The 144,179-nt window shown below is 41.6% G+C and overlaps 1 protein-coding gene across 5 annotated transcripts; it reads right to left on the reverse strand.

Moving 5' to 3' along the window:
• Positions 1 to 16,343: 16,343 nt before the first annotated feature.
• On the reverse strand, positions 16,344 to 92,614 carry LOC133502157 (leucine-rich repeat-containing protein 4C-like). 5 transcript variants are annotated; one of them, XM_061822632.1, is made up of 3 exons: positions 92,454 to 92,614; positions 35,097 to 35,151; positions 16,344 to 18,570 (listed from the first exon to the last, which is right to left on the reverse strand). In XM_061822632.1, the coding sequence occupies exon 3, from the start codon at positions 18,517 to 18,519 to the stop codon at positions 16,573 to 16,575; it is 1,947 nt and encodes a 648-aa protein (XP_061678616.1). In that variant the 5' UTR covers positions 18,520 to 18,570; positions 35,097 to 35,151; positions 92,454 to 92,614; the 3' UTR covers positions 16,344 to 16,572. The 5 variants fall into 5 exon arrangements, 4 of the variants coding, with proteins under 4 accessions (XP_061678616.1, XP_061678614.1, XP_061678615.1 ...); XM_061822630.1 differs by having other exon boundaries at positions 35,081 to 35,151; XM_061822631.1 differs by lacking the exon at positions 92,454 to 92,614 and adding an exon at positions 43,361 to 43,459.
• Between the last annotated feature and the right edge of the window lie 51,565 nt (positions 92,615 to 144,179).

Genomic DNA, 144,179 nt, shown 5'->3' on the forward strand with positions numbered 1-144,179 from the left:
GTGACACCTCCGGTGTTAGTGTGTGTTAGAGAGTCTTCTTCTTCTTCTTTTCCTTTCGCCTTGTCCCGTTAGGGGTCGCCACAACGTGTCATCTTTTTCCATCTTAGCCTATCTCCTACATCTTCATCTCTAACCCAAACTGCCCTCATGTCTTCCCTCACCACATCCATAAACCTTCTCTTCGGTCTTCCTCTCGCTCTTTTGCCTGGCAGCGCCATCCTCAGCACCCTTCCACCAATATACTCACTCTCTCGCCTCTGAACATGTCCAAAGTCGAAGTATGAGTGTGTGTTAGAGAATCCCCGCCGTAATGGGTTCACTCTGTCGATGTCTGCAATTAAACAAGGTTTGCTTCTGTGTTCAACACTCCGCCTCTGACTCCTTTTCTTTGGCGCTACACTGGTGACCCTGACGTCAGTCCCGGCATTTCAGAGACTGAATCGAACATGGCAACCGCCATCCTCAAATTGCCAGAGTTTTGGGAGATGTCTGCAACAGCATGGTTCACGTAGACGGAGGCTCGATTCACCCTCCACGGGATCTCGGTTGATACTGTGCGTTATTACCACGTTGTCTCAGCCGTTGCGAGCTCAACGGCGGCCAGAGTAATGAGTTTCATCACATCTCCCCTGGCCCGAGATAAATATGCTGGGCTCAAGGCTCACCTCCTCAAGGTTTTCGAGCTTTTACGGCCAGAACGGACAGCAAACCTTCCAAACACATGGAAATTATGCTAAATCTGCTGGGCGCGGAGGAGCCCAACTTCCTTTTCATGGAACTGTTTCTCAGACACATTTCGCCGCATGTTCAGACAGCGCTCGCTCACACTTCTATCACTGAACCCCATGCCCCGGCTGAGAAGGCCGACCATTTCTTCCTGGCCACCCAGCGCTTCTTTCCTGTGGTGCCCGCCCCAGCGCTCAGTTACTCGCCCCGGGCGCAGGGGTGCCATCCAGTCGAGGCCCCATTGCCACCGACGGCCGTGCTGGCACAGGCTTGTGCTACTTCCACGCCCATTTTGGCGTGAAAGCAAAGATGTGCCGCGACCGTTGCAACTAAGATGCGGTGAGGAAACACCAAAGCCCGTGCTCTGTAGCGGCCATGAGCGTGGGCGGGAAGAACCAGCTGCTCTTCGTCATGGACACCCTTTCCGGGCGCAAATTCCTTTGTGACACCGGCGCATAGAGGAGCGTCCTGACCGCCACTGTGGATGACACCGCTGGCAGGACTCAGGGGCCACCCCTATTGTCCGCTAATGGCTCCCCTATCCGCACGTATGGCATAAAGACTATGGACTTGTGTTTCGGGGGTTGGTGCTTTACATGGGACTTTTTCACTGCCAATGTCTCGTTCTCTCTCCTCACCGCTGATTTTTTTTTTTGTGCCCACCGGCTGCTGGTGGACGTGAAGAAGGGCCATCTTGTGGATGCACGGACTTTCTCCTCGGTTGCCTGTCTCCGCAACGAGGCGACTTATGAAGGTCTCTCCAGTTCACTATCAGATGGCACCAAGTATCAGCTCCTCCTTGGTGAGTTCCCTGGTTTGACACGACCCACTTTCTCCTCTGCCGCAACTAAACATGGGGTCGAGCACCACATCGAGACTAAGGGCCCCCGATTCACGCTAGAGCCTGACGGCTCGACCCCGAGAAGCTAGCAGTCACTAAGTCCGAGTTTGCCAACATGGAGCGCCTAGACACCGTCCGCCGCTTGGATAGCCCGTGGGCCTCGTCGCTACACTTCGTCCCTAGACCAGAAGGCGGGTGTTGACCATGTGGTGACTACCGCCACCTTAACGACGCCACTACACCAGATCGTTACCCTGTCCCCCACATTCAGGACTTCTCAGCCCACCTGGTGGGCAAAAGCCTGTTCTCCAAGGTCGACCTGGTGCGCGGTTATCACCAGGTCCCCGTGCACCCTTCAGATGTTCCCAAGATGGCTGTAGTCACACCGTTTGGCCTGTTCGAGTTTCTGAGGATGCCGTTTGGACTAAAAAATGCAGCCCAGTCTTTTCAATGGTTAATGGATTCGTTGCTTTAAGACTTGCCCTTTGTGTTCGGTTATCTGGACGACATCCTCGTCGCCAGCTCCTTGGAGGAAGAACATCTGAAGCACCTGCGGGACCTCTTCGCGAGACTCAAGTGGCATTTCCTGATCATCAACCCGGCGAAGTGTGTTTTCGGGGTCCCCTCCATCCAGTTCCTTGGGTACTTCATTGACAAAAATGGCGCCGCCCCCCCTTCCGTCAAAGGTGGAGGCCGTCTCCTCTGTGGACCAAAAACCCCTCACTTTCGCCATGTCCAAGGTGGCCAAGCCGTGGTCCGCCTGCCAGCAACGCCAACTGTCCTTCATCTCAGAGTACACTATGGTCATTCGACACATCGCCAGCAAATCCAATGTGGTCGCAGACTGCCTTGCCAGGGCTGTCGTCGGCACTGTGTATCTGGGTCCCGTATCAGGCCTTGGACCATGGGGTACAGACCTGGGTCATCGCGTGCGTGGCCTGTCAGTGTGCTGAAGTGCAACGCCATGCAAAAGCCCCCGTGGAGTGCTTTGCTGTCCCCGAGAGGAGGTTCGACCACGTCATCGTCGACTTGGTGGTTCATGCTCGGCCTCAGGTGCGCCCCCAAGGAAGGACTGATGCCCTCGTCTTTTGGGGCTGGCCCTCACCCCACGCCGGGGGCGGCCCCCTTTGCCCTGACTCCCTGCACCTGCCGGGGTGCCCTCAACCCCGTCAGGGCCCTGGCCCCTTGACTCAATGGACCTCGGCCCCTGCACTGCACACCCGCCGGGGTCAGGCCATTGTCCCTCCACGGCACAGGGATTTTGACTATGGGTGAATTCTGGGGGGACTGGTGTGGTGGTCTACATAATTCACCTACGGGACCTCGAGTTAGGTTATGAGGTTCCGCACAGACGTTATTGTTGGTTAGACCTCAGGTCTTAGTGTGTGTTAGAGAGTTCTCGCCGTAATGGGTTCACTCTGTCGATGTCTGCAATAAAATGAGGTTTGCCCACTGACTCCTTTTCTTCGGCGCTACACCATGATAATATTCTAAGTCTTATGAGTTACAGGAAGTGGAATCATTATGTTTGACTCCATGCCATGAGGAGGCTACAAGTAAGTTCATTTATTTACGTGTAAATTTGGTGATATGGCAAAAGGTATGTTAAAATCTCAGCTAAGTCAGTCACCTAATTTTTTTTCAGTTTATTTTATAATATACATTTTTGTTAAATCCTATCCATAATCCATTCATGTCTTTAGTGTCAATAGACTATGACAGGGGTTGGGAACCGTTTAGGCTGAGAGAGCCATAAACGGCAAATATTTTAAAATGTAATTCCAAAAGAGCCATACAATATTTTTAAAACTAAATACAAGTGTATTCATGCTTTTTATGTAAGACCAACACTTTAAGGGTACAATTAGTCTCTAAATTCATTTAAATAACAATATACTGTGGCTAACCAATACTGCCAAAGTACTTTTTAGCATTAATACGACTTCTTTGCTGATGGCTTAGTCGTATGTCATTAAATTGAACTTCATGCAGCCTTTCAGACTCCTATCCGTTATTCATGAATGTAGGTTGGCCTTAATGTTATTTTTTTAATGTGAGAAAGACTTTTCATATGCATAGGTATAACCAAAAATTGTCAGTGCAACAATATTCACACACCGCAGTGTGTGGTATGTGAAAAGAAGTACGTTCCAAGTTTTCACAATCAGCTGGTCTGCATGTTGAATTTTTTTCATTTGTCCCCACTTATGTGCACTCGCCAACAACACTTGCCGAAAGTACGTAAAAAAAAAAAAAAAAAATTCCGGTGGTGGGCAGCGCTTCAGCACTGTCAATATAAACCACACGGATAGGCTGTGTCAGGACTGCAACATTTGTAATTATGAGTCTGTAGCGCCGGAGAAAAGGAGTCGGAGGCGGAGTGTCGGACACAGGAACAGAACTTGCTTTATTGTTCCACATAAAAAAACCACTCGCATAACGTCTGGAACTCTGTTAACCTTTACTCCGGAAGCGGAACAACAAAAACAGTCCGTGCGGAACCCCGCACCCCAACTCGAGGTCCCGCGGGTGAATTATGTGAACACCACACAAGCCCCCCCAGAATTCACCCATAGTCAAAATCCTTGTGCCGTGGAGGGATGATGACCCGACCCCGGCGGGCGTGGACTGTAGAGGCCGAGGAGGGCGGGGCTGCACTGTCCATTGAGTCACGGGACAAAGGCTCAGGCGGGTTCAAGGGCACCCCGGCAGGCGCAGGGGCACAGGGCAAAGGGGGACGACCCCGGCACGGGGGGAGGGCCAACCCCAAAGGCTGGGCAATCTCCAGGTGCGCGGCTTTGACCCTGTCCACGGAAACAGTCTCGGGTCTGCCGCCAATGTCCACGAGCAGGCTCTTATCCCCGTGCTCCAGGACCCTGAACGGCCCGTCGTATGGGGGGCGGAAAGGTCCACGGTGGGCGTCATGATGAACAAACACAAAATCCGCCGAGCGCAGGTGACGGGGCAGCCGGGCAGCTGGGGTGCCATGTTGCGACGTAGGAACCGGCGCGAACCCTTTTGCGGCTTCCAGCAGGGAGGACCGTTGCCTGGCTGCGGACCAGGGCGCTGTGGCGTCCGGGATGAATTCGCCGGGGACCCGCAGTGGCTGGCCGTAGACGAGTTCGGCGGATGAGGACAACAGGTCCTCCTTGGGGGCACACCTGAGGCCGAGCATGACCCACGGGAGCTTATCCAACCAGTTGCCGTCCGTCAAGCCAGCACGCAGGGCTGCTTTCACGGAGCGGTGGAACCGCTCGGAAAGACCGTTCGCCTGGGGGTGATAGGCGGTAGTGCGGTGCAGCTTGACCCCCAAACTCTCAGCGACTGCGTTCCAGAGTTCAGAGGTAAACTGAGGGCCACGATCTGAAGAAAGGTCGTACGGTGTCCCGAAGCGTGCAACCCACGTGCCGATGAACGCCCGGGCCACGTCTGACGACGTTGTCGAGGAGAGGGGAACGGCTTCGGGCCAGTGGGTCGTCCTGTCCACCATGGTGAGCAAGTAAGTGAATTCGTGCGAGGGAGGAAGTGGACCTACCAAGTCGACGTTGACGTGGTCAAACCTCCTCTCGGGGACAGCAAAAGGCTCCAAGGGGGCTTTTGTGTGGCGATGCACCTTAGCCCGCTGACAGGCCACGCACGAGTCGACCCAGGCCTGCACATCTTTCTTGAGACCACGCCACATGAACTTCTGGGCCACCAGCCTCACGGACGGTTTCCTTCCGGGGTGGGGGAGGTTGTGGACCGCCTCGAAAACAGCTCTTCGCCAGTTTGCAGGAACCAGCGGCCGAGGCTGGTCAGCCGAGAGGTCGCACGGCAACCTGACGCCCGACAACCGCGACATCCTCCAGGCGCAAACCTGTGTCAGAAGTCTTGAGGGCCTGCACCCCGTGGTCCAAGGCCTGGTCTGCACTCATGCGGGAGTAGTCGAGACCCAGATGCACAGTGCCGACGATCGCCCTGGAGAGGCAGTCCGCGACCACATTGGATTTGCCGGCGATGTGTTGGATGTCCGTAGTGTACTCAGAGATGAACGACAGTTGGCGTTGCTGGCGGGCGGACCACGGCTCGGCCACCTTGGACATGGCGAAAGTGAGGGGTTTATGGTCCACATATGCCGTAAACTCACGGCCTTCCAATAGGGAGCGGAAGTGGCGGATCGCCAGCCAGAGGCCGAGGAGCTCTCTATCGAACGTGCTGTATTTGCGCTCCCTGGGGACCAGCTGACGGCTGAAAAAGGCAAGCGGTTGCCAGGTGCCGCCGACCCACTGCTCGAATACGGCTCCAACAGCGTAGTCCGATGCATCGGTAGGGAGAGCGACAGGGGCCCCGTGGGTCGGGTGGGCCAGCATAGCGGCACGACTCAGTGCGGCCTTCGTAGCCTCGAAGGCTTCCATCCTCTCTGCCGCCCATTCAACATCCCGGTTGGGGGGCTTGTCTTTAAGAGCCTCATAGAGCGGGCGCATGATGTTGGCCGCCCGGCGGATGAACCGGTGGTAGAAAGTCACCATCCCCAGGAAGTCCCGTAGGCCCCGAGCCGAGCGAGGTCGGGGAAAAGCGGAGACGGCCTCCACCTTTGCCGGAAGGGGGGCGGCGCCGTTCTTGTCTATGAGGTGCTCGATGAACTGGATAGAGGGCACCCCGAAAACACACTTCGCCGGGTTGATGATTAGGCCATGCTGCTCAAGTCTTGCGAAGAGGTCGCGGAGGTGCATCAGATGTTCATCCTCCAAGGAGCTGGCGACGAGGATGTCATCCAAATAGACGAACACAAATGGCAAGTCCCTGAGCACAGAATCCATTAAATGCTGGAAAGATTGTTTTTAAGACCAAACAGCATCCTCAGAAACTCGAACAGTCCAAACGGAGTGATTACAGCTGTCTTGGGAACGTCTGAGGGGTGCACGGGAACCTGGTGATACCCGCGCACCAGGTCGACCTGGGAGAACAAGATTTTGCCTGCCAGGTGGGCTGAGAAGTCCTGAATGTGTGGAACAGGGTAGCGGTCGGGCGTAGTGGCGTCGTTAAGGGGGCGGTAGTCACCACACGGTCGCCACCCGCCACTCGGTTTAGGGACGATGTGTAGTGGCGAGGCCCACGGGCTATCCGAGCGGCGGACGATGCCCAGACGCTCCATGTTGGCAAACTCGGACTTAGCAACTGCTAGCTTCTCGGGGTCAAGCTGTCGAGCCCTCGCGTGAATCGGGGGGCCCTTGGTCTCAATGTGGTGCTCGACCCCATGTTTAGTCGTGGCAGAGGAGAAAGTGGGCCGTGTCAAGCCAGGGAACTCACCAAGGAGGAGTTGGTACTTGGTGCCGTCCGATAGCGAAGTGGAGAGACCACCATAAGTCGCCTCATTGCGGACGCAGGCAATCGTGGAAAAAGTCAGTGCATCCACCAAACGGCCCCTCTTAACATCCACCAGCAGCCCGTGGGCACAAAAAAAATCAGCGCTGAGGAGAGGGAATGAGACATCCGCAGTGACAAAGTCCCATGTGAAGCGCTGACTCCCGAAACACAAGTCCACAGTCCTCATGCCATAAGAGGGGTAAGGGGAGCCATTAGTGGACAGTAGAGGTGGCCCTTGAGTCCCGCCAGCGGCATCCTCCGCAGTGGCCGTCAGGACGCTCCTCTGGGCGCCGGTGTCGCAAAGGAATTTGCGCCCGGAAAGGTTGTCCTTGATGAACAGCAACCAGCTCTTCGCGCCCACGCTCACGGCCGCTGCAAAGCGTGGGCTTTGGCGTTTCCCGACGCGTCATAGTTGCAAGGGGCGCGGCACCTTTTCGCTTTTGCACCGAAACGGGCATGGAAGTAGCACAAGCCTGTGCCAGCACGGCCGTCGGTGGCGATGGGGCCCCTGCTGGATGCCGCCCCCGCGCCCGGAGGCGAGTAACTGCGTGTTGCGGCCAGCGTCTCAGGGGAGAAACGCTGGGTTGCCAGGAAGAAACGGTTGGCCTCCTCGGCCAGGGCCCGGGGCTCAGTGACAGTACTGTTCACGAGCGCCGTCTGAACATGCGGTGGCATATGCCTGAGAAACAGTTCCATGAAAATGAAATTGGGCTCTTCAGTGCCCAGCAGGTTTAGCATCATTTCCATGAGTTCGGAAAGGTTTGCTGTCCCCCAGTCCATTAATAGCCAACAGACGTCGGGCACGCTCCGGCCATGAAAGCTCAAAAACCTTGAGAAGGTGAGCCTTGATCCCAGCATACTTATCTCGGGCCGGGGGAAAGGTGATGAAGTTCACTGCTCTGGCCGCCGTTGAGCTCCTGAGTGCTGAGACAACATTTGAGGGCTCTGTGAGGTATATACAACCACCAAAGGAGCCAGGTGTGGCTCGCGAGTCATAGGTTCCGGACCTTCGAGGCTATAAACATTAATCCCAGGTGGCTTTATTTTACGCATTTGCTAATTCTATGCTAAAAACTCCATCCATCCATCCATCCATCCATCCATCCATCCATCAATTTTCTCAGCCGGTTATCCTCACAAGGGTTGCAGGAGTGCTGGAGCCTATCCCAGCTGTGATCTGCACGAGGCAGGGTAAACCCTGAACCGGTTGCCAGCCAATCACAGAGCATATGGAGACAGACAACAGTCGTACTCACAATTACACTTGGGGGCAATTTAGAGTGTCCAATTACTGCATGTTTTTGGGATGTAACAGGAAACCCGGGGAAACCCCACGCAGGCACGGGGAGATCATGCAAATTACACACAGACAGGGCCAGGATTGAACCCTGTTCCTCAGAACTGTGAGGCCAACACTTTGCAGCTGCTCCACCATGCCGCCCTTGATTAAATTCATTGTTATGATAATGTTTTGGAAAAACTTAGTGATAGGGATTCTGTTTTTGTCAATAATTGCTCTTTACTTGCTATTCACTTGTTTCACCCTTCACCAAAGATATTTTCATTCCAACTTGATAACTTTGTCTATCGGTCATCCTCGTAGCTGATTCCAGGTCCGCATCCATTCCAATCTCCCATACACAGAATCAGACTTTTCCATTGGAAGTGAGTCATTTGTCAGATTTTTTGTAATGCATCTTCCATCCCTCTTTATTCTTGATGGCCTGCCATCTTTCGACCACTGGCTGGGCCCTTGCCTGTTTGCCACAGATGAGCTGTTGCTGTTTTGGGATGTGGGAGGAAATCAGAGTGCCTGGAGAACAGGCATGGGCAGAACATGCAAACTCCACACAAGGAGGGCTTGGATTGAACCTGGGTCCTCGGAACCGTGAGGCCTGCTGCCTGCCAAAAAGTCACACCTGTTCGTTTTATTTTTACTCTAATGAGAAGTTTCTGAACAATAAAATGATAACATGAAAAAAAAATTGCCTGAAATGGGCCATTACATATTTTAAATATTTTAATATTTGTTACAGATTTAGAGTTGAAAAAAATACTGAATGTTAAAGTTTATTTTGAGGGGTACAAAAAGCAAATAGCACCAATTCAGTTGAATGCAACTTAAATGTAATAAATGTACACGTATTTACACAGAGTGAAATATTACGTTTGAATCACACATAGGGCACCTGTAGTGAAAAATAATCAAAGAATGAAAATAAGGAGATGTACATTAGAACTGAATATTGTTTAAGAAAGCTTGCAGTACCATAGCTGGAGAAAATTTCCTGCAGTACATGAGTTACATGGACTTCCATTGTGACATGACAGGTCATACATACAGCAAAAAAGTGGCTGCTCAAGAAACATGTAGAAACTTGCAGTTTTCATGTCCAAGCAGAATAGGTTTTTTTTATTCACTACTAATCGATATTTAATCAAATCTGCTATAAATCACTCAGTATAATTAAATTCCTTATCCCAGGCTTCCTGCAACATTTATATGCTGCAAATTGGCTCAACTGCATCACTTTTGGGTCCCAGTATTATTTGTTGGGTTTCTTTGTGCAAAATCACTTAATCACACTAGAATCCTAATCTCACTTTATTTGGCCAACACTGAGTGGAACAATTGCTCATGAAAGATGATGATAGATTAAAGCGTAATCATGTTGTATTGTGCTGAGATCTGCCTTGGATAGGTTCTCAGCCACAAGATGTTTTACCAGTATACTAATTAGTTATTCGGAGGCAAACAAAATGGAAATGATTAGATTAGATCATTTTTTTGCCCCTCGGAGTAGTGCAATTTTAAAATTACATCACTTGGATCACTTTGTGCTTATGTACATACAATCGAGTTATATAAATATAAACAGCATTTAACATACATTCATATGAAATGCTGAAATTTACCAAGCCAAAAAAACAGCATAAATACACACCCCTACCTAAACGACGTTGTGTATGTAAAAATATTAATACCATGATGTATAAATTAAGTACTCTAGATCTTCCAGTTTGTTATTTAAAATCAGATTTTACCATTGAAATCATTTATAATCGTTGCATCAAACTATTCCATTATTAAACCCCAATAAACAGTAAGGTAATTTGTTAAGTAATATCTATAGTGGATGGATGAATGGATAATTTAAATATAGTACTCACCTATAGGTATTGAAGACATGGAACAATCACACTGATTAGTTTGCAGAGAGGGAGGGAGAATGCAAATACCCTCACGTCATTCTAAACGAGACTCTAATAGACAACAATAGATGGGGACAAAGTGTCTCCGGGATTTATTTCTTGGCCATGACAATGAGACACATTTTACTTGAACAAAGACTAAAAGCTGCATTAACCCATATCTATCCTTAGGCATTATAACCAATTTTTGAAAATGTATAACACACATGTATGATAAGTTGACCAACACAACACATCACAAACATAACGATAACTCCATTGGACAATGTCATCTCCCTGGCTCGAGCCTGATTTCTGTTGTAGTACCAAGACCGAGGTCTGGGAGGGTTTATGGTGCCAGAATGCATCCAGACTCCCCGAAAATAGAAATACCAATTAGTAGTAAAAGAAGAACTTCACGAAGATGGGATAAATGCTGGTTCATCTGCTAGCAAGATAGTGGTGGCAAACTTTTCCCCTTGTCCTTCCCATTGTAGTCAATGGGTCTGAAGATGCAATACGCAAGAACTCAACACACCAGTTGCGCTCCCAGTCACCACAAGCTTCTTGTTACATCCAAATTGGTTATTGTTCCATTACTGTCAGCTGGAGTAGAAAAAAAATACACCACAGGATAATTGGCACAGGAATCCTTTACAGGCATCCACTAATGGAGTCTCAGCTAAATTTGAATGGAAGTGGGGGTCGAATGTAAGCAAGAAAACAGACTGTTGTATGATAGTGGTGTGTAGTGCACATACATTAGTGTTTAACAATTTCACACAGTGTATTTAGACTTTATATCTGTTGCGTTATTAAAATCTTTCATTAATTTGTGTATGGATACAACACAGAATGGAGACAAGTACAAAAAAACAACAAGTTTATTTTAACATATTTGTGTATGTACTACAAACTCTGGTCTCTATAATCAATCTCCATATCTTCTTAAAGGTTGTGTAATAATTCTTACATAAAAATCAATGTCTTTTACAGCACATTGCTTTTTTAGACGGCTTCTTGGCACAAGTTAAATCAACCCCCCCCCCAAAAAAAAAACAAAAAACATAACAGCAACAACAAAAACACATGGATGCAGTCTCCAAAATGTATTTTTGTATAAATCTACAACTACAACTGCACCCCCCCCTCCCACCAAATAAAAATGCATATGTAAGAACAGAAACATCTCAATATCTTACACATAGTACAGGGACTAAAATTCAGGAAATTGAGCAATTCAATTTCCATAACATGTGCAAATAAAGAGAACTTTAACTCATGTGAGGAAAATAAGTGAAACTGGAAGAGGAAAGAGAGCCGATGATGGAAGGGACTTAGAAATGCAATGTCACCAATATTGTTTGGCTATGAGAAGGCATGATATGGCATAATTCATCAAAAGTGTTTTTGTAGGAACTTATTTCAATTAGTTAGTCATTTGCTTTATGTGCATCACACCCAAAGATATGATTGTCTTAAATGTGTTTAATATTAGTAGCTTAATATTAATATCCTCTGCAATATTGATAAAAACACTGGGCATGCTGGGCAGACTCATTAGATTTTGCACCCCAAAGTGCTCATAATCTCCACTGATGCTTTAGAAGCCTGGAGAGGAAATAAAATGACACATCCTATAGATGGCACTAATATCACAAAACCTTGCAAATATTACTTGCTGGGGAAATACTAGTTAAAAAATAAATGATGCATGAAAAATGAAACAGGGACCATTTAATATTGTGACCTTAAAAAAAGTGCTGTCTTGTGCGTGACGCTCTTTTGATTATCTTGTTGGATTTTATTTTGGTTTTTGTGATGCAATTGCAAAATGACATGAACTGCTAATACAGTATACATTATGTCACCATTTTTGTGGAAAAATGTTTCATTATTGAGCTGAGGAGTTTTTTTCCCCTCTTTTCTTCTAATATCTGAATCATTAAAGAGAATGGAGTCATTATTGTAAGCATGAAATTTAGGTCTCAGTCAGCAGTTCCAACAAATGTATTCATTTAGTTCATAATTTCTCATTATTAAATGTATGATACAAAAGTCAAATTTTCAGTTTTAATGGGTTTTTATCATTAAAACTGAACATTTGAGTTTTGTATATCTTTTCAGAAACATTGAAATGAAATTAAAAATTTAAATAAGAGGAATTGCAAATACAACTGCTTTTATAGTTCGACTATCCTTTTGATAATGTACATAATTTGTGTGTCCGTGGAATGTAAATAGACTAAACATTTCATGTACTACTAATTTGTCAATGGTCAGCTGTAAGTACAAACCCCAATTCCACCCAAGTTGGGACATTTTGTAAAACAAACAAAAGCCTTTTCAAACTATGTAGAATACACTACAAAGACAAGAAATGTCATCTTCAAACTGATAGAGTTTTTTTTAATTTTTTTTTACAAATAATTTCTCATTGTAAATTTGTAAACACTTTACAGAAAAAAGCCAGGACTGTGGCAGCAAAAGAAAACAAAACTGAAGTAGAGAAATGGTAAAAAAAAAAAAAAAAAAAAAACATTTGCAACATTCCACACGGGAAAAGGTTAATTGTGAACTGGTGAGTGTCATTATTGGGTGTAAAAGCTGCATCCTTGAAAGGCTCAGGTCACGAGCAAGGAAAAGGGGAGGTTCACTACTTAGTGAATAACTGTATGAGAAAATAAAATGTTTCAGGACAATATTGTCAACGTAGAATTTAGGGATTCCATCATCTTTAGGTTATAAAATCTTTAAAAACTTTAGAGAATCTGGTGAAATCTCTGCATGTAAGCGACTTGGACGAAAAAACAATATTGAATGCCTGGCTTCTGAGCCCAAGCACATGTGAGCTCGACTGACACTAAGCCGAAAAGTGTGCAGTGGTCTGAGCAGTCCACATTCTAAATTGTTTAAGAAAAGCACGGATGTTGTGTCTTCCGGGCCAAAAAGGAAAAGAACCATCCAGATTGTTATTGGCAGAAATTTCAATATACACCATCTGTAAAGGTATGGGGTTGTTTTAGTGCCCAGGGCACAGGTAACCTGCATATCTCTGAAGGCACCATTAATGCTTAATGGTACATAGAGGTTGTGGAGCAGCATATGGTGCCATCCAAGCAATCTCTTTTTCAGGAACATCCCTGCTTATTTCAGCAGGATACCTAGCAATCACAAGTGATATTCTGGTCGTATAACAGTGTGGCTTTGTAGTAAAAGAGTCCCAGTGCTAATGGTAAAATGGTAAATGGATTGCACTTATGCGCTTTATCTAGACCATCACAGTGTCAAAGGGCTTTACAAAGCCTCATATTCATCCATTCAATGTGCTGCCGCACACAGTTCTGCCGGGCCCACTGGGACCAAATTGGGGTTCGGCTGTGAGGATAAGCAGCTTTGAAAATGGATGGATAGATGTCTTTCCCAAGAACACTTCGACACGCAGAGAGTCAGAGCCAGAATTCAAACCAGCAACCCTTTGTTGAATGAACAAACTGCTCTACCAACTGCACCACAATGGCCTTTATTTCAGCAGGACACCAATCAATGTCAAGCCATATTCTGCATGCATTACAAAAGAGTGGCTTTGTAGTAAAAGAGTGCGAGTGACAGATTGGCCTGCCAGCAGTCCAGACCCGTCCGTCTCCCATTGAAAATGTGGGCACATTATGAAGTGCTAAATTGGACAATGAAGACGCCAAACTTAAACAAGTGAAGTTGTACATCAAGTAAGAATGGCAAAGAATTCCACCTACAAAGCTTCTACGATTAGTGTCTTAATATCCCAAATGCTCATTGAGTATTTATATGCTTATCAGTTTAAACAATAAATCTTTTGTATTTGTAGTGTATTCATTTCAATATAATTTGAAAATGATTTGCAAAGTCATAGCATCCTGTTTTTATACATTTTACACGACATCTCAACTTTATTGGAACTGGGGTTTGTGTATTGCAAAACAAAAAAAGCATTCATATCTGTTTACTGTTTTGATCAATCTGCCAGGGATTCATCTAGGTTGTGTTCACACAAGTTAGCTGGGATATGTCGTTTGCGATAGCTCTGATCTAACTGTGGTTGGTTGCTTAAGTGTAATCTCTATCATTCAAACCCTGGAGGGCACCAAAGAAGCGGACCTTGGCTGCTTGAAGAGGTCCCTGTCTGCTTGCTGGTGAACTCTGATGCAGATTCGCTTCAGCTCAAATGTAAATGCGGCACAGATATATCTGGACAAATATTAAAATGACAGCAAAAAGCTTCAGGTTGAATCATAAATACGGGATACAGTATGTATTGATGGAAAACGCTGTGACACTGAGAAAAAAATAAACATCATGAATATCAGTCACCACCATCAGTGGACAGGAACTCCTGCGCTTTCCTGTGCAATCAAATGTTCATTGTTTACGTCAGACTGCACCGTGACAAAAATTCTTATTTTTCTTTTCATCATCCTCATGATCATCATTGTCATCATAATTACTGACGTATGTCCAGGGGCTGACTATAAATTGTGCATGTGCATGCTTAGGTGTAAGCGGTTTCCTGTATTTTTAAACATACAACACTATTTTCTGGTGTAGGTATTTAAAATGCTTAGAAAGAGTTTGGATATCATAGTTTGAGTTACTGTATGTTTCCATTGTCAACTATTACCATAGGCAGTAATAATATTTACTTCAAGGGGAGCGTCAATTATTTAGGAACACTTGCTATTCGCATCCTGGTCCCTGTGAATAGCAGGAGTCCACTGTATGATTAACACATAGGCACATGCATTGGAACTTCCATCTCTCTGTGGCTTGTGTCTGTCACTGTGGTATAGATTAAACAGACAATTAAAACTGTGTATAATCACATAAAAAAAAGAAATATAGTTTGCAAGCTTTGCACAACCTTTAAAAACAGCACAGTAGAAAATGGAAGAAAATAAAAAAAAATTAGTTGTTTTGTATTGAAATACATCACAAATGCCGCAATATTTTGGCAAAACAATCAACACTGACCCTATAACGTGGGTTGCTAATAATAATACAGTTGTTTATTTTTGCTGTTTGAATAAGGTTTAATAAGGGAAAAAATAGTGCATTAACCTAGTTGCATTTTACACTATTTAACATGGTGGGGAGGGGCTTTGATATTTGCTGGATTTGGCAGGTAACTGCACACAATTCTAAATTGAATATACTTAATATATTATATCAATTTAATTCAAAGTGTTGGCCTAAACTGATTGCCTGCCTGGCCCCTGGAGTTGTGGTGCTTGGCAATGTTTTTCATTGTGGGCTCTTTGAAGTGCTTTCCTGAAAATGGGTACTTCCAGAGCTTTGCCCAAGGGCATGTCAATTAAAATGTAAATGGAGCTGTGGGAGTAATGCAGGTGTAGCATAAACATCTGGTTGATGCCCGCTTCCCCACATTCAGACACAAAACTTGCTGCACAGGCCAAGTTGAGTAGCTGGTGTGTATGTAGAGCTGCCAGGTACTGCCCATGTGGAATTGTGGCACGCGGATTACAGGCAATGTGCTGAGACAGCTGTATAAAAGGGCTTAAGCTCACCAGTCTACCTGAGAGCATGCAGTCCTACAACCCTGAAGATGAGATAAGGAGTACTTGCTTTAAAAAGTTAGCTCAGGAATCTTGGAAAAAGATGCAGAGCAAACTATGGGCATCACTATGGAATAAAGATGAAATGCTGGAAACTTTCAATACACTTCCTTGACAGTTTCCTTCCACTTTGCCTTGACTTTGAGATCAGAGTGTACTTTTGGGAAATTGAGTAAAGGAAGTTGCCATTTATGCAAATTATATCCAGATGCTAAGGTGGGAGAAATTTCACCAATAATTCTTAATCATCAAAGTTAATCATCCCAAACATTTTCTTCAGTTGCAGCATTTGGGACATATTGCTCATACATGATAGTGTGAACACATATCATTGCTGACAATTCTGCCGAACACTTTGAAATAGCAGATAACTTAATATTGATTTATTCCAGTTTTCACATGGGCTTAAATATTTATTTCATCCAGTTCTCTGATAGTCACAAAATACCTTACCCAACCCCACAGTTGGAGAAAAAAATTCATGTGCTCAAGATTCATTGGGAAAACAAAGTTTACAGTTCACCAAATATAAACAGTCTCCTTATTTTATTACTTTTGGAACTATTGTCTCCAAACATAGTCAAAAAAGCATGTCAGTCAACCAACACAATGAGAGGAAGGGGGAAAAAACTTGAATTAGGTGTTGAAAAAAATTGCTGAACATTTTTTTTCTTGATTTCACAACAATAGTCTGTTCTTAAATAAATAACTTTTTTTAAAGACACTTTTTGTAACTGACATAACCCTAATTACCAAAGTCCATAGTTGAACATCAGCAACCACTAATTTGCCAAACCCACGGTGGTACGTCCATGTTTGAGTCTTGCTGTAATTCGATTATTTGAGAAAAAACAAAGCTCAGATTTGGGTCTCTTGTACATTGTCTTTTGAGTTTGCCCGGATTAACAAAGGTTCATGCACTGAGCTGTGTATGGAGTTGATAGTGGAGGTGTGGTTGTATGCTGCTTTATATGTGTTATAATGGTTGAGATGCTCATGTTCGAGAGGAGGCAAAGTCAGGTGGCCCTCCATCCCTGGTCCTCCTGTTACGCAGTCCTCGTCCACATTGATTATCTCAATGGTACGTGTGGGCGCATGGTGGTTCTGCTGGTGGTGCTGTTTCCGCATCTTGTAGAAGATGATCAGCATGACAGCTGCCATTAGTGTAATTGCAACAAAACAGCCAATTATGATCTTGGTTGTCTTCATGACTTCATCCAAGCCATTTAGGGAGCCCTCTCCACCAAATTCAGTGACAGCGATTGTGTATGTCTTCTCTGTGGCATGAGTAGAGAGTGGGGTCTGCACTGTGGTGGTCGTTGTAGAACTGGGTGAAAGAGACTTCCATGTATGAATCGAAGGGGTGGGGCCTACCTTCTGTTGCACAATCGTAGTGACGCCTTCATTATGTGGTATTTCTATCGTCTCTACAGTCACTGTGGTGAAGTAGCTGAAGCTGCTGTTCTCAGTTGAGGACACATTGAGTATGGCAGACGCTGTTGTGTTACCGGCTGAATTACTGACCATACAAGTATAAGTACCAGTGTCTTGCATGGTAACATTAGTAAAGTTCAGGGTGCCATCATTCAGTACTGAGATTCTGATCTTGTACGCACCGTGTGTCATGATGGAACCATTGGGTGTAATCCAGCTCACAGATGTCAAAGAGCTGGCTCGACATTTCAACTCTGCAGCACTCCCCTCTGTCACATTTAGGTCAGCTGGTGGCTCCACAATAACAGGAGCATAACAATGAAAGTAGTTTTGGTCAAGCTCACCAATGTAGCGCCCTTTGTGGTGAGCTGGTGAGCTGCAGCGGGCGCAGCAGCTGGTGTTTGCTGGTACCATCTCCTTGAGCCACCAACTTAGCCAGAGAATGTCACAGTTACAATTCCAAGGGTTGTGGTGCAAATGCACCCTCTCCAGATGATGCAAAGGAGTGAAAAGATCATGGGGCAAGAGCGTAAGGTTATTGTGAGCTAAATTAAGCTCCACCAGAGACTGGAGATCATCAAAAGAGTTTCTCTCAATAGTCTGGATCTGGGCATGCATCATCCATAGCTTCTGGAGATGGATCAGCCCCTTAAAAGAGCCGGGCCGGACGACAGACAGCTGGTTCCCTGACATCTCCAATTCATCCAGCTTCACCAGGGGAATAAGGTTGGGAATTTCCTTCAGATTGCACATGCCCAGATTTAAGTAGCGAAGATTGCTCAGCCCTTCAAAAGCCCCCTCAGATATGTAGGATAGCCTTTTCAGCTCCCCAAGGTCCAGTCGCCGTAATGAGGGCACCCTGTTGAAAGCATAGGAGGGAATGCTCTCTATTGGATTATTCCTCAGCCATAGCTCTTTTAGTTTGGACAAGTATTCAAATGCTCCATTTGGGATCGTGGTGAGGCGGTTATCAAAAAGCTCCAGGGTATTAAGGCTAGCAAGTCCATTGAAGGCCCCAAGCTCAATTTTGCGTATGTGGTTTTTACTCAGCTGCAGGATCTCCAAATGCCTTAGGTGTTTGAAGCTGTCCACTTTAATGACCTGGATGAGATTTTCTTGGAGATTCAGGTAGCGTGTATTGGTAGAAATGCCATCAGGGACTTCTCTTAGGCCCCTCCGTGTGCAGATGACTTTGCTGAACTGATTACTACAGGAGCAGACGGAAGGGCATGTCTGAGCACGGACCAGTCCCGCAACCACCAAAAGCTGTAGGGCCAGGAGCAGCACAAGCAAAGGGTCAGACAAGGCCCGGTTCCGCCTAGGACCTCGCATCATCTGCTGCTGCTGAGAGGAGGTCATCTTGTTTAACATTCATAATTCATTGACTGGTCTTCCACTTGCTGGAAAGAGGATTGGAGACAACTGGAATGAAATAAAACATAAGAATGTATATATAAATTGGATGATGTACCAGGCAAATGCATTTTTGAATTCATATACTGGACAAAGTACATACAAATAAACTGCAACTATTGTAGCCTTTGTTGCATGTGTTTTAGTAGCACCTCAAATACCATAATTGCATAAACTCTCTCATGGAGTATATCTGATTGAGAAGGGAGCAGTGCAAAAAAGGAACCTTAAGTGACCTTAACAAGAATAAAGTAATCCAACTCCAGAAATACAATGCAGAACACACTACGGATAATCTAATCTAATCTAATCATAATCTATGGATAGATTTTAAAAATAACAGTATCCAGAAATGATTGTGCATGATGAGTGTAAATGTATCAGCAATGTATATGATCTTATTTGACACTTTTTCAAACAATATTCGTGCAAATCGTGCCATGACGTATAAAATGCAGCATTAGAGAGGCAGAAAAATATTTTTGAAGGAGAACATTCTTCATTAATTTGACTAAGAGGCTCTTTTGTAACCATGAATTACGCTCATTCAAATAAACAATCCAATTGCCCTATTTTCTTCCTCATATTTGACACCGACAGAGATAAATCATCAAATCCAAATTGAAGTACCAGAGGAGATTACACTTCATTACAAAGCAATACAATACATGCTTACTAGACAATCAAAAGGATTTGATTGGATTCTCATTTTGCACGACTGATTAAAACTGATTTAAAAATAGACGGAAGACAAGAACTGATATTAAGAAACTTGAAGAATTCTTCAACTTCAACAATCAGTTTCTCTTCATTTGTCAGCAGTATAAAAAGGCGGCCTAACTGACTGGACTTGTGGACAATAAGGAGAATTACTAATTTTGACAAATATGTCCAGTTTGATATTCCCATTTGAATTTCCAGTGAATATTTAAGTACAATTTTTGTTCGAATAAGCAATGTAATAGAGTAGAAAAGGTATTGATCCAAAACCTTTGCTCATAACAACAAGTGCGTGGAAACAATGAGTGCTATGTTCTAGGTTATCAAGATGTAAATATTAAAGCGTTCTAATGTCTTTATTTTGTTTAGTCCACAATAAAATAAAGCAATTTGCCTGGCTCTACCAATATTTTTGATAAGGAGAGTACCACATTTTCTTTAGTGATTTTTGACATGGGAGTCATATTTTTTTGCATTAAAAAAATCATTCATCATTCTATGTATTTCATCGGGGTTCAAGTTCTTCAGATGATGGCACCACTTTGGAACAGGTTTGAATATTTTTTTCTTTTCTCTCTTTAATCGTCAATTGTTCACTGGTTTGGTTGAGTTCCTTTTGGGGAGATAAAAGTAGATGAGGAAAATGAGTCGGGGTTGTTGCTGCTTATTATGATGTGAAGAGTGACTTACTGCTTTCATTCTGCATGATACGCAGAAGGAATGATGATGGAAGATTATAGAATGAGTGGCATATATTATAGGAGAAGGTCAGCATGCGTTCTACACTTGAAAGAATAAGAGGGAGGACAGCGAGGGAGAGATTAATGAGATATAAATCAAATTGGGTCACTTCATGATTATGCCTGCAATCTTGTAACGGCTCCAAATATAAACTAAAGTCCTTTATGGATTTGAGAGTGGGAGTGATACCCAGCACATTCAGCACCGGTCTTCCTTTGCTCACCACCTTTTCTATCGTGCTATAAATACTGTATGGCTGGTTGAAGGTACGAAGCAGTAGTACTCACTAGTTGATTTTTTTTTTTTTTTTTTTTTTTTTGCAATAGCTGTTACATTACTCATGACTTGAGCCACAATATTGGATTTCACTTGTTGTTAAACTAGGGCAAACCGTTCTTTATATGGGCCACTGTTAGCAGCTGATGTTGAACTTAATGTGACTCCTTTAGTATGTTAATATTTTTAAGTGGAGAAAATGGGCCTAAAACTCTTGGTAAAATTATTTGTCATTATCCATTCCTTCAGACCACTAAAGCAGAGTCTGTACATTTTGTATGTTTACAAATAAAAAATAAAATACATGGAAACAACGGCATTATCTGGTGTGCATTTGACAATGTGCTATGAAGGTCGAATATCTTAATCCCCTCATAGTAACAAAGTATATCTTAACCATGATTATAGCTAATATAACTACATAATGTACAGTAACTGAGTGACATCATACTAGCGCAACATAAATGTAACCCGACAATGACTTCACCACAGAATTTTGACCCTGCTGACAATATGACTGTTAGTGAAAAATAATTACAACTTTGGGGCAAAACTGTGATTGAGTGCTTAGCATATCTGCCTCACAGTTCTGGGGATCTGGGTTCTAATCTGCCTACACTTGTGTGGTGTTTGCATGTCCTCCCCTAGTCTGCGTGGGTTGTCTCCAGGTACTATGGTTTCCAAAACATGCATGGAAAGGTTAATTGAGTAATCGAAATTGCTCAGAGGTCTGAATGTGAGTGTGAATGGTTATCTGTGGCCAGCAATTGCCTGGCGACCAGTTCAAGGTGTAGCCTGCTCCAGCATGCCCGTGATCCTAGTGAGGATAAACGTTGGGGAAATTGAATGAATGAATGAATGAATATCTTTGAATTGTCTCAGGCATTAACCACTGTATTTTATAATATTTGGTGATCTGGACACTTTAATCCTGTGGGACTACAGATGTGATAAATTTTTCAAGCAATCTTGGTTCATCCTTTTGATATTGAGAGTAGGAGTGGTGACTAGGATTCCTAAAATGTGGTCCAGTATCTGTTTTGATAACACTGAAAAGTGGAAATGCAAGAAAAAAATGTAAATGCATGGTACAGAACAAAATTATTATTTTAGATTAGGTTTAACCAAAATTATAAATAAAAAAAAATGCGGCATTATTGGATGGCAGTTATCTAGCACCCCTGGCATGCCATTTATATAGCTGTACTTCTTTATTTTAACAACTTTATTCTCATGGAGGATAGGTGAGGTTCACTTGAATAAATTATAAGAGCAGAATTTACAACCCATGCTTATTTCTGGTTTGTTCAACCTCACATTGCACATTTGACATTCACTTCAGCATTTTTCAGTTTCTGACAGTAATTTAAATATGCATCAGCAAAGCGAGGTCAGCTCATACTTTTGAAGCTGTAAGAGCAGTCTCCCGAGATGTGTTGAAGCATCAGAGTCTTCACTATGGCTTACAGTGGTCTTTCTACTGAATAATATGTGCTCCAGCATGTCTGAATGCCCACACCATCAAAAACATGATTTTAAAGCGGTGATATCTTGCTTTTGGATTTATAACTTTTTTTCATTCTTGCAACTATTGACACCTCATTTCCTCATGTTTATTCATCCATTCAGATTCTGCCCAAATTATCCTCCTTTTGGGTAGCAGGTAAACTGAAGCCTTTCCCTGCTGACTGCACGAGAGGCAGGGTACACCCTGGACTGTTCAACAGTCAAACATAGGTGCATGTACAGACCAACATCCGTTCACACTACATTTATATACTATGTATGGATAATTTAAAGTTTGTTAAGAAACATGCATGTTTTTGGAATGTGGGAGGGAACCCGAGTACCTGCAAAAACTCCACTCAAGCATGGAGAGGACAGCAAAACCACACAGGGAGGCTGGGGCCAAGTGGTGAATCCCAAATCTACTCTCGTACTGTATTATTGAATGTAGTAGTAGTAGTAGTTATTGTCATTGTTAGATTTGGATTTTTGGCTGTAACCAGCATCAGAATCAATTTAATGACTATTATCAGTGAAAGGTACATTCACTCGGAATTTTCCTCAGTCTGAAGGTACAACATGAAACATAAATGATCAAAATGAAAATATAGATATAAATCTATATTCTCAAGAAAACTCAAGGAAAAAAAAAAACAACCAATGTGTAATCAGTATAAACAGTGTGCAATAAGTATCACATGCATATGAAGTTATAATGGAAGTACGGTTTGTTTAGTGTTTATGAGTCTGATGGCTGTTGGAAAGAAGCTGTTCATGTGGCGGGAAGTTCTGATCTGAATATACCAAACTAGGTTCTGTCAACAGTATTTTGCAGTCTGAAGAACAGAATGACATATCCAAACACAGCTCTGCTATGTCAACAATATTCTGCATGACGACAACTGTGTTGAACTGGCTCACTTCACAATGAGATTTTCATCTATGTTTTTCCATCTTCATTAATTGCTGAAAAAAAAATTATTAGAACAAAGAACTATGTGTAAAAAAGAAAGCATAATTTGTATTTTCTGACATCTAAAATCAACCATTGTCCTTTTACTTGATTATGGAATTGTAATTAAATGCCCCTCACTAGTTTTACATGTATTTTCATAATTGCTTTTTTTCAAGGAGCCAGACTTGCCTCGAAATAGTTGAGGCATTTTGCCTCTCTTTCAAAGTGAAAGTTAAAAACACCAATTTACCAACAATGCTACTGTACCTTTGTTGCATTAGTAAATTTATCTGGAACAGTTACCAACAGATGAAATCCAAAATATAAATATACTCCACATAAAAAAAACAACAAATAAATAAATATTTACCAGGTTTTGATCAGGTTGTGTGGTAATAAGACAACAGCAGACCACACTGCACAGCCATGTTCTCACCCTTTTAGTGTTGTTTTCATCAGTGAAGTGGAACAGACACAAGTACTTGATATTTTGAATTGGTCCTAACTAGTTTAGTGAGATGAACTGACAGCTGCTCTCCAGCCCTATCGGCTGAAACCTTTTCACCCACAGCTTGTGTGTCTCATTCATAACAAGTTGGTAAAATGCATTTCATTAATAAACAGGGAATCAAATACATTGTCTAAACTATTTAGACTATCACAATTGTCTCTAGGATACTATAGTTGAAGTCATTTTTATCATACCAATAATAATCCCTCAAGGGAAAACTCAACTCACAGTCTGATGTATTTACTGTATACAGTATACTGAATTTTGTATTGCACATTACAAACAGAGGACCAAATAATGTATCTACACATGCAGTCATGCAAGGAGATATGTCAATGGAAGAGGCACACAAACAATGTTATACTTCTTGAGCTGGTGAGTTAGAGATGGTACCGTGCTCAACAGTACCAAGGAAGCAGACTGGCAGACTGACTTTCCCCAAACACTAATTGCCATTTTTACATTTTGGCTGCAACAGGACTTTATATTTAACCGTCTGACACTAAACCACAGGTTCTTCCAGATTACCGACTGCCTCTTTTAAATTTATATGTTTTGCACATGCATTCCATACTCTGTGCAAAAAGACAATTGAAAAACTCATGAGCATTAAGACACAATCCAATTTAGGTCTGGGGCTACAAGGATTTCTGAATCCATCCATCCATTTTTTGAGCCGCTCATCCTTATGAGGGTTGCGGAAGTGTTGGAACCTATCAGGAGGTAGGGTACACCCTGAACTGGTTGCCACCCAATTGCAGGGCACATGGAGGAAGTCAGCAGCTGCATTTAAGTCAGGTAAATTAACTGTGACACCATTAGTGACTTATTTGGCAGGATCTTAATTTTGTTACTTCAAATTTTTAAACACAATTACCACATTTACTGTAAACACCTTGATCTGACAAAGAATTGTCATCATACTGTATCACGTGAAAGAAATCTCCAAGTCACTCATGCATAGACAACCAGCTTGACACTTGATATAAATAAATTTTAAATGGATGCTTGTAGTCTCTTCAGATTTCAATACGACGCCAAATGTATAAGAAAGGGAGAAGCCAATGACACCATGGCCAATGTGTCCACTTTTGGACAGACGAGTATACACAGTAAAAACTGCAGCAACTCAAATAAGTCAATATTCTATCCATCCATCCATCCATCCATTACCTACTGCTTTTCCAGGTTGAGTCGCGGGGGAAGTAGCTTCAGCAGGGATACCCAGACTTCACTCTCCCCAACCACTTCTTCCAGCTCTTCCGGAGGGATCCCAAAGTAATCCCAAGCCACCCGAGAGACATAGTCTTCCAGCGTATCCTGGGTCATCCCGGGGTCTCCCGGTGGGACATGCCCGGAACACCTCACCATAGAGGCGCTCAGGAGGGATCCGAAACAGATACCCCAGCCACGTCATCTGGCTCCTCTCAATGTGAAGGAGTAGCGGCTCAAACACTGAGCCCCTCCCGGATGACCGAGCTTCTCACCCTATCTCTAAGGGAGAGCCCGGACACCCTGCGGAGGAAACGCATTTCGGCCGCTTGTATCCGGGATCTTGTTCTTTCGGTGACGACCCACAGCTCATGGGCATAGGGGAGGGTAGGAATATAGATTGACTGATAAATTCAGAGCTTCGCCTTTCGACTTACCTCCCTCTTTACCACAACGGACCGATACAAAGTCCGCATCACTGCAGACGCTGCACCAATCCGTCTCTCGATCTCCCACTCCATTCTACCCTCACTTGTGAACAAGACCCCGAGATACAAAAACTCATCCACTTGGGGAAGGATCTCATCGCCGATCTGGAGAGGGCATGCCACCCTTTTCCGACTGAGGACCATAGTCTCGGATTTGGAGGTGCTGATTTTCCTCCCAGAAGTCAATATTGCTCATGAAATTGTTTGATCCTTGTAAAATGCATTCCTTCAACAAAGGTTTTTGATAGTTTGGGTTGCAGTCCGAGAACTTGGGTGTGCTTATATAATACATTGGTCAGTCATAGGCAGGGATGGTGTTCGTGCCTCCAATCTAGCCTTCCATTTTCAGTTTCTTACTCTCTTCAGGGTTCAGATCAAGGAACCACAAATTGTACTGTGGATTGGTCACCAGTCAGTCACAGTACACAAAGAGACAGAGAAGCAATCACAGTCACAGTCACACCTTAAGGTTGAATGGGATATCATGCTTGACTCATGAAAGTCAACCATGTGACCCACTAAACAATGACTGTTAGTTGTTTCCTTGTAATTAACATTATGAATAATTGCTGTTTTAATACATCCAGTTGCACCTGTAGTTAATCCAGATAAAATTATGAATTTTGGCGTAATTAACACACATGCACTGCGGAATTCTGAATACCGTATTTTCACCACCATAAGACACACTTAAAAGTCTCAAATTTTCTCCCAAATGGATCGTGAATCTAAAATATGGCACGCCTTATGTGTGCATAAAAATCCAAAATCCATAAACGCTGTTGTGTGAACTTAATGGGTGTGTGGCCTGACTGACTGGGAGCATTCCCTGCTGACACACTGGCTATATCGAGGAAAGGCGGATGTGACTGAGGACAAGATGCGGATGTGTGGAAGGGGGAACAGTGGGCATGAAAGAGGATGCTAAAGGCACCCCCCACCCCCAGTAGGTATCTAGTGCATTGTGCATAACAACATCGGTTTGGCTAATGACCCCTGAAAACAGTACCGACAAACTGCAAGCTATCAGTTAAGTGGAGGAACATGGGAGTCGAGCAGCCGCAAGAAAATTCAAGATCAACAAACCCATGGTTTCCAAGAGTAGGAAGCAGGAAAACGATCTTCGACAATACGAAACAAAGGAACTTCAACCGTAAACAGGACATTCAAAGTGAAGTTGCGAATGGTGTTAGAAAACACAGCTTTACTAAGACTGGGATGCAGGATCGGGCGAGTTACGCCACAATTTGTGAATGAATGGATTGTGAATGCTTAGGCCAATGTGTCTGCTTCCACTGTTGTTCGAGCTTTGCAAAAGCCGGCATTGTTACTGAGGAGCCGCATGGCAACGCGACTCACTCTTACAATGACAAGAGGGAACCTTGGGTGTTTGATGGGGAACTTGCTCAGATGTTCATTTCGGATACAGAAGAAAAGGACTTTGATGGATTTGAGGATGAGGATTAATCAAAAAATAATGTCAGCATGTGCATTGTTAAATACTTCAATAAAATACAACCAAACTCAGTTTTGCTCCCGCTGCCATTTTAAATACCATGCATGCATGTTAACATATGTTTTAAACTAAAGTATTGTAACGTCACTGGGAAACTCGAGGCACTGCCAGCATGGAGACGCAGAGGCAGTTTGGGAAAAGTGTTTATTTGTTCCAAGGTCGGGGATCAGGCAGACAGTCAAGTGGAGCAGCGGTAGTCAGGACGTCGGGCGTAGAGAGCAGGTCCCTGGGCAGGCAGGGGTCGGTCGGAGGACAGGCGGAGGTCGGTACACCAGGGTTCACGATCAAGAATACATACAGAATATAGAGTGCAGGAATGGGGCATGAGTTGCGACAATCTGAACAAGACCAGTCGTCCCCTGGGTCCTATAAATACCGGGGTGAATCAGCCAGGATGAGGCGCAGGTGTGCGCCTCTTAATCAGCGCTGGTGTGCTGGGACCCGCCCAGCCATTGCTGGACCAGCAGGACCATGACACCCTTAAGCCAATCGGATAACTCAATGATACAAAAGAACTTTACGCTTCACCTATCACCTGTGTTCTCTGACCTCTATGACACACAAGATGGTGGAATTGGAAACCTATCCATACGATTATAATATGGTATAAATATGAAAGTCTGACTGTAAATAAACTGGCTGATGTTAATGGAAACAACATACAGGCATCTGATGTCCTTTGAACCAAATGTTGTGATGCTTTATGCTGCTTTTCTTATTTCTTTCTTCTATCTGCAAAGTAAATGAACCCTGAATGATTTCTTACCTTTCTGTTGAAACCATTGATTTCCAACCTTTGTGAAGCTCAGGCATACATCTCACAGTATACCAACAAACAAAAAAAGTTTCAAATGTAAAGTAAGTATCTAAACAATAATAAGAACACTGAGATCACAGCCCTGCCGTGATTTTTCTCATTCAACAACTGTAAAATCAATAAATGAATAGCTACAACTTTATTCACAAAAGCAAGTTGTGTTGGGAAAGCCATTTTTTATTCTACCCAAACTATCCACAAAAGAAATGAAGCTCACCAATTTATCTTAATTATTTAAATACACACACACACACACACACACACAGATCTACAGATTTCTCCCTTTTCTTCCAAATAAGTTGTTAGAGTTCACATTTTGAACTATTTTTCAAGTTTGCTGAGTTTAACTGATGATTGTTCTGTTAACTTTGGGAAATATGTGTTTGTCCTTGAATTTGTTCTGAACATCTTAAATGTTGACACAAGCTTGTTTTTGGGGCTGCACAGTAAACACCACAACATCGTGTAGTATTCTGGGAGGACTCATTCATTCAAATATATTTTGCACACAGCCCATTGCGGTTCACAAACTCTACCCACCTCTGCCATTTGTATCTAGCTGCACACTTTCCATAATCTAGTTACAAGGCAGGTTTATTCTATGACATCAAATGGAAGGGATTTATTTAATGATGTATTTAGAGTGGTAATAACTCAGTCTGATGGACTTTGGAGTTGGAGGACAGAGGTTCAAGTCCTATAATGGACACAAAGGTAGAATTACCACCGAGGTGTTGGAGATACTAGTCTGCTTGCTGCCTAAGGTCCGGTGCCCTGGAGCACGGTATTGTTCCCACCACCCAAGCTCAAGTGATGCATTAATCACCGCTCTTCCTCTGAATCTCTCCTAGCATGCCTCCATTTGTGTGACCCGGTTTTGTGAGTGGTGTGCTGCACAAAGTATGCATCAGAGTGGTAGTTGAATTTCTGCTTGAGGTATGTGATAAATCATTATAAATAAATAAAAATCATTTTAAAATTAAGATTAACTAGTGCCTTGGTAATGCAGCATCTGAACGCTACCATGCTATCGCTTTGTGATGAAAAAAAAGCTTCCTTAATGAAAACAAATCAAATTTATGTGTACAGTGCAAGTCATACACAAGTTAACTCAATGTGCTTTAAATGATTAAAAGCATTTAAAGACAAATAAATAAAACAACTAAAATAGCAAAAACTAAAAAATAATAAAGAAATTATAATTAAAGTACACTTCAAATAGTGTAGAGTGCAAGAAATAATTCAATGTGGAAATACTCTAAAAACCATGAGAATCAAGAAGGTTTTAACCCAGATTTAAAAACATTCATACTTGGGACTGATGTCACTTTTATGGACAATTTATTCAATTTGTGTGCAGCATAATAGCTAAATGCTGCTTCACCATGTTTGTACATTCTCCGCTCCACTGTTTGACCTGAGTCTATCGATCTCAGTGCCCTACTGGGTTTATATTCCTTGAGATTTTATTTCATGTCACGTCATATCCAACCCACTTACCTTCACAAGGGTTGCGGGAAAGCAGGAGCGTATCAAACCTAGCTTCGGGCGAAAGGCAGACTACACCCTGAACTGGTCGGTAGTCAGTCCCAGGGGAGATATCTACACCATCGCTGAGCGGGAATCGATCCCATGCTGCCGGCACCAAAGGAAAGGCGTGTGTACCACTACACCATCAGTGACTTTATTTCATGTATTCAGGACCTAAACCATTTCATGATTTGTAGACCAGTAACAGCTGTAAAATCTATTCTAAAAATGACTGCAAGCCAGTGAAAAGACATTAAGAATTATAGTGATATGCTCTGACCTCTTGGTTCTAGTCGGAACCTGAGCATCAGCTGTTTTGATGTTCTTTTTTTGAGGATTTCAGTCAGAAGACCATTTTAAAAGTCAGGTCTAGAGATAAAACCATGGATGCTTCTCCTGGTCTGTTTGACACTTGCAAAAAAAAAATAGTTACGTTTTTTTGTGGTTTAGTTGAAGAAAATTTTGGCTCATCCAGTTATTTATCTGCTTTTGACAGTGGCATAACACTTCAATTGAATCATCATATGGAGACACTGCTAGATATAATTGTGGGTCATCTGCATCGCTATGATAGTCAAAATTAAAGTTAGGAATAATTTTACTCAAGAGTTGCAAATATAGGCCCAACAGGAAGGGAACCCCATAGGTGATGGTCATTTGTTGAGATTGAGCACTTCCATTGGTTATGTTACTCCTTTCCAACCTTGTTTCCAACCTGTTCAGCAGTTGACGAGTATGCGCTACCATATCAAAAGCTGCACTGAGATCCAACAAGACCAAAACTGACACCTTTCCTGAGTCAGTATTCAACCTAATATCACTTAGCACATTGGGTATAGAAGATTTTGTACTGTGATGAGTTTGGAAACCTGATTGAAATTTGTCAAAAGGTCATTTTAAATTGAAGAAATTGCTGAGTTCACAAAAAATAACTTTCTTCACAACCTTGGCTTTGAAAGTGAGATTTAAGGTGGGTCTATACCTTGCTAACATGTAAGCATCCAGCACTCAGTTTTTTTGTTGTTTTTTTTTTTAAGATAATTAAAAGCAGCTACTTTAATAGCTTTAGGAAACTCACAAGAGTGAAGTGATGGGTTTTTTTTATTAAATGCTGCAAATCAGCTTGCAAATAATCACATTGGTTTTGAGAATGTCAGATGGTATTAATTCAAGACAGCTTGTTGATGGTTTCAGGTCTTTTTATTTCATTTTATCTACAGGATTTTGATCAACTATATCAAATTCTGACATTGTAATAGAGTTTCCCCAGGGTGGCTTTAAATGTAGTATCATTGTATGATTTTGCTGATTGGTGCTGATATTTAACCTGATTGATTGTATTTGTTCACTATATGTTGTAATGATGTCATTTATCAACATTGATTTATTACCCAGTGACCTGATATTTAAAAGAGCTAGTCTCGCAGAGATAACTGAAGACAATGGTTTGAAAGACTCAGATTTTAACCTCACTTAGTTATTAGTTCTAATTTTTTTGTGCCACATTTCTTGGATGAACTTTCTGTTCCTTGGAATTACAGGGATAAAAGATGCCTGATCTCCATTGGGGACTGCATTATCTGGAAAACACCCTCCAAATATCAGTGAGATTAACAGATAAGATTTTTCATGAGTGTAGGAGCGGCCCTCCGCATCTTAGTAGATGGTGGTTTCAGGCGAGGGGGAAAGGGAGGAAGATCTTGGCGTGGTGTGGGCTGGACTCCAGTTTTGTGTTGGGCTTGGCACCAATGGGGCAGGGAGAGGTGTAGGAAACTAAAAGCGCTGGCTAATTTCATTTGTCATTTGCAAGACGCAAAGCGATTGTTTAGATGACCCCAATGAATCTGTCTCCACCTTGTGTCACCTTATTTGGTTCCTCTGAATGTTTGGAAACAACTGCATCCTTTCATCCTTGAGTTGTGTAAACATCGCCAATGTTTTCTTTTTGGGTCTGTGAATGGTGTACACAGTAAAAAATGTTGCCATCCAACAATACTTATTGCGTTCTAAAAAAAAAAAAAAAAACACAGAACTTGTCAGTGACAATCACTGGTAGTGCAGTATGCACTTCACTTAACCACTTATTTAATTGACATATTTTTGATAAAAGTTCATCTCCAAATCATACAAGTGAGAGAGGTCCACTTATAAAAACAACTAGCAACCAAACATTGCCCTTTTGTTTGGAGATCGATGAAATCTCACTTCAATACCACTGATTGGTGCTTGAGACCATCCAAGGCCCATGTGGTTATAATGACAGAGTTTGCTGTTGGCTGATGAAAAGTGATCTCTAGGATTTTTTAAGGAGATATCAGACACCGTGTCATTGGTAAAGCACAGTACTTTGGTGTTCTTCTCACTGCAAAAATGTTTCACTTCCTTGACAGCTCCATCACCAACTATTAACATTGGGGTCCTGATTTTTTCTTGAATAATTTAATTCCATATTTTTCAGTGGTGGTTGAGCATTCTTGGGAAGGGTCCTGTTAAAGTGGCTCAAATCTATTTGTAAGTCTAATGTCAACATTTTGCATTTACTCACAAGCTTTTTCCTTTCTCTTTGCTGTAGCAACCATCCATGGCCGCTTACTCTGGGTTGAGACAACCCACAACGCAGCCCATCTGGATTCCTCGATAATCTGCTGGTGTCTTTGTGCTTTACTCCAAGTAAATTCCAGGGAGAAATGCTGGAGGATGCATTACTGTTTCCACAGTCTACATCCGTCCTCGGGTTGAGCTAAGTGTAAGTCTGTTAGCACACTTCTAGTCACCATTTTGAGACATTGGTCGAGTGGTTTCTTTCCACAACTGACCATTTACATCGACATAATACTTCAAGATAATGGATTTTAGATTTCACGATTGACATCCACTGCAGTAGTCCGCGATAGTCCTGAATGGAAAAGAGACTCATCTTGATGGCTGGTCTTGTGGCAAACACCAGGCATTTGCTAATTAGGAGGCCCTATCATGTAATGGTGAGAGGGCATCAGAAAATTTTGGAATATGGCAACAACTGACTATCTCAAAAAATGTACCATCCCACAGGTTTATAAAGTATCCAGGAATCGCTCCTTCTATTTTTTTTTTTTTTTTTTTGGGACAAGCTTATCACCAAGAAAAATATCTAAACACAGGCAAATCAAGCAGAGCAAGGAAAAAGTGTCTGCACTGTACGAGAGTGAGAATAAATATTTAAAATATGGTGCAACAAGTTCTCCCCCCATTGCCCAACACAGCTAAAAAAGTACTTTTATTAAGCTTAAGCTCTTCAGGTCATTCATGAGTATGATCATTCAAACATTTGAGATGCTAATTTTATTGTTATATTGATGTGTTAGAACAGGTCAGTGACTTTAAATTGGCAAATTTTAATTTATAGCTTTGTTTAATTTTTTGGGGGCTACCTCTCCTGAACTGGTTTTCAAAGTGGGTGTGGCCAGAAAATGGATGTTCACGACTCTTCAAGGATGGCAGTGCCAGTCCTTAATATTGTTGACACTCTCGCATTGCATTAAGGTCAGAGTTAGTATGCATTACACTGACCCTTACAATTGTGTGGTAAGGTCGCTCAAATGTTGCAAGCAAATGCATACAGTTGACATCCAAGTGATGGAATTTGTGCTTGTGAAAGCCTGGGAATCTGTTTTGTAAAATTGAGTGTTTCAGTGAACTGCATGCATCAAATGTAAATTTGGTGCATTCATAATCCAAGACAGAATCCGTCAGATCCTGGTTATACCAGCTGTGGTTTTAATAAACAAGTGGTTGGGTATCACAAAAGGGAATCAATAGGTATGGAATGCATCGCTGATATGCTGTATATATATAGCGTTGGCCTAACAGTTCTGAGGTCCGGGGTTTGATCCCGGCCCTGCCTGTGTGGAGTTTGTAGGTTCTCCCTGTGCATATGTGGATTTTCTTCGGGCACTCTAGTTTCCTTCCACATCCCAAAAACATGCAAGGTTAATTGGACACTCTAAACTGCCCCTATATATATATATATATATATATATATATATATATATATATATATATATATATATATATATATATCCATTCATTTTTTTGCTGCTTATCCTCACGAGGCTCGCGGGGAGTACTGGAGCCCATCGCAGGTGTCAACGGGCAGGAGGCAGGGTACACCCTGAACTGGTTGGCAGGCAATCACAGGGCATATCGAGACAAACAGCCGCACTCACAATCACACCTAGGGGTAATTTAGAGTGTCCAATTAATCTTGCATGTTTTTGGGATGTGGGAGGAAACCGGAGTGCCCGGAGATGACCCACGTAGGCACGGGGAGAACATGCAAACTCCACACCGGCAAGGCCGGGATCGAACCCGGGACCTCAGAACTGTTAGGCCAATGCTTTACCAGCAGATTCACCATTCCACTATATATATATATATATATATATATATATATATATATATATATATAAGCAGCCTGGGAAGACAGATGCCAAATGCAAAACATAATGGATTACAATCTTGTGAACAATGAAACAACTGCGCCTCCTGGCAAAAAGTATACACTATTATAGTAATTGTTTTTTTTTCTTCCTTAATGGCCTGATTGGCCTTTAAGGCAGCAGTGTTTATCCAGTCAACAGGTTTGGTTTAGAGCTGGGATAGGGTCCGGCACTCCTGTGACCTTCATGAGGATGAGCAGCTCAGAAAATGGATGGATGAGTGCTTCTCCACAAGGTGCATACGTGAATAAAATAGAATGAAAATAGAAGAAAATCTTAGGTAAGAACAGATAAAATGCTTACATCAAGGCACAGTTATTGCATAAATAAATAAATAAATAAATAAATAAATAAATACATGAATAAATACATGAATAAATGCACATAATGTATTTTGTAGTCTTATGCTCCCTGTCCAGGCTTTGGTCGATCATTAAAACCAAGGAAAGCAAACAAAAGTGTAGTTGCACAGTCTTACATTACAGTACTATGTTCAGTGGTTTTGAGTTCAAGGACTTGATGTATTGTGGGACCTGTACCGCCTGCCAGAGGGCAGCAGGTTCAACAGGTGGTGACCAGGATGTGAAGAGTTTATGTGTGCCATGTTCACTGTCTACCACTTTACTTCTTCAGTTCCATTTATTTTCCTTTCTGCAAGTATTAAATTGTTCATTTACATCTGCATCACAATGAATGAAAAAAAAAAATCCAATATTTCAATAGAAAAAAAATTGCTAAAAGGGATTGGCTTCCAACCAGGTCAGGGTGTACCCTGCCTCCTGGCTGAATTTAGGTGGGACAGGCTCCAGTAACCCCTGACCCTTGTGAGGATAAGCGGCTCAGATAATGGATGCTTTACATTTACTCATTTACTGTATATTGAGCACTGAATTTTTTCATATTTAGTTTCATATGGATTGTTGTAGGTTAAACATTGGCCCACCGGCCCCGTCTGTGTGAAGGTTGCATGTCCTCCCTGTGCCTGCGTGGGTTTTCTTCAGGCACTCCAGTTTCCTCCCACATCCCAAAAACATGCAACGTTGATTGGACACTCTAAATTGCCCCTTGGTGTGATTGTAAGTGAGAAGTTGTCTTTCTCCATGTGCCCTCCGATTGGCTGGCAACTAATTCAAGGTGTACCCTCCCTCCCGTTCGTTGACAAATGAGATTGGCTCCAGCACTCCCATGACCCTTGTGAGGATAAGTGGCTAAGAAAATGGATGAATGTATGGATGGATGGAAAGATGACTTGTAGAGTTTTAATATGTACTACTGTGTATTACTTAGTGTTGTTATGAAATGATACAACTGCGTTGCCTTTTTATCAACTGTAGTCCAGTCCATATTGACGTGATAAAGGCTGCAGAAGCTGCAATGACACAAGAAATTACACATATTTTACATAAAGAGAGGAAAAGAGCATCCACAAATGTAAGTAAGGCGGGAAGGATTTATGTGATGGGGAGAGCTGTGAAGTCATTTATTTTATTGCTGCTGGCCATCCACAGCTACAATGTTTTGATGTGATGTAACAGGTCAACTAAAAATGCTCTATGACCATGGAAGCTGAAAGGTAAGATACTGCCAACTAGTGTTGTGGAGTTTTGCAGAAAAAAACACTTAGAGAGAAGCAAATGAACTGCGAACGAGTATGTGTGCATTTTTTTTTATGTACAAAATGGTAAATCCATGTAAAGCCACACTCCACATTCTCCCAAGTGTATCTCCCAGCTTGCATCATGCTTTTTTTAAATAAAGGGAGTTCTTACCTGCCAAGTCACTTACAGTTCAGATGGGTTCCCGTCATTCTAGTTCAAAACTCCAATACATAACACTGGTCCTGAAAATACAAGAGGTGAAATAAAATTATTGCTACTTCAACATACTCTATGTATACTTTCCCATCCATAGATTAGTATTCTCGGTGGAACACAGCATTAATAATGCACCACAAATGAAAGCCCGAGATACAATAAATCAGTGGCTAAAATTCATATATATTTTTTTATCCCTCTGGATGAAATAAATTTGATCAGAAATTCTCTTCACTGGTTCGACTGTAAATAGTGATTGAGTCATCTAGTTAGCTTTTCTTTCGAACTCTTGCTACGTTTGAGAGCAGTTCTCTGCAGTCATCAACACCGAATTTTATTTAATTTTTTTTCTGCAAACTGTCTGCATGTGATTGTTTTTTTACCAGATAATGAAGCACTGTCTGATGTTTATGGCCACGATGAGCCAGGTTTTGCTGGTAACCCTTTCAGAACCTCTATTGGTCCCTACATATTCATGGCATGTTGTGTTTTAGTTTTTATTCTGTATTTAGTTTCTTTATCCCAGGTTATTTAATGCAATTAAACAAAACATTTGCCCAATTACATCATTGGCTTTGAGTCTGTTGTCTTTACTAAAATCAAGGCATTGCAATTGTACAAATGAATAATTATACCACAAAGACTAAATTAGTTATAAAATTATTCAAATATTTACTCAGCACTGGCATTCTCAAAATGGTTCTAAGTCAGAACTGATTTTCATATCCACCACTAATCCTCATACACTTGGATGAAACACTTCCAAACTTGAACAGAGACACAGAAAAAAGAGAGATGCATGCTAAATAAATAAAGGTGGACAAAAGCAAACAGAATACATCATCATGCCCACAGAGTGCAGGATAGTGTATACACATATAGTAGCAAAGCAAAGCAAATTTATTTGTGCAGCGCATTTCATACACAATGTAACTTAATGTGCTTTACATGATTAAAAGCATTCAAATACAAAAATAAAACATTTGAAAATAAAAAGTACAATTATACAGCTTCAAGTGCAAGAAATATCCCTGAAAAGTGGAAGCACTCTAAAACGCAAGAAATAAAGAAGAGATTTTAATCTGGATTTTAAAACACTGACACTTGGAGTTGTACCAGAACTATAAAATCTATTCTAAAGATGACTGGAAGGCAGTGTCAAGACTTAAAAATTGAAGTGATGTGCTCTGACCTCTTTGTTCTGGTCAGAACCTGAGCTGCAGCATTCTGAATGAGCTCCAACTGTTTGATACTAAGTATGAAGATCATTACAATAGTCAAGTCTACTTGAGACAAAAGCATGGATGAGCTGACCTGGTCTGCTTAACACATGCAAGCCTTCACTCGAGATATGTTCTTCAAATGGTAAAAGGCAGTTTTAGCAATTGATTTGATAGGACTGTTGAAGGTCAGGTCGGAATTTATCAGAACTTGGATGTCGCTTTTTAACGATCACGAGTCCAGGTATTTACGAACAGCAATCCTTTTTTTCTTTATTGCAAAAACAATTCTCAGTTTTGTTGTGGTTTAGTAGAAGCAAATTTTGGCTTATCAAGTTATTTATCAACTTTAAATCGTCGCACAACACCTCAATCGAACTGTAGTCATATGAAGACACTGGTTCATATAACTGTGTGTCACCTGCATAGCTATGATATTCAAAACTAAAGTTCTGGAAAATTTTACCCAAGGCCTAGCATACAGAGGTTGAACAGGAGGGGGCCAAGAACTGACCTTTGAGGGACCCCAAATGGCATTGCCATTTATTGAGATTGCACACTCCCAAATGGTTACGAAGTAGCCCCTTTCCTCCAGCTCGGACCTGAACAATTCAAGGACGGTTCCATTTTGTCCTGCCAACATTCCCAACCTGTTTAGCAGTATATTGTGATCCACCGTGTCAAAAGCCGCACTGAGATCCAACAAAGCCAAAATTGACAGCTTTCCCGAGTCAGTATTCAATCTTATATCATTTAGGACTTTGATAAAAGGAGATTCTGTACTGTGATGAGTTCAGACAACTGATTGAAATTTGTCAAAAAGTCCATTTAAATTCTCAAGAGATTACTGAGTTAATAAAAATATAATAACTTTCTCAACAAGATTGATTATGAAAGGGAGGTTAGAGATTGGTCTATAGCTTGCTAATACTGAAGTGTCCAGTGCTCTGTTTTTTAGAAGAGGCTTAATAGCAGGAACTTTAAGAACTTTACAAAACACGCCAGACTCAAGTGAGCAATTGATTATTTGTTGGGATTTCTCTGGACACCCCGGTTTCCTCCCAGATCCTAAAAACATGCAACATTAACTGGACACTCTAAATTGCCTCTAGGTGTGACTGTGAGTGTGGTTGTTTGTCTCAATGTGCCCTCCGGTTGGCTGGCAACCAGTTCAGGGTGTACCCTGCCCCCTACTTTTTGACAGCTGGGATAGGCTCTAGCACTCCCCGCAGCTAAGAAAATGGATGGATGGATGGATGGATGGATGGATGGATGGATGGATAGTATTGAGTTGAGACAGTTTGTTGATGGTTTCAGCTGCTCAACAGTTTTCTCTCCTCTTGGTGGACAGGAGAAGCTACAGGAAAACTGGACTAGTACAGCCAAGGTGATCAGACAGACAGGCAAGGGACAAGGGGACTTGGAGGTGGAACCCAAAAGTACAAGCAGTCATACAAGGAAAGAGGTTAGTGAAGAAGTGGGACACTGAGAAGACTGAGGAGTGGCTAAAGGAATATATTGTGATGCAATGTGGGGCAAGGTAGAGGTGGCTGAGGCTAAACAAGAGGCAGATGATAACATGTACACCAGGTTGGACAGTAAAGAAGAAGAAAAGGATCTCGACGGGTTGGCTAGACAGAGGGATAGAGATGGGAAGGCTGTGCAGCAGGTAAGGGTGTGTAAGGATAGAGATGGAAATATGTTGACTGATAGTTGGTTAAATAGATGGAAAGAATACTTAGAAAGGTTGATGAATGAAGAAAATGAAAGGGAAGGAAGAGTCGAAGAGGCAATTGTGGTGGATGAGGAATTGGCAATGATTAGTAACGGGCAAGTTAGAAAGGCAATAAAAAGGATAAAAAATGGAAAGGCCATTGGTACTTATGACATACCTGTGGAGGTATTGAAGCAATATGTGGGAGTGGCTGTGGATTTTTTGACCAACTTGTTCAAGTGAATACTAGCAGGTGAGAAGATGCCCAAAGAATGGAGAAAATGTGTGCTTGTTCCCATTTTTAAGAACAAAGGCGATGTGCAGAACTGCGGGAACAATAGGCGAATAAAGATGATGAGCCCCACAATTAAGCTATGGGAAAGAGTAGAGGCGACACTTAGTACAGAAGTTAGTATTTGGTAGCAGAAGCCTGCTTTCATGCATAGAAAGAATATCAGAGATGCATTATTTGCATTGAGGATTCTAGTGGAAAAGTACAGAAAAAGTCAGAAGGAGCTAAATTGTGTCCTTACGGATCAAGATAAACCCTATGACAGAGAACCAAGAGAGTAACTGTGGTACTGCATGTGTAAGTCTGGTGTGGCAGAGCAGTATGTTGGAATAGTACAGGACATGTATGAGGGCAGCAGAACAGTGATGAAGTGAGCCGTATGTGTGACACAAGAATCTAATGTGGAGATGGGACTGCATCAGGGATCAGCTCAGAGCCCCTTTATGATAAGAAAAATACCAACTATGGTAAATTGCATCAGTCCAGGTAATAGTACTGGAAATAGAACGTGCATAAAACAGCCAGTCAAGAAAAACATTTTTTTCTTGTTGTCATCAAGCTGTCTCCATAACCAATTTCTTCAAAGAGATGATGTTCTCCATAAGAGTAGTAGTACAACAACAAATCACACCTGATGCCATTATCTAATTCTTTACAACTGTGGGTATTTTGACATGCAGGTCAGACCACATCACCTGCTGGAAATAAGCGGAAATGCATGCCAGGCTTAATCTATTGACTGCAGAGCCACCAGTTCAATCAGAATCTTTAGTCGGGGTAGACTATGTGGTGTTAGGATGTGGTGAGCATAGGCTCCCAAAGAAGTAGCAAGTGCTGCAATCAGCTCAGTTGCTCCTGCCATTTGTCATTCTGTAATGGTAAATCCATCTGTGTCTGTTAGAAAGTTCCTGCCAAGCTGAATCGCTAAGGCAAGAAAGAAATAATGGTAAGGGGGATGGATCGATGCCAAATGAAAAATATCATGACACAAATGCAAGACTGTGCCATTTTAAAAGCATTGAGATATCATACTGATTAGTTTACAAAGACCCATGGAATCAAATAATTTTGTTCCTTGACACACTGCAAATCCACACTGGGTTTCCTTTCATATTTCAAAAAAAAAAAAGAGCCGAAGTAATATGATGGTGACCAGATAAAACAAAATAATAGGCTTAAGACAAAAAAACAATTACGTGGAACAAAGAAAGCCATTTTATAACTCTTATATTAATTAGTTTGATGTGTGACAAAAGAGAATAAAAATGTAGCAAAAATCAACATTTTCAATTAAAACGTATCTTGAGAGGATACCACCTTTGTTGGTAAACAGACTTTTATTCTACTTATCTCTAGGAGAGACACCCTGAGTGTGTGTGTACATGCGTGTGTGTGTGCATGCATGTTTGTGTGTTTTTGCATGCAGTGTGACATGCACTGCACGAGTGACAACTATTGCCAGATCGTTGGATAATATCTGTGTATAATTTTATATATATATATATATATATATATATATATATATATATACACATATCAGTCATACACATTTGAAAAATATACGGGTGTGGTCAGTCATACTCGCACATAAAATTGCGGGTGTGATTAGGGATGGAATCTCAAGACCTTAAAATAAATTACTGGATTGTTATAAAATAACTGTAAATTAAAAATAAAACAAACAAATACATACTTAAAAATAGAAAACAAAAAAATCAAACTCAGAAATGATAGTTTCCAATTTTAAATGATATTAGTAGAACATAATATAAAATGGTATTTTAAATTTTTCATCAATAAAAATTCTTGAATTGACAAACTTAATCTGAAGAAAAGTTAAATGCACTTGCCTGTCAAGGAATAAACATGAATGGTCTATACCCACAATGTTTTGAAAATGCTGAAAGCTTAGTTCAAGATAATCGGTGTTAGTGGCAACAAGCTAGCGATACATTGTCACAAAAATTCCTGTCGGCAATCATGATGTATTGTTATAATCTAGCGTAATTTACGGCGGTATCTATTGTCAATCCATTGATGAAAGATAGCAGTAGATGATCTATATCTTCCTATAGCATGTAGAGGGGTAAAGTTTTCAACTTCAAAATAACACGTACCATGGGCAAAATGACCGTTTGCATTTAAATATATGGACAGACTAGTCTAACGTTAGAATTTAGATTAAGTCAAAGTAAACCACAATCTCATACTTATTATTGTTATATAATAAAACATTACCTGTGTTATATCCCAGAAATGTTTTCAGTGCAACTGTATTTCCTTTGGCGAGGCTCATAATGCTGGTGACTTTAAACGTAAATGCGCTCGCAGTACATGAAGCAGCTCTGAACATGCGCTTTAGGGCTAACTTCCCAACATGCTCAGAACGGTTAACTTGCATTTACTATTTCTGGGTGAATACTGATTGTTTAAGAGCAGGCTTGTATTGTTCATAATGTTTTGGAAATAAACACATACATTAATGTCAAGACTACACAAATTAAGTGACGTCTTTCAATATCTATTTTTCCTAATCTTGACAGATTTTATGTACGCGATTTTTCATGCTTGACTGTACATTTGCGAGCGCGCCCGTCAAATGTGACTGACTTATATATATATATATATATTTCATGAGCTATATTTTAACAATTCCTGTCACCTGCGGATAAGGTAATTGGTTAGCCTTTAAAATGTTTCCGTCTAAATATAATATGGTCTGTTTTCATGAAGACCCTTTCATTAGGGATGAGAGGACTAAATGGAGATGAATAGTTGGTGAATAGGACATTAAGAGGAACCAAAAGGGAGGCCTAATGGGTTCCATCAGCAAAATGTCTACTAAAAAGGCAGATTTACAGAGGGGTGCATTATATGGAAGGCATACCATACAGTATGGTGCATAGTGCACATCTGAAAGAGAAAACTACGAATATTCCTCTGAAAAATGCCTCAGAAGGCTTGCCATTCTTCCACTGAGATACAGGAGGATTAACATGCTAAGCCGATAAGAATATGTAATACGAATCACTGATAACTAAGAATCGCTACAGTTCCACGGAGGAAATGGAGACGCAGTCTTTGGGAAGAAAAAAATGGATGGTAAAAATTGATGCGAGGTATAATGTGCAGAGAGGAAATGTGAGATAATACTGAGAAATGAAGTCCTTAAAATGGGAGAAAAGGAGAATACAAGTTAAGTGCCAACAAAAATTAAACAGAAAAACATCTAGAGGCACAATTTAGCTCCGTTCACACTTGCCATGTTTCATTTTGTGAAACAGCAAACTCAGTTATTCACAAAAAAAAGAAGCAAATTGTAAGCGTTTGAAGAGGAGGTCTCAGTCCTCTTGCAAGCACAATTTCTTATCCCTCAAGTTTAAACACTGACACACTGGTATTAAAAGGGCAGCAAAAGAATGTGGAAATCATGAAAATTCAGTTAGGTTCAAAAGTATTCATACAATGAATGCTTTGAATTGAATATTACTTTATTATCCCAGCCAATGGATGTAAAAAAAAAAAAGATTCAATATCAAATGTGGAATGCTGTGTGTCAGCTGTCATTCAAAAGTTTTCACAAAAATATTAACATAGCCATAATTTGGAATACTTGGATGGAAATATTTTGTAGTTGATGACTAACTAAAGTCTAGAGCCCACTGTCATCTTCCATGAAAATTATTTGCCAGGCCTTCATTGTAACCACCGTCAGTTGCTGTATGTTGAGTTTTGTCTTGTGTAAGTGAAAATAAGGCACCGCGAGGTGGGAGAATATGTTCACAGGACAACTACACATGGCAGTTTTCCATAAGCCATGTAGTGTAAGGGACACCGCAACCGTGCTTCAGTCCGATGAGACAATAGTGGAAATCTTTGGCCTAAATGCAAAGCACTATCCATCGAGGGGAAAACATTTAAATGTGCTGTTTTCAGAGGCTCTCCTTCCATTCAGACTGATCTTGAGCTTTCTTGCAAAAAAATAGAATAGGTAAAATAAGCAAAAGATGCCTCTACAAGTGCCGGCATGACCCGCAAACCTGAAAATGTATTTTCACCACAATGTGAAAGCTTCTGTGCATTTTGATTGACTGGGACATGAAGACACCAAGATACAAAAATTATAATTTTGAATAGAATCAAGGCCAGGGACTGACTGAGTGGCCGTGCAAGGAAACACTTGCCTGACCCACATACTTCAATCGGGTTTGGCGACAGTGCTCAGTAAGAAAATGGAGGGATGAATTCCTTTTGACATATTTGACGTTGGCGTAATCCAAAAGTAATTGAAACTATTCAAGGTACATTACTTAAATATTGTGGTAAAGGCATTATGTCACTGAATATATTTTTAGACAGGCAACTAGTACCTGTATCAGAATATATATTTTAAAGCAACTGTACCAACCCGAAAAAGATTATTATAGTGTTGTAAATAAAACAATTCCTATCACACAAAGCTAGAGGCCATATTCTCTTTGTCCCAGCAGCAGAACATGCCAGCGTCAATGTGTCCACAATTATCCATATATGATCTTGCAAAGAACTGTGACTCACAAAAAAAGAAACTCTTTTTTAAAATACATATTGTGATTGATACAAAGCTGATTTTTGTGTGTCCAGCACAGTCACTACAGTTGATAACATAGGGCATAAATGGATTTGAAAAAAATATGGTCCCATCCAAAGGTGGAAATGAGACAAATAAGACAACATTGGAGTTTGTCTGCTTAAGGCATGGCAAAGAGCTGTGGGGAAGCTGAATAGTCTCCACTGAAACCAGTGTATGACGCAACCACTCTTGTATGTATCCTGTTAACGGAAGCATTGTTGCTCGCTCTGAATTAGTTGACAAACCATATCAGTGTCACGGACGAGACTCGGGGGTGGACCCAAATGCACGACTCAGGTGAGAGGTAAGCAGTGCAGAATAAGCCTTTATTCGTTCCAATGTCGGTTACCAGGGAGTCAGTCCAAACAAGCAGCAAGATCAGTAACGGCAGGCTTACGGGGTAAGTCGGGAGACAGGCGTTGGTCGGTACACGGGAGGTAGACGTCAGGAGTACGGTAGTGCGGGAACGAGGCATGAGAGGCAACGATCTAGCAGAGTCTCTGTCATCCCCCGGGTCCTATATGTACTGGGTCTAATCGGAGGTCATGAGGCGCAGGTGTGACCCTTCCGATTAGACGGCCACGCCCAGCCCTGGCTGGAATCCAGGATCATGACAATCAGATTGTGATTCACACTAGGCTTAATACACAGTGGTATTTACCATAAGATGTTGTTTTGTCATTTTTAAGAATAAATGTAATATTAAAGGTCTACTGTCATGAAATGGATGATTTTTAGTATGCGATAATGAAAAAACATCAGCCAATATGTGCCCATGTGTTTTTTCACCACAAAACATGATTTTGACATATACAGCTTTTTGTAACTCCCGCCATGAAAATCCTCTTGAAGGATTTGTTTTCGAGAAGAAGGAAGAATTGATGTAAAGGACAGCGGCGCCCCCAAGTGGACTCATTTGTTTCCATTAGTTTTACCTCCGGAAAGGTAGCTCGTTGTCCCTTCGTGTTAGCCAAAATGCCGGCTCATTGCATTGCTGGACATTGCTTGAACACTCGGTAGAATGGTTTTACCCTTCATAAATTTGCAAGAGATCCCATTCGTTCTGAAAAATGGATTGCAGGGGTGCAGAGGACGAGAGATTCGTGGGTTCCGAATGACAGGTAGGTGTGTATACAGCTACTACAAAAAATAGTAGTTTGGGGCAGACCACGTAATCGGTCTTCTCATAACATAACAAAAGATCCGCGTATGAAATATGTCAATGTGCGCGTCGGACGGCGGCTAATCTGAAGGACCCAGCCAAGAATGCCTCACTCAGCCGCGTCCGCGCAGTAATGCGCCCCGGCTCAACGGTGTTCATCGAGTACTGCAGCGGCTGTGAACAACCCCCTAAAGCAGCTCGGCTCGGCTCCGTCATAAGCCACACCGGCCGGCTGCGATGAGCTGCGATGGCTCATCTCCGTCACGGAAGTGGATCGGATCGGGATGCGGTTTGGCCGTGATCGCATATCATTTGAATATGGCTCGAAACAATAGTGTAATATTGCCCGAGGGGTTGAAACCATAGTGTAATTTTGCCGCGGTAACTTCATTCGGTTCTGTGGTGTTAACCTAACTTCTTTTCGAAAAGAGCTTCCGTGTCAGAAGGGGCGCGTTTGTCTCCCATAGTTAGGGTGCACCGCGTGTTTTCATTGGCGAATGTCTGGGTGACGTCACAGACGGAGGATGCAGCCAATATGGCGACCACTTAGATATCGTAGAATGACACTTCTGCAACTTTGGATGACGCGCTCTCCGCTCACATTTATTTTTTCATATAGACATTGAAGTGAATAATGTTATATATATTTTTCATTACAATATCTATTTTATAAAGTTTATAGGGATGACACTTGGGCTTTAACCTACTAAACAATTTATTGACAATTTCATGAAACAGTCCATGCACAGCAGACTATGTACTCACATATAATTTGAGAGAAAAGTTATCAAGGCTTGCTTGAGCTTTTCACATTCTGTCAATTTTTTTTTTTTTTTTTTTTTTACACCTCAGCAGCTAGACAAACAGCACTCCAACTTCAGGAATCACCTCTACGTGGCGTTGGAGATACTGAAGAATTCCTGGCAACAACGAGAGAACGCGGGTTCATTCCTACGACTACCAATTGAACTACCTGCTTTTTCTCTTGTTGCTCAACAACAACAACAACAACAACAATAACAACAACAATCAATAACAATACAATGTGATTTACATTTCCCGATATTCTAGTGGCAGGGAGAGTCATGTTTGCACATTCAAACATAGTGGTACAAATATTTTAGGTATTTCCATCTGATGAGTATAAATCAGGATTTTGTGTAGATCTGTAATGCAACCTCCATCCATTCATTTTCTGAATCACTTCTCTTCACAAGGGCCACGAGAGTGCTGGAGCCTATCCCAGTGCTCATCGGGCAGGGAACAGGGTACACCCTGAACTGGTCGCAAGTCAATCGCAGGCCAGATAGAAACAAACAACCATTCTCACTCAAAATCACACCCATGGGCAATTTAGAGTCTCCAATTAAGGCCTCGACAAAATTCATGCAGACAACGGGAGACTATGCAAATTCCACAAAGGGATGGCCAGGATTTGAACTCTAACCAGTCGCACCACTGTTTCGCCGCATTGTGGCCTGCCATAATCAATTAAAAAAAAGATAATTAAATGGGTGAGATCACCATGCACATACTGTAGAGTGGAGTCACAGGGACAACTACTGCATTACACCTTCATGCCCTCTGGGTCTCTAAAATATTTGCATAAAATGAGTCAGTTTATTTTGTGTGGCGATATTGTCATTAAAATTTCATTATATACACCCCCAAATTTTGGAAAAGTGGTCTAGCCCTCACTCATATTGGTATTTTTAAATATGTGGCAGTTATAAATCAGGCCTCGAGAGAGCAAAACAATGAGCGGGTGCAAAGCAATTAAGTAAAAATATGAGAACAAATAAATGAATAAATAAATAAATTGAAATAAAAACACTGTTTGGCAAGACCTCGGGATAAAGGTAGGACTTCACACACTTACCAAGACAATTATGCATATCCTGTTACAAAATAAAAGTGTTGAGCAACATCATATTCAGAATCCAATGTTTCTTTTACCAAATACCTTGGGGAGGTGGCCTGCATAATTTGTGTTTTTGTTATTTCTTACCACAAACTCTACAACGGAAGCGTTGCAAATGGAAATATATAGGCTTACTTTTTCCTCAATTTCTGGTAAAATCTTTGTACATAGCCTGTGGACTAATTTTGTGAAGGGATATTTACTAGTTTGGTCACTAGTACTATTTTTTTTGTGTACTTACCATTGGCTTCCTAGAACTGTAAGATGTCATTGACTGGATTTTTGTGGACACTTTGATTTTACTTGGATTCTTTCTTTGATTTTTGTTGTGCATATAAGTATCACTTGTTTGTGGTCTTTGACAAGGAACATTGAGTGACAGTGTAAGTTGTTACAGTGGCATCTCTTGCAAGTTTGCTAGCTTGCCCACTAGTTTGCTGTAATTGCTTGTTTGCTTGTTACGTGTAATCAAACAGTAGAGTGTATATGTATCCTGTTTCACATGACAGCCATCCATTTTTTGAGCCGCTTTTCCTCACAAGGGTCACAACAATTACACTCACGAATACACCTAAGGGCAACTTAGAGTCCTCAATTAATGCATGTTTTTGGGATGTTGGAGGAAACCTGAGTGTCCGGACAAAATCAGGCAGGCATGGGGAGAATATGCAAACTCTGCACATCTAGGGTTGGGATTTGAACCTGGTTCTCAGAACTGTGAGGCCAACCCTCTAATGAGTTGCATCACCGTGCCGCTTTCACATGACATTATTTATTCTGATTCTGATGTATACAATATGGCAGGACGCACAGATGCAACGGCTTATGGCTCTCCCTATTCTGATTCTTTTTGTATCTTGTCTTTGTTATTTTGGGCCCTTTGCTCATGTATGCCTTGACACTACAATGCTACACTCTCCAGGAAATTTTGGACGTCAGGTACCGACACAAAACACAGTTCCAAGCGACTTTCATCGCAAGATGGCTGGGCTCAGTCTGGATTGTTGTCAGGCCAGTTAAGCGCCTCAGGCGGAGGAAGGAGACGAAGCAAACCCGGGACCATTGGTCCAGCCACCTGCTCAGGCTAAAGAACAACCCACACAGATCACCTCTTCCAAGCTTGTACCTGACAAAACTCAGATAATGGATGAGCTGGAATTAAAACTCACAGATAATCACCGTGTTTGTAATAGCTGCGCCCTCATCATAACGGAGACCTAGCTTCACCCAAACTCTCCCAATGCTAGCGTGCAGCTAGCAGGCTGCACTGCTGGGATCGGACTGAAAACAACAGCAAAAGGCGGAGGCGCGGGTGGTTCTCTGTGTATGTGCATTACAACTAGTGCAACAACAGCGTGTTTGTTGAGAGACACTGTTCACTTGACATTGAGTACATGTCCATTAAATGGCGTCCCTTTTACGTCCCGAGGGAGGTAGCTGTAGTTATCATCATGGCTGTTTACATTCCAGCGGATGATAAGGCAAGCTATTGCTGCACTTTGTCTATTAGGGAATGTCATCAAGTAACAGCAGCGGGCCCAACCTGAATGCGTTGACATTACAGCTTGGGACTTCAACAAAGCAAATCTGAAGACTGTACTCATGAAGTTCCACCAACATGTTAAATGACCAATATGGGGTGGAAACACTTTAAACCTTGTGTACTCCAACACCAAGCACGGCTACAGAACCACAACCCTCCCCCACATTCGTGAGTTAGGCTACATTTCTCTGCTGCTCCTCCCTTCGTGCATTCCCCCTCAGACGCAGATCCAGGCCCACCACTGGGACTGCAACACTGGCCTGAGATTGCACTCTGTGAATTTATTATTTATTCAGTTGAGGGATTCTGTTCTGACAAATGCAGGGACCAGGACAAGCATGTCCTGTGGCCTGTCCCAAGTTATATATTACTGCTACATCAGCACATGCACAATGATTAGTATTAATCATTGTTGTACAGACAGTTTTTGAAAAACAATACATGTACATCCCTAACAAAATATGAGTATAGATAATTCCTAATATTTTGAGCATATGGATAGCAGAAAATTAGTGGTGTGCATTTTACATTGGTAGAAGGATTTTCCTGATTTTTTAGGTCAACTTTGGGGCTGCGCATTATACTTAAGGATGCATTATACTCAAGAAATTATGGTATGTTCACTACTCAGGGCCCGCGACACTGCCTTCAGGTCAAATGATAGAGCGCTTCACAGCATGGCTCAAGCTAAACTGTAAAAAAGCATCAAAAACACAAAGAAATTAGTACAAGAGGAGGATATGGTCCCATCTTGCTAGTAACATACATCGGAAGGTGTGGCAGTGTCTACAGGGCCTCACAAACTGAGGCTGTGATGCGACACCAGGAGACACAAGTGAGTCATAGGCAGAGGAGCTCAACAGCTTCTTTGCGATCTTTGAATAATCTCGGCAACACTCACCTTCTCCAGTTCTACCCCCACGAGGCTCCAGTAACTCTCCACTTACTGTACAGGAGCATGATGTGAGGCAAGTGCTCTTGGCCATGATCCCTAGGAAGGCTGCTGGCCTGGCCAAATTACCAGGCAAGGTGCTAAGAGCATGTGCTCACTAGCAGCCCAGTGTCTTCTGCAAGATCTTCAACCTCTCATTGGCCCAACCATTCATTCCCACTTACTTGAAATCTTCAACAACCTATCCCATTCCCTCAAAGAGCTCTTTAAGCAGCCTTAAGGATTACCACACTGTTGCCCTCACATCTCTCAGCATGATGTTCTTTTAGAGGCTGGGTCTCAAACATATTAAAGACTGCCTCCTCAACAACTTTGACTCCTACGACTTCGCATAACAGATTGCTAGATTAACAGATGACGCTATCGGCATAGCTCTGCTTGTTGTGTCGAGTCACCTTGAACAACCACAGAGCTATGTTAGAATCCTTTGTGGATTATCGCTCAGCCTTTACTACAATCATACTGGACATTCTAATGATAAAAATAGACATATTGGGCCTCCAACCTCTCACGCGCACCTGGATCAAGTACTTCTTGACCAACAGACCCCAGCCTGTGAGAATCGGCTTCCATCTTTCATCCACCTGTACACTGACCACCGGCTCACTACAGGGCTCTGCGCCAAGCCCCCTCCTATACTGTCTCTACACCTTCGACTGCAGACCAGTCCACAAAATTAACAATATAGTCAAATTTGTTGATGGTACAACAGTGATCCATCTGATCTCAAAAGGAGATGAGGCACCCTGCGTAGAGAAAGTCTAGAAGCTTACAAACTGATACAAAGACCACAATCTGGAACTTAACACTATAAAAACAAATGAGATCTTCATGGACTTCAGGAAGAACTGAGCTGAACTGGCTCCTCTCTTCATCTATGGCAAGTGTGTGGAGAGACTCTACACATCCAGGTTCCAGGGAGTACTGATCTCTGAGGGGATATACTGGACAGAAAACATCTCAGCACTCATCAAGAAGATTCAACAGGGTGTCTACTTCCTGAGAATTCTCTGGGAAAACTACATGGATACAAAGTTAAGGCTGGCCTTTTCCCGCTCATCCATCAAGAGCCTGGTAACATACTGTGTCTCCATCGTGTACGGGAGCTTTACTGAGAAAGACAGAGGAAGGTTTCAGAGGACAATCAAAGCAGCACAGAAGTTCGTTGACTGGCTTCTTCCCTCCGTGGCCAACATCTATGCCTCTTGGTGCCTCAACCGAGCCCGGAACATTATTAAGGACACTACACAAGCCGACTAGCAACTGTTTGAGCTCCTGCCATCTCAAAGGTGGTATTATTGCAAAAGCACACTTATAATGTCTTGCAATATTTTTTATGCATTCCATTTTTTTAATTATTTATATTTTTATACTTATTTATTTTGCTTTTATGTGTCCACTGAGGCAGGAGCAGCTTGCCAATTTCATTGTACAGTTTCATATGATAACAGTAAATGTCCTTCATTCATTCATTCATTTGTATTTATGTTCCACATTACATTTATTTTCTGCACTGCTTATCCTCACCAGGGTCGTGGGTGTGCTGAAGCCTATTCCAGCTATCCATGTGGTGGAAGTTGAGAAAGTAAGAGTCTTGTGTGGCTTTTCAGGAAGAGGAGAGACAGACTCTTGGTGGATAGGAAGTGCTTCCAGAAAACATTGTGCAGCGCTGTGGATAGTATAGAGCAGGGGTATTTAGACTTTTTTTTTTTACCTCAAGATCTACTTCTCAAGCATCCAGCCTCTCGCGATCCAAAGGGGGCCTTTTTTTTTTTTTTTTTTAATAATGACCAATGATGGAATAAAGTCTTCGTGGACAACAATGCAGTTCTCCTTCTAGGAGACCTTCAGTCATGTTTACTCCTTCATGAGTAAAGAGAATATGTGGTTTTGTTACAATTGCTTCAATTTTTCTCCCTTCCTCCGGTCATGGTGAAAGCTTGACTTGTGACGTACTGAGCTGTACTGTGTGATGTTTGCACATTCAGTGGATGATGGAGAACAATGTTAGATGTTTTCTGTATCACTCTGGCTAGAGCAAATGCAAAAGAAGCGCAAATTGGATGTACTTGCTTGTATTTTTCAATGGAGTGGATGCATACAGACAAACACACAAAGATCTATGCACTACAAAAATGCAAAACATATTTATTTTAATGTATATTGAGGATTCTTCAATGTGTGAATGTATGTTTGTGTGCCTTGCACAACCGCATGAGCCAATATTACACAACATAATTAACTTTAAACATTTTTTGAAACTATCTGAATTCACGTTGATGATCACTAAATGCCATACGAATGAAAATGCACACCTGGGCTTTGTCAGTCACGTCAGTCATGAGGCAAACTCACTTCGAAAATGACATCGTTAAAAAGTTGGCTGCCTCCCATTCCATATGAAAGTGATATGTTTTTGTCTTCTTTACTGCAGCATCCATACTCATGTTTGTTAAGATTTCTCGAGCGAGAGCTTAAAATAGTGGGAACTCATTGACAGCATGTCTTCCTGTACTGTCGTTGTTTGCACATGCTCGGTGAGCTAAAGTAAAAAAACAAAACAAAACGTCTGATGTCTTGTTTTTTCTCAGCACGCCATCACAATCGACCGAAACTGCCACGTCATCGACTGGAAAGAGTAGGACAGATGTGAGTATTAAAGAGCAATAGTAACACCTAGATTTCCACAGAGGCATTATTTGCTTTGAGGACATTGATGAAGATGTCCAGAAAGGGTCAGAAAGAGGCAGGGAGCAAGCGAAGGAACAATTAGAAAGATGGAGGCACGCACTGAAAAGGAGAGGAATGAAGATTAGCCAAAGTAAAACAGAATATATGTGCATGAATGTGAGTGGCGGAGGAGGAAGAGTGAAGCTCCGGGGAGACGAGATAGCGAGGGTGGATGACTTCAAATACTTAGGGAAGTTGTGATAAGGTTGGATAGGATTAGAAATTGACTCTTCAGAGGGACAATGAAGGTGATATATTTTGGAGACAAAGTTAGAGCAAGCAGACTTTGATGGTTTGGACACATCCAGATGAGAGATAGTGAGTATATTGGTAGAAGGGTGATGAGGATAGAGCTGCCAGGTAACAACGCAAGAGGAAGACCAAAAAGAAGGTTGATGGATGTAGTGAGCGAAGATATGAGGGCAGTTGGTGTTATAGAGGAGTGTACAGGAGATTACATGGAAAAGGATGACACACTGTCACAAACCCTAATGAGACGAGATGAAATGAAAAGAAGATGATGGTGGGATTAATGAAGGACATTCAGAGTCTAAAGAAATACAATGGAAGAGTCTCTATATTAGATAATATGTTAATGCCTTCTATCTATGAGCGAAAGCAGTGAGGTTTGTTTGTGTGTGTTAGTGTTTGCGTGCATGCGTGTGCAGGTGTGAATGCGTGCCTGTGTGTGTGTAATTTTGATAAAACAATGTATTTCTTCTGCATAGGTGTTGTATTACTAATTTGATTTCCAAAATCAAACCGGAACCAGGCGACGCGATCAAGATGTTCTTCCCTCTGATCAGCTTTTAGTATGAAATCCTGGGATTACATAGAAAGGGTCCCTTGTCATAGATAATTGGCTGGGAGTCTCTGATACACAGGATGAGGATGCAGGTACAGTGATGCATAAAATGTGAGTAAACAGATGTATGGTATGAGGAGGAGTATGGATAAAAAAATATCATATTTTTTTTTGCACATGTTTGTACAAGATACAATAACTATACAAACTGTCAGAGGGTCAAAATGCTTAGAAGATGACTTTGGGACTGAAATATTGCTGAAAGCCACTGAACGGTGGTGGTTCCCAGTTGATAAACTGGATTAACTGGAAATTCTAAATTGTTGTCATTTTAAGTTTGAATGGGAGTATAAATGGTTGTTTGTGCCCTATGATTAACCAAATCATCAGTCTAGGTAGCAGCTTGACTCCAACCCACAGTCATGCTCCACCTAAACCATGCTGTCCCTGAAAGAGATGAGATGCAGAAAATAATAATAATAATGATAATAAATTTTAATAATAATAATAATAAGTGGCTCAGATCATGGCTGGGTGGATGGATAATAATGATGTTACCTTTGAACTTGACCAAATACACACTCTACTTGTTCGTTTTGGAAAAAAAAAAAAACTTCTACAGTAATATTACTGATTGCAAAATATATTGAGGTAGAATATTAGCAAGACTTATGAACCTTTGTCTTTCAGAACTCGGAAAATTATGGATATATTTAGTAAAAAGAGGTAAAAAAATACTACAACTGCTCTAATAGTACTGCATATTTTTGAAATCTATCATCTAGATATTTCCCTCCCTCATAAGATTGACTCCTTATCTAATTTTAAATTTCACTTGAAAAAACTTTGATTGTTACTGCTATTGTTGTTCTGATAGTCTGCTGCAAAATATTCAATTTTTAAATCTATAAATTTGTTTACTGTACATTTGATTGTTTCTACAGTGTTTAAATTTTCTTGACCTTAAAGGTGCCTTCCAAATAAAATGTTTTATGATTGTTATTTTTCCTGTTTTTATTAAATCGCGTAGACTTTAAAAAATCAAGATACAGGCAACGACACTCGTGAATACATTGTGGGAAAGTTTTTTTAGGCATCCGCAGCCAGGTAAATGCGTAACGATTCTTAACTGTAACACATTTTTAAAATGTGTGACACCTGAAACTATATTTCTTGTACTATGGTGTGCAGTGTATTTGAGATGATCAACGCACCGTACCACACACACAATTTCTCCACCAACAATCCTGCCGGATATATGGCCCAGTATCAAGACTAATCAGTGGAAGCCAGAATGCACCCACAGGGCAACTAGATTGCCGAAATACAAAGACAAATAAAGAAGATTTGCTAACTGTTAACTCATCTGGTAACTACAGTGTAGAAGCAAACCTGTCCCCGTAATTGTCATTTTTACTGTGGTCAATGACACGTTAAAAGACATTACAACCTACAGGTGGCTACGTACTTGACATTTAATGTCACAATCACAGAGGCAGTGGCTCAGTCAAACTGAGTGCTTACCAATAAGAGGATTTGCGATTGCAAATACCTAACAGTTTTAACATTTACGATTGATTGTAAGAGTAGATCTTTTCTGAGCAGATCACAATGCCTTCTAACAATTCCTCTTTATGTACCCTACACCACAAAAAAATGGTCAGGATAATATTTTAGAGACATTTGACGATTGGGGCTTTCCTTAGATGAAAAGGGGGAATTTGCAACAAGTTACGCTTAACTCCCAGTGGGCTATGTGTTTACTTCACTTAAGCTGGTAAAAACCTCGGTCAATCCATCTATCCATTTTCTGTACTGTACCTTTTGTCCTCATGAAGCAAAGCAAAGTAAAGCAAATTTATTTGTATAGGGCATTTCATACACAAGGTAACTCATTGTGCATTGCATGATTAAAAGGATTTGAACACCAAGAGATAAAATATTTAAAATGGGAAAAAACAATAAATAATGATAACAAATATATGTATTAAAACAATAAAAGTGCAATTAAAAACAGTGGAAGATATCATTAAGGTCATGCATCAGTATAAGGAATGTCTGCTACCCAGTAAATACCAATTAGGCTTGAGAGAGTTATGAATATTATGAAAGATTGATCCAATCAAGTTATGATGGCATAGCTTTTTATTGGGCAACACTTGGTTTTGTTTGTAATAACCTATGTTCTAAATTGGTCTTGCTTGGGTGATATATTCCAATTCAAAGAACAAGATGGAAAACGTGAATTCTCTACCATATTTGCATCTTTTTTTTAAACTTTGATCCAGACCAAAGACCTCCCAGTGTGAATACAGCCTTTGAGCTCAAATATGGGTGCAACACTGAAATGTATATCCACAGAACATATGAATATAGCATGTGTCCGAGGGTTCGAAAAAGGCCAGTTAAGAAGGACGGCAGTGAGATAACGACATGGAGAGTGAACCCTGCCCCTGGGAAAACTCGACTTCTCAAAGGAGGCTGACTGAAGAGGTTATTTATTTTTCAACTTGTGATGGAAAGTGAGCACTGATAGAGGGAGTCCCGGTGGAATTCATGACTGGAGATCTATTCCCCTGAGGCTAAGACTGTTTCTTCCTACCTCACTCCCTCTCCCAACCCTCAGTTTCCATCTCGCACCTTTCTGATCTTCACCAGACAACTGCCACCACGTATGTGAGAGGACAGCAGAAGAAAGACAGAGCAGCTCATTCCCAATGCCATCTTTGCCTCTGTTTCACTCAATCTCCATGCACATCACACACTATTGGTCTTCAGACCCCTCGTTGGTTCTCTCCACACACAGTCAAGCTGCATGTTTTGTTTTTTTTTGGCCTCCTCCAAGGATTGTCTTTCTCAATGTGGGACGAACAGCTTCATATCCCTGTCTTATTAATGCAATTCCCACCATGCACCATAGTTATTAAAAAAGCCACTTGTACTTCCTCCTCCTCTTCTGGTGTTTTCCTTTCATCATTCCATGTCTTGTGTTCGGGATGAACCAGCTGTGCGTAATGTCTTGGGTGACACCCATACTCCACCAGGACTGGAGTGAATTATTGGGCGGACGTGAATGATGCTCCAGAAGCCTTGCAAAACAACCTCTCTATTGCCTGTCGGTGCACCTTGTGTCATTGTGGGAGCCCATGAAAACTTGCCTTTCTGCTCCCAATTTCTCTTAATGAACACAAGTGTCAAACGCACCCTTACATTCAGGTCATTTGTGAGGTTTCCCAGAGCTCTAAAAAGTCAAGATACTATAAATAAAGATTGCTGCAGCAAGTACTTCCAAGGCAGAATGCCTTCCCCATGTTGAGCAGTTTGGGAGTGATCCGGGCCTTTTGTCAGTTGGTTCAGTTTGCCGGGAAGAACACAATTAACATAACAGTAATGCTACAGTAAGACACTCCTCAATGACAAAACCCTTCTGCCGTAATTCTTACCTGAATCCAGAGCAATACCCACGAGTTTACCATTTCCACATAGCTTTCTTCCATTCATATTTCCATGCTATGACAAATATGTTCTAGTCCCTAATTAACCCAAAAAAAAAAAGATTTCCAATACATTTCTCTGGAGTGTATGCAAGAGAAGGAGAGGAACCATTTCGCAGCATTAGCGGAGTAGGGTTTATATTGAGGCACTTTTCATTATTCCTTAAATAGAAGCAAAGCACAGTCTGTTAATCTCCCACACGACAGTCACAAGAAAATTGATTTGACATTTTCGGCCTCTGAAAGACACCAACTAACAATACACGTCAAAGAAATCACATTTTCCTTCCCGTCACATGAAAACATTCATGGTCTTTGGGCTTTTGCCCATTTTACCATCCTTCTCCTTCCTCCCTTCACCTTGACATATATCTCCCTCCAAATGGCATTTCCCTCTATCGGCTGAGGAGTAGAGCTGCTGACGATGCAAAACTATAGCGACATCACATCAATTAGACTGCAATGTGCACCTTATTTTTGTCCCCTATGCCAAAATGTTTCATATAATAAATAAATAAAAAAAAAGTATAATGGAAAATCAATGAACTTTAATTGCAAATTTATCAAAACAGAACCAATACACTCCAGGTCACAGTACTTACAGATTTACCATGTACTGGCTCAATGTCAACATAAAAAGGAAAGACTTTTTCTTATAAACAAGAAAAAAATTCACACTCTTTCTTAAAGGTCAAGTTTTCAGTTTGACAAAATTTTTGTCATAAATGTTAAAGGTGTCTGTACGACCTGATAGTAAAATATTATTAAAATGACCTTTTCAAAATTCACCCTACTCTAGTGCCATTATTTCACAGGATGGCACGGTGGTGAAGCTGGTAAAGCACAGTTCTGGGGATCCGGGTTCGATCCCTGCCCCACCTGTGTGAAGTTTGCATGTTCTCCCCGTGCCTGTCTGGATTTTCTCCATGCTCTCCAGTTTTCCCCCACATCCCAAAAATATGCAACTTAATTGGACACTCTAAATTACCCCTAAGGTGTGATCGTGAGTGCGGCTATTTGTCTCCATGTGCCCTGCGATTGGCTGGCTGGTGTACATGGCCTGCTGCCCGTTGACAGCTGGGATATGCTCCAGCACTGCCTGCGACCCTCGCGAGGATAAGCGGCAAAGAAAATGGCTGGATGGAGCAGCTGTAAAGCGTTGGCCTCACAGTTCTGATGACCTTGGTTCAATCCCTGCCATGATTGTGTGGAGTTCTCCCTGAGCCTCATTGTACTCGTTCCCTCCCACATCCCAAAAAGTTGCAACATTAATTGGACACTCTAAATTGCCCCTAAATGTGATTGTAAGGGCAATTGTTTGTCTGTCTCCATGTGATCTGGGATTGGCTGGCTACCAGTTCAGGGTGTACCCTGACTCCTGCCTGATGACAGCTGGGATAGAAGCCAGCACTATGAAAATAGATGGATGGATTTCACAACTGGACACGATGTGACAGGAATAGCTATTCAGCTATTTTTGTGACACAAAGTGTGACCGAAAAAGAATTAATTTTTACTGTATATTTGTTTGATGTGGATATCTGCCTCAGGGTTCTGAGGACTGGGACTCAAATCCTGGCCCTGCCTGTGCAGTGTTTGCCTGTCCTCGTGGGCCCTGCAAGGGTTTTCTCCAGGAACCTTGGTTTTCTCCCACATCCTGAAAAATGCACAGTAGGTTGATTGAATACTCTAATTTGCCCACTGGTGTGAATGTGAGTGGAAGTGATTGTTTGTATGTGCCCTGCGATTGGCTGGTGACCAGTTCAGTCTGTACCCTGCCCCTTGCCCAAAGATAGCTGGGATAGCCTCCAGCACACCTAATGAGGCGACTCTTATGAGGATACGTGGTACAGAAAATGGCTGGTTACACCACAAATGGATTCATAATTTGGATTTGGAATTTTTTAATACTTAGATGCATAAGTGGGACAAAAATGACCCGGTGAAGTTGTTTTCTTGAAATATTTTTTGACTGAAAATTTGTTATCATTTCATATTCCAGGTATTCCTCAAAAAACGTGTTTTTTATATAATGTCATTCACAATTTTAACTTACCTTTTATACATTTTAAGAAATTTCAGTTTTTGTATTACTACCCCAAGCTTCCATAAGTGGGTCAAAAATGACCCGCGTGCATTTTCTATGGAATCCAATGGGAACCACTGATTCTAATCAACTTTTGCTGTCAGCAATAAATTCACTTTGGATTATACAGACTATATCAGAAGTGTCTCAGGAAGATTATTTTACACAGTAAGATCTGATATGTGTAAGTATTATCTTCATATAATATTGTTTGTGTGTCTTTCATGACTACTATTTATCTACAAATTGGCCAAATTGGAGTTTCCTCCCACCCAGGGCAGAACACAGAGCCACAATATCATCAGAAGACAGTCAGAGCCTGTACAAGGGCTTAGCAACATTGTCTCACTCAAAGATGCATGGGAGCTCTTTATCACTGATGATATAATCCAAGAGGTGATGAAGTGCACAAATTTAGAAGGATGGAGGGTAGCAACAGCTAGAGGAAAAGAATGGAAAAAGTCACCATAGAAGAATTTGTGTCGTTCATTGGATTGACCCTGTTTGCAGGGAGTTAGAAGAACTGGGATGTATCTACCTGTGAGTTGTTCGGAAGTCCTCTACATAATTCCATGTACAAGGCCACTTGGGCTGTTGGAAGATTTGAAGATATTCGCCGTACCTTGCGCTTTGATGATAAGAGGACCAGAGCCTTTCCGCCTGGAAACAGATCATATAGCAATCTTCTGCTATGTATGGGACGTGTACCTGGTCAACTGCAGATAGTGATTCATCCCCAGTGATTGTGTCACTGTGGACGAACAGCTTGTGCCATTCAGGGGTAGGTGCAAGTTTCTACAGTACATGCCAAGCAAGCCTGCCAAGTATGGCCTAAAGATTTTCTGGGTTTGTGATGCACGTATCCCCTTTGGAATATATGTTATATATGGTATAGTTTACACAGGGAGACAACCAGGGGAAGAAGTTCAGAAGAATCTGGGAGAAAACATTGTCCAGCTGTTGTGCGGTAGACTTAGAAACACAAGTTGCAACATCACCATGGATAACTTTTCCACCAGTGTGGCACTCCCGCAGCATCTCCCCTATTGTGAGGAGTCTACGTCAGAACAAGCCAGACATTCCTCCTCTGATGAAGCCTTCCAAGTCCAGGGAGGTTTACAGCACAGAGTTTGGATTCAACGACAGCCTTACCCTGGTCAGCTATGTCAGAAAGAAAGGTAAAGCTGTTGTGTTCCTGAACACGATCCACCATGACAAAGCAGTGGATGAACATAGCAGAGTAAAACTGAAGTGATCACGTTTTACAACAAGACAAAAGGAGGTGTAGACACCATTGACCAGATGGTTGGCAAATACACGTGCAAGCGCCAAACACAGAGGTGGCCCACGGTGTTGTGGTACAACATAATTGACTGAATGCCTACACCTTTTTCATGGCTCAGCACCCAGATTTCAAGCGGCATCACCAATGCATGACGGTTGTTCCTCAAACAGCTGTCAAAGGAGCTTGTCACACCACACATGAGGAGTCGACTGGAAAGGAGCCCCCAAGTGCAAATCCTGATTATTGAAGTAATGGAATGCTGCGGGGTGACAAAAGCCACAACCCACACACAGGAAAGAAATACACAGGGCCAACCAAAGAGAAAAAGGTGTCAAATCTGACCAAGTAACAAAGATCGCAAAGTCAACAATAGGTGCGTGAAATCCAATGTACCTGTGTACAATCACTGCCAGAAACAGGTAGTTTGTCTGAATTGCATACAGTGATGAGACAAAAAGGTAAAACAGGGAAAAGAGAGAGGAACTGTCAATCAACGACTGGACAGTTCTTCACATAAATACACACACACAGACAGACAGACACACACGCACATGCACACACACACACGCACACACACACACACACACACACACAGAATGAATGCTCACATTTTTCTATTGCTGTTCTTGGTAATTTTCCTTTTCAAAAAAGTTAAAAACTGAAAAATAAAGATAATTAAAACATAAAATCATTCTTGTATGGTCCTAAATATAATACTAAATATTATACAAGTGATTATTCTTAACGAAAATGACAAAAATTTCATAAAAACACATTGATTGTATTATGGGTCACTTTTGACCCACTTATGGAAGAGTGTAGGGTCCAGTCACTCGTGCATCTAAGGGTTAAATCAGAAGTAAGGAAAACTATTGTTCAAATCCATCCATCCATCTTCTGAGCCGCTTATCCTCACAAGGATAGTGGGAGTGCTGGAGCCTATCCAAGTTATCATCAGGCAGGAGGCAAGGTACACCATGAATTGGTTGCCAACCAATCGCAGGGCACATAGAGACAAACAGCTGCACTCACAATCACACCTAGGGGCAATTTAGAGTGTCCAATTAATGTTGCTTGTTTTTGGGATGGGAGGAAATCGGAGTGCCTGGAGAAAACCCACACAAGCATGGGGACATGGAAACGCCACACAGGCGAGGCCTGTGCCGTCATTGCTCAAATATTTTTCTATTTATTTTAAAAGTGGGATTATCAACAAAATATGCTTGCAATATCGCCACACTAACAAAAGTAAAGAAAAATTTCAATTTTGGTACTTTACCAAGAAACATGAAGTCAACTCTCATGAGTAAGCCCTCACGGGCAACATAAAATAATGGTTTAAAGCAATTGGGATTATTCATCTTGACTGTTTGTTGTGGGATTGTGCATTCAAAGTTTCCAGAGGTCTGAACTGCACAGTTATTAACCACTGACCAAATTTATGGGATGCAAATATTAATCTGTTCAATAGGTGTGCATTTCCAGATCGGAAAAGTGTCTGAACATCTGAGAGAGGCCCTGGGTAACAAATAGGAAACAAATTACACGGAACATCTAAGAGAGTACTGTACACCCCATGCGGATTTTATAGTCGTGTGTCTTTGAGCGATAAACCAAGCAGAACGTGAAATGTGAGACAGCAGCTGTGATTGGCCTCTATTTCTTTTTTCAGTGAGCACTGCCAATTCTGATGGCATGGCAAAATTTTACATGAAAAAATGATAGTTTTATTCATTCTTTTCAAAAGGAACAGATTACATTTTGAATGCTACGGAAAAATATGCAGCGACTGGGGATCAAATGCCAAGAAGCAATTTTGACTTTAATTCACTTATTTTTACATGTTCACATTTCCTGCTACACTATTTTAATCCAGGCCAGAAACAATAAAACATGCCTTAGCCTGCAGGCATCCTTTAAGTAAGTAATTGCCTACTTAGAAACAAAAATGAATTCATACTTTTTAATTCTGAATATACAAAACAATATTTTTTAGTTTCTCTGTGATGTTTCTTATACCAAACCACGTTTTTGCTTAGGAATGAGCTGCTCATTTTCATGAAGGTCACTGGAAACTGGAGCCTCCAGAGCAGACTTGAGATGAGAGGAGAGTGCACATTGGGCTGATTGCCAGTCAATTGCAGGTAGGAAAAAACCTTCCACACTCACGTTTACACCTATGAGCAATTTTCTTTGCTTTTGGGAGGAAATTGGAGAACCAACACAAGTGCAGCACAAACATGCCATGTCCCAAAAAGGATGTTCCCATAATTATTTGAACACAGATTTCTTGACTATGAGGCAGATGTTTTTACCACTACAACAATGTGTAACTTTCTGTCAACAGATAAGCTTGTTGAACCCTCCTTGTATTTATGCCACAGCCACAAGAGGTTAAGATGGTATTGAAGTAATTCCAAATGTATTTAAATTATAAATAAATAAATAAACAACAAACATACACCAGAGGAAGAGGTATTTGGACAACTGGTGATGATATTACAGGACGATAACATATAATGATTCCTAATTTTCCACACCAAACTCATTAAGTCCTGCATTTATGGAAGATCTTTCATGTATTTGGATCCAGTTATGCCTGACAAATAGGGGAACACGTCAAAGCTTTTATGGATCAACTATAGGTTGACATAGTCTACATATAGCGCACATTTCTTTTTACTTGGATGGATTTTTTTTCAGATGGATTGGTGGTTGTTACAAATTATGTCAAAACGATTGTTGTTGAATCACCTTGTGTATGAAAATTGCTATAAAAATAAATTTACATTGCTTTGCTTAGCTTTGAATACACTCTAAGCCTTTGCTGCAAAAGTGGAAGCATTTGCTATAAAATTGGTTCACTATTATTCTGTATTTTTATTATGAAGTGTATTACTGTAAAACACAATGCACCATGGAAGCAAAAGCACAAAAATACAGCACTGATATAAGTCATATTTCTTTTTCTACATAATCTCCTCTGGAAATGACATTTTGTGTTATATCCATTTTGGGAGGTGGGATGGTATACAACTGGTTAGCAGAGTTCTGAGGACCCAGGTTCAAATCAGCCCTTGCCTGTGCGGAATTTGCATGTTCTCTCCAAATATCAATAAACAAGAAAAGTCTTTGCAGCCCTACAGTACAATTATTGCACTTGGGTTGAACAATGGAGTACACATGCACATGAGTAACTACTGAGCAGATCATAAGGGTGTTGAGGGTAGTAACCTGTGTTTTTGTATCCATATTTCTTCTGCTCCTTCATCTGACTTTTTAACTTCATGTCATGACCAGAATGTGAGGCTGAACCAAAAATGCACGACTCACAAGAACAGGTACAGTTTGGTAGATGTCTTTATTCAATCCACAGTCAGTACACGGGCAGGCAGTCCAAAACAAGTGGAAGCACAAAGACGCTAGGCAAGGTCCAGAAACATAAACAAGGTCCGATGACTATGAGGCAAACTAAGAAACATGACAAGACGTGGTCAAACTAAAAGGGCACAGACTCGCAGTGACAAAAGAATTGCTCTACTTTAACTTACACACAGTAGCGGAGAATCCCAGAATGCAGTGAAGCATGTCCAATGAACTGGCAAATGCCGATGACATATTTCCCACTTCAGTATCAAGTTCATTAGTGTCCCAAATGTGACATAGTTGTGACAGCTGTCCGAGGTGGTACCACCCAGAGCAGTGGCCTGGTCATGCCCATGACACTTCACGTAACCATGATTTATAGCATCCCCAGCTATATGCGGAACATCACTTGACCAAGACTAGAAAACAGGTTAGCAGACCTCCAGTGTGTGCTGCAACAACAAGCATAACCAAGTTCTGATGACATGATGGTTTGAAGCCAAACTTAATGAAATGTAGTTTTGTTTTGGGTGGTGTCTTCGGTCCAAGGTTCAACACAACTCTATTCATACTTGCTATAAAAATATGAAAGATATAGCCACAAATAAAGCCTGAATTTCGGATAGTGTCATCTTTTATGGCTATGTGGTGAAATCATGTGATTCATAAAATACATTGTAGACATTTAAATTTCCTACAGGTGCTTTGTCCTAGTCTCCTGCCATTTAAGTGCGCCGGATGGAAGTACTTTGAGTGAATCTGCCATACTGTATGCCATAACTTCTCGAGTTACCATGGCAATGCACATATGCACAGTACTTACATTGCAGGTCCTGCAATGTACCACAGTATATTCACTTCAAAATACGTCTTTTAAATTGAATCTTGTAGGACTATTAACCTGCTCAATACTACAGTATCTATAAACATATGTAAACCATAGTATATGTCTGTGCTCAATTTAGTATGTCATGTCATGGCATTATCTAAGTCTCTTATCCTCACAAGGCTTGCAGGAAAGCTGGAGCATATCCCTGCTAGCTTCGGGCGAAAGGCGGACTACACCCTGAAGTAGTCACCAGTCAGTCGCAGGACACATATCGACAACATCACTGAGGGAGAATCAATCCCATGCTGCTCGTACCAAAGGCAGGCATGTGTAGCACTACACCATCAGTGACTACTCAATTTAGTATTGTTTAGTCTCTATTTAAGTTATTATAATTTGTCAAAACAAAATAAAAAAATCTAGAATTTTAGACAGCTTTTTTTGGTATTTTTTTCATAACAAAATATACAGTGGAAGGAAATGTTATTGAACCCTAAGGAAAATGTGGGCTGAGCTTTATCTACAAGAATAAAGTACAAAAATAAACAGACTCTTTATAAACTAATGGTACACAATTACGGTGGGAACTTGGTTTATGAATGACTCTGTTTTGGCATGACATAAAACAAGGCAGCATCTGTCAAGGTACGTCTGGACAAATGTCAAGATTTTATTTTTCATCTGGGACTTTGTATGACTTTACACACACACACACAAAAACACATATGTTGTGATTCTTGTTTTTTTTTCTTTCATTTTTCAGTTTAAAGTTGATAAAGTCACGAATGTTAACCTTGTCCAATGCTGTTCAACTTTCATTGAAAAAAAGTTTGAAAAGGTTCTACCACTATTTTGTCTTATCATTGATGATCATGATGGTGGTGGGGATAATAATAACAATAATAATAATAAAGATAAAGAAATTATTATTATCATGAATTCTATTAACAATGGAGATCAAAATAAATATTGCTGATAACCAGTACAGTCAACAGACTAAATATTTATTTATTATTGTGAAAGAAATAAAGTATACCACATTTTACTGGCAGCAGTGATTCTGCAAAACATGGTACAGTAAATGTCACCACTATACTGCTGTAATCAGTAGAAAAAAACAGTATTTTGATAAATATTAATTGAGAGTGCTATGCTGGATTGATTGACAGTATTTTACAGGGTCACTGCTGCCAATAATACACGGTAATTTTTACAGTAGGAAGTTACGGGCGTGCATCACCTCTCATTTCAAATAAGTGAGTTGCGGTGAATCATTGGGGTCTCGTCTCTTGGTGCTTTACATAAGAATGAGTTATAATTAGAATATGTACATGAATGCTCTTTCTCTCAAAATAGTACCAGTTCTCCCTGACTAAGCCATGGAACTAAGCTTTGAGGTTCTGTATGAGAATGAATAAGGACCACCGGGGGAGCGGAAGAGGGACAGAGGAAGCTGGGGTGAAATGAACCATGAAATACACGTCCCCTGCCACATGCCTGCCGTTCAGCCCGCAGAGTCACAGATGTCTTGGCCTCGTCACTGTTACAGATGCGGAAGTGTCTCAACTGGCTGTGCATTTAATTTGCCAAGTCGTAGTATAGATCATATAAAGGAACAAAAAAAAAAGATCGCAACGTGCAAGACACAGGATGTTTTGTTTTGGTTTGATATGGAGGACAAAGTATTTTTCAGACTAGAAGGTGCACCCGAATATAATGTTCAGAAAGCAAAACAAAACAGTCAGTTCATTCCCTTATACACACACCATAATATTATGTTGAAGCACAGTATTACTCCATTAGGCTCCTCACTACGATCGCCATAATGGTTTGACCAAACGGCTTTGTAGCTTACCGAAGTCATACTTGAATATTTTCACAGATGTTTGAGTGCTGTGTACCACATACAGTAAAGCTGGTGCGAGGCCAGTAAACACAAACAGAATCCATACATAAGGCACACGCAAATGATTACGAGACACACTGTTGATTTTTTTAGAGTAATTTAAGGATTTTCAGTGTCCTGACAGTCCAAATAGTATGGTAACCTATCATAAATGAAGCGGACGCATTCAGTGCTACAAGCTCTATATGCCAATCAGAACTAGGTTGGCACCATCGATATGTGACAGCTGGTGATGCCTTGATACTTGCAGTGACATGTTTGAGGACAAATGGTATCAAAAATTGATTGATTACACTGAGCCCTTTCAGTAAAATTTAGTAGATTTTGTCATTTTTACAAAACTGAAAAGAGACTTTTTCTAAATCTAAATTTAACCAAATATGTGGTTGAAGTACACTCATGGGAGCAGATCCTTAGAGTCATCAAGTTCTGTCCTGTGTGTTTCAGTATTATGCCAGTAGGAGAGAATGTTTGCCGCCAGCCATGTTGATGACTGAGCAGTGTTTGTTCCGTTAAGTGATGTTTACTGTGGATGGTGCTTTTATTTTTGTAGCTACTTCTTTTATCAACAATCTTTTTGTACACAAAGCACTTTGATTTGGATCTTTTGTGACAGGGTGTGGTGCATTAGCGTTCCATCTGTATGTGCAGTTTGACAAGAAATAGCAGTAAGAGATGATGTAAGATGCTGCCTTAGCTTCTTACACTAGCTGTCAGCTGCCATATGCTTGGTGATACAAAAGTGGTGTTAGTGCATATATGTCTGGAGTTTGTTTTATATATATTAATATATTTGTGGTAAATACAATGTTACACTTATGCAACAGTTCATTTTAATTTCATTTAATTTCATTGTCAGGCATCAGCGCTGGACTTTTTTTTAACCTCACCATTAAAGATAATATTTAAAGAGTGTTTTACTGTTTGGTTTTTACTGTTATTAGAATTAGTCAAGGTTTTATGATCAAACGACCCCAAAAATAATGAATCTCAAGGTTCCACACAGTTACGGAATAGATTGTAAAATTTGTGAGGTTTCACTTTAATTAAGAATGACATTCAAGTAATATCCACATGTTGCTTGTTTTTCTATATTGTTCTCAAAGGTGAAAATGCCTTTAAGGTTAGGAGTAAGAGTTCCCCCTTGTGCGTTGATATGAACTCGACAGCTTGCAATGTGGCCTCCCCCCACTTACCCCCTCTTGGTAATGCAGGATTATATTTGAGCTGAGTTGATAAAACACACATCATGCATTTCTTGAACTGATATACCCAAAACACAAGCTGAACAAGAAAAAAAATATATCATAAATCCTGGAATTACAAAGAGACTAGTACACACAAACTTGGAAACCATCAAACATTTCTGACCAACAACTGGCAGACAAATTACCAAGCTTCAGCTGGAGGTGAACAAGAGCCTGACTGAGAAACATGTTCAGCTGGAAGCCATTCTTTTTTTTTTTTTTTTTTTTTGCTGGAGTCCTCATAAGCGCTTGTGTGTGCATGTGAATTTTAGTAAGAAGAGCGCAATCCAGAGAGTGGCTTAATGTTACCAGTCACATCGCATCACAGATTGCATCCTCGATGATTAGAAGGCTCATGATTCAAACTAATTTGGACATGCAGCAGATTACATGATGACTGGATTTTGTGTCAGGACATCTAAAGACTTTAATGGTTATTCCGCTAACATCACACAACATACACTCAGTACATTTTTAATGTGGCCTACATTGCTCTATAGTCATGTTCTCCATGTTTGGGTTTACTGTGTGGATAGGCTTTTTGATTCTTAGGATGTAGATGTATGAGTGCGTGTATGTGTGTGTGGGGTGGTGGGGCGCGTTATTTATCTCTCTCTATTTGAGGATGCACTCCTTTGAGAGACTCTAAGCAAATTCCATTGTAAACTCTGAGCTACAGAGCGAGCACACAAGCCAAAGCCATCCATCAGAGCTGGACATTTTCCCTGTATGCAAACAAATGAATTAGAGCACCCGCCTCCCACAGGGCTTGTGACTCAATAGAGCAAAATGGGGAGCAAGGATGTTGGCAAAGGTGAAGAAATGTTAGATAATAATGTGAAAATGGTTGAGCCCAGTGCATTCACTCCAAACTGAAAGAAAGGGTAAATAAAGAATAAATGGGCAATGTCAGAAGAGTATGAAACACCATTGGCTTTGTGGGTATTGTTAAGTTGCCTGTGATGTATAAATGTGGCTACAAAAGAAAGGATATCTGTGTCACTTTTTAGCCCTGGTGTCCTCTAGGAATGATTAACCCAGAAGAGCCTAATATAGAAAGAGAGGAAGATTGCAGAGGATGACAGCGGACAAGAGAGAGAAGGGCAAGGAGGACGCTGTTGTTTTCCGTGGAGAGTCTTGTCTATCCTTGCACATCAAATCATGTTCAGTACCATTTAGCAGTCTCGCTGCTAATTATGGACGCATTTGTAATCACTCAGGGACACTTCCTAATGCTTCTTGGCTGGTCATTTTGCACCATTTAATGCTCATTTGCCCTTTTCTAGTACAGTTTCAGTGGGAAGTCAGTAAAACCCAAAAAGTCCATGTATTTGAATTACTTGTGTTCGAAACAGTACAGATAAAAAAATAAATGAAGACACATCCTGCTTTATTATGTGTATTCCCACATCAACAGTCATAAATTACCTTGTGTGGATGTGTCACTGTGGGATGGCTGTCTACTGTGAGCTTGTTAGCTTCAGTAAAGTAGAGCAAAGAACAATGCAGAGAATATTGCTCCAGATTCCAGCAAAAAATATAATCTGAAAGGTGAAAACGGGGGCAGTATTCATTATGCTGGCAATGATCTCCAGAGTGTTGATATCAGTGTGATTCGAGAAGGATTGAGTGCATTTTCCACCAGGGCGAGCACTCATGCCCGCAGCTATTCTGGCTAATTGTGACATGGCACCGGTGACAGCAGGGGTGGGCTGGGTTAGCATCCGACACAGAACACCAGCCAAGCCTGGTAACTCACATACAGCCATCAATGCTAATCTCCCCCTGTGTGACAACAATAGCACTGCTGTGCATTGCTTCCGCCAGAAGCTCTTCTCCAGCGCCTGCCTTGTTTATGTGCTGCCCCAGCAGCTTGTTGTTTTAAATTCCCCCATACATGGGGCACTGGTGTGTTGAAATTTGGGAATCTGCAGTTCCAGAAAGGACATTCCTTTTGAGGGAAACAGAAAAATAAGACAAAGGATACAGTAATGTGGATTTGAGAGGAGAAGATGCAGCACTGAGAGAGTTGGGGAAGACTTGGGAGAAGGAAACTTTGCCAAAACTACAGAGCCTCGATTTTAATTACATGACACAATAATTGCATTTGTGTTTGTGTGCAAAGGGAAGACATGCTGCTGCCTCTTGTGGATATCTGATGTGTAATTCCCTTTCACTGTGAGAACATGAGAAGAACCCACGTAAATTTACTAGATCTTATTTTGCAACAACTGAAAAATACCCTATAAATTGTAAAGCAATTGTAAGACCTAAATGCTCTTCTTCTGAAAGTATGTCAAAATATTATTTAAATATAAATAATAAATAATATTAGTGCAATTCCAAGACACCAACGGATATTTAGTGCAATGTGATAAATAGGAGTCTTTTGTTCTTTGATCAAATTTAGTATAATCAAATAAACATTAGGAAGCCCCAAAGGGGACCTGAAAGAACAAACATATTCAAACAAATAAAATAAAAGGGAGATAAGACTAAACCCCATGCGTAATCTCCCAAATTAAACTATTATTTTTTCATTTTCTTTTTGTCTTCCACATCGCTTTAACACCTTTTGATGAGATTTTAATAGCTATATTTGAATCATTTCAAATAAATTGAATAATTATGTTCATATGGAACGAAAGAAATTATACTGTTATCTTGTTTCATTTTCTGGATAACTATCTACTTTCAAAACTCTTAGAAATTCTGTGTTGCCTTGAAAAGTAAAGCAAATTCAAATTCTGAGGACACTGACCTCGAACAACACCCAACATTAGAACCTTGTCTTGCAAATGATCTTGTTGATAATGTACCAAACATCCAAGAGGGAAATTGGCCTGTTAATGCCACTTCATTGTTTAGTTAATTATCCTCTTTTGCTCACACATTAAACAACAGGTATCCAAGATGTTAATTTAGACCCTTTAAATGGTGGTGGGTTTAATAGCTTTCCTGGAGCAAAACATTAGGAAAGTAAAACAAATGTATTTATCTAGCGTATTTTATACATAAGGTAACTCAATGCACTTTACAGAAATTAAAGAATTCAAACACAAAAATAAAAACATTTGAAAATAAAAAGGACAGTTAAAGCAGCTTTCAATCCATGAAATATCACTGAAAAGTGAATGTACTCTAAAACCTAAACTGGATTTAAAAACATTCCTACTTGGGCTGACGTCAACTCTGTTGGCGACTAGTTTCCTTTTTTGCAGCATTACACCTAAATATTTTCACTTCTTGTAACTCAGCGTTATTAAAAGAAAACTGTCATTTGAGATGAGGTGGCTTTTGCAGATTACATCTCTTGACTGACTGCGTCAAACTATTTCACAAGTTCTTGCTTACAGTAATGTCCAGAGGAGACATGATCTTCATTATGGCAGACAGAGATAGAGAGAGAGAGAGAGAGAGAGAGAGAGAGAGAGAGAGAGAGAGAGAGAGAGAGAGTATGGCCTCTTGTCTTTCTAAACCATATACATTGAATGCCAAAGACACAGTGGGACTCCAATGTCACACTGCGCAGCAGGTTAGTTGGCAACTGGTAACTAGACTTGTTAAGTCTCACAAGCATCTCTGACACCAGAAAGCTGCAGTGACCACAAATATCACACAGGACATTTGAAGCAAACATTGGAAAAACATTTTTAAGGTAAATTTTATTGTACAATGAAAGTGAAAATAATACGCCTCGAGCAGGTTCTATTCATGCATTTGTTCATTGCCGGATTATAGCTTGGTGTCCTGATTCTACAAAGCCAAATAAAGGCGCACACTGCATCAGTTTTTAAAGTAAAATGAATGCACCTCGTTTTTGTAAAGCCTACCCTTCTCAGCACCAAACTGGTTTTGCATTGGTTGAGTGTGATTAATTTCACAGTGCCTGTAATATGATTCACTAAAAAAAAAAAAAAAAAAATCAATACAAAGGTAAAAGGTGGCACGGTAAACAACTGGTTAGAGCATCTGCTATGAGGAATGGCGTTCAAATCCCGGTCCCGGCTGTGTGAAGTTTGCATGTTCTCCCCGTGCCTGCATGGATTTCCTCTGGGCACTTCGGTTTCCCCTCACATCCCAATAACATGCATTCCCTGGAGACTCTATATTTCCCATAGGTGCGTTTGTGAGTGGGACTGTTGTCTGTCCCTAAGTGGCATACGATTGTCTGGCAACCAGTTCGTGATGTTTTATATATATATATTATATATATATATATATATATATATATATATATATGCGCAAATTTTTTTGGGGGGGGGATGTGAATTGTATTTGAGAAAATGTGGTAGTTGTTAAGTTACTTAAAGTTTGATATTTATACAAATGACATAGTGAAACAAGCAACAGTTTCAGTAGACTTGCTATAATGAAACAAATTTGACCACGACAGAGCTCAGGAGATCTTGGCTATGCAAGGCCTGGGACTTAACATCACTATTGAACACAGGTGTCAAACTTAAGCAGCTGTAGAAAAAACTGTTTCCATCTATCTATCTATTTTCAACTTTTCATTTCCTGGTTAGGGTTGTGAGCTACAGCAGTCTATCCCACCTAACTTTGGGGGAAACATGGACGACACCCTGAACTGGTCACCAGTCTGTCACATGAAGGTCAAAATTGAGGCATGGGAAAACTGAGGTTCTATTTTATTAACCTTGATATGATGACACAATTGTACAGTAATATTGCTCAACAGTTATAATGGTGCTCTGTATTTTCAGGCGTGTGTCTCTTTGTCATATGCACATCTTATTTACTTTGAAAAGCTTAAACACTGTGGAGCCATGAATATTAAAATGCATGCTGTGAAGGCATATTACAGTACACTTAGACATTGGTGTAATTTCCCCCCAAAGTACCACATACTATGCAGTAGACTACTGCAATGTGTTTATATAACACACACACATATATATATATATATCTCTCTACGGGAACCATGCAGGACAGGAAACTAACTACAATGAGGCCCACACCAGCATGCCATGCAGACACGAGGTACTTATTTCAGACAGTTATCAGTGTTGTTTCCGTGAAAATATGGAAAACCAGATGTTCTTGTGAGGATCAACCAGATGAGTGTAACACTGTCATTAAACCAATTGTCTTAGGCGTCAGAAGGAGTGGAACAATGGACAAAATTGAAAAAAAAAAACCTTCCCAGTTGGCTTATTTTGAATTTTTCATCTGTTCTGATTCTACCGCTGTACTCTTTTCACCTTTGTTTATTTTTTCTTTTGTTTTAAGCACACTTTTTTTCTTAGGTTGTTTGTGTGTCATTTCGAATATCTCTTCCTCAGAGTTTTGAACTTTTTGTGAATTCTTTGTATATTTGAATAATGATCTCTGAAAAAAGAAAAGGACACAATGAAAACTACATGCACGTTTCAGCCGTGCTCCAGTTAATTTGGATTACCGTGCACTTTGCAGAGGCTGCAATTGCAATGTATCTGATCCGTTTGATGTTCCAACAAATGGGACCAAAAATGGCACAGCATTCCTGTGACAAATCATTCCTTCCTTTCCCAACAAAGCACACAAAATCTCCAATAAGTTATGAATCTATTCTCTTCAACATGACGAAATTTTCTATTGTCTTGTAAAATCTGTGGGTGGAGAAACAGAATCTTTTGGGAGGAAGGAAACAAAAAACGGTTTATCTCTTTTTGACCCACTATCCATTCAATTCTATTTCCATATTTGACATTCATTGATAGGCTTCCTGCAGTTGCAGTGGAATTTATGACTTGTCCAGTTTATTATACAAATTGATAATTGCCATTCTTAAATGACTATAATGAATGTACCCTCACTGCACAAAATGTTCCATGCTGAATCTTGACATTATGCCAAAGAGTCCCCAGGACCACATTCATTCTTCATTAAAATCTAATTTGTCTTTGGAAAACACTTGTAATTTCTTATGCATCATTTTCTTTCGTACAAGAAAACTCCATTAACCAGCAAGGTTTGAATTTATATGTAACACGAAGCATAATTCCAATTAGGGAATGGAAGCATTAAAAGGTCCTTCAAAAGGAATCATGTTTTTGTTTGACTCTTCTAAAGATACAACATGGAGGTGATAAGAAGGCAGTTGATTATTTATTTTTCATATTCAGAACAGACAGCAATTGAGGTGTTGCAGTTACCAGCTAGTTTGACCTTTGTTATCAGGCAACAAGGAACGAAGAAACAAAAAGTAAGTTTTCCCAATTAACAGCAAAAGCAGAGCTAGATGGTATGAAAAACCTCAAACCTTGAACGATAGTCTATAATATATATTTTTTTCAATAAACTTGCTGATGAAAATGAGAGCCCATAACAAGATGTCGCACATTTACCTGATTGAACAAAATACTTATCCTAATTAATGTGCAATGTACAATCATAAATAAATGAAAGCCATTAGGTAGATCACATTCTAAGAGGCTATGATTTTGGCCTTTTTGTCATAAGGGACAACTTTGGATTCATTTAACCTCCTTCAATGACAAAAACCCATGTTGCAGTCATTCCATAAAAAAGAAATATAACATTCAGTCGCGTCAGATGGTTGGGATGTATGATGTCTGGGGCATGGTAAGAACACTTGGTAGAATGCAGGTGTCCCTTGAGAGGAGGCTAATGAATACCACCTGTTTTACTAGATACAGAAGACCCTCTTAGGTTGCACTGACACACACACACACACACACGAGCACATACACACAAGCGTTGTAAATCATGACACGTGGCGCCTGATTTGAAGTCTTCGTTTCATGTCTCTTTCTCCGTGTAATGTGACAATAAAGAGACAATTACCATACTACCTTAGTCTGCTGATGTAAATAACACAATCACACCTTTTTTAATGCATCACTCTCAGAGCAGGATACCCACATCATCAGAGCAGTGAAACCAAACACTGTACCCACTTATCAGAAACACACTAGGATGAAATGAGGAGACCTGCATGCAGTGATTATTCTTTGTTCCACCCACGCATATACACATTGACATAGAAGTGATTGTTCGACACATATACGGCACACACTTATAAACCTCTGTACTGCGCAGCTCCACGGAGAAAAGGCAATGCAGCACACCTCATGAATATTACCAAGAGCTGGATTTGGGTCATTAACATGACACAGTCGTTACCCTGGAGCCCAATTAGTAGTCAACACAGAGACTAGAATGTTCCCCTGTTGCAACACATAATCACTGTATCGCTGGAACAGACTCCAGATCAGAACAGGATCAAAATACACCATTATAGATACGCATATTAATTATCACCCAAATTATTCTATGAGGGACAAAAATCTAATATCACCTTTTCTCTTATATAGAATTGTAAAAATCTAACAATCCCTGTTCAATTTCCAATTGTATGGCTGCAGCGCTAAAGGTCTCTTAATAGCGAGGTTACGGCGGCTATCCCACACATTTATACTAAAGTGCAACCTACGCGTGCAGTTTGGAAAATGTGCTAGAGTTCTTCTCAGAGGTGTCAGAGGTTCGCTATGGCTAATATTGGCGAGGACACCACAGGGTGGCGTTCCCAAGCACTTTTTGGTTATTTTCGGTAACCATTTTACTTTCCTCTTTGTAACCAGGAACATAACAACAATGGAAATGAAACAATGTCTGCTTGAACAAATGGACCTAAATGACCAGATGATACATTTAATTATGCTGCAAAATCAATCAAGAAGGTGGTGACGTAGGAGGTACAGTATGTGAAGCGAAGAAGAACAGTGAGTACGTCACCAAAGCATGTGACTAAAATTAACCAATCCCGAGAGATGATCTCTGCGGCTTTCTCCATGCAGCAACTTTTTTCGACGTGTCTGTGGCTAGTTATACAGAGGTGCTGTGCTGGGCAATGTGTAGTTGATGCGATACAATGTGGAGGTTGCCGACTATACGAGAGTGAGAGTTGAAAGAGAACTTAACACATCAATTTTATGTGCAGAGTCAATGTTGATGTGCTTGACTGTGTGTGTGTGTGTTCTGTCCTATGCTGAATTCGGGTTGTAAAGTTACAATATACAGGCTTTTTCTCAGACATTTGCACTTCATTGCCTATTGAAGAAGTCTGATGGAGTTCAAGATCTTATTTGCATGTGAAACCTGAGAACAGTATATATATATATCACTATAATAATGAGATAATAAAATCGCCTTGCTAAAGGGCACCTCAGTGGTGGTGGTGAAGCAGGACAGTGACACCCTCTCACTATCTAATCTGAAATTTCCATACGTTTCCATTCACAAGTGAGTCTGTCTGAAGGTCACTTTCTTCACTTTTGTATTTAAACAGACAATACAAGTTTGGATTTACTCTTAGTCTTCCATCCATTGCAAGATTATGTGAGTCCTCATATACTGTTATCAGGCGAATATTTTAGGTGCACAGTGACAATAAATAAAATTCGGTTTGACAGCTACCCCAACTTTTTAAATGGAACACAATGATGGCCGCCATATGGGTCATCGAGAATAAATTTCAGGGTTGACTGACAGACACCAACAGCAGTCTATAAATAAAGTCGCTGTATTCCAATCTAGAAGGGAAGGTGTTTTCCATGATGCTCTTTCAACAGCATGAAAGGAAGCAAGACCAGTTCTCTTCCTGACTTTCCACTTACAATGACATTTTAATATTCTGTATCTCGCCTCAAGCATCCAGATTGCTCCAATCCAAAATCTAAATCAACTTCTGCAAGTAGTGATTCATAGAAAATATAAGTTCACGAATCTGAATCTTTGACATTAGCCTTGACCAGTCCAGAATGGAGCTTTCACCTGAAGTCACCTGGGATAGGCTCCATCCTACCCGCAACCCTAAAGACATTAAGCGGTGTACAAAACGGATAAGATGGATGATATTATTCTGTGCACCAACCCCACCTCATAAAAAAGAAAAAATCGATACCAACTGCAGTAAAAAAGAAATGGAATCAAAATTAGGATTCAAAATCTGTGATATATGGCAAATGAAATGTTTTGTTGTTTCATAATCTTGAAATTGATTGTGTTCAAAATGTGATGAGGAGAATATCATAACCTACATTGCATAGTCTACTTTGAGCTAGTTACCTGAAAAATCAAAAACCTTTTTTCATCCTGTCGTACTTGAGCTCTGTTATTTTATTATTTATATATTACACTGGGCGGCACGGTGGATCAGCTGGTAAAGCGTTGGCCTCACAGTTCTGAGGTCCTAGGGTTCAATCCCAGACCCGCCTGTGTGGAGATTGCATGTTCTCCCCGTGCCTGCGTAGGTTTCCTTCGGGCACTCCAGTTTCCTCCCACATTCCAAAAGAATGCAACATTAATTGGAAACTCTAAATTGCCCCAAAGTGTGATTGTGAGTACGGCTGTTTGTCTCCATGTGCCCTGCGATTGGCTGGCAACCAGTTCAGGGTGTACACTGCCTCCTGCCCGTTGACATCTGGGATAGGCTCCAGCACTCCCCGCGACCCTCGTGAGGATAAGCGGTGAAGAAAATGGATGTATGGATATATTACACTATTTATACATTATCCACTGTCAATGTAATGTCTTATCTGTCAACAGGATGTCTACGGGCAGGAGGCAGGGTACACACTGAACTGGTTGCCAGCCATTCGCAGGGCATATTGAGACAAACAGCTGCACTCACAATCACACCTTGGGTCAATTTATATTGTCCAATTAATGTTGCTTGTTTTTGGGATGTGGGAGGAAACTGGAGTACCCGGAGAAACCCACACAGGCATGGGGAGAACATGCAAACTCCACACAGGTGGAACAGGGATTGAACCCGGCACCTCAGAACTGTGAGGCCAATGCTTTCTAACTGCTCCACCGTGAAGCCAGTTATCTGTAGTGTGCAATTAAAAGAAGAAGAAGGTCAGGGACCCATATTCCTCCCTTTGGGTCTGATCCAGAATCTTCGGTTGGGTTGGGGCCTCACTGGGTCCAAGGGAGTTAGTGGTGTCGCCCTGGCTGGGTCCCTCGTGGGATGGGCTCACAGGCTTGGCCCCACCTTGAAAGCCCCCTACCAGCCATCTACAGTCTGTACTTGCACTTTATTCACGTTCAACCCATATTCACATGCACTTTCGATTCTCCTTTTATTGCTTATTATGTGTCTTGTTTTATGTGGTGCCTTTTAAAGTTGAGCGTTTATATCATTGTGTTACTCTCCAACGCTAAATAAAAATAAAATTTTGATTTTGAATACATGACAGACTAAACTCTAAGATGTTGTGTCATAAGATTTTTGTAATTGCTGTTTAATTGCTGTTTAATAATACATAACTTTCACTTGGTGGTATCTGTTTCGTATATGTAGTACCGACAGATAGCATTCAAATGTATTCAACATTTTTTTGCTGCCATTTTATGTATGGAAACAGCGGTATTTAAAGACAACCCCAACTTCAACTCCCACCACTTTGAGTAGATCGACATCATACGCCATCATCATAGTTCTGCATGTTGTATTGAGCCACCTGGAAGAACACGCTCTTTGTGAATTATAGTTCAGCCTTTGACAAAACCATACTGCACATTCTGATGATTAAACCTATGCCTCTCACATGTCCCTGTCTCAAATACTTATTGACCAACAGAAGAACACACCCAGGCTGTGAGAATAGGTCCCACCTTTTCCTTCACCCGTAGACTTTGCACTGTCTCACCACAGGGCTGTGTACTGTTTCTAGAATTTCAACTGCAACCCAGTGCACAAAAAATTGCATAATCATGAAATTCACTCGTGACACAACAGTGGTCCAGCTGATCTCAAAGGGTGATGAGGCAGCCTGTAGAGAGGAGGTTTAGACCCTCACAACCTGGTACTCAGACAACAATCTGGAACTGAAGACTTTAAAAACAGAGGAGATCATTGCGGAATTCAGGAGGAACAGAACTGAACTGGTTCCGCTCTTCAAACATTCGTCCAAACATTCAGGTTTCTGGGAGTCCTGATTTCTGAGGACCTCTGCTGGACACACATCTTCGTGGTCATCAAGAAGGTTCAACAGTGTCTCCACTTACTAAGGGTCCTTAAGAAAAACAGCCTGGACACAAAGTTATCATGTCAGACATTTACTCCTCTTGCTGCCTCAGCCGATCTCGGAATATTATTAAGGACACTACACACCATCAGTTATCAACTGAGCTCCAGCCATCTGGAAGGCGGTATATATGCACAAAAGCAAGGACCAACAAACTGAGAAACAGCATTTTTCCAAGAGACATCACTGTCTTGAAATCTCGTTTTACACTAGCTGCTCTATTAATGTGAAGACACTGATTTCAACATCTTGTGGGATATCCATTTAAATTTTCCACATCTATTTTCATTGATTGTTAGTTTTATTTATTTTTACCTTGCTTTTATATATGCACTGATACAGGAGAAGATCTCCCACCTCATTGTACAAGGTCTTTTAAGACAATAAATGTTATTCATTCATATTTACAGGTAATTGGCCACAACCACCATACAAATCAATTCTGAACACATGCCAGTCCATGTAATGAAATCCTTGCCCTTGTTTCAAAACTGGCAGCTGTGTGTCAGTTTGTTATTCGTCTTAAATGAAAGGGCTGCATTTGATTAATGGGTGCTGTAAGTAGCCAAATGAAAGACCAGAGATGTCAGGAATCCTGTTTGATGAGAATAGGTTGTGTGTGAGTGTGAATGTTTGTGTCCCTGAGTGTGTGTGAGTGGGTGTGTGCATGTGTGTGTGTATAGCCCCATGGCTAGCCCCAAGTAGTCTATGCCAGACCATTCAGAATTTGGCTGCTACCCGTCTGTCATTGAAAAAAAAAATTAGCACACAACATTCAAAAACTCCTCACATTTGTTACATTTTGTGTCCCTTGAGTGAACACGCTACCATATTGTCATTGTTTACCGTATACTGAAGAGTACTACTGTATATTCAGCAAGCTCTAATGTGGCACTTATGTCTCATAACAAATTTAATCTTTCAATCTGAAAAACTCTTTTCCCAATTTTTAAGATGTATATACGGTCTCACTTTATTGAAAGGGCCACTTTCATGAAATGCATGATTTTCGTATGTTATTAATGAAAACACAGCAGCCGACATGGAACCATGTGTTTTTCCCCACAAAACATGATTTTGACATATACAGCTTTTTGTAACTCCCGCCATGAAAATCCTCTCGAGGGATTTGTTTTTGAGAAGCAGGAAGTGACATACATGGCGGGATCGCCCTCAAGTGGACTCGTTTGCTTCTATTAGTTTTACGTCTGGGAAGGTAGCTCATTGTTCTTTCGTGTTAGCCAAAATGCTAGCTCATTGCATTGGTGGACATTGCTTGAACACTCGGGAGGATGGATTTACTCTTCATAAGTTTCCAAGAGACCTGGTTCATCGTGAAAAATGTATTGCACGGGTGCGGAGGATAAGAACTTTGTGGGTTCCAAATGACAGGGAGGTGTGTATACAGCTACTAAAAAAAAAAAAAATAGACCATATAATCGGTCTCTTATAACGTAACAAAAGATCCGCGTATGTATGACAGGCTTGTTAAATGTGTCGATGTGCGTGTCGGACGGCGTCGGGCTCTCCGGCAAAGGCTGCTGCGTCACTTCACCAACGAAGGCTGCGCGTCGGGCTTGTGGACGGCAGCGGCTCTGAAGAATGCTGCCGACAATGCCTCACTCAGCCGCGTGCGACAACCACGCAGTAAACCGACCCGGCTCGACGGTTTTCTTCATTGTGTACTGCGGCAGCTATGAACAATGCCCTAAAGCAGCCAAGCTCGGCTCCATGATAAACCACCTCGGCGCCGAAAATGAGCCACACCGGCCGGCTGTGATGAGCCGCGATTGTTCATTTCCGCCGTGGAAGTGGATTGGACAGGGAGGCGGTTTGGCCATGATCGCATATCATCTGAATATGGCTTGAAACAATAGGTTAATATTGCCCCGGTAATTTCACTCGGTTGTGTGATGGTCTCTTCTTCGAAAAAAGCTTCCCTGTCAGAAGGGGGGTGTTAGTCTCCCATAGTAGGGTCCATCGTGTGTTTTCATTGGCGAATGTCCTGGTGACATCACGGACGGGATGCAGCCAATATGGCGACCACTTGGATGTCGTAGAATGACACTTCTGCAACTTTCCGCATGGATGAAGCGCTCTCCGCTCATATTTATTTTTTCATATAGACATTGAAGTGAATAATGTTATTTGTATTTTTCATTACAATATCTATTTAGAATGTTTATAGGGATGACATTTGACCTTGAAATATAATTACACATCCACCAGTTCACTAACATGCATGTGATATCATCTTCATTCACTAAAAACTTTCGCAGACACGCTCAAGGCCTAAATTGGTTTTGTTGGGACGACTAACATGACGACCCCACCCACCAATGAGAACACTGGTTGACTGTTATAACGTTACTTGTGGTCGAACTATTGTTCTTCTGTGGTTCGCACCTCTACTTGAAACTCCTACTGAAAACTTAATTTCATTGGACCATAACACATTTTCTCACACACACCCCATAGTCCAAACAAAATAGTTGTAACAGTGTTGTCTTAGTTACTAAACAGCCAGTGTTTGCAAGAGATTACTGCAGCTCCTTCAATTTTGCATCCAGCCTCAATGCAACCTTCCTAACCATTGCTCCTCTCATTTTTTTCATCTGAGAAATGTTGAGTTCTTAGTGATGACACTTTTGTGCCATATTTTCTCCACTTGATAAACTTCAATGTTCTTTGGTCTATTAATGCCTTGGAAATTCTTTTGTACCTTTCTCCTAACTGATTTGTTTAAACAATGAGATCCCTCTGATGGTTAGCCAGCTATAGATGTGACAACAAAAAATGTCAAGAGGAGCATACTAAAATATTGAACTTTATTTAGGGCTCATCAAAAGTACTTCAAATGGTGGCAAGTGGATATTTACTTTCATTTAACATTAGTTGAGTGTAATTAATTTTAAACATCCACATCCCCAGTTACTATTTAAAGGGCTGTGTATTCTCATGAGATCAAATCTCAGTTATTTTCACTGCCCCTGCTGTTTTTTTTTTTTTTTTTTTCCAGTTGTTGTTGGCATCTGACATAATTACCTAGGTTACGATTTATTCCCCAAGAGGATGGACGAGCTCAGGGGTCAACGTTTCCTCACTGATAAGGATGCCATTGATGGCATAGGTAAGTGTTTTGAGGGCAAAGACTCGAGCTTCAATGAAGAGGGGATCCATAAACTCTTCCACAGCTGGAATAACTACTGAAACTTAAATTGAAAAATAAATGCTTCACAATTAAAATGTTTTTGTACCATAGCCAAAAAAAACTTTCACTCAACCCTTGTATATACTTTGGTCCTTCCTGCATTCCAAATGTTTGCATATTTATCACACATAAATGTTTTAAATATTTTTGGGGGGCACTTTAGGCCCTTTGGCGGGCACTTTTGGCAGCATGGAGAGCACTTTTGTCTGCCCGGAGGGCACTTTTTGCTACACACAAAGGGCCACAAAGGGTAAAAAAAGGATACATAGGGTAAAAAGCCTTCCACATGAAAATGTATTTGCATGATGCCAAGACCTTTTCATCAGAAGCCTGACAAATAAGCAACCTTGACGACACACAGTACAGTATATTCCATTTTATTATAATATGAGTGTAGGGATGTAGATGGATGCATAATCCCTGACATTCAGCCCTGTCCCTCACAGAAAGAAAAAAAATGCACACAAATGCTGAAAACGGTGTTTTCCAATGTGTTTAATCTAGCCAAAGCATTCAGTGAACACTTGAAAAAAGGCTAAGTGTGCTTAACATCCTTCACTATGTCCAGGCAGCTTGTGTAGTATTTCTTTAGTCTCACCAAAACATTTAGTACAGCAGCATACTGACAGCTGGTGACATAGGGCCTTGACCTGAGTAGTAAAAACAAACTAGAAGCATTGAGACAACCTGACTTAAATCACGTGAAATTCGATCCATGTCAGATCAAAACTATCTTAGTGATGCAGCCTTGTCTATATGCAGGTGCCAGGATGAGTGACACATTAAGGTCATGGACAAATAGGGCGAGTGGCTCGTGAACAAAATTCATCAAGAGATTGACAATTATACAGATAAACACACGAACATACGTATATGTACCCATGTGTGCAAAACAGACCAATACTTGTTACGATGCCTCTCACCTTTAGATGAGAATCATTATCACAGAGAGCTGAGTTCCTTTGTAAGTAAAGTTGTGTTAACTTACACTATTTACACAAACGTACTGGGTATGACTGCAATTTCTTGTGTATAATCTATTTTTGCCCCAAAAGTGTGCATTATACACTGGTATCGGGGAAAAATGGGGGTGGGGGCGGTGGGGGATCATGATGAACAACAAGTCGATACAACATGCATGCTGCTATTTCGAGAATATGAAAAAGATGTACACCTTCAGTCCACTATACCATGGCCACCTAGAGGATATGAAAAGGTGTAGCCGACACTTTCATTACAGTATGACACCGGTACATAAGACTACACAGTATGTACAGTTATGCTCCGAAGTTTACATACGCTGGGAGAATTTGTGTAATATTGTTTTTTTTTTAAAATATGATTGATGACTGAACAATAACAATCATTATTTTCTTTGTGCGGATAATCCTTTTCTGAAATGCTTGGCAGTTTAATTTGAACCCATTAAAATAATATTGAGTGTGTTTTATCTGGCCCTTTATGTTTTCTTTAAAAAATTGCACCCATTTTACACATTCTGCCTGGGTAAACAAACATATGAGCACAGCTCTGTATTTCACATTTACTCAATACAAATGGGGCTTGTAATTTCAAAATCAGAGCAAGTCAATACAAATAAAGTATTAGATGTTCAAATAATGTGCTTAACTTTGGAATAATTATTTGAAAACACTAACAAAATACAGATAGTTCATGCTTTCATCATAAGGCTAAATACAATATCAGGCATTGTAAAAATGCATTATACGTAAGCTGAAGGGGTTTTCAGAATTTTGAGGTCATCTTTGGGTGTCCGTATTATATATGGGTGCACATTATACACGAGAAATTAGGGTAGGTTTTGTTTGACACTTGGGTGTTACACCTATGTGAACTGGAAACGCAAAAAAAGAATGGAGTTACTCTGCAGTTTACATCTGGGAAGACTTTCTATCATTCATCCATCTTTTCCACTGTTCCTCACTCGGGTCACGGGTGTGTTCTTTATACATGCTGGCTTTAGGCGAAGCCATGGACTGATCACCAATCAATTGCATGCCCTTATAGACATAGAATCCTTCACACACACACATTCACAATTATTGACAATTTAGTTTACATTTAGTCTAAGATGCATGTTTTTGGGAATTTGGAGGAGAGTATCCATAGAAAAACAATTCCAGCACAGGGAAAACAAACAATTCGGGTGAAGTAAATCCAGTAAATAAATAAATAAGAAGTGTTTTTCTCCAACTTTGTTGCTATTGTGTAGCTACTCTAGGTGAAATACATAGCGTGCCTGTTTTCTTATGTGTGACTGTACTGAGTGATATTGTTTTTCTACTGCAAATGAACTTCTTCAAGATAGCTGATGGCCAGTTTGTATTGATTTCATGGGTGAAAAATACGTGAGCAACAGACTGCAAAACTCAAACCAGATGTCCTGCCCTTAGAATCAAATCCTGCACCTGTGGGTATGCAGAACTCTCTGTAACACTTAACGCACACTCCAACCCCTTTGGCAGCCCATTAAATCCAGCAAAGAAATTCTGATGAGCATGTGCTTACATCATCAGTTTCTTGTTTTGTAATGAGCATGTGGTAATGATATGAACTTACACTATATAGACCTCCCTATCTTTATTTCTGTCTGCCTGCCTGCCTATCTATCTATCTATCTATCTATCTATCTATCTATCTATCTATCTATCTATCTATCTATCTATCTATCTATCTATCTATCTATCTATCTATCTCTATCTATCTATCTACTATCTATCTATCTATCTATCTATCTATCTATCTATCTATCTATCTATCTATCTATCTATCTATCTATCTATCTATCTATCTATCTATCTATCTATCTACAACATAAAAAGTGGGCCAGACATGCATGTACAATAATAATGATGCCGTATTAATGTGCTTTCAAAATATGTATGTTTAACTATATTTTTCATTGTTGTGGTTGCTTTGGGGTATTTCTAAAACATTGTCTCTATCATGTAGTCCAGAGTTGCTCAATGCGTCGATCGCGATCCAGTGGTCGTACCCCAAAAAAAAAAAAAAAAAGACATCAGCCAATGTTCCCTCTAAACTGCGCGCATGGGCAATTGTACACCGTTGATGCAGTCTCTTCACAGATATTTTGCATTACGCACAAAAAAAAAATCTTGTGCAAATTGAAAGTATAACATACAGCTATTTAGTTTGTTGCATTTTCCAATGTGGTTCAATGCGTGAGGGATGACTGGTGGTTACATCCACTGGCACAATTCACATACGTAATGTAAAAAAAAAATGAAAACAAGGAGCCACTGGTTTCTTTTAGGCAGCACACAGAACTTTCTCTAACAACGACCACTGCTCCACCACACTCTTTTTCCTAGTTTACCTTACACCCGCCCCCCTTGCCCTCTTAAAGATGTACACTCATACTTACAAATGTTACAGTTCTTGCGCAGCCCATCAATGTGTTTTATAATGACACCGTCCACCACTGGGGCTTAAGTTAGCAACACAGTCTGGGCAACATAGAGCAAAGACGAGCGAGACATGCTGCTTCTGTTTACTTTCAATATTAATGGAGAAAGTTAAAAAAGAAATGCTGGATGAGATTTTCTCTTTTCCGAATGGGAAAGGTCTGGTCTGAAGCCAAAGCAGTAAGTGCAGGATGAGATGGTGTTTAATTTTAAAATTCTACCTTGGCACAGCCTGATCCACGATAAAAGCACAGACAATATAGTGCACAAAAAGCTAATTCTGTATTTTTAATATAGGAGGCAACATAACATTAAACTTAAAATGGTTTGGGAGCATCATCATCATCATCCCGTCCACCCCCCCAAACCCGTCATCGGTAGCTCGCAAGGGCTGGCTGCTTGAAAAGTAGATCTTGGGGTAAAAACATTTGGGCACCCCTGATGTAGCCAAATGCTTATTACAGTCATACCGTTGTACAGTGCTGCAAATGAATATCGAGTATAGCAATATCATTCATCCATTTTCTGTACCACTTATCCTCACTAGGGACGTAGGAGTGCTGGAGCCTATCCTAGCTATCTTCAGGCTGGGGGAAGGGTACAACCCGAACTGGTCACCAGCCATTTACACGGCATATAGAAAGAAACAAACATTCACATTCACACCTACAGGAAATTTAGAGTTATCAATCAACCTATGACACATTTGTGGGATGTGGAAGGAAATCGGAGTATCTAGAGGTAAGCCACGCAGGCTTCGGAAGAATATGCACACTCAACACAGGGAGGGCCAGGATTTGAATCCCAGTCCTCAGAACTGTGAAGGAGATGTGCTGACCAGTCGTTCACCATGCCACCCATGTACCAATATGTTCAGTTGAAATATATATTTATTATCATTGTGGGGGAAAAACTAAATGTTTTGCATTGTTTTGTGTTTAACAAGGTTATATGAGATCACCCTTTTTTTTTGTAGTTAAAAATCATAGTCAAATCTCAGTAGACATTTTGTAAAAAATGACTGAATGGCATCTACAATATGTATAAAGGAGCTCTATTGTGTTTTTCATCAATTGGATACATCCCCATTGTATTAGCTGCAAGGTGAATTCATATTTAGTATTTTACACTTCAGTACATCCAAGCTCCATGTGGAAAAATTTGCTGAAGGCTGCCTGTGCTATATTACAATAAATATGAAACTGCATCCCTTTTTTAAATTGTGTTTTTCTTTATTAACATTTCACTTGCTGGCAACTAACGAAACACTACATGAAAAAGACAAGTGCTGATTTTCCACAAGGCGGAGCTCATCAATTGTACCAGACCAAATAGTTTTTATGGTTACAGGTCATTTTCTTTTCTTCTAGAGACAATGGAGGATGCTTTCACCTCAAGATTCAATTACCCTCAAGCCTACTCTGAGAAAGTGTGAACGACTTACATAAAAACGGAATCATCCAGTACGAGTATTTTGAAATAAGTAAATGCAGATGCTTGCTCGTTTTGTAGCCCATGGCTGGTGTCTGCTGACAACCTTTATTCTCAATAGCAGTTAATCAAAATCCTGGGGACGCAGTAGTCTCTGGCCTCCACCGTCTACCGTCTTGAGTGAATAGTTTCCTTTTTTGTTTGTTTGTTTGTCCATGTCCTTAAGCGGCTCCTCACTGTAAACTCAACTGTAGCCTACAAGACTGTAAAGACAGCTCTTTGGTGCAACATTTTTTCCCCAGCTTCATGTTTTGCTTTTTTTTTTTTTCTTGCAGGGACTTAAATTTATTTTCATGCATATTTTCTGTCAAATAAAGGGAAACAGCACAAATTTGCCCTCGGCCATTTCACATTTCATTTAACCCCAAAGTAAGCAGCAGGAATTAATGTGTGGACCTGACTGACCCTATACACAGGTCACCCAACTGTCCCGAAGGCAGAGAGAATTCTTCCTGTACAGTGCATATGCATAAACGTCTCTTCATGTCTGTGTTTGGGTATGTGTTTGAGTATTTATGGTGAACTCATGCAAGCATATTATCAGAGCCGTTACATTAGTCCCATCTCGGATGCTGTCACTCTACATTTTAGCAATGTTGCGAGGCCAAAAAGGAAAAAATACTGGCATTGCAGAGGAAAAGGTACAGATTAGTGTGTCAAACGGGGTGGGAACTGTGAGGAAAAAAAGGTATGACGTGATAAATCCTGGTTATGGTCGCTGGCCTCTACTGAATTTACGAAGGTAGCAAAGGACAGTTATAATTCCAGTTAGTTATTCAGTGATGAAAAAAATCCCATGCTGTTTTGTTTCAAAGAAGCAAAAAACAAAAAGTAGGCTCCTCTGACTGTCAACCCCAAAGAACACACATCTCTGTGTTCCATTTAATCCACTTATGTTCTCATGATAGTTGTAGCGCAAGAGAAGGGGGTAAGACGGAAAAAAAAAGATAAGTGATCCCTAGACTCTAAAATGACAGAATACCCCTTTTATGATGTCAAGCAGATTATTCTCTAAAATGGATCGGCTGAGCCGAAACACCAATTGATTAATCCATCGACTGGAGGAATGTGCTCTGGCTGTCCCTCTGCTCAGCTCTTATTCCCTTGGACACAACAAGTACACAGACATGCTGGAGAGGATGACTAATGAGTTGGGCGACCGCAGATACCGATCGTGTCCATCACTGTCGGGGTGATGTGTAATAACACTCTTGCTTTGGCCTGGTTACTGGAGATTGTAATTATGCAAGCATGAACAACATCCAGTAACATTGCCAGGTGCAAAGTAGGACTAGACACTTTTAACTGTCCTTTCTAGACTAGACTAGGACGCTTCTTAAAAAAAATTAAGCTTAGATTAAACTACCGTGTGACAGTTGCTTACTCGATTTCCCTGCTTTCTGTCAGGGGAAAAAAGGTAGCAGGACTTCTTTCCATTTTTAACTGTAAAAGCACTGTTTTGCACACACTGCTGACAATTGTCATTGTCTTTTGGTGTTGTAATGACAATAAACTGATAAATGAAACTAGTTGACAAATCTGACCACAACAGCCTCTTCAAAGCACTAGAGCTGTCTTTCAGGTGTGCTTTTATCACAATCACATCATCCGCCTCTGATGCAGGACTCGCCACACCATGCCGGCGGCCATTGTGTCAAGGTTATTATTAGCTGGAGCTTAGGAAAAAAAAGGATTCAATAAAGATTCCACCCACTGGAAGTACTGCAACACAGTAAAACCTCAGTCTGTGGAAGAACTGGTCTGGGAAAACGATGGAGAAGATGTCATGTTTGAAAGGGTGCCACACATAGTTTCTGCTGAAATAAATAAATAGTATGCCCGTTATTAGGTTTATCTTTAAGTCCAAGGCAATTTAAGGCTGTACGCTGCAGTCCTATTTGGCCATATTCCCCAATTTTTTTTCCATATCTACAGGTTTAGAGGAGGCATTTTTTTTTACGGACAAGCTGTCAGGATGTGCCATATTCAGTAAAAATAAATGAACACAACCGGCTTAAAAAATGTTAAATAGAAGAACTCATCATAATGCAGAATCAATGTGATCCCTGGGCTTGTTTCTTCTATCCAGTCGGCTTCATAATTTTGTCTTTATAAATGTCACATCAGCAAGCTTTACAAAGATAGGATGTTGGAAACGGGAGCATGGTATTCAGTTGATCTCTTTCTTTCAAAAAAAACCAAAACTCTTAGTGGCTTATCTTTTAGTCCAGGGAACTTGATGTCCACGTTTCGTTGCGTAGTTTCTTGCCACATTGGTTGAGAGATGAAGAAATGGCTGTTTTACATGTACGAGGAAGGCTATGCACAAACTACACAGAGGTGCTCCACAGGGCAATGCATAGGTCACGTGATGCAATGTGAGCCTTGTCGACTACAGAATATAAAGTGGCATTAAAGTATCACCTATCACCAACAAGTGCCGTCTAGTGTTGTTTCATTCACTAATGTTTTGTTAAAATGAACAAAACAAGCAGACATGCAGAGAGCATGCAAATTCCACACAGGTGAAACCGGATTTGAATTTGAGTCCTCAGAACTCGGAGGCAGTTGTGTTAACAAGTCATCTACAGTGGAGGCCTAAAAATAATAATAATAATTTATTTTATACAAATGCTCAATTCACATAACTCAAGGTCACCTTATGAATTATGGGGTAAAAAAATTAAAACAGTAAAAGCATCATGAAAACAGAAAAAAAAACAAAAGCTACAGAAATAAAAACGGGTGTAGTGCAAGTGTTCGGTTAAGGCGAGTATGTAAATATTACATTTTTGTTGCTGTGAATTTCTCATATTGTTGTCATTGTGAAAGATGGAAAAGTAATAAGAAAGAAAGATACTGCATGTACATCCTCCATGCTGGTGTTGTATTGACACATTAATCCACCCCTGTCATCAGTTTAGGGCGCTTGCATTTACAACTTATCCTGTTATCTTGCCCATGTCCACACTTCTTTTTTTCCACATCCAGGATTTTGTGCTTCCAGCTCCTCCTGGAATTCAAACCTGACGAATTGATCCTCTTGTCCCCAAAGACAACAGACTGGAGAACTGAAAACAGATCTATATAATTACACAATTTTTCGTTAAATGAACCCTCTTGAGATATTGCATCATCAGAGAAGATGGAAAATATGGTAGTAACTGCATTATTGAGCCAAGACTCTTGCAGTGAAAAAATGAATGCTAATAGTGTTCTATGATGGGCTTTGTAGAGATTAATCCGATTTGAGAAATGATCGTTTCATTATATGGCACAAAGTCCTGGCCCTGATCTGAACTGGCCACAAGCTGAAGCAGGAAATAAATGACAAAAGAGCGTGGGAAGTGGACATGGCTATACAGTAAAGTATGTCGTGACCCCAGTCTCTCATAACTGTGCTCTTTTCTATGCAACAACTTCATTAATTTTCTGACGTACCTTCTCTGGATGATTTTCAATGGATGCACAAGACAGCAACCAACTAGATGAATTGTACTTGATACAGATGTCTTGGTGTGAATAGCACGAAGACTCCTTTGGTCTTCTAACTGCATCTGCTCAAAGGCTAATGCCAACTCCTTGGAGGGTATATATAGCTTTAATAACATACTGTATTTAAAAATAGCATAATTGTCTGTACATTTCAAAATTAAAGGATGTTTACATTGGCATGAATGGACATCCTTTTGTGTGATGGACTACAACAAGGGAAAGTAATCATCTCTCTTTATACTACACTCAATTAACATGCACTACTTTACTAAGTGCAAACTTGGGAGTGGTGGCAACCTCGTTGGAGATAAAAAACTAAAATCAGTATTCTAAAGTGTCTCAAGGTGATGTGACTTCATCACTCAATGTTTTTCTCTCATTGGATGAATCATGTTCTGTATTTTTCACACACTGGATAATAAAATCCATTATTTATGTGACAAGTAAGCGCTAACCCCATTTATACATTTACCACAAAGGATGGTTTATAGTTGTGATTATGAGTGACATACAGTACACAAAAGAATCACCTGTGTGGGAGTAAATGTTAGTAGATGCTACTGCTTAATTTCTTCTGGATGACAAAATGCGAGTAATAAATTCCACTGGCTGCATCTTTTGACAACTATGATAGCCAAATAGAGCCTGAGGTTTTACGAAGTACTTTTACACCAGGACATTTCACTGAGTGGAACTTGAAAGAAATGGTCTCCATTCATACCATCCACGCGTGTGGAAATAATTTTTATAAGATTCTATGTTTTAAGTGTGTTAGTGGAAGGTCTCCACCATCCATCCATTCATCCATCCATCTAATCCATCCTCTCTACCACTTCTGGCAAGAAACCAAGAAACCCTGAGGTGGTCAACAGACAATCGCAGGGCTACCATACATCAAAGCAAAAACAACTAAATACTGATTGGAGGTCAGGGGGCTTTGTTTCTTCCATGCTAACATTTACTGTATCAAACTACAGATACAGTAATTCCTTTTGCCATCTGGAACCAGTAGGGCGTGTTCTACCAGAATACAGCAGCCAATCATAGTGCAGTGGTGCCTGTCCTGGAGCCAGTATTATTGGACCAGGCCGTGTTATTTTCTCAAATATACAAAATATTTACATGTGTTTTTTAGGTCCACAATAATAGCCATAAATTGTGTTTTTTTATCATTTTGTGTGTGCAATTATCATTGCTTATCTCTTGTGAATATTAAATTCTGCCTCCAAATTGTTGATGGCGTATTTTTGGATCAGCGGGCATGCACATTTATTTTTGAGACAAACAATGCAGTTTTCAAGATATTCACAAAACACAGAAGTTGAGAATATGAAAATCATGGGTATATTTTTTGACCTGAAAAAATATGTAGATTGTGGATATATATTTACAAATAATTTTGAGACAATCTGTCCCTATGTATTTGGAAGAGATAATGCCCAGGCTGGGCCGCGAATAGTTGAAATCCACAGATGGTTGACGTCCATTGAACCTCCAAAAATCTTGAATTGGTGGGGATAACTACCCCCCACCGGGCACCCAATAGAAAAATGAAGAAAAAAAAGGAACATTTTGGAAAAAAAATGTAAATAGGCAAATCAAAGTGTGCTGAGCCAGGACTATGTGGAGGTACACTGTATACCTTTCTGCACCTTGCTCTTTCAACTATATAACACAGCTGTGCTGGAATAGCAAAGGCCTTTCCCAAACATCAACCATGGAATTGAATATGGTGAACCAGTGAAATTAAATTCAGGAGCAACAACTGACAGATGATGGCATGAGTCTTAAAACATAAAGCGCCATATAATGCACGATGTTGCAAGAAAGGAAAGGCTGCTTTCTTTTTCAGCACACCAAAAAGGTGACAGTTCTATCACAGGGAGTCATGGAGCCATGGAACAAGTGCCTTCTGTCTGGGCCCAGGCCATGCCAAGAAGATCCAACGTGACAGGCAATGTCTGACTATTATGCCAACCAATCATGGGATGACCACAATGTTAAAGACAAAACACTCTTTCTATATTAAAACAAGTTGTATTTAAAAGTCACACAAGATCTGCTATACCACACACTCAACTGAATTCGGCTGGCTGCACATTGATTGAGAGATGAAGAAATGGCTGTTGCCTACTTTACATTCAGCGGATGTGCAGTGTACAACTCCATAGTGGTAAATATGAATCATAATAATCTTTTTTTTCTTTCCATGAAAGAGAGCCACCATTTCTTTTTAAATACCCCATGTGAGCTTCATTGAAAAGCAGCAAGTCTTCAGAAAATGTGATGCAGTTTCTTCTATCTGGCAAAATAATGTTGGATTCAAGATCAATCATATCTCATCACCGACTATAAAGACAGCCTTGTTGCAAACGTTTATGCATCATTTTGTTTTTCTATCGGGAGACGTGAGACAGGAGAGGGACATTTTCTACACGCACACACACACACACAGAAACACAAGCTTACTTGTTCATGTAGGCAGTCATCGTGCTGGATGAGACTTTTTAAGAGTGATCCGTCTCTTGGTCAAATCACCAAAAAACTGCATTTAAAAAAAATCCGCATTTCTCAGGCGATCGGGCACAATCCGATGCTATTTAGTCCCACTCTTATAACAGTAAGCATTCCATCCATCAGTCCAGATCTGGAATAACTCAAAATTATGGTGAGATATCCGATATTGCCCCTTTCCATGACACTTTTAGCTCGGAGGGACCCAAGAGTGCCATTCTGCAACTGCTCGACCCATTAATGTCCCACTTTTCTCCTGAGTTGTTGGTACGTGTGGACTTGAACTTGTTATTCCTTTAGTGCTGTAAATGTACAAGGATAAAATGTGGATAAATCTCCCCATATGATGTGTGATTCACCTTCCAGATTGATACATCCTGAAAAAAAAAACAAAAAATAAAACCCTTTTCACTGCAGATCAGTGTCCATAGGTAGATGACATTTCTTTCAATATCCTCTCACTTTTGGAAATGTCACTCTCAACAAGTCCATTTCTTCTTAGCCGTTCAATAGATTTAATCGCACACCTCGGTGTGGAATAAGAGTCTATATTCTCCCCTCAAGATTTGTGGACGCACAGGGAAGTCTTAAACGTAACGTTACGCTAAAGAACTACTTAATTAAGTCAAAGAGAAGTCACTGTATCTTCCATGCCCCCCCACCCCAAGGTTCCTTTCTCCACGACCAAAATGAACATTATGCGCGATATCGACAAACAACCCCCCCCCACCACCACCACCACCACCACGAAAAAAAAAGCCAAAGGGGAAAATCCAGCGATCAGCCACAAGAAGCCTATTATAACATTTTAAATTCAGCGTGAATCTTTGCGCCTAAAGCTTAAGTACTCTTGTCTCCTCCTTGCACTGATATCATCGTGTGTAGACTGATGCCAGGCTTCACTTGTGCGCCACACGTGCGTAAATCTCTCAAAATCAAAGTCTCACCTATCCACTGAGGAGATCCACACACAGGCACAGATGATGCTGAGTGCCTCTCATTCACGCGTCCTTCTATCCGTCTTTCTCCTCCTCAAGGGACGGCAAACGCTTGGGGCTTGTGACCACGGGATCCGGCTTGCGCGAAACGGAAATGTTGTGCACCTCAGAGCGTGTTCCGGACGGCACAAGCAACAGCGGACAGGCGCAGAATTGATAAGCAGTCATGTGGGTTACCTCCCTCTGACAAAGTGCTCCCTCAGTCACTGCTGCTGCTGCTGTTGCTGCTGCTGAATCAGGAGCAGAGGTGCAGACGTTGCTTCTCTTCTCCTCCCTCAAGTTGACATGTTGCTCATTTTCAACTTGCCAAAGGCATCGCTTGTTTGGAATCATCACATTTCTGTGATATTGGTGCCCATTCATGGATTTTTGTTTTTATGTGTCAAAATTATTGTTTAAATGTTCACCAGAGACAGAGGAAGGGGGCGGGAGTCGGGAGGGGTGGGTGGTGGGGGGATGCCGTGAAAATGTGAATTGGACCGCAAATATGTGTGGTTAAAAGGACACGACTGCCACCTACCGAAGCTGCACGTTGCTTTGTTGTATTGTGGATTGTGCCCCAGGCTCTTTGGGCAGAGGACATAATACACTTTACTCGCAGAGAGCTCTGATTAGTACTGTGTATCTATTTGAATTAGGACATGCCTCGGGACACAGTGTATACCTCTAACAGATGCAGAGCATACTGAGGGTGAAGGGATTTTTATTTTTTCCACTTCAATTTGCCTTTGGAATCTTGTTCCAAACGTGGTTGTCATCCTGAGCACTTCCAAGTACACTTGTACCGGAGCATATTGCTGCCACCGCAAAAAATAAATAAATAAATAAAAATAGAGTTTCACTAACATGTTATGACGTGATATGTTTCATGTTAGAACGTGAATAATTTCATGTTCGAGTATGAAAAGTTATGACTCACAATATATTTAAGGCACCATCATCAAAAAATGTCACACATTAAAGGCTAATAATGCTAATTTGGCTTAACGAATTAAAATAAAGGTAGCCATACATGCATCCATCCATTTTCAGACTGGCTTATCCTCCCATGGGTCACAGGAATGCTGGAGCCTACCCCAGCTGTCAACGGGCAGGAGGCAGGGTACACCCTGAAGTGGTTGCCAGCCAATCGCAGGGCAAGTGGAGACAGACAACAGTCCCTCCCACAATCACATCTGAGGGCAATTTAGAGTCTCCAATGAATGCATGTTTTTGGGATGTGTGAGGAAACTGGAGAGCCCAGTGAAAACCCATGCGGGCACAGGGAGAACATAAAAACTCCACACAGGCGGGGTCGGGATTTAACCCCTGTCCTTAGGATTGCGATGCTGACATTTTACAGCTGTTTTATAGCTGTAGCAGTTTTACCGTACCGCTAAATTCAAGATATTTAATGCTTTGTTTTCAAGAAGAACCATATAATTTTCACTTAACGGTGCATATGCTTTGGAAAAATCTTGAATCTGAACCAACACTTTGTGCAACGTTCCCTGGCATATGGTCCACCCACCAGCTAATACAGAAAAACAAACAAACGAGCAATGAAAACAATGACATTGTGATGAGGGGGTGTTGCCATTGCTGTTGTAGCCACATAACTGGAGCTATCACATGCCCACCCTATTTTAACCTTTATCATATATTATTGCTCACATCACCTTTCACCTGGAACTATATGCTCAATTTTGCAAACACAAACACACACACACATGCACACATAAAGGACATCAGCAGACTGTGCCAGAAGATGTGAAGGTCCATCTGAATGTCAGAGTAGAGATATGTCCATCTAGCTGTCAACATCTGATAACTTTTCCCTCAATGCCGAAAGGCTCTGTGCCATTTATCCATCTCCATAACCAGCCTCCTGACAATCTCTGTGTCCCAGGCATGTAGAGTAAAGACCACTAAATGATTGCATTATTAGACATAACATAGATGTAAATTTGACATTAAACATAGACATTAGATGTAACATCCTTCCTATATATTGCTTATTTTTGACCCCACATTTCTTGGTTTTCCTAAACAGAATCTAACAGATGCCATTAATGTATCAATTTAGATTGCACTATGAAACGTTGAACAAAATGTTGCTGAATCTACTGTACAATATGTCGATGTCAAACTTTTACTTTAGCGTCAGATGTGTATTTCTAGTGAGCAATCTTCTTGCTTCTGGTCTTACACGTAGCATGGCTTCAGTGATGGCTCCACTGAGTAACACGCTTCATTTTAGTTTATGTGGCTTTGGAGACCACAGCATCTCCACTGCTGGAAACATTTAAGTTTTTGAAGAGATGCTTCGGGATGCTCAAATATTGTTGCAGAACTCGATCAATTTCATCACTGTTTTGGGTGTTGATCAACCAATGTCACATGTAGACATTTGCATATTGCTTTTGTCAATGGAGGTCGTGAGCTCTAATAGGACAACGCTAAGTTGATGTCTGTGGCCTTGAGGATAGGAAAGAAGTGCATGTAAGTCATGTGACATTGAATTTTGAAAGGGCAAGACATACAAGTCTCTTGGGGGCACTTATTCCTGAAGAGGCAAGCGCAAAGACCTTTACTTAACGTCATACTTCAGCATCGATTATTGGCGATGCTCCCAGCACCTTCATAAAAAAAAGCGATTGCTTGGCTTTCACGATGTGATTTCCTAGCCCAAGACCGCATCTAACTTTTAAATGGTAAGTTTTCACCAGAACCATGCTCTGCAGTAATTTGATGGTGACAACCCTGAAAATATGATGTTTTGACAGAATGAAGAAAACGCATCTGTGTGGCTTTCAGAGATGACTCAACTCACGCATATCTCTTCCTTTTCCTGTGAGTATTATGTTGTCAGAGCCTGAATAATACATGTGTTGGGATGGAATTAGATAATGTAATAATCGTGTTGGGTATGCCATGTGGGTTTCTTCAAGCAGAAGGAATACTATGTGTACCCTACTCAACTCAAGCTACTCAAAATCGCTTGTTTACTCTGCCAAGATGGTGCTTTAGTGAAAAGAAAGAAAAACAAATTGCTAGAAGGGGAGATGTTTGAACAAAATACATATACTGTTTCAATCTTTTGACATACGTTTTTTAAACAATCATTTGTAGCAAATTCATTCATTCAATTCCTATATTTACCAAATCGTAACATAAAAAGCCACTATTATTTCAAATATTTTGAGGTAAAAAGTACAATCTACAGTTTTTCTCATGTTGCCGTTTGCCCATTTGCCAAAATGCAGCCCCTTGATATTGTTGCTAACTCTGACAACCTTTTGTTACCAACATAGGGCTTTTAAAATTGTGCAAAACAAGAACAAAGCTAACACATTCAGATGGAAGAGCAAACGTTAACCACCGCTTTGCCTGACAATCATGACAAGACAACGAGCAACATTGTTCTCATAAAGTCAGCTGTTTTTGTGCTATTTCAGCCATTTGAAAGAAGAAAAGATGTTGCCCAATTAAAACGCTGAAACAAGGACTATGGAAGTTTGCCTGGTTAAATATGCCTCCATCAGAATAAAGATGCAAGGAGAAAACCTATCCAGGCATCGGGGGAACATGAAAATTCTGAGATTTGGGATTTTGTCCTCAAAATTTTTATGCAGATCAGCTAACATCCACCATGCAGGAGTATAAAGAGGCCTTTGCCAATCTGAGATGTGTCTTGACTTAGATTTTAGCAATGAGACCTTTTTGTCAAGTGCCTTAATCTTAATTTAATGTGTCACTGTCATAAAATACATGATTTTGCACTGATTAGGAGGCGCACACCTGCGCCTCATCGGCAGTGATTAACCCCTGTATATATAGGACCCAATGGACGGTCTGGCTTGGCCAGATCGTCGCAATTTATGCCCCGTTCCTGCACTCCCGTATTCTGGATTGTGAACCCAGGTATACCGACCTCCGCCTGTCTTCCGACCGACCCCGTAAGCTTGACATCTTTGATACTCCTGGCTTCTCTGATCGATCTCCCGTGTACCGACCCCTGCCTGCCCGCGGACCTGCTCTCTACGCCCGACGTCCTGACTACCGCTGCTCCACTTGACTGTCTGCTTGATCCCCGACTTTGGACGGAATAAACACTTTTCCCAAACTGCCTCTGCGTCTCCGGAGTCCTGCATTTGGGTCCTCCTCCGTACCGATGGGTCGTGACATTGATGGATAGATGGATGGATGGATGGATGGATGGATGGATGGATGGATGGATGGATGGATGGATGGATGGATGGATGGATGGATGGATGGATGGATGGATGGATGGATGGATGGATGGATGGATGGACAGAACGTCTGAGCAAATTTTCTCAAACCAAGTAAAATACATTTTCAGGTAGTGCAAACACTGGAGCGTGTAGCTTGCTTCCTGATGGGGGTGGCTACTACAGCACGTAATCTGTCCCTCTAAACTGAGGCTGAATATGTTAATAATGTCTGTTCTTTATTTGGAGTTCATTCATTATTCATGATGTTGTTTTGGAGGCTATGAAACATCTCATCTCTCCTGATATCATGCATGGTTCAGAGCCAGTGAAATTAAAGTTGTCAGGTGCAGGAGAAATAAGTTGAAAGAATGTGGCTGCAGGCCTTTTTCTTTTAATGGTGTTTTTACCATGTATGGGCCACCAATTATTGATTGAATGTTTTCTAAAGAAAAGGTTATATAACAGTTTTAAACATGACCCTGTCGGAGCTTTTTTTGGAACACGTAGAACGCTTAAAATTCTGGGTTAATGAATATTTGCTAAAAGCAATAAAGTTGATCAGTTTAAACATTAAATACTGTATCTTCTCTTAGATTTTATTCAATTAAATATAGATTGAATCTTCTTCTTCTTCTTTTCCTTTCGGCTTGTCCCGTTAGGGGTCGCCACAGCTTGTCATCTTTTGCCATCTTAGCCTATCTCCTGCATCTTCCTCTGTAACCCCAACTGCCCTCATGTCTTCCCTCACCACATCCATAAACCTTCTCTTTGGTCTTCCTCTCGCTCTTTTGCCTGGGAGCTCCATCCTCAGCATCCTTCTACCAATATACTCACTCTCACGCCTCTGAACATGTCCAAACCATCGAAGTCTGCTCTCTCGAATCTTGTCTCCAAAACATCCAGCTTTTGCTGTCCCTCTAATGAGCTCATTTCTAATCCTATCCAACCTGGTCACTCCGAGCGAGAACCTCAACATCTTCATTTCTGCCACCTCCAGTTCAGCTTCCTGTTGTTTCTTCAGTGCCACTGTCTCTAATCCGTACATCATGGCCGGCCTCACCACTGTTTTGTAAACTTTGCCCTTCATCCTAGCAGACACTCTTCTGTCACATAACACACCAGACACCTTTCGCCAGCTGTTCCAACCTGCTTGGACCCGTTTCTTCACTTCCTGACCACACTCTCCATTGCTCTGTATTGTTGACCCCAAGTATTTGAAGTCGTCGACCCTCGCTATCTCTTCTCCCTGTAGCCTCACTCTCCCCCCTCCACTTTTCTCATTCACGCACATATATTCTGTTTTACTTCGGCTAATCTTCATTCCTCTCCTTTCCAGTGCATGTCTCCATCTTTCCAATTGTTCCTCTGCATGCTCCCTGCTTTCACTGCATATGACAATATCATCTGCGAACATCATGGTCCAAGGGGATTCCAGTCTAACCTCATCTGTCAGCCTATCCATTACCACTGCAAACAGGAAGGGGCTCAGAGCTGATCCCTGATGCAGTCCCACCTCCACCTTAAATTCCTCTGTCACACCTAAGGCACACCTCACCATTGTTCTGCTGCCATCATACATGTCCTGTACTATTTTAACATACTTCTCTGCCACACCAGACTTACGCATGCAGTACCACAGTTCCTCTCTTGGTACTCTGTCATAGGCTTTCTCTAGATCCACAAAGACGCAATGTAGCTCCTTCTGACCTTCTCTGTACTTTTCCACGAGCATCCTCAAGGCAAATAATGCATCTGTGGTACTCTTTCTAGGCATGAAACCATACTGTTGCTCGCAGATACTTACTTCTGTCCTGAGTCTAGCCTCCACTACTCTTTCCCATAACTTCATTGTGTGGCTCATCAACTTTATTCCTCTATAGTTCCCACAGCTCTGAACATCCCCTTTGTTCTTAAAAATGGGAACTAGAAAACTTTTCCGCCATTCTTCAGGCATCTTTTCGCCCGCTAGTATTCTGTTGAATAAGTTGGTCAAAAACTCCACAGCCATCTCTCCAAATTGCTTCCATACCTCTACCGGTATGTCATCAGGACCAACTGCCTTTCCAGTTTTCATCCTTTGTAGTGCCTTTCTGACTTCCCCCTTAGTAATCATTTCCACTTCCTGGTCCTTCACTCTTGCCTCTTCAACTCTTCCTTCTCTCTCATTTTCTTCATTCATCAACTTCTCAAAGTATTCTTTCCATCTATTTAGTACACTACCGGCACCAGTCAACACATTTCCATCTCTATCCTTAATCACCCTGACCTGCTGCACATCCTTCCCATCTCTATCCCTCTGTCTGGCCAACCTGTAGAGATCCTTTTCTCCTTCTTTCGTGTCCAACCTGGTGTACATGTCTTCATATGCCTCTTGTTTAGCCTTTGCCACCTCTACCTTTGCCCTACGTCGCATCTCGATGTACTCCTTTCGCCTCTCCTCAGTCCTCTCAGTATCCCACTTCTTCTTCGCTAATCTCTTTCCTTGTATGACTCCCTGTATTTTGGGGTTCCACCACCAAGTCTCCTTCTCCCCTTTCCTACCAGATGACACACCAAGTACTCTCCTGCCTGTCTCTCTGATCACCTTGGCTGTCGTCGTCCAGTCTTCCGGGAGCTTCGGTTGTCCATTGAGAGCCTGTCTCACCTCTTTCCGGAAGGCTGCACAACATTCTTCCTTTTTCAGCTTCCACCACATGGTTCTCTGCTCTACCTTTGTCTTCTTAATCTTCCTACCCACCACCAGAATCATCCTACATACTACCATCCTATGCTGTCGAGCTACACTCTCCCCTACCACTACTTTACAGTCAGTAACCTCCTTCAGATTACATCGTCTGCACAAAATATAATCTACCTGCGTGGTTCTACCTCCGCTCTTGTAGGTCACTATATGTTCCTCCCTCTTCTGGAAATAAGTGTTCACTACAGCCATCTCCATCCTTTTTGCAAAGTCCACCACCATCTGCCCTTCAAAGTTCCTTTCCTGGATGCCGTACTTACCCATCACTTCTTCATCGCCCCTGTTTCCTTTACCAATATGTCCATTACAATCTGCACCAATCACAACTCTCTCGCTGTCTGGGATGCTCAGAAGTACTTCATCTAGTTCCTTCCAGAATTTCTCTTTCAACTCTTGGTCACATCCTACCTGTGGTGCATAGCCGCTAACCACATTATACATAACACCCTCAATTTCAAATTTTAGTCTCATCACTCGATCTGATACTCTTTTCACCTCCAAGACATTCTTAGCCAGCTCTTCCTTTAAAATAACCCCTACTCCATTTCTCTTCCCATCTACTCCGTGGTAGAATAATTTAAACCCTGCTCCCAAACTTCTAGCCTTACTACCTTTCCACCTGCTCTCTTGGATGCACAGAATATCAACCTTTCTCCTAATCATCATGTCAACCAACTCCTGTGCTTTTCCTGTCATAGTCCCAACATTCAAAGTCCCTACACTCAGTTGTAGGCTCTGTGCATTCCTCTTTTTCTTCTGACGCTGGATCCGGTTTCCTCCTCTTCTTTGTCTTCGACCCACAGTAGCTGAATTTCCACCGACGCCCTGCAGGTTAGCAGTGCCGGGGGCGGGCGTTGTTAACCCGGGCCACGACCGATCCGGTATGGGATTCTTTAGATGAACGCTCATATTTGTTTGGCACAGTTTTTACGCCGGATGCCCTTCCTGACGCAACCCTCTGCATTTATCCGGGCTTGGGACCGGCCTACAGATTGCACTGGTTTGTGCCCACATAGGGCTGCATTTAAATATAGATTGAATATGATTTGCAAATCATTGTATTCTGTTTTTATTTGTTTAACACAATGTCCTAACTTTATAGGAATAAGCTTTCTAAGCAGGTTATGCATTTATATTTGTCATCCAACATGTCATGGAACTCAAAGGTGAAAATCAAAGGCTTCTAAAAAAATTTCAAAACAAAATTCCAATTATGTAGGGATCCCAAAACTGTTATGAGATAAAATTTAGTCTGTCATTTGTTCAGAGGATGTGTATATATATAAAATGTTTTATGTTATATATTTTCATACAATCATTGGTTACATTTATACAACAATATGTTTAGACCCCAAATTACCCTTTCAATATGGGCCAGAAGATCTACCTGCAAGTCTCCAAATAGATCTTGTGGCATTTGTTTTGTCCAGTCCAGAGGGGAGAGTAGAGGAAGGACAACTCATGGGTACTTCACCCTGAAAAACCACATGCTCCCAATTCCCTGAGCATCCTACAGTTCCTTACTGAGAAGAAAATCTTTAAGCTGGAGCAACCTCTGCACTGTTGTCATGTATGTTTATATTTATAACATATACAGTATATACCATATTAAGAGTATTTTCTGATTGCAAGATGACATTCAAAGTGTGGGGGACAGGATCTGAAGTACTGTAGATGGGCTTCCATTGTTAGAAAGCTATGTACCCTACCATAATTTCTTTCACATCAAAACTATTACTGTCATGGTCCTGCTGGTCCAGCCCTGGCTGTGCAGGTCCCTGCACAGCTACACTGATTAGGAGGCGCACACCTGCGCTTCATCGGCAGTGATTAACCCCTGTATATATAGGATCTAGTGGACGGTCTGGCTTGACCCATGCCTTGTTCCCACACTCCCGCATTCCTGATCGTGAACCCTAGTGTACCGACCTCCGCCTGTCCTCCGACTGACCCCGTAAGCTTGACGTCTTTGATAATCCTGCTATCTCTGATCGATCTCCCGTGTACCGACCGCTGCTTGCCCGCGGACCTGCTGTCCATTGCTACTGCGGACGCCTGATGTCTTAGTTACCCCTGCTCTACTTGACTGTCTGCCTGACACTTTTCCCAAACTGCCTATGCGTCTCTGGAGTCCTGCATTTGGGTCCTCTCCTGCACCGATGGGTCGTGACAGAACGATCTGGCCAACACAGGACCCAGAAGGAAAGACCGACGCGAGGTAAACCGACTAGCAAAAGACCAAGCCTGTCCTATCCGGGTAGGCTCCATGATGTCGTCCCCTTCTTCTATGTCACACGCACCACCTGTGGGTCATGATTACGTCCCGACCACGACCCGCTCACCACCTTACATTCTTTTGGACTCTGATTTTTCGGGGTTTGAGGAAGACCTTGATTTATATGACCGGCTGCGTGACTACGATTCAGATTAGTGAATTTCCTCTCCCTATCTTTAGTCCCAGTCAGTTTGTTTCACCTCCCCGTGTTTCCAGCTCCCGAGTGTCTTCTCCCAGTAGGTCCAAGTCCTCATCCTCCAATCCTTTTATGTGAACCCGCTTGGCCATTTACCCGGGTCCTCCGCATGGCGGACAGAGGAGACGCCCAAGCAGGGTGCCCCCTTGTACCTCCCGCTGTGCGGCGACAAAGACACCATCCTCCTCCATCCACTCCTCACCGGCAACGACCAAACCAGCAGACCCAGAGCTGGTGGCGAAACCTCCAGCCCAGAAGGGTCACCAAATCCGGAGGTGCAGCGACTCGAGGATCATGAGGTTTTCTACCCCGAAATGCGGGCGGAAATAGAGTCGCAGAGCGGCGAACTGGCGGTCCTCCGAGCTACGACCATGCTGCAGTGGCAACTGACCCTCTCCCGAGCCAAGCCCAAGTTGCGGTGGCAACGGACTTCCTGATAAATCACGCTCACACTGCAGTAGCAACGGACCCGCTTCCGTGCAAAGTTCACGTCACTGTGGCAACGGATACACCGCTGCGCCATTCCCACGTCACAGTTGCAACAGATTCACTGCAAGCTCCCGCTCCGGTCGCCACTGATCCATTACCGAGCCAAGCTCATGTTGCAGTGGAAACAGATCCGCCACCTCGCCACACCCACGTCACGGTTTTAACAGATTTCACTGCAAGCTCCCACTGTGGTAGCCACTGATCCACTACCGAGCCGAGCTCACGTTGCAGTGGAAACAGATCCGCACCTCGCCATGCTGACGTCGTGGTTTCAACAGATGCGCTGCTGATCCATTCTCATGCCACATTATCCATCAACTCCTTTCCGAACCGAGCTCACGTCACTGGTGGCAACAGATTCACTGCCGCGTCACACCTACGTCGTGGTGGCGACAGGCTTCCGGGCGATCGTTGAAGTAAAAGGAGGGAATTGATGATCGAAGATAGGCCTGCCAGAGCACCTTCAATGTGTGTTTTCCCAAAGAACAAAACTCAGAAACGAATTGCAGAGGGCTTAAGATCCGAGGATGGCGTGAATTCAGATAAAGATGTCGAACTATTTTCCTCCAGTTAAGAGGGGGAAGACTTTATCATTCCCATTGCTCCATGCTGTTCCCAAGAATGATCTGTTTATGCCCCCTAGTGTCTGCCAGTTCTCCTCCAGGATCCCTGACTATGAGCCAATCAGATTCTGGTCTGAAGGAGTCAACTCTCATTCATGAACAAGCGCCCAGTTCAGGAGTGCCAAGGCAAACACAGAAAGAGCAACAACACAGCGTTCTGCCACCTGTAGGGTTCCAGGAGCCACTCTCCAAATCCCACGTTCCTGTCCAGGAGGTGGCGATGGCGCGCAGCCACCTGACGTTCCTGTCCAAGAGGTGGCGATGGCTCCGCAGCCGCGTCACGTTCCTGTCCAGGAGGTGGCGAGGGCTCCGCAGCTGCCTCACATTCCTGTTCAGGAGGTGGCGATGGCTCCGCAGCCGCCTCACGTTCCTGTCCAGGAGGTGGCGATGTCTCCGGAGCCGCCTCACATTCCTGTCCAGGAGGTGGCGATAGCTCCACAGCAACTTCACGGTCCGGTTCGGGAGGTGGCGACGGCTCGTCGGCATCCTCATGTTCCTGTCCAGCAGACGGCGATGACATCACAGTCCCCTTTATTCCAGTACCGGCGACCATCCCACGCCCCTGTCTCGATGCCGACAGGAGCTGGGGAGTTAAGATGGGCCACCCCTGAACTGGAAGGGCATCAAGATTGCTGTGATTGTGATCATGGCGGTCATGGCTTTGGTCATTCTCCTCACTCCTGATGATTCCCAACCACTTCATGACCTAGCCTCGGCAGCGACTGATCCCTGACCGCCTCATGATGAAGCCACAGTGGTGACCGGCCCCTGGCCACCTTCCAACCGAGCCTTGGCGGCGACCGCAGCCACGTCTTGGGAGGCCTTCGTCCGGAGCTGTTGCATACTTTTGTCTGGTTTCTGCTTCACCGTTGGGTTCCTCCTCGTGGACGTCCACCCGAATCACCCCGTGGTCACGGCCACCAGCCAGACTAGGGTTGGGTGGTGTGCTTGCCCTTCCCCAGAACCCTTCCATCCACCCCTGGACATGTTAATTTTTGTGTGTGTGTTTCTTTTGTTTAGGCACGTCTGGGATCCGCACCTTAGAGGGGGGGGGTACTGTCATGGTCCTGCCGGTCCATCCCTGGCTCTGTGGGTCCCCTCATTGGTAGTTATTAACCCCTGTATATATAGGACCCATGCCTCGTTCCTGCACTCCCGCATTCCTTATCATGAACCCTGGTGTACCGACCACCGCCTGTCCTCTGACCGACCCCGTAAGCTTGAGTTCTTTGATACTCCTGCTATCTCTGATCAATCTCCCCTGCTTGCCCGCGGACCTGCTCTCTATGCCTGACGTTTTAGTTACCGCTGCTCTACTTGACTGTCTGCCTGATCCCCAACCTTGGAACGAAGAAATACTTTTCCCAAACTGCCTCTGTGTCTCTGGAGTCCTGCATTTGGGTCATCTCCCGCGGGTCCCGGGAGTGCTGGAACCTATCCCACTTATTTTGAGCAGCAGCCGGGCTACACCCTGAAGCAGTTAGCCAGCCAATCACGGGGCACATAGAAACAGGCAACCACTCGAACTCAGAATCACACCTAAGAGCAATTTAGAGTCTCGAATTAACCTTCCGTGCATGTTTTTTTTAATTTGGGGGAAAACCCAAGTGCCCGTGGAAAACCTACACAAGCACAAGAAGAAAGTGCAAACGCCATACAGGCGGGGCCGGGATTTAAACACCACCCTCAATACTGTAAGGCAGATGCTCTAAATAGCAAACAAAAGCAATTACTCTACATGTAACCAACTGGTTAGCTTGCAGCTCTCATATTTGGTTTGTACATGTTCCACCAAAAATCTGCATGAACCATTGCTAAAATAATCAGTTTAACCAATGCTTATTAAATAGGATAATTATTGTAAGGATGTGGAATGTATAGTTTATCTCAAGAAACAATTAATTACAGTTCCATCCATCCATACATTTTCTGAGCAGGTTATCCTCACACGGGTCACGTGAATGCTGCAGGCAATCCCAGCTGTCAGCAGGCAGGAGGCGGCGTATCCGCTGAGCTGGTTGCCAGCCAATCACAGTGAATGAATGTTTTACATTTTCATCTGAGAGATAGGAAGAGAACACTTCCCTCAGACAAAGCATGTCATCAAAAATATAGAAATATAGAGTCAACTGAATATTTAATAAATATTAAAGCACTTGATATTTTCTAAATTTGGAACCCGCAGCTGTACTTGTTGATCAACACCATACCCACCAGTCAGTCGGTTACGTTTGGTGAGGATGCAACTCAAACGTGAACTGGATTTTCCTTTTTCATCTTACAGGTTTTGCTTCCATAATTTTCTCAAAATCTTTGCAACTTGAGGCTGTGTATGATCATTCTGCAAGGGATGATTTTAAAAGATGAATGGCAGAACAAGTGGGCTGAACACTTTCAGATTGCCAAGAATATAATGCATCTGTTTTCCGTCATTTATAAAACATGTTCATGCTTGTAATTATTTAGAGAATTGTATAAACCCATTGTAAGAGGAGTAAGTTGTCAAACTACTCTTTCCTTTTCCATTTATGAAATGTGTTATGAAAAAGTGTTACATTTCTATTTTTTTTGTGTGGACTGACAAGAAATCGTGATGTTGATGGTAGAAATTGTTGGTCTACATTATCCACTTGGGGATAATTCAGTCAATGATTATTCATGTAATCAGTATCTTAACACATCAGGGGGCATGATCATCGGTCAGGAATGTTTTTTTTAATTTAAATTACCAATAGAACATTAAACAGATGGAAACCAAAAATCAAAACAAATTCATCTAAATGGTGTTATTTCAGCTCTGATAAACCGAATGCATATGTTGTTTTCGACCCAAGACATCAATTTAACATGAGGTGACAAGCACTTATCATGACTTCTGGTTTTGAAAGACACTGAGCAACACGGGGGCCATCTCACATGAGCATTCAAGCATACTTCCACTGGCTAAGGTGGAGTATTCTCTTCTGTGCAGGAGATGTTCACAAGTAGATGCAAAACCACAGGCAGCCATGTTTGACTGTGTTAAAGCTCCCCGTCACCTAGCACAGAGAACAAAACAAAAGCAAAAACTAAAAAAACATCCATCCACCGTGCCATATAAGGGATACAACCCATGACCCACATCGCAAAAAAAAAAAAAAAAAAAAAAAAAAAAAAAACAATAAACTGTTCTACCTCTCGGTACCTCAACGTGCAAAGAAACATGAGAAGAAATGTATTACATTATTATTATTGATACATTATTAATCAAGTTTTAGGGGTAAGAGTTTTCTCCTGTTTGATTGCCTTTTCTTGCACCCTCTCCTCTCCTCTGTTTAAATGTCAGCTCAACCTACTACAGATCTATTTACGTGCTTTTCCACCAACCAGCCCGGGAAATTTGAGATGCTGTACGATATTCCGCTGATTGGGCACACTCACTTGAGGGTCCCCTAGGGGACTGGCACCAGTTATGGTGAAACAGACTGGGTGGTGGCACAACTGCTGGGTTTTGGCCTCCCCCTCTTATCTACAAATGTTATAATGTTACTTTTGTTCAAATATCGAGAATTTACCACTATTGAGCTGCTGTTGTCCTCAACCCCAGTCCCCTTATCTTCTCTTTTCTCACCGCCTGAAACTCTTACTGTCCGATTGCATTTTCAATAAACGTTAGAATAATTACATGTTTTTTAAATTACATGAGGGAGTACTTCAAACTCCCCTTTTGCACAGCAAATATCTTACAACACAAAGGGATGTAGATCCTTAATTCTGCAAGGCCAAGTGAACAGGACAGGGTTAAAAGGTGTGATGCGATTTCTCAGCTGCAAAATGCAAAAGAGAAATGAGCCTAAATCCTTGCACAGTTTCACTGCAAATTTGAGAGCAATTAGTCGCATTTATAGCTATGTACACTGTATAGGGTTCTACATTTACTCATTCATTCTCCATACCGCTAATCCTCCTTAGGGCCATGGACATATCTCAGCTAATTCTTGGGAAGATGTGGAGTACACCTTGAACTGGTCGCCAACTACTGTACTCGCTTGGCACAAACAAACAAACAATCATTCCCACCCACATTCACAATGAGGGGAAATTTAGTCTTTAATTGACCTACTGCAGATGTTTTGGGAATATGGTAGGAAACCGGAGAACCCGGAGAACAGCCACACAGGCATGGGGAGAACATGAAAACTATGCACTGGCGAGGACTCGGAACTGTGAGGCAGATATGCTCACTAGTCAGCCACTGTCCCATGCTTCCACATTTATTTACATATTTATTCATTCAAAAAGCTATGTTTTTCTAAAGCATTGGCATTTGGGAGATTACACTTTGCTTAATGCAAGTTCTCTAGTTTTAGAGCTTATCCACTTTTTATTTACCTTTTACTCACCATGTGCTGTGATGTAATGTAATACAGGTATTTTACTTGATTACTATATGACATCGTATGGTTAATATATGCTTACTTCTATTTTGCTTTGTTTTACTCTGCTGTTTGCAGTCAGGTTGGTATTGGAAGTACCTTTCCTGGAAAAGGTTCAAAAAATAAATGTAAAAAAACGTGTCTTCATGGACTGCTCTTAGTGAGTTTTTAAATACATACAGGAGTATGAAGTATTTGTTACTTACAAATGGGTTTGCATTACAAAACAGACCAGATATATTTATTTAATATATTTAATATTTATTTTTGAACAGAAGGTTTTATTTGTTTGTTTGTTTTTTTCCTCCACAACTGAGGAGAGCGTCTTTGCCAGCCAGCCTCACATCGGGGTTCGTCTCCTCTGGCTCGGTCGAGCAAGACGCACATGGCTGCTTAGTGAAACTGAGACGGCCAGTGCTGGACTTTGGCCAGAGCGACCACAGAATTTGTCCAGCCTGGTCCTTGTTCACCAAGTGCGGCTCAGCGGGAATACATAAAGATTGGTGTTTGATGAGCAGCCAGCATGCAGGCAGGAACGTGGACAGGCCTTCATTAAACGTACTGCCATGTGATTTGCAATTCGCCAGCGTTGTTACTTCACCGAATGACTAACAACCTGCCATCATCATGCAGAGCCGTAAGAGCAGTAAGGGACTTAAATGAGCTATATGTATTGGAAAACTGAAGAACTCATGAGTGATACGTTGAGAGAACAGGTGTACTGGTGTCCTGAAGAACTGCAGAATATTAAGCAAAGCAAAGCAAAACAAACCTATTTGTATAGCGCATTGCGCATATTAGAGTGATTAATTTGTTGATCTTCTTGTTCGGGATCTGTTAGACACAAGTGATCTGTTTGCTGGGCTTCTTAATTTGTGATCCCCGGAATAGTGATGCACTAGGATGATGAATGATTTGTTTCCCCAAGGAATGACATACATACGGTGAAAGTACTCATGAGTGATTTTAATCACAATTCCTGATGTCTTCATAGGGATAGCAACCATTCCTTCAAGTTAACATCTAACGTTGACTTAGTCAACCACATGAAAACAAATACATATATTTAAAATAGATGTTCACACGTACACCTACATATATATAACATTAATCAGATGACAATAACATAAAGGTGAGTTAGCAGGAAATCTGTGTGGTGGGGGCTGGTAAAAGCAACACAGTCGTCCTTGGTCAAATGCAGAAAGGTCACATCAGCCGGTTAGAGGCCAGCAGGATATAAGAGGATGTGGAATGATGTTGTGTAGCTGATCTCACTCTTATGCATGTTCACGATTCACAACTAAAGCTGGGTGTGCGAGAGCTTGCTGAAAGTGGTGGGTGATAATTTATTAATTTATTTTTTTATTGGATATCTCCGCCTTTCCTAGTTCACAATATGTGACAACAGCAATGCCGGGTCTTTCGGTGAACGTGTTGTGTGAATGTAAACCTCAGAGATGGATCATTAACTGAATGAAGATGCACTTGAACCATTTCGCGAACCAAGGAACCAAATGATTCACTGAAGGAAAATTAAAAAGAACTGATTCGAATGGGTGGCATGGTAGCGCAGCTGTAGAGCATTGTCCTCACGCTTTTGAGGACCGTGGTTCAAATTCTGGCCCGGCTTGTGGGAAGTTTGCTTGTTCTCTCCGTGCCTGCATGGGTCATCTCTGGGTGCTCCGATTTCCACTCACACCGCCAAAACCTGCATTCATTGGAGACTCTAAATTGCCCTTAGATGTGACTGTGAGTGCGACGGTTGTCTGTCTCCATGTGCCCTGTGATTGGCTGGCAACCAGTTCAGGGTGTACCCTGCATCCTGCCCATTGAAAACTGGGATTGGCTCCAGCACTCCCGTGACCCTCATGAGGATAAGTGGCTCAGAAAATGGATTGATGGATGATTTGAATGATTCATTACACACAAAATAACTGCCATGCCCATCACTTATCTGAATTAAAAACAAAACACCTCCAGAGATTTGTCAACCAATCAGGGTTCATCAGTACCACCCACATCCTGAAACTTCCTTGCAGCTGTTGGTCGACACTAATTGCCAAGAGAAACGAAATAATCCAGGTGTAACGATGCATACCCGGGTCTTTTTTTTTTCAGTGAGGGAACTCAAGCGGCAGGGTAGCTAGGAAAGTTCCTGAAAAGGTTCACATGATGGAAAGCCCCTTTTGAAAAACTGAGATACCCTGAGGAGCGAAGATGTTCAATTGTTTGGAGAATTTAGATGTTTGCTCCTCGATATTGTTTCATAGCGACCTCAATGAAAGATTATGTGTGTCACAAATTGATCATTTTCATGTCTTAAATATTATAATTAGAACAAATGGGAAGATTGGGCTTCCCTGGCCTTTGTCCTCCAACAGCTCACAAGTTCCACACAAGCAAATATTTGTTCTGACTTGCAAATATGTACAAGGTGTTAAAATGTTGCTGTGTACCATGCAATGAATAATTTAAAATTAAATTTGTTGCAAACAATGAGAAATAAAAATGAATCTATTTATGCTACAATTATAGCAACATTAACACAAACATAAACTAAACAAACAATTGTTTCTACATGCAAAACATATGTGTAATGCAAAGTGTAAAATGATCAAAACTTTCTTTTGGGGACATGTTATTGGTTGATCTGGCTGAATGTATTGTGTTATGTCGGACTAGGTGTTAATATCCCTATATTTATGCATATTTTGGCTCCGATGAGGCTCTGTGGGGTGTTCAAATAAGTGATGGCACCCTACAGGTTATCAAGTGGGCTTCCCTCCGTCATCAAGTGTTTTGCTGATATGCCCACGACACTCTCAAGACTGTTCAGCAGTGAATCCCAGCGTACCAGGTTCACCCCAACTGGGTCTTTCCTCTTTATCCTCAGCCACTGGCTGGCCTTGGAGAGATCTCTGTCTGGCTGCCGATGGGCCTTCTCTCGGACTCCCATAACTATGAGTAGCCTGGATGTTGAGGAGGATATAAACCCTCAGCAGCCAACTTCCACTGGGCGTACCTCCGCTCTCCAGCCTTGCAGTTTCACTTCGGCCGCAAGTCCTGCATACCTCAGTCACTTCCACTCATACGCTTCCATGACTGCCCCCTCCTTGGGCACTGTGAGCTCGATGACGTAGACGCCCTAGAGAGAGGCAGACCAAAACACTAGATAAGGTCGTAGAGTGGTAGTCGCAATCTCAGCTGGAATGCAAATCTTCTTGTCCAGGTGTGGCAGCAGCTTCCAGTCTCATGCACTGCCCAGCTGTCCGATGTCTGGTGGCTTGTTGGTGTGACCGGTTTGACTCTCAAGACTGGTTTTGCACCCAACCAGGATGTGCTTCAGTGTTGCAGGATTTGGCCATAACAGGCACTTGGGATCTTTGGCATACCACTGGTTTAGGTTTGTGGGAGAAGGCAAGACGTCATATACAGCTCTGATAGTAAAGCTTGCCCTGAATGCCTCCATCTCCCAAAGCTCATTCCAGGTGATCTTCCTTGCCTCCACTCCTTCCCAGGCCAACCACTGCCCTTGCTTGGCCTGCAACACAGCTTGGGTGCACCTTTGTGCTTCCTCTTCTCAACATACCTCCTGGACCACCAGCTTGGGCCGCTCAGCAGAATTGGCCTTGCTCCATACTGGTCGACTGGCCTCGAGCTCAAAGCCACTCCTACCCTCTTGCACTCAGCCAATGATGTCCTTGTGTCTTAGTGCTGCCTTTGCCTGTTCAGTTGCAGCCAGCGGTGACACCTTCCTCCCAGTTGCCAAAATGGGGTTAGTCTGGGATACAAGCGGATCCCTGGATCCAATCGCATAATTTCCAGTCTTTCTTTGGCGCACTTGAACTCATATGCCATGCTGGACATGGGCAGGTGTAGTATCCCTTTACTGTAGAGCCCAATGCTGCTGAGGCAGTCCTGGGAAGGCCAAGCCACTTCCTCACAAACTAGCTGATCAGTCTCTCCAGCTTTTCTACCTTTGAGAGTGGGATCTCATAGAGGGTGACTGGCCAAAAGAGTTGAGGAAATAACCTGTACTGCAAGCACCAGAGCTTCAACTTCCCAGGAAGCAGGGTTCTCTCAATTCTTTCCAGGCCACTGGCTACCTCCTTTCTGAGCTGCTCTACTTTCTCTTTGTCTTTAAGAGAGGCATCATACCACCAGCCTAAGCTCTTCACAGGCTTCTCGGAGATAGATAGAATTGGTTCTTCACCAATGTGAAAGCTGTGGTTTGACGGGTTTCCCTTGATGATGGAGATGTTTCTGGATTTACTAGGCTTGGTCTTCATGTGAGCCAGCTCGATGTTTTCCTGGAGCTTTTTTTTAACAAGTGTGCAGTACAAGCCTTAGTTGTGGTGAGGTCATCCATGTAGGCTCTGACTGGAGGCAACCTCACCCCAGGTCTTATGCGCTGCCCACCAACTACCCAGCGAGAGGCTCAGAGGATGGCCTCCATGGCCAGTGTGAATAGCAGCGGGGAGATGGAACACTTAGCCATAATTCCCACTTCCAGGTACTGCTATGGAGTGGTGTACCCGGCCGTTGTAACACAGAGCTGGATATCCTTGAAGTAGGCTCTAACCAACGTTGTAAGCGCCACTGGAACCATGAAATAGTCAAACGCTGTCCAAAGAAGATTATGAGGGATGAGCCTAAGGCATTTGTTAGGTCTAGGAACACCACATGAAGATCTCTTCCCTCTGTTTTGGCATTTTTGATCTGATGCCAGATGATACTAGTGTGTTCTATGCATCCGGAGAAGCCAGGTATTCATGCTTTCTGGATTGACGTGTCAATCGGGTTGTTACCACACAGGTATTCTGCTAGCATATGAGCAAGCATGCTGAAAAAATTTGCGATAAGAATTCCTCCAGCTCTGCGCCAGGCAGTTGGTATGTCCCTATTCTGTCATACGACCCTTATCAGCCTCCAGAGGAATCGCAGGACATCTGGTATGTTTTTGTAGAGCCTGTATGGAACTCCATTGGGACCAGGAGCTGATGCAGCCCTTGCTCTATGCAGAATATGGATTACCTCACTTTACCTGGCTGGACTGATGTCCAGCTCGTGCTCTACTGGATCAATTGGTGGCATATCCAGTGGGAGCATAACTTCTTCATGATAGCAGTCATCTGTGCTGGAATTTTTCAGGTGTTCTTCCAGGATGGCTTTCGTCACAGAGAGACTTCCGCTTTTCTCCTTTGCAAAGAAAATCTTTGCAAATCTGAAGGGATCTTTATAGAAGTGTGATCTTGCAGACTCTATCCTTCTACATTTTTTCCATAAGTTTTCAGCTCTCCTCAGTGCTGCCAACCTATCCTGGATTTCTTCCTGCAACAGGTTTATTCCCTCCTTCTCCTCTTCTGTGGCCTTACTCCACAACTTCTTCTGATGCCTGTTCTCCTTGATCAGGCGATCAAGGATGTATTCAAATATGCATCAAGGATCAACCATCCAAAAGACTATGCAGTAGATATAGTCAGGAACTTTGGTTTCCTTAGCAGAATTCTTTTAGCTCTTTGACTTGATTATTTTAGTATAACAAAGTGTATTTTGCTGAGTCTTTTTTTTTTTTGTTTTTTTTTTTTTTTTTTTTGACATTTAAAAGGACCCATTTACACTGAATCATGGTTGCATCCGGTGCAATGAAAGTGTCACAGATAGAGGGGCTGGACACAAAAGCAGGTGGAGGCTGATGTGGTGGTTACTTTCAGTTTGTCCCTTTTGGAGTGACGAAAGCGTGTCATCTCAGATGAATGCACATATGTTTGGCACAATTTTTACACCAGATGCCCTTCCTGATGCAACCCTTCTCAGGGAGTGGAGACCCCAGTGGGATACGAATCCACAACCCTTGGTTTACCAAACCAGTGCTCTAACCACTGAGCTACGTGGCCTCAGTTGGAGGCTGATGTAATATGATAAAAAAAATTTATGAGGAAAGGTTATGGAGGTGGTCATGGATGTGTTGGCAGGCAGTGGATAGAATAGGCGACTGGCTATGTGGCAGGAATGACATGGCAACAACACAGGGGAACACTAAGAATGAGAATTAACAAGGGAAAGTGTAAGGTGAGTCAGGTGGGCCCTGGTACTGCTATAAGAGGCTGCAATACTTTGGCGAGGACTTCTGGGAACAGGCAGTCTTAAATAAGTTGGGGGTTGATGAGGGTTGATTGGAGAAAGGTGCTGAAAATAGTGAGTGGACGGGGACGAGAGGGAGGATGCAGAAGCACCCTCAAGGCTTCAAAACAGTACTGCAGGAAAGTACATGACAGAAAGTCTACAGTAATTAGGATTTCAGTTTGTCAAATTCAAGGAAAAAAAAAACATTTTAATTATTTTTTTTCTGCTATTTCATTCATGGAACAAGATTTTTGAACGGAAGCTAATTTAATTTGTGTTACTACTAACAATGCCACGGCTGCAGTTTACACATATGATGATGTACAGCAACATACAGTAACAACAACGTATCCATATTGTGAATATATTGTTTTAATATAAATGCAATGATAAGTACGGGGGAAATTAGAAAGGCACTGAACAGAATGAAAACTGAAAAGACAATTTGTCCTGATGACATACCAATGGAGGTATGGAAGCAATTTGAAGAGGTGGCTGTGGAGTTTTTGACCAACTTATTCAAGAGAATAATAGTGGGAGATGCCAGAAGAATGGAGGAAAAGTGGCCCCATTTTTAAGAACAAAGGCTATGTTCAGAGCTGTGGAAACTATAGAGGAATAAAGATGATGAGCAACACAATGAAGTTATGGGAAAGAGTAGTGGAGGCTAGACTCATGACAGAAGTAAGTATTTGCGGGCAACAGTTTGTTTTCATACCTAGAAAGAGTATCATGGATGCGTTATTTGCCTTCAGAATGGTCGTGGAAAAGTACACAGAAGGTCAGAAGTAGCTACATTGTGTCGTTGTCGATCAAGAGAAAGCCTATGACAGCATACCAAAAGAGGAACTCTGGTAATGCATGCGCACGTCTGGTGTGGTGGAGAAATATGTTTGAATAGTACAGGACATGTATGAGGGCAGAAGAACAGTGGTGAGATGTGCCATAGGTGTGTCAGAAGAATTTAAGGTAGAGGTGGAACTGCATCAGGGATCTGGGCTGAGCCCCTTCCTGTTTGCGGTAGTAATGGATAGGCTGACAGATGACGGTAGAGTGGAATCCCCTTGGACTATGATGATTGCAGATGATATTGTGATCTGCAGCGAAAGCAGGGAGCAGGTGAAGGAACAATTAAAAAGATGGAGGCACGCACTGGAAAGGAGAGGAATGAAGATTAGCCGAAGTAAAACAGAATATATGTGCATGAATGTGAGAGGAGGAGTAGGAAGTGTGAAGCTCCAGGAAGAAGAGATAGCGAGGGTGGACGACATCAAAATACTTGGGGGTCAACAATACAGACCAATGGAGAGTTTGATAAGGAAGTGAAAAAATTGGTCCAAGCGGGGTGGAACAGTTGGCATAAGGTGTCTGGTGTTCTATGTGACAGAAGAGTCTCTTCAAGGGTGAAGGGCAAAATTTATAAAACAGTGGTGAGGCTGGCCATGATGTACGGATTAGAGATGTGGCACTGAAGAAACAACAGTAAGCAGAAGTGGAGGTAGCAGACATGAAGATGCTTTGGTTCTTGCTTGGAGTGTACAGGTAGGATAGGATTAGAAATGAGCTCATTAGAGGGACAGCCAAAATTGGACGTTTTGGAAACAAGGTTAGAGAGACCAGACTTAGATGGTTTGGACATTTTCTGAGACGAGAGAGTGAGTATATTGGTAGAAGGGTGGTGAGGATGGAGCTGCCAGACAAAAGAGCGAGAGGAAGACCAAAAAAAAAGGTTGATGGATGTTGTTGGAGAGGACATGACGACAGTGGGTGTTGGAGAGGAAGATGCACAAGATAGGCTCAGATGCAAAAAGATGACACGCTGTGGTGACCCCTAACGAGACAAGCCAGAAGGAAAAGAAGAAGAATTGTCTCACATTAACATAGTGTGCGAGGCCCGGGGGAAGAAAACTGACGATCGGCTCTGTTTTTGTAAAGATGCCTTTAAGAACAGTTTTTATTCATATTTTAGTTCCACAAAACATATATTGTAGATGTATTTGTAGCAATTCAAATCGGGAGATGATTGTTTTTTGACCCATTGTCTCCATGAAATGATCACATTTCTCCAACTATTTGGCCCTCTTGTGCCTGCGTCTGTTTTCTCCAGGCACTCCGGTTTCCACCTACATCCCCAAAACATGACAGACACTCTAAATTTCCCCTAGGTGTGATTGTGAGTGGGGCTTTTTGTCTCTATATGCCTTGCAATTGGCTGGCAACCAGTTCAGGGTGTATCCTGCCTCCTGCCCGTTATGCTGGGATAGGCTCCAGACCATGTGACTATTGTGAGGATAAGCAGCTCAGAAAATGGATGGATGGATGATTTGAATGATTCATTAAGCGGGAGTGGTGGTGCTTAGGGTTAAGGGTCTCTCTCTCTCTTTCTCTCTGTCTCGCTATATCTATATCTATGTCTATATCTATATATATATATCTCTATATAAATAGATACCTCGTTTCTCGACCACAATTCATTCCAGAAGGCCGGTTGAAAAGTGAAGCGTTCGGAATACAAAGCACATTTTCCCATTACAATGAATGGGAAATGTAATAATCCATTCCAAGCCTATAAAAAAGGGTTTTTAAAAACGTTATTTTTTTTTTAGCTTTTCCTGATAATGAAGTGCATAGTAGAAAAACATGTATAGTTGAAATACTTTATATAATTATATCATTTAAGAAACATATTTGTTTTTTCCTTTAAATGTATGCGTTAGTAATAGAGTATGCAAGGCTGGGAGTGCATTGCCGTATCTGTAACGACTTGGCCCCCAGCCTTGTAAACCTTTTTTTATTAACAAAAGTGCAGAATAACTTTAAACAAGTAATAATGAGGGGGGAAAAACAGACACTTGTTTTTTATTAGCACAGAAAGTAACGTACAAAAAATGTAACTTGCAACTCAAGGTAGGGCTAATGGAACAAAGGAAAAAAGCAATGCAATACAATCAACTGTTTCAAATGTCTTCGGTGAGGGATGCCTCACCCCTTTATAGCAAAGAACGAATCTAATGTAGATTGTTTCTGCCGTCTTTGAGAACCTTTCAGAAGTGGCTCATAACAACGTCAATTAAATTTTGCAGTGCTCTGCAGCACTCAGCTTCTTTCGGGTGAAGTTCAACAAAATTATGGATCTCATTCCATCTGGCGCAGATAGCTTTTATATCGGCAATTGAGACATCCTTCCTGCCTTCAGCCTCATCAGATGTCATCTCCTCCCTTCCTCGCCAACACTATCCCAAACTTATTGCTGCTCGTTTATTAAAATAAGAAGCAACTATTTGACTTCCTCCAAAATCTATGGCCTCTGCTTGGTCAACATGGTTGCTCTTTTAGCAACATCACTTGCTTTGAGGGCATCCTTGCGTTTCAGAATGGTGCTGATGGTCGATTTGGCCATGTCATGCTTCTTTGATAGGTCAGAAACACCCACACCAGATCCGTATTCAGATATCAAATCCTTCTTGAAGTCGACAGTTCTACGCACCACTTTCCTTTTTTCAGCACCAGCAGTTTCACTTGCCTTCTTTGGAGCCATGATTTTGGGTTAATATTGCTCAATAGGAATAAAGAAAGTCACCACCGGGCCACGTCTGCGTGCAGAGGCTGCATTATACACAAAGAGCATTGTGTGTGGGACAATTGGTTATGTCTTTTCCGTTTTTTTTCAGGGGTGCGTTCAAATTCACAATAACAAACCGTCATGGGTCAGCTGGTCGGGGAGTTCGAATACTGATTTTCGTTCAAATTCACAATAACAAACCGTCATGGGTCAGCTGGTCGGGGAGTTCGAATACTGATTTTCGTTCAAAAGCCAAAGCAAAAAAATCTTGAAATTTTCACTAGAAAAATTTCTACGAAAACAGAGACGTTCGAAAACTGAGGTACCACTGTAAATATCGTAGATAAGAATATACCTGTAAATTTATATGTTTGTGTGCGTGGGTGTGCATGTGTGTGTGTGTGTTTGTATACACGCACTCTGCCCTTACCTGTGAAACCCATATTTGAATCAAGGCAAATGAGCAAAAACCTTTGGCAGTACAGTATAATGTATACTGTATATCAGGGGTGCTCAATGCGATGATCGACTGGTCGATCGCGTGGTCGTTTTTGTCGATCGTGATGACGTGTCACGAGAAAAAACAAGAGATCAGCCGCATTTTCCTAACTTTTAGCTCACCACGCATGTGCAAACAACGACAGTACAGTACAGGAAAACATGCTAGTCAGTGAGTTCCCCCCTATTTTAAGCCCTCGCTTAAGAAATCTCAATAAACATGAGTATGGATGCTGGAGTAAAGAAGTCAAAATTGTATCACTTTCATTCAGAATGTGAGGCGGACTTTTTTTTCACGATGTCGTTTTCGAAGTGCGTTTGTCTAATCTGCCAGTGTCGTGAAATGTGGAGCAGCATTTTCAAACTGTTTATGGGAAATTCGACACCGACATTCCGCCGAAAAGCAAGATGAGAATGAGAAAAGTGAACGAACTAAAATCCCAATAGACCACACAGCAGTCACATTTCACACAATATAGTTCAACAGTGAAAGCCACCACTGAAGCATTTTTCCGGGTTCGTCACATCATCATTCCTTCCAAGATGGACAGATGGTAAAAGAGGCATAGCTGACTCGTTTTGATCTTTTAAAAATAAGGCGATGAAATGTCTGCAGCTGAAAAGGAGTACAGCTACACGGTGCTGTGAAGCCATGGCTGATGTGTGGAAGGACATCGGAGATTGTGTTTCTCACTGCAGTTGGACGAATCCAGTTACGTGAGTGACACAGCCCAGTTGTGGATTTTCATTCATATGGTGTTTAGTGATCATCAACATGAACTCAGATAGTTACAAAAAATGTTTAAAGGTAATTATGTTGTGTAATATTGGCACATGCGGTTACGCAAGGCACACAAACATACATTTACTCATAAAGAATCCTCAATATACTTTAAAATAAATGTGTTCTGCATTTTTGTAGTGGGTAGATCTTTGTGGCTTTCACATTTTATGTCATTATTGGTTGTTCTAAAAAAAAAAACGTCAGCCCCCCACCATCGATCGCGAGAGGTTGAGTGCTTCAAAAGGAGGTCTTGTGGTAAAAAAGTCTGGGGACCCCTGCTGTATATAAACATGAAGAGCGCTGCCATTTTGCACACCAGGCATTAAGTTGTGCTAAAATAGAGTGGTGAAGTTCATGGTATCACTCGGGTATACTTTTTCCCCCCCTTTTTTTTTTTGTCTACACAACAACAAAAAAAGTTTTGCTTCACTCTCTCTGGAATATCTGGTAAATATAATGGCTCACTGTCTTTACAAACCAGAGACCAAGTCTGTAACTCAGGTTCTGACCTTACTTTCAACAATCATATCAAATTAATTACTAAAACTGCCTTCTCCCATCTGAAGAACATATTCACATTGAAGGTGCCAAGCAGACCGGAAAAAGCTCAACCCCACTTTTATTGCTGGTTATATCATCTGCCTCACAGTCCTGAGGACTGGTGCAAATAGTTTATGTCTGGCTCGGGATTGGTTGTTAACTAGCAAAGGGTGTACCCTACCTCTTGCCTAGAGTCAGCTGAGATAGGCGCCAGAACACCCATGACCCTAATGAGGACAAGTGTTAGGAAAAATGGATGGATAATTAAAATTAATTAAACCAAAAATCTAACAAAGCAATCAGTGAAACTTTGAAATACTATTTTCTCTTTTGTAATGATGGCTTGGTGATTATCAGGTTAGAAATGATGTGAAAAGTTGTCACCATGATAAGTGCAGATTTGTGCACACTTCATGGTGCTTGTTACTGGGGATGACAGATACTAGCTACATGAAGTATTGCTATCTGAGCATACATCCTGTTTACTTCAGAAGTACATTTTTTCATGTCAAAACACTTTTTTACACTAAACAAAGATATAGGCCCATCTTTAAGAGCTGAACATAAAGATGTGAGACTTTCTCTATGGTACAGTGGATATGAAAAATTATACAGTCCCATTGAAATTTTATTTATTTATTTATTTTGTCACATCAAAAATAAGGCCAAACAGTGGATGATGAGTGGATACTTTTCGAGCAGCCAGCCTCTCAAAATCGATGGGGTGGTTGGGGGCTGATGTGGTTTTTTTTTTGTTTTTGTTTTTTTTTTTAGAATGACCAATGACCAATATTTATAGGTATAAGTATATATTGGGCTTCTTTATTTGTGAATATATGTTTGGGTTCCCTGCATAACCGTATGAGCCAATATTGTACAACACAACATAATTAACTATAAATATTTTTTGAAACTATCTGAGATCACATTGATGATCACTAAACACCATACGAATGAAAGTGCACACCTGGGCTTTGTCACTCACGTCAGTGGATTCATCCAACTGCAGTGAGAAACACTCACAATCTCCGATGTCCTTCCACACATCAGCAAAGGCTTCACCGCGCTGTGTAACTGTACTCCTTTACGGGGATGGCTTTCGCTGTTGAACTATATTGTGTGAAAAGTGACTGTTGTGGGGCCGCTAGTTGGGATTTTAATTCGTTCACTTTTTTCTTTATCAGCTTGCTTTTCAGTGGAATGTCGGCGTCGTATTTTCCATAAACAGTTCAAAATTGCCGCTCTGTATTTCACTACACAGGCAGATGAGGCAAACTCACTTTGAAAATTACATCATGAAAAATAAGTCCGCTTCACATTCTGCATGAAAGTGATACAATTTTGACTTCTTTACTCCAGCATCCATACTCATGTTTGTTAAGATTTCTTAAGTGAGGGCTTAAGATAGGGGGGAACTCGCTGACTAGCATGTTTTCTTGTACTGTCGTTCTTTGCACATACACGGTGAGTAAAAGGTCAGAAAAATACGACTTTTTTTTCCCCTCTGGCACACCTTCGCAATCAACCCAAACTGCCTCATGATCGACGCATTAAGCACCCCTGGTTTAGCACATCTCCCTCACAGTTCAAATTCGACCTCACCTATGTAGTTTGCATGTTCTCTCTGTGCATTGATGGGTTTTCTCCAGGTACTTTGGTTCCCTTCCACTGGCTACCATTCGCTGTCTGCAATTCACCATCTAAATTCACTGTTAAGGTCTTCTTAAAGGTCAAGTGTCATCCCTATAATCATTCTAAAATAAATATTGTAATGAAAAATAGATATATGATGATTCACTTCAATGTCTATACGAAAAAATAAATATGAAGCGGAGAGCGTGTCATCCATGCGCAAAGTTACGTCACCCGGACATTCCCCATTGAAAACACGCAGTGGACCCTACTATGGGAGACGAACACGCCCCTTCTGACACGGAACTTCTTTTCGAAGAAGAGAACATCACACAACCGAGTGAAGTCACCGGGGCAATATTACCCAATTGTTTCGAGCCATATTCAGATGATATGTGATCATAGCCAAACCACCTCCCCGTTCAATACACTTCCGCAGCGGAGATGAGCCATCGCGGCCCGGCGCCACGACAAGCCACCTCGGCTCATCGACCGGGGGTGGCTCATTTTCACGCCAAGGTGGCTTATCATGGCGCCGAGGCGGGCCGCTTTACGTCCATAGCCGCTGCCGTCCGCAATAAACAACACTGCCGGGGCTGCTTTATGGGGTTGTCGCACGCGACCGAGTGTGCCATTGTCAGGAGCGTTGTTCATAGCCACTGCTGTCCGCGAGCCGACACGGCAGCCTTCGCTGGCAAGGCAATGCAGCAGCCTTCGCTGGCCAGCCCGACGCCGTCTGACGCGCACAAATCGATACAATTAGCACGCCTGTCATACGTATGCGGATCTTTTGTTACGTTATGAGAGACCGATTACGTACCAAACTATTATTTTTTTTAGTAGCTGTATACAAACCTACCTGTCATTTGGAACCCACGAAGCTCTCGAATGGGGTCTCTTGCAAACTTATGAAGGGTAAATCCATCCTCCTGAGTGTTCAAGCAATTTCCAGCAATGCAATGAGCCGGCATTATGGCTAACATGAAGGAACAATGAGCTTCCTTCCCGACGTAAAACTAATAGAAACATACAAGTCCACTTGAGGGCGGTCCTGCCATGTACGTCACTTCCTGCTTCTTCTCGAACACAAATCCCTCGAGAGGATTTTCATGGAAGTTGTTGCAAAAAGATCTACACGTCAAAATCATTTTGAGGTGAAAAAACGCATGGGTCCATGTCGGCTGCTGTTTTTTTCATTAATAACCTTCTAAAAACCCTGCATTTCATGACAGTGGCCCTTTAACACTGAACACCGAATTTAGACAGTGAATTGCAGACAGCGAATTGAAGCCAATTGAATCTCAGGAGATATAAATATTGCGTTCGAATTTTAAAGGTTGAATTCTTTTATATGGCAAATGTGTTAACTTTGAAAGTTAAACTGCAATACAGCTTTTGAAAATGTGATCATTTTGAAATAACAATGTGAATTTTACAACATAAATTTTCAGTGGCATTTTTAATTAAAATCCTGGTGGCACATCTTTATTTCCATATGCGGGTAGTTCTTTATATGTGCCGTATGATTGCTTGTCAACCAGTTTATGGTGAACCCCACCTCTCACCGGGGTAAGCTGGGATAGGTTTCAGCATACCAATGTCCCTCGTGGGGATATATCATGAAGAAAATTGTAGGATAGGTAAAAAAAAAATAGATGAAGATCAATTATTCACAACCTTTTCCACCATTAATATAACAATAATCCGTGAAATTCAAATGAGAAACAAGATTCAATGTGTAATTTTTTTCTTCATCTAAATATTTTTCCATCCAATTGGAGGGAATTATAAATAGTTCCAGGTATTAGGCAGTGTTAGCACAAAACCATCAGGCTACTGCTTGAAAGCAAAATAATGCCCGGAAATACCTTTCATTTATTTGGGGTTAATAAGAGGGACTTTAAATGATCGGGTGACCCATTCTCATTTAACATGAGTTTGAATGCGATCGGTTAATTTTGAACACAGCCGCATTCCCAGTTACTGTACCACATAAATGAAGCATGGTAGTGCCATGATGTGAGCGTATATGACTGCCAATCGAACTGGTCCCCTTTTTAGTGTTTATTGACGGTATGACAACTGAAAAAAAGCCACAGGGTGTATTCTACTGTTATGGACAATCGTGTCGGCTCATACTAAGCGAAATGCTTCAGTTTTCATAGGATAGCGTTTCACATTGCACATGCACAATGACCCGAAGCATATTGTGAAATACTCCAAGAACAAGCAGGAGCTGAAGTCAGTTGTAGGAGAGCCCTGGCATACTAGGAATGAAATCTAGCATTTGACGATATATATGCATTCCAGACTTCCTGCTTTAATTGACTGCAAAGGATTTGCAAAAAAGTATAAAAAAGTGCAAGGCCTGTATACAAGCGGTTGCAGTCCCTACACTGTTGACATGATTTAGAATCGAATATTATTCTCACTGTCACAGAAACAACAACAATTTGTGGATGGGAGATTTGGACATAAATACCCTCAAGTTAAAGCCGCGAGTCTGCAGTTGCAGCTCCTCTTCTTTCATTTCAAATCTATTGTGGATGTGTTTAGAGCCAAAAAGATGAGAATTATGTCCATATCACGATATTTATGGACCTGACTGTATTAGAGTTTGCGCAGAAAACCAGCCAGTAACTGGTGTGAGCACCATTTGCCTCACACAGTGTCATGTGTCTCATTGTCACGGAACTGATCAGGTTATTGACTGTGGGCTGTGAATTCTTGGTTCATCTCTCTTTAATGGATCAATCTTCAATGGTTTCTGGATATTTGTAGAAACTGGAAAAAGCTGTATACACTGTAAATCTATACACTGATTCAGAGCATGTCATACGTACGGAATGGATGACGTCCTATGAGTATACTGACCATGCAAAAACTATTTTCAGCTTCCAGGAATCATGTGCCAATTCTTGCAACATGTGGCCATTCATTATCATGCTGCAACATGAGGTGTTGGTCATGAATGAATGATGACACAACAGTGGGCCTCAGGAGTCTCTGCCATTGATAAAATGCAACTGTATTTGCTGTCCATAACATACTGTAAGGCTGTCCAAATCGTAACTGTAACAGTAGTAAAAAAAAAACAAAAAAAACACTCACTCGCACTAACATTATGAGCTACAAAATCACAATCACTTGCAGTAGCCATCAATCACTGCAATGTTGCTCAAAGACTGACAAAACAAAGTGTTGCCCTTTCGTAGGAGCGCAAATAGATTACAGCCACCATTATAGCCTCACCAATGGGTTGTTTGGCTTAAATGGGTTTCCCTCACAACATTTGAAAGAGTGAATGTGTCAACAACATTCATCACCTTGAATATTGTATACAAGTTTGTTGTTGTTTTTTTTTTTTTTTTTTACTTCTACAGTTCATAAATAGTCAACATTACATATTTTTAACTCACTACTAATCAGAGGGGGGTAGTAACATGCTACTCCGATTTACCCCATGACATTTATTCAAGTACCATTTTGGGTAAATTGTACATGTCAGATACGTTTTAATGACAGGTTGGTTTTAAGGTAACGGTATTCTTACAGTACAATATTTGGCTGCTCTACCAACCTCTGCTGCTGTAACATAGATCTTATTAATAACAATGTAATTTCACCTGGTTTTAATGGGAGTTTTGCAAATATGTAATTTCTCTTTAACTACACAATCCACTTCCTGATTTACTGTAATGCAGACGTGAGATAAAGCAAATAAGTGTCTGCATTTAATAAATTACATTGTGGTGGCCAGAGCACATTGATTTGCTGTATTTACATTTATAATGTGTACAGTGGGTATCTCTTAGAGAGAGAAAAAAAAACATGCATCTTGCAGAACTCAGATTTTAGCTTCCGGTGATGAAAATGAATCGAGGAGGCTCTGACCTAGAAGACCGTACAATAAATAAATCCTGCTGAATTTGGACCAAATGTTGTGAATACTCGACGTGGAACGCCCCTGGTGACGACTTCAGTGGACAAAAACCATCATCTGTGAAGTCTTAGTACCCAAATTGGAGTCGAATTTGTTCATGTTGAAGCTGTGCGGCCTAGCCTAGCCAAGCTCCATAACATCAAGCAACGTATGTAATTAAATGTTTGTTGAGGAGGTAATTATCAAACGTACCTACGCAAAACCTACGTTTCATTTACAACGAGGACAGTGAGTACTTAGTAGGAATTTGGGCAAGTGGAAACGTCAACTTAAACTTGCATATAGGCCCAGACCACCTTATCTTAGCCATCTAACAACAAGACGCGTTTGAGATTAAACCGTGCTGTTGAAGAAACATCGAACGTGAGTAACTTCCCAACTTGTACGACGAGGGCCGTGACGTTGTATAGAAAATTTAACAAGTCTTATCTTAGTACATCTTTGTACCCAAATTGGTGCCGTATTGTTTGCGTTGAAGCTGCTTGGCCTAAATTAGTGTAGCGCACTAACAACATTACCTACATAGATTATATAACAAGGACCAAACATTGATTGTGGATTCAACCTTCAACTACTAGAGTGAGGGCCATTGTAGTTTGTATTACTTCCATCCACATGTCGTTTAAATCACCATATCCTTTATATTTTCACACAGGTAGTATTGTGACTTGTGTACCTTATGTGCTGGCTGTGTTTATTTGATTGCTTTTATTTGACTTTAACTTTAACATAGATTAGGTTGTATGTGAATTGTGTATCTTATGTGCTGACTTTATTTATTTGATTGGTTGTTTTGACTATCTGCAGCCATTAAGTAGGGCAAAATTCATGTTCGACCTGTAGGCTGGTCCAAAGGCCGGATAAATGCAGAGGGTTGCGGCAGGAAGGGCATCCAGTGTAAAACTGTGCCAAACATATATGAGCGTTCATCAAACGAATTCCATAATGGATAGGTCGTAGCTCGGGCTAACTACGCACGACCCCGGTAGTGTTATTGTGGTGCTGTCCACAATGAACAACGCCATCGAGCCGGGGCACTTTACGGCGTTGTCGTCGCACGTGGCTGAGTGCGCCATTGTCGGCAGCGTTCTTCCTTCGCTGGCAAGCCCGACGCCGTCCGACGCGCACATCGACACATTTAACACCCCTGTCATACGTTCGCGGATCTTTTGTTACGTTATGAGAGACCGATTATGTGGTCCACCCCAAACTATTATTTTTTTTTTAGTAGCTGTATACACACCTATCTGTCATTTGTAACCCATGAAGCTTTCGTCCATTGCACCAGTGCAATCCATTTTTCATGACGAACCGGGTCTCTTGCAAACTTATGAAGGGTAAATCCATCCTCCCGAGTGTTCAACAATGTAATGTAACAATGCAACGAGCCGGCGTTTTGGCTAACACGAAGGAACAACAAGCTACCTTCCCAAAGGTAAAAATAAAAACTAATGAGTCCACCCTGTACCGCCCTGTATGTCACTTCCTGCTTCTTCTCGAAAACAAATCCCTCGTGAGGATTTTCATTCATGGCGGGACTTACAAAAAGCTGTATACGTCAAAATCATGTTTTGTGGTGAAAAAACGTATGGGTCCATGTCGGCTGCCATTTTTTCATTAATAACATACTAAAAATCATGCATGCCATGACAGTGGCCCTTTAAGGATAGCAATGGAAATATGTTGACTGGTGTCAGTAGTGTGCTAAGCGGATGGAAAGACTACTTACTACGTTAATGAATGAAGAGAGTGGGAGAGTAGGTAGAGTTGAAGGGGCAAGCGTGAATGACCAGGAAGTGGCAATGATTAGTAAGGGGGAAGGTAGAAAGGCACTGAACAGAATGAACAATGGAAAGAAAGTTGGTCCTGATGACATACCTGTGGAGGTATGGAAGCAATGTGATGAGGTGGCTGTGGAGTTTTTGACCAATTTATTCAATAGAATACTAGCGGGAGAGAAGATGCCAGAACAATGGCGGAAATGTGTGCTAGGCCCCATTTTTAAGAACAAAGGCAATGTTCAGAGCTGTGGAAACTAAAGAGCAATAAAGATGATGAGCCACACAAAGTTATGGGAAACAGTAGTGAAGGCTAGACTCAGGACAGAAGTAAGTTTCTGTGAGCAACAGTATGGTTTCTTGCCTAGAAAGAGTACCACAGATGCATGATTTGCCTTGAGAATGCTCGTGAAAAACTACAGAGAAGGTCAGAAGGAGCTACATTGTTTCTTTGTAGACCTAGAGAAAGCCTATGGCAGAGTACCAAGAGAAGAACTGTGGTACTTAATGCGTAAGTCTGGTGTGGCAGAGAAGTATGTTAAAATAGTACAGGACATGTATGAGGGCAGCAGAAGAGCGGTGAGATGCGCCATAGGTGTGTCAGATGAATTTAAGGTGGAGGTGGGACTGCATCAGGGATCAGCTCTGAGCTCCTTCCTGTTTGCTTTGGTAATGGATACGCTGACAGATGAGGTTAGACTGGAATCCCCTTGGACTATGATGTACACAGATGATATTGTGATCTGCAGTGAAAGCAGAGAGCAGCCGGAGGAACAATTAGATAGATGGAGGCATGCACTGGAAAGGAGAGGAATGAAGATTAGCTGAAGTAAAACAGAATCAATGTGCATGAATGTGAGGGGCAGAGGAGGAAGAGTTAAGCTCCAGGGAGAAGAGATAGCAAGGGTGGACGACTTCAAATACTTGCGGTAAACACTACAGAGCAATGGAGAGTGTTGTAAAGAAGTGAAGAAACGGGTCCAAGTGGGGTGGAACAATTGGCGGAAGGTGTCTGGTGTTCTATGTGACAGAAGAATCTCCGCTGGGATGAAGGGCAACGTTTATAAAACAGTGGTGAGGTTAGATGTACCATACCGTAGATGAGACATGATGTACGGATTAGAGACGGTGGCACTGAAGAAACAACAGGAAGAAGAAGTGGAGGGAGCAGAAATGAAGATGCTGAGGTTTTTGCTTGGAGTGAACAGGTTGGATATGATTAGAAATTAGTTCATTAGAGGGACAGCCAAAGTTGGATGTTTTCGAGACAAGGTTAGGGAGAGCAGACTTAGATGGGATGGTCATGTTCATAGGTGAGAGAGTGAGTATATTGGTAGAAGGGTGCTGAGGATGGAGCTGCCAGGCAGAAGACCAAGAGGAAGACCAAAGAAAAGGTTGATGGATGTTGTGAGGGAGGACATGAGGACGGTGGGTGTTAAGAGAAGAAGATGTATGAGATAGGCTTAGATGCAAAAAGATGACATGCTCTTGTGAAAAGAAGAAGACAGAACTCAGATTTTACCGTTTGTTGAAAAATAAATTGTGAAACCAAAGTGAAAAATGTAATCATGTTTTAGCCCAAAAACATTATCGCATTTGATCAGGGGCATAAAACTGGGGACCATTTGGGGTCTTCTGGTAAACCAGCAGGGGCCACAAATTTGTGATTGTTTTCATGAAAAAATGTGCTTACAAATGTGTCTCTGACCGTTTGGGTAGCTGATAAAATTTAACTTTCTAGTAGAGGAAATCATTGCCATCTGGCTCCAACAAAAGGGATAGTGGAGCTCATGGAGGAGGTGAAAGTCTGGATCCAGAATGCTAAGAGTAAGTTGGACCGCCTACTTGGAGGACAGGGTCGCAGACATGGAGCAGAACACCAGACAGTTGTGATCCTCAACTGGCTTCTGGTTGAACCCCTACACACGCTTGGGTGGTGAACGGCACTAACAGAGCAAGCAGAGGCTTCTTTTCTGGAGGCAAAATCGATCCTGATAGACTGCTACAACACTCTTTTTTGAACACGGAAAACTAGTGTTCGTTTTGGTTGTTGTTGTTATTTTTAATAATCAAAATAAATCTTCAAATTAAATTACTATCACCATACAGTAAGTCATTCTCATCATCATCATCATCATTATCGGGCTTTCTAAACTCAAGTTCACCATGAAAAAACAAAAAATAAATAAATACAACATTAGAAGGACTGATGGGATTATTATAAATTATCATTGCTGTAAATGACAGTGGAACCTCAAAGTTTGAACGTAATTTGTTCTTGTGAAGTGTTCAAAGTCTGATTTGTTCAATCTCTGAAACATTTTTTTCCCATGGGAATTAATGCAAAGGAGTTTAATCTGTCCCCATTGTCCAAATAGTAAATTCCTCTTTTAATTCGTATTCACACCCAAGTTGTTCAAACACTGAGGTTCCACTGTAGCGCTATAGCAAATGAAAAGTGCTGTAAATAGAATCATACTATAGTGGCCGTTTTAAAGCGGTACATCATTGTTTGGAAATGCATTTAAACAGAAAGAGAGTTTCAAGCTACCAGTGGGAGCATCCTTTTGATTACATTTTCGCTCCTCTCACTAAATTACTCATAGAATTGCTCACTTAAAAACACACAAGCTCAAATAAGAGTCAAAGCTAAGAGTATACAACTTATAAAATCTTTTTTTTTCTTTCTAGAAGCATGCAAATGCAGCAAAGCAAGACGTTTACATAAAGAAAAGCTTTGAAATCAGATTTGCTAAATCACACGATGAATAACTGAATAACACAAAGCGCATAGCTCTCCCCTTGGTTTACTGGCAAATACCCTTTTGTGAATATATTCTGCACATGGTAGATATTCATTGTGATTTTCTGACATCATTTAATTGGGACACTACTTTTGCAACAGAGAACTCAGTACTATATAATTTGTCTCTGAAATAAAACCAAGACTAGACCTTATTGACTAAGATCCCACTCTGTTAATAGGTGTGTTGCCTGTAATTTAACTGACCTTGTCAATCTTCCTCAAAGATTCCAACTTGTGGGCACTAAATTGTGTGTTAACTTACTTTTGTTATCCCAATGGAACATTTGGCAGAGCTTCGCAAGCACAAAATGATTTTTAAAGACCACCGTTGAACATTCCTGTAAATTCTACAGTTAAAGTATATACCATATCCCTCACAGTAAAATGCTTTAAATTGATTTACAGTAATTAACTAGTTTCCACTGCAACATGGGATTTTGGTTGAGGTCACACAGTGGGTTAATGCATTTTTACAGGAGAATTGTGAAGCCTTGGGCTCCCAGGAAATATTGCATCATGGAATGTTGAACTGTTACCATATAAACGACATTCATCCTTAATGTTCATAAACAAGAAGCATTACCTCAACATTGATCATGTGTGTCTTATTTGCCTCTTGTGCTACAAACAAACATACTACCGAATAACATAAATCTATTGCTCCGATAATTTTGGGGAAACCGGCAAATGAATATAAGTCATTTTGTTTGATTGAACGCTTCCAGATTGCACACTCTGTGCAATATTGTATTAAAACTATGAACAACCCACCCCAAAAACTGTGCTGAGAGAGGCAAATAGTGATTGTCATAGTGTGCTGAAATCTATGACCTTAATGCAAGAAATTGAGAGCTGAAATGGATTTTGTCATAAGTGATATGGTACAACTTCTTGTGACTGGTTCCAATGTAATGAATTTGTAACATCCAAAAAACACCCAAATAATCTGAAACAGTGGGACTGTGATAACTGAACGGCCACATGTGGTGGGTGGGGCCTAGGGGGGCACGGTGTAGTAGTGTTGTAGGTGCCACACGACATAATTCTCACAGATCTGAAGTTGGGGGGTTTAATTTGTTCTTCCTGTGTTAGTGTAGGTTTTCTGCATATACTCCCGTTTCCCGTCACATTCCCAAAACAAGAATATGAGGTTAATTGAAGACTAAAATTGTCCATTGTATTATTTACCAAATCCTTAACTGCAAATACAATTGTATCATCAAAACCAAATCTTGTGGTTAAAAAGATTTATCAGCAGATTAAGTGTTCAAGCTCTTGGGACATTTGTTTTGATTAAAGGTTTGCTTTGGTGACGAATCTGTAAAGCAAGTAAATTTGTTCATTTTGATGTCTGAGCCGAGAATAATTTCACTGCTCTGTACACATTTAGACACTGTCTAGCTGTTTCCCAACTGAAAAGTCCTTTGATCCGTAAATTCTGACTCAAATATGATGTGGTGACTAATGCAGTTGTCAAGAGGATCAGCGTATTTCTTTCAGCCATATACGTTATTTCCAAAACACAGATAAAACACAACAAACTACAAGCTTAAAAAAAAAAAAAAAGCTGTTCTCATGATTAACAGGACGAAGGAAATTATTTACACCATATTGATTTTTTTCATCTCACGCCATGAATAGTCTCTCTCAGATTTTTTGTTGAAGAAGAACCAGGAAGTAACTTTTTTTGCAGTAGTGGGTCAGATGTTGATAACTATTGTACCGGCAAAAAAATACCTGTTTTTCTCCGTGTTAGCCAAAATGCTGGCTCGTTGTATTGCTGGATTTTGCTCGAACACTCGGGAGGATGGAGTCACTCTTCACATGTTTCCAAAAGACCCGATTCATTGTGAAAAATGGATTGCACAGATGCAAAGGACGAGAGCTTCGTGGGTTCCAAATGACAGGTAGGTGTAGAGCTATTAAAAAAAAAAAAAATCTTGGAGGGGCGACCTATTTGTCTCACAGTTTATAACATATTTTATGTGATAATTTAGAATAAATCCCCTTGCTCAAACCAGTAAAATATAACAAAGCACTTGTATTGCGTTTAAAACAATTTAATCCCACATAATACAATACAACAAAAAACAATGAGAAAATCGAAGTACAAAGACAGTTTAGTAGCGTGCAACACGAGCTAACTAGCTAACTAGACAAATAGTCACCAAACTCGTACAGATGTTAATTCCAGCGAATGTTCCAGGAAGGCAGTGTGGTGTCCGTGTACTTGTCCGAAAGCAGCAGTATTTATAAATAGCTCCGTCCGCATCCGATGACGTAATCCTTCTCTCAGAATGTAACAAAAGAGCCGCGTCATCACAATTTAATAAAGTACGTAAGTCAGTTGTGGTAAATGTGTTGTATGTGTACAAATGTGTGTACATTACACTGGCTAATGCCCTGGCCGCTGTTTGCCGGTGGCCACCATCTGCCGGTCGCCGCCGTTCACTGTTTCCCCCGACCCGGTGGGGAGGTGGGCGGCCGCAATCAGGGAAGGGAAAGGAGCTCTCCTCCCACAGACCACCAGTGTCTGGGCAACCCTGACGTACTTACTTTGCCTGGCATGGGTCCTCCAGAGTACGCTACATACACAAGACTTGTAAGAGCGTTCGGAAATCGAACAATTATGGCCCTGTCATTTTGAATATTTGATCGGGTTCCTCGTCCTCCTCGTCTGTCTGTCAGGGAGTCTGTTGTCATTTAGAAGTGATCTGCATATCGTCTAATATGGCTCTAAACGATAGGACGATAAGGTAATATGGCCCTGGTCATTTCACTTGCTTCTGATATATATATATAAAATATAACTACACACAAAAAAGATACGCATTCTTCAAATACACTTTACCGTAGTGTATTTGAAGAATGTGCGCATTACATAATAGAATCAAACAAGAACAACAATAAAATAAACTGGTTCAACAGTGGAAAACTGAGGCTGTACTTGTACTAGCCTTGCAGGACCGGAATCTCAACTGTCATTCCTTATTTTGTGTGTGTGTGTGTGTGGGGGGGGGGGGGATTTCCATTTCAACAAACAATAGTAGATTTGATTAAAATGACACTGGTGTCTGATAGCTGTTTAGTTTCACTGAAATAGCATCTTAGCATATGATGTTAACATTCACTTAACAATTGCCAGTGTAATATTAATTTTGCCCAAATTAATATCCAGATCTGTAGCCTTATGTAATGGTGTCACATGTTCTTTATTTTGCTCTTTCAGTGTGCAAGCAGAACAGATAATATTTGGGAGTAACCTACGCTCATTAGGGGATCCAGAATCTGAATACTTGAAAGGGGACATGAGAAAAAGGTGGAAGGAGAAAAACAAATTATTTTGGCATAGATCAGCTCTCTGACCTTCTGTCCATGCTGCTGGCTGATGAGCAGGAACAAAGATGGAGCAGCGGGAAAATCTGAATGTCTCCAAACGGGGAAGCTCAGAAGTCACTGCCATGTGGCTTTCATCGCTTCTGACCAAAGGTAGGGAGTGAAAAATCAATCAACACTCTCCATCCGGATATACATTTTGATTATGGATTCCTCCTACATACTTTCATAATAATGTCTGTCTTTTATGTTTGCATGAGGAGCTTGCAGCATTTAATTATGGCCATTTCACAATATTGGACTCCAAGGTAAGTTTGTGTTTGTGTTTGTGCATGCGTGCACGTGTGTGTGTGTTCGTTTTTTTTTTTTTTTTTTTTTTTTTTAAAGAAAGACAGGTAGCTCCAATTGTGTAATGGTTTCCTTTAGTGCATCTCAGTGGGACTTGACTGCCAAGGTGTCTTTTATTGTCTATTCTCTTTTTGACCTCTGTGGGCTGTGTTTTTAGTGTCACTCAAACAAATTCGGTTGGACAGTACAGAGGACTGCATCAATCCCTTTTCTGTCACTCCTGACACTTTCTGAAACTAAACTTTTAATAAGCGGACAAAGGCCATCGTTATGATTTTTAACAAACATTACAATAAAATCTATTAATTAATAAATGTTAACATGTGGAAATATGGTTAATGGAGTGCTGCAACACTGTTCTACCTTTAGGCACACGAAGCAATTTATAATGTTAACTTCTACTCAATTAATACAGTCATTGAGTAGGTAGTATTGATTAGATGACCTATTGGTATACATTCCTTAGTTCAGGAATTACAGGTGATATCTGTAGAAAACATTTGCCCCAGAAAAGACTCGGTAGTCATTTTAGGCTTGTTTTCTGATGAAATATTTTCAACCAGATTTTGGCCTGCCGAAAGACATTTCCTTGTTGAACCCCTACATATTCTGTGGTGTACTTTCCTCCTATTTTGAAGAACTGGATTTGTTTTAAAGATAATAACGAGTGAAAATAGTGACAGTGTGACACATTTCAATGGGCTTGTTTCTTTTCTTAATTGAGTGTTGAAATGGCTCCTTGAATAAAGAAGACAGCCACATCATCCCACATGAAGCGGTTGCAGATTTATTTCCCCATATATTAAACAGGTTACATCAGCTCAATTTTGTAATTATTGCATCACAAATGCCGCTCAGAAGTTTGAAAAGAGTTCTGATGGATGACAGAAATTTTTGTAGGATGTATGGTGGCACTGTGTGAAAAATGGCATTGTGTGACACCGGCAGACGGATGTGAACCGCTGGCTGGCACAGAAAACACCTGACATCACGAAGCTATGTTTGTATTGTCATGATCCTGCCGCTCCAGCACGAGCCGTGCGGGTGCCCGCGTGGGTGCTGATTGAGGCGCACACCTGCGTCTCATGCGGGCTGATTAGTCTGTGTATTTATGTCACCCCGATGACGACTGGTCCCCGCCAGTTCGTTGAGCTTCATGTCCCGTTCCAGCACTCTCATATCCCTGATCGACAACCTGTGTGTACCGACCTTCGCCCGTTCTCCGACCAACCTTGTAAGCCTGACTCCTTTGATACTTCTGCCTGCCTTGATCGTTCTCCTGTGTACCGACTCCTGCCTGCCCGCTCACCTGCTCTCTTCGCCCGACGTCCCAACTACTGCTGCTGCACCGGACTGCCTGCTCGATCCCCGACCTCGGCATATAATAAACGTTTCTCCTTGAACTACCTTGCATCGTCCGAGTCCTGCATTTGGGCCCTACTCTCGTTCCGATGGGACGTGACGTGTATTCCATTATCAGCCTTGAAAGTATGGTAAAAGGCTCTGAAATACTCCAAAAATATCAATGGCATTTATTGTGATGGAAAATTATTTTTTTGGACAGCAATCTCTGTGATTTGTGTAGTAATTTTACAAAACACCGATTCGGGAAATAATTTGAAAAGAACTTCAATTAAGTATTAGCGCAGTCTAATTTTATTCTTATCGAATGTACATATTAAAACATTTACTTCCATATATAGAGGCACATTTTGACTTTTTAAACAAGTAATGAGATGTATAGAGAGAATTTGTGTCTTGTGGAATACCAGAAACCCCATTGTAGCAACGCTCTATATTGTTTATGAGTGTGTGATTTCCAACTGTCCAGGGAGCCATGAAAGTTACACGACTCGTGTACAGAAAGTGAGGGAGATGGATGGTGGGGGAAAAGGACAAGGAAATTCATTTTAGAAATTTAGAAATTCATTTAGAAATTTTTTAGAATATTTGATTGGGTTCCTCATCCCCATCTGTCTGTCAGGGAGTCTATTGTCAGTTCGAAGTGCATATCGTTTAATATGGCTCAAAACAATAAGAAAATAGGGTAATATGGGAGATTTCAGGCGGCACAGTCGAGCAGCTGGAAAGCGTTGGCCTCACAGTTATGAGGTTCCGGGTTCAATCCCAGCCATCCCTGTGTGGAGTTTGCATGTTCTCCCCCTGCCTGCGTAGGTTTTCTCCAGGCACTCCAGTTTCCTCCCACATCCCAAAAGCAGGTAACATTAATTGGACACTCTAAATTGCCCCTATGTGTGATTGTGAGTGTGGCTGTTTGTCTCGATGTGCCCTACGATTGACTGGCAACTAGTTCAGGGTGTACCCCGCTTCCTGCCTGTTAACAGCTGACATAGGCTCCAGCACTCCCCGTGACCTTTGTGAGGATAAGCGGCTATAAAATGAATGGATGTTACATTTAATTGTTGTACTTATTTTCCCTCACTCGATAAAATGTTAGAATGTTGAAAAGAAGCCGGACATTTTTCAAACTGCATTTACACTCCAAAAACAGACTGGTTAACGTTCTTCCCCCTCATCTTCCCCTGGTGATAACAACATGGTGCCATGGAGGTGATGATTAGTGACTTATAATGTGTTGATACTGGAGACAGAGAGCTTTCGCCTCTGAAGCTCTGTAGCCAGGGTAACTAATAAAATAGTGTGCACCAGACATTCATTGCTTGTAGTACCCAGAAAGGAGCGAGGTTGGGCGACTATTCAATGTGGATGCCGTTTTTATTATTTCTTTTTACAATACTGTATAGTGTTTATTTCATCAAAGTCATTATATTTAATGTGACCCCAATTTCTTTTTTTTTTCTTCAAAAACAGAAATAAAAGGTAATTTCTTTGCAGTATTCATCCATCCATCCATCCATCCCTCCATCCATTTTCTTAGCCGCTTATCCTCATGAGGGTTGTGGGAGTGCTGGAGCCTATCCCAGCTGTCAACTAGCAGGAGGTGGGCTACACCTTGAACTGGTTGCCAACCAATCGCAGGGCTCATAGAGACAAATAGCCGCACTAACAATCTCACCCAGGGGCAATTTAGACTCTCCAAATAATGTTGCATGTTTTTGGGATGTGGGAGGAAACCGGAGTGCCCGAGAAAACCTACGCAGGCATGGGGAGAACATGCATACTCCACACAGGTGGGTCCAGGATTGAACCCGGAACTGTGAAGCCAAAGCTTTCCAGCTGCTCCACCGTGCCGCCTGTTCGCAGTATTCAGATTTTCTGAATTTGTGATTTAGCTTTATTAGCTGGACACCCAAATTATGTAAAATAAACAAATCCTTGAAATTGTTTGAATTGTAGGACCTCGATCTACAGTATATAATCTATGAAAGTTTTACTTTTTGAATGGAATTATAGAAATTAACTTTTCCATGATATTTTAATATTTTGGCAAGGGCCTGTATCTGTTACTGAAGCGACAAATGCAATTTCTAAAAAGCAACATGGGTGAAAAATTTAACAAAAGTGTTCCTGGGCCAGATCATGGAAGCGTGTAAATCATGTTGATGATCATCATAAAATCTGTAAATCCAAAAGAGCTTGAATGGTAAACTTGCCTGACTTTGGTGGAAGTAATCTTGGTTCAGTTCTTGCTTAAAGATGGAATCGCGAATAGCTATCTGTCCTGATGCCTCTGTGTCTTGTGATTGACTGCCAGCTAGTCCAGGATTTTGTTTTGGCCAAAGTCATCTGAGATAGGCTCCAGCTCCCCACGACTCTAAACAGAAAAGGTGGAAAGTGGAAAATTTGCTAAATATGGTCATTTAGACATCAATTTGACTTTGTCAATATATAATTTCATTTATTATGTGAGACATCACTTATTTTCATTATACTTGATGGCCCATTCTGTAATTTTGAGCCAGGACTGAGTAAGACATCCATCCAGCCAACACACCAATCAGTAAACCAAAATCATGTGTTCCACTTGCTTCTTCTTTTCCTTTTGGCTTGTCCCGTTAGGGGTCGCCACAGCGTGTCATCTTTTGCCATCTTAGCCTATCTCCTGCATCTTCCTCTCTAACCCCAACTGCCCTCATGTCTTCCCTCACCACATCCATAAACCTTCTCTTTGGTCTTCCTCTCGCTCTTTTGCCTGGGAGCTCCATCCTCAGCATCCTTCTACCAATATACTCACTCTCTCGCCTCTGAACATGTCCAAACCATCGAAGTCTGCTCTCTCGAATCTTGTCTCCAAAACATCCAGCTTTGGCTGTCCCTCTAATGAGCTCATTTCTAATCCTATCCAACCTGGTCACTCCGAGCGAGAACCTCAACATCTTCATTTCTGCCACCTCCAGTTCAGATTCCTGTTGTTTCTTCAGTGCCACTGTCTCTAATCCGTACATCATGGCCGGCCTCACCACTGTTTTGTAAATTTTGCCCTTCATCCTAGCAGACACTCTTCTGTCACATAACACACCAGACACCTTTCGCCAGCTGTTCCAACCTGCTTGGACCCGTTTCTTCACTTCCTGACCACACTCTCCATTGCTCTGTATTGTTGACCCCAAGTATTTGAAGTCATCCACCCTCGCTATCTCTTCTCCCTGTAGCCTCACTCTTCCCCCTCTACTTTTCTCATTCACGCACATATATTCTGTTTTACTTCGGCTAATCTTCATTCCTCTCCTTTCCAGTGCATGTCTCCATCTTTCCAATTGTTCCTCCACCTTCTCCCTGCTTTCACTGCATATCACAATATCATCTGCGAACATCATGGTCCAAGGGGATTCCAGTCTAACCTCATCTGTCAGCCTATCCATTACCACTGCAAACAGGAAGGGGCTCAGAGCTGATCCCTGATGCAGTCCCACCTCCACCTTAAATTCCTCTGTCACACCTAAGGCACACCTCACCATTGTTCTGCTGCCATCATACATGTCCTGTACTATTTTAACATACTTCTCTGCCACACCAGACTTACGCATGCAGTACCACAGTTCCTCTCTTGGTACTCTGTCATAGGCTTTCTCTAGATCCACAAAGACACAATGTAGCTCCTTCTGACCTTCTCTGTACTTTTCCACGAGCATCCTCAAGGCAAATAATGCATCTGTGGTACTCTTTCTAGGCATGAAACCATACTGTTGCTCGCAGATACTTACTTCTGACCTGAGTCTAGCCTCCACTACTCTTTCCCATAACTTCATTGTGTGGTTCATCAACTTTATTCCTCTATAGTTCCCACAGCTCTGAACATCCCCTTTGTTCTTAAAAATGGGAACTAGAACACTTTTCCTCCATTCTTCAGGCATCTTTTCGCCCGCTAGTATTCAGTTGAATAAGTTGGTCAAAAACTCCACAGCCATCTCTCCAAAATGCTTCCATACCTCTACCGGTATGTCATCAGGACCAACTGCCTTCCCATTTTTCATCCTTTGTAATGCCTTTCTGACTTCCCCCTTAGTAATCATTGGCACTTCCTGGTCCTTCACTCTTGCCTCTTCAACTCTTCCTTCTCTCTCATTTTCTTCATTCATCAACTTCTCAAAGTATTCTTTCCATCTATTTAGCACACTACCGGCACCAGTCAACACATTTCCATCTCTATCCTTAATCAGCCTAACCTGCTGCACATCCTTCCCATCTCTATCCCTCTGTCTGGCCAACCTGTAGAGATCCTTTTCTCCTTCTTTCGTGTCCAACCTGGTGTACATGTCTTCATATGCCTCTTGTTTAGCCTTTGCCACCTCTACCTTTGCCCTACGTCGCATCTCGATGTACTCCTTTCGCCTCTCCTCAGTCCTCTCAGTATCCCACTTCTTCTTCGCTAATCTCTTTCCTTGTATGACTCCCTGTATTATGGGGTTCCACCACCAAGTCTCCTTCTCCCCTTTCCTACCAGATGATACACCAAGTACTCTCCTGCCTGTCTCTCTGATCATCTTGGCTGTCGTCGTCCAGTCTTCCAGGAGCTTTGGTTGTCCATCGAGAGCCTGTCTCACCTCTTTCCGGAAGGCCGCACAACATTCTTCCTTTCTCAGCTTCCACCACATGGTTCTCTGCTCTACCTTTGTCTTCTTAATCTTCCTACCCACCACCTGAATCATCCTACATACTACCATCCTATGCTGTCGAGCTACACTCTCCCCTACCACTACTTTACAGTCAGTAACCTCCTTCAGATTACATCGTCTGCACAAAATATAATCCACCTCCGTGCTTCTACCTCCGCTCATGTAGGTCACTATATGTTCCTCCCTCTTTTGGAAATAAGTGTTCACTACAGCCATCTCCATCCTTTTTGCAAAGTCCACCACCATCTGCCCTTCAAAGTTCCTTTCCTGGATGCCGTACTTACCCATCACTTCTTCATCGCCCCTGTTTCCTTTACCAATATGTCCATTACAATCTGCACCAATCACAACTCTCTCGCTGTCTGGGATGCTCAGAACTACTTCATCTAGTTCCTTCCAGAATTTCTCTTTCAACTCTAGGTCACATCCTACCTGTGGTGCATAGCCGCTAACCACATTATACATAACACCCTCAATTTCAAATTTTAGTCTCATCACTCGATCTGATACTCTTTTCACCTCCAAGACATTCTTAGCCAGCTCTTCCTTTAAAATAACCCCTACTCCATTTCTCTTCCCATCTACTCCGTGGTAGAATAATTTAAACCCTGCTCCCAAACTTCTAGCCTTACTACCTTTCCACCTGCTCTCTTGGATGCACAGAATATCAACCTTTCTCCTAATCATCATGTCAACCAACTCCTGAGCTTTTCCTGTCATAGTACCAACATTCAAAGTCCCTACACTCAGTTGTAGGCTCTGTGCATTCCTTTTTTTCTTCTGACGCTGGATCCGGTTTCCTCCTCTTCTTTGTCTTCGACCCACAGTAGCTGAATTTCCACCGACGCCCTGCAGGTTAGCAGTGCCGGGGGCGGGCGTTGTTAACCCGGGCCACGACCGATCCGGTATGGGATTCTTTAGATGAACGCTCATATTTGTTTGGCACAGTTTTTACGCCGGATGCCCTTCCTGATGCAACCCTCTGCATTTATCCGGGCTTGGGACCGGCCTACAGATTGCACTGGTTTGTGCCCCCATAGGGCTGCATTCATGTGTTCCACTTGCTAATTTATTTATTTTTCAAAAAGCCTGTGGTTACTTGAAGCACAGGATGCCTTAGTCCCCAGGAACTGTGGAGGAGACAATGGCCTTGGAAAGCCCTTGTCGTTGAGTGTGTCATGGTGTCTTAAATAACAACATACAACTCCGGGCTCATTGGTGCCAGCAGCCACAAGTATAAAGGCTTGTGGCGTCTGAAAACCAACAACCATCTCTGCAACACTAAAAAGGCGTGAGAAGAGAAGTGGATGAGTTATCTCACTAAAAAGAGAACCCTGTGCAGACTGGCAAGGGAATATTTTATCCGGAAGATAGTATTCTATAGGTATGTGATTCTCTACCATTATTCCTCTGATTTTCATATATTAAGAATCCCCTGTGAACATTTATCATCGGAGGTTAAATGTCAAATGGGTGCTTTTTTTTAGGCCTCTTCTGCCCAATATTTTCAGATGATCTTCGTCAAACCTTCAGGGATTATTACTATATCAAGACATTATTTCTATGATAAGAAAATAAAAATACATAATCCACCATGATAACACTAGACCACAGCCATGATGAATGGGAAGATGTGTATCAAGAAGGGAGAAAGAAGACAAAAATAAGTCAAATAAAAACCGTGAACCTTGCAAGTCATCCAATGTTTAAAGACATGACTCACAGTAGCCTGTCATGATGGGAGATGTATTTTGACAATTAGCTTCGAATCCATCCATCCATCCATCCATTTTATTAGCCGCTTATCCTCACAAGGGTCGCCGGAGTACTGGAGCCTATCCCAGCTGTCAACGGGCAGGAGGCGGTGTCATGATCCTGATCTATGATCCAGCATGAGCTGTGCGGGTGCCTGCGCGGGTGCGCTGATTGGAGCCCACGCCTGCGTCTCATGCGGGCTGATTAGTCTGTGTATTTATATCACCCCGATGACAATTGGTCCCCGCCAGTTCGTTGAGCTTCACGTCCCGTTCCAGCACACTCGTATCCCTAGTCCTGTATTTGGGTCCTACTCTCGTTCCGATGGGACGTGATAGGCGGGTACACCCTCAACTGCTTGCTAGCCAATCGCGGGGCACACAGAGACAAACATCCACACTCACACCTCGAGGCACTTTAGAGTGTCCAATCAATTTTGCATGGTTTTGTTATGCGGAAGGAAACCGGAGTGCCTGGAGGAAATCTCCGTAGACACGGGAAGAACATACAAACTCCACACAGTGAGGTCTGGGATTGAACCTGGGTCCTCAAAACTGTGAGGCCAACCATTTCCAGGTGATCAACTGTGCCGCCCGCTCCAAATCTAAGGTGGTTAAAATTACAGTTAAAAAAAATGTAAAAATTACAGGGCACTATAAATGTAAGCCTTCTTCCAGGTCCAATTTTCAAGGAATCATGTTCAATGTTTCCAAACACCTTTCAGGTCACACTCTCAAAGGATTACAAGTACAAATCAACATGGGTTGGCCTTTTTAGAATCAAAGGCCTTAGTGCTGTACGTGCATGTAATTAAGCAATTACAATTCAAGGAGTTGCTTGCAATTTGCTCACTGCTTAACAGTCATTGATTACTTTGTGTGGCATACTTTGTCTAAAGTCTTATCTAAAATTTCATTTAAAAAATTGAATGGAAAGAAAGCATATAAAGTATCATCTTCCCTTCATATAGAACCTTTGGATAATGCAAGTTGTGAGTTCCTTTCAAAACAACATTGTCTGTATGAATCATTAGCTTTGTAGCTACTGTATCCATTCTCTGTCATGGCAACCCAACAACGTTGACCAGAAGATGGACTACTTGTTTGTGGAAAATATTTTTCATTTAATCTCATGTCCATTTGCCTTCTATTTTATTATTGGGGTGGTATCAATAACTTATAGTACTGTTGTAGTGCCGAGTACTGTCTCAGCTCGGCTCCTTTTTTCAGTTTAGGGTGATCTGTTGTGAATAGTACCGCATCAAACCAAGCTGCATCAGTCAGAATGACATATGCTGATAAAAATAAATCTTGTGGCAAGTGGCTGTTGGGCACGGTAAAGAGAGGAATTCAGATCAAAGGGTAGCAAAAGAAAAAAAAACTGCTGCAGAAAACTTGAGATTGTGGAGTAAAATACTGCTGCATACAGAGCTAGGGCTCAGAATAAAGTAAACTGTGTATCCTATCATGTTGCTTCTCTTGTATTGTTTCGTGTACTTGGTATGATGCTCATAGCTAAACCAATCTTTGCTTGTGTAGTGGCCTTGACTAAAGTGGACTTAATGTTTCAGATTCTAATTTGCACTAAGAAACCAAGCAAATATATAACTGCCTGTGAAGCACCTAAGAGTAAATGATTAAGTTCTGAACTCATCATAATTACCCTAAAAGTTCAAATTACAGTAGATGACTCTTATGAGCAAGGCCTGGCCACTGCCAAGAGGGGCATGGTCTGGCCACTGCTCTGGGCGGTGCCACCTCTGACACCTGTCACAGCTCTTTCACATTAGGCACTTTAGTGAGACCAAGTATTTAAGTTGGAGTTTTGTCGCTGGTATTTGCCAGTTGTTTGCCTTGCATTGACTGCATGTTGGATTCTCTGCTACTGTCTGCAAGTTGGAAGTCTAGTGTTGCGCTATTCTTGTCACAGCGAGTCTGTGTCCTTTTGTTGGTTCACGTCAAGTCAAGTGTCTTAGTTTGTTTCATAGACATCGGACCTCGTTTCATGTTTTTGGATCCTGCCTTTAGTCTAATAATTTTTTGCCTCTGCCTTCTTGGATCGCTTAAACCGTGTACCGGCCTGTTTTGGAATAAAGCTATTCTGAACATTATGTCACTGCCTGGAAATCCTGCATTTGGGTCCGTCCCAATACCCCTTGTTCTTGACAATGATTCTAAGTGTACATCTCATCTTTTATGTTTTGTACAGTTCGAGCACCAAAGAGAGAGTGCAATATAGCACATGGAAGGTGTTCCACCCCAAATGTGTCATTTTAGAACCTCGAATCAAAAGACTCATAGGAGTGGCAGGGTCATCCATTACAGCTGATTGGCTGCCATATTGAAGCACTTTTTTGTGGCCATATGTACCTATACTACTGTACAGTAAAAAAATATTAATTTAGAGATTTAAAGGAGCATAGTTAGCATTACCACTTCACCCAACATCTGTTAGGATAGGTTTGCGCGAGTGAGGCCGAACAAAAGTCGCTTCATAGATGGCTTTCACAAGCTCAGCGTATCCTTCCCGAGACTGGTCAACTGATAGCCATATCTACATTTTAAAATAAATAATCTTATGAAAACTACAAATAATATTATTCACTTCAATGTCTATACAAAAAAAAAAATAGCAGAGCAGGTGTAATTATTGCGCAAAAATGCAGAAGTCTCACTCAACATCCCAGTGGCAGCCATTTTGCATTGCAACGTCATTTACAGATGTCACACTGGGACAGTCTCCATTCAAAAGACGGTGTGCCAACTGCTATGGGAGATGAACAAGAGATATTTTTGGATTTTTCCAACACCCCTTCTGACACAGAAGCTCTTTTTGAAGAAAGAACATGTCACAATCAGTGAAGTGACCAGGGAAATATTACTCGATCGTTTCGAGCCATATTTAAACTATATGCAATTACTTCTAACTAACAACAGACGGACGAGGAGCCTAATGAAATATTCAAAATGACAGGGCTATAATTGATCGATTTTCTAACTCTTTTACATCTCTTTTGTATGGAGCGTACTCAGGAGGACCCATGCCAGATGAAGTAACTACTTCAGGGGTGCTCAGACAGTGGTGCCCGGTGAGGTGGATAGCTCCTTTCTCCTCCCCGCCAGTGGTGTGACAGCACGGGCTAGTCAGCCTCCTGGCCCAACCCACCTCCGTGTCATGTGAAACGCTGGCGAACTGCGGCGACCGGCGTTATGACATGGATCTTTTGTTATGTTCTGAAAGAAGGATTACGTCGTCTGACGTGAACGGAGCTTTTTATTATTGCCTTTTTCAGAGAAGTTGTTGGAGTTTGGTGACTATACATCATTAGCTAGTTAACTTGTATTACATGCTACTAAACTGTCTTTGTACATCTATTTTGTTATTGTTTTGTGTTGTATTGTATTGTGTGTGATTAAATTGTCTGAAATGCAATACAAGTGCTTTGTTATATTTTCCTGTTTTGACCAAGGGGATTTATTCTAAATTCAGTCTTAACATATGCCATAAACTGTCAGACAAATTAGTCCCCAACAACTTTTTTTTTAAAATAGCTCTATACACACCTACCTGTCATTTA

The sequence above is a fragment of the Syngnathoides biaculeatus genome, chromosome 6 (genome assembly GCF_019802595.1).
Source record: "Syngnathoides biaculeatus isolate LvHL_M chromosome 6, ASM1980259v1, whole genome shotgun sequence".
Lineage (NCBI taxonomy): Eukaryota > Metazoa > Chordata > Actinopteri > Syngnathiformes > Syngnathidae > Syngnathoides > Syngnathoides biaculeatus.

Bases quoted from the DNA above. Each gene is read 5' to 3' on its own strand.
- LOC133502157 (XM_061822632.1), bottom strand. From the start codon at position 18,519: ATGTTAAACAAGATGACCTCCTCTCAGCAGCAGCAGATGATGCGAGGT.